The 144,179-nt window shown below is 45.1% G+C and overlaps 3 protein-coding genes, 1 non-coding gene and 1 pseudogene across 4 annotated transcripts; 4 read left to right on the forward strand and 1 right to left on the reverse strand.

Annotated features, from left to right (window-relative positions):
- Positions 1–820: 820 nt before the first annotated feature.
- Positions 821–37,417, forward strand: TIPRL (TOR signaling pathway regulator). The gene is made up of 7 exons (XM_075564519.1): positions 821–1,094; positions 13,779–13,958; positions 14,588–14,687; positions 19,166–19,297; positions 32,431–32,526; positions 33,657–33,719; positions 35,102–37,417. Exons 1-7 carry the CDS (start codon positions 991–993, stop codon positions 35,243–35,245), a joined length of 819 nt encoding a protein of 272 aa, XP_075420634.1. The 5' UTR covers positions 821–990; the 3' UTR covers positions 35,246–37,417.
- Positions 37,418–54,853: 17,436 nt separating this feature from the next.
- On the forward strand, positions 54,854–75,292 carry SFT2D2 (SFT2 domain containing 2). Its single transcript, XM_075564531.1, has 8 exons — positions 54,854–54,999; positions 60,096–60,182; positions 60,397–60,479; positions 63,730–63,811; positions 64,754–64,789; positions 64,877–64,932; positions 67,259–67,288; positions 70,157–75,292. The coding sequence occupies exons 1-8, from the start codon at positions 54,937–54,939 to the stop codon at positions 70,194–70,196; spliced, it is 477 nt and encodes a 158-aa protein (XP_075420646.1). The 5' UTR covers positions 54,854–54,936; the 3' UTR covers positions 70,197–75,292.
- Positions 75,293–84,107: 8,815 nt separating this feature from the next.
- On the forward strand, positions 84,108–84,298 carry LOC142438065 (U2 spliceosomal RNA). The gene has a single exon (XR_012782531.1). It is a non-coding gene; the product is annotated as a U2 spliceosomal RNA (small nuclear RNA).
- Positions 84,299–97,529: 13,231 nt separating this feature from the next.
- LOC142437202 (large ribosomal subunit protein uL29-like) lies at positions 97,530–97,864 on the reverse strand (annotated as a pseudogene).
- Positions 97,865–106,529: 8,665 nt separating this feature from the next.
- On the forward strand, positions 106,530–133,406 carry TBX19 (T-box transcription factor 19). The gene is made up of 8 exons (XM_075540469.1): positions 106,530–106,717; positions 113,065–113,329; positions 114,535–114,669; positions 121,524–121,585; positions 125,382–125,443; positions 127,648–127,836; positions 130,879–131,014; positions 133,112–133,406. The coding sequence occupies exons 1-8, from the start codon at positions 106,530–106,532 to the stop codon at positions 133,404–133,406; spliced, it is 1,332 nt and encodes a 443-aa protein (XP_075396584.1).
- The last annotated feature ends 10,773 nt before the right edge of the window (positions 133,407–144,179 follow it).

Consider the following 144,179-nt stretch of genomic DNA (forward strand, 5'->3'; position numbering starts at 1 on the left):
TATTTCTTTGTGAATTAGGGCTGAAATTCTGACCCTCCATTTGCAGAATGCTGTGGATGGTAGTGAAAGTCCAAATCCATTTTCAGTCCCCACAGTGATTAAGCCTCCACTGAATTGTTTCTGATCTTTCACCAGGACGTGAATGACCTTGCAGGCCCTATGAGTGAATTGGAAAGTGGATTATGTCCACCCCTCTCCAGCCAGCTCAGTAGGGAGGGCAGTCTCCTTCAGGAGTTTGTCTGGATGTGTCCTTGACGATCACAGGTTGGGGAGATGGTCATGACCTATCAATTGTGCCAAGACTCCCTTGATTGGAAGGCCCTGGACCAACTTTGTACACGGCTAACATAATACACACGTCCCAATCAGGGCCCTGCTCCCCTTCTGTAGTCCCACCCGTAACTGTGATGTATTGATCAGCCACCCATCAAGAATTTGTGAGTTTCCTTTGGTCCATGCCCTGTTTAAATAGCTTCCTGACTAGATCTTTAGAGTCCATTATGGCTTTGTGCTAATAACTGTTTCCATCTTTTGTTTTTTGTCTTAAGACTTACCTTTGTCCTTAAACACTTAATAAATCTTCTCTTTAAATTATACTTAAAAGACGTATGCCATGTTGGATACCCTCACTCTTTACACCAGTTCTCTAGCAAAAGGTAATTTCTCCTATTGCTTGATGAGGTCTGTTACTAATCACATGAGCGCTGAAGCCTTGGAGCACAGGCGGGGGCGGACTCGCCCCCTCCGTGCGTCGTGACGTCAGACGTGCGTCCGGCGTGTCACAGGCTAGTCCCGGAAGTGAACTGGAGCGGGTGGCGAGGAGGACGGAAAGGGGGGCCGGGCCTCGGCGTTGGCGGCTGGGGGCGGGGCTGGGCATGGTAACGGCCCGGGGGCCGCGGGGGCTGGGCCGGAGGGAGGCGGAGCCGCCCGTGCCCGCCGCCGCCGCCGCCGCCGCCGGGTTCTAGGCTGCTGCCCCGGCCCGTTTCGATCATGATGATCCACGGCTTCCAGAGCAGCCACCAGGACTTCGCCTTCGGGCCCTGGAAGCTGACGGCTACCAAGACCCACATTATGAAGTCGGCGGACGTGGAGAAGTGAGGCTCGGGCGCGTGGGCCTGGCAGCGGAGCCCGGGCGGGAGGCAGGCAGGCAGGCCAGGGCGGGTTTCCGCGCAGCTCGCCCCGCTTCCCCGGGGGCGGGGGCTCGGTCCCCGGGACCGGCCCTTGGGAGGTCAGCATCTTTGGTGAAGCGGGTCACCGCCCGGGAGCCCCTGGTGGAGGCGCGCCAGGCGCTGCCTCCGGGAGAGTCGCAGGTGTGCGCGCCTGCGGGGCGAACTTCCCGCCGCGTGCCCCTTCCTGCCGCAGCCTGCGCCACCTTGGGACCGTTTCCTGCTGGATGGCCGGGCCCTTCCTGGGCTTAGGCACCGTGCAGTCACCGACGGCACGGACGGTGAAAGACGGCCTCCCGCCTCCAGGAGCCCAGTCTCGTGGGAGAGACACGTCGTTACACCGTGTGAACAATTGTTGACGGTAGAGCTGTAGACGCGGGTCGGAGCGTCTGGGCAACCGGAGTGCTCGAGCCGAATCGGGATCCAGTCCGGGAGGCGGGTGGTGTGAAGGCCTGTGGAAAGTGAGGAGGCAGAAAGGGCGAGAACTTCGTTGCAATTCTGACTCCAGGACTGAATCTTGACACGTTTGGAAGGAGGGGCGGGCGGGGGGTGAGGATGGACACCTGAGAGTAAAGCGGAGTGGTGAGGGAGAGGGAGAGGAACGATTTCTGCGTGATGGGAGCCGGAGGGTTTGGATAGTTGAATTATTTTCTGGTGGAGGATAAAATCGGATTGGTAAAAAGCTGTGGGCAGTGGAGTGGAGTAAATGGTGATGCAGAAGTGGGACCATCCATGGCGGGCGGAGGGGAGTCAGGGAGGAACATCCGATTGGGCTGATGTACCCGTGGCTGCCAGAAGTAAGGGGCTATTTGATTGTATAGTAAAGATTTGTTGAAGTCCCATGAGCTGGAATAGACAGGGAATCATGCCGTGGCCATGCAAGAATCAGTGCCATCGATGCATTGTAGAGGATGATGGCTTGGATGACTGAGACGTGAGAGTAGGCCTCAAGTGAAGTTGAGATACTTGGGATCTGTTTGTGCCTGGCGAAAGGGTTTTGGAAGGACTCAGGGAGGTGCAGTGGTTACCTGTTTGACTGCTAGCTGTAACGTCAACAGTTTGAAACCACCAGCCGCTCCGTGGGAGAAAGGTGTGCCTTTTTGCTCCCGTAAAGAGAGAGGTATAGCGTTGGAAGTCCACGGGTGTGCAGTTCTTTCCCCTGTCCCATAGCCTCTGGACGGCAGGAATGAGTTTTGAATATTATGTAATAACCAACATAGTTGATGCAGAGAAGTGGTGTCAGCTGCACAGTCTGAAAGGCTGCTATGGAGGGGATGTGGAGTATGGATTGGGGCAGAGAGGAGAAGTTGTAAAGGCCTAGTTTCTGAACTTGATGGGCAGCTCATAGGCAGGGAAAACGAAGGGAAGGAATCTATACTGGTCTTCAGATTTCTAGTTTAGGTTATTGCATGGATGCCATTGACATTAAACAAGATGAGAAACAGCACATTTAGGGCAGTGTGGACAGGTAATTGGATGGAGAATAAATTTAGTTCTGAAAATTTTGAAACGTGAAGCATGTGTGGCCAGAAAGTGGGCGTCTGGGTATATTTATCTTGAAGCTCAAACAAGATGACTTGCCTAGGTGTGTGGGATTGGGTTTATAGTTTATAGTAGGCACCTAGAGCCTTGAGATTGAGTAAGATCATTGGAAAACCATCCAGAAAAAAGAAGAGGTCATGAGGGGGAACTCCAGGGAGTGCTGGCATTTAGGATGCAGGTGAAAGACTGTGATCAGGAAAGGGAGTCGTGACAGGATGCTTGGCTTCCTAATTAAAGAAAACCAAAAACACAGTCACATTCTTGCAGACGCTTTAAAAAGACAGTTACTCTTCCAGTGTTTTTCCCTCCATATAACTGTCTTTGTTATATAACATCCCATATATAATCGAGATATTTATAAAGCAGTCAGCTTGAAATTGGAATACCTATCGGATTTACTTGCAGACTAGGCTTCTAGAGGTGCAGCCTCCATGGAGAGTTTTAAGGAATTCAGATTCCAGATCTTTGATTTCCTTTTGGACACTTTGTATACTTTTGAATGTCCTGGTCTGAATTTGTACATTGTGTGAACATTTTAACAGGCAGTCCCAGGCCATGAGCCAGTTCCCGTCCTGAGCCTGTCTTTTAGTCCAGTTTGTACTTGAGCGGAACAGTAGGTGCAGTTCATGTCCAGCGTCTAATGTTTAGTCAACTGCTTATCTTGGATAGGGTTTGTTTCCAGTGTTCTTTTCTATGCATAAAAAGCTGGAAAGAAACACTCAGATGCACTACAATAGCTTCCATAAAATAATGGCCATAATAATATTAATGTTTGGATGTCTGTTGCACATTGGTGCCTGTTTGTTATTATGAATCATCGTCTGTACTTAGAATCTGTACTTTAAGAGGTTTTTCGGTCTGACATTGTCTGCAGGGATGTTAAGGGGTGCATGGCTATACAGTATTTCTAAACTAGATCAGCTGAGTACACTTAGGAGCCCTGGTGGTGTAGTGGTTCTACTTGGGCTGTGACCCACATGATCAGCAGTTCTACTCCTGTAAACAGGTACCATTTCAGAAACCTCCAGGGGGTTGGGGGGGGGTGTTGGGAGGTCACTATGAGTCAGCATTGACTAGATGGCAGTGAGTTTGGTTTCTTTGGTTGGTGGTTGGTATAGTAGGCTACACACTGAGCTGATAACCTGGTTTAATAACAAAGTTGGTGATAACAAGGTCTGTAGTTGGTATTCACCAGCTGCCTCAGGCAAAAGATGAAGCTGTAGAAATGTCTTAGAACCTCCAAGGGGTTGCTAGGAGGCGGAGTGGACTCTGGCAGGTAGCGAGTGCACTTCTTCCTTCCATACACAGAAGTAAGGCTTATCTTCTAAAGTTTCTAGTGGTGAATTGCCTTGGGATATAAAAACTGGAATGCTGATGAATTGATTAGCTGTAATATTGATTGGAGGACACTTCCTTCAATGAGTATTCGAGGCACTTTAGCCCATCAGGGCTTCCCTTCTTTCCTGGTGGTGTACTGCTTGTACCTCTTTGCTGAGTCACTGCATGCATCAAATGTTTGAGCACTCAGCTGCCTGTTGAGAGGTTCATGGTTTGAACCCACCCAGAGGCCCATCAGAAGACAGACTTAAGCAATCTACTTCTGAAAGGTCAGACCCCTGAATCGATGGAGCAGGGCTCCCCTACATATGTGGGGCTCCGGGAGTCTAGAGTGCCCTAAAGGCAAGTAGCTGCAACACCTGTTTATTCCAAGGGAGGGCATTAGAAATAGGTTCTTTTGGCCTGTGTGTAAGATACTCTCAATTTAAAACATTTGAAGCAATGTTAAATTAAGGACAGTGAAGTCTAGTGTATATACATACATTTTTGTTTTAATTTCCCCCCCAATAGTTTATTGAGACATAATTCCCATATCATACACTTCCGGTCGTATTTCAAAGAGTTGTATGCATACATCACCACTGTTCATCTGATAACATTCTCCCCTCTCTGGTATTCACTGTTTGCCCCGTTACCCTCCAGTCCCTGTCCTTCCTGTTAAGTACTCTTGATGGTTCTAGCATATTTCTTAGTACAGATGTTCTCCATATAACCATCCCTTTTCTCATCATTGGATGGGCAGTGTTTTATTATTATAAATAAGATTATGAATATTAGTACAGTTGATAGATTTTTAAATGCATTTTGAAATTACTTATTTAAGGCAGATTTTCCCAAGCTGGCATTTTATGTCAAAGAGTCTAAATTAGATCCAATCCCTGGCTTGTACTGCTCAGTAGCTGTCCCAGGTTGGAGCATAAATTGCCACAGCCCTTCTGGGAATCCACATGAGCAAGTGCTGGTGTCCAGTGCTGGGTGCCCTGCTCTTTCCATGATCACCTTTAAGTTGAGAATTTATTGGAAAGGTTAATTGGTTTTTGACAGTAACAGGATCTTTAATTGCTGTCTTCATAGCTATTATTAGTGCTGTTGTCAAGTGAGGAAAAAGTTCACGAGAAGTAGGAGGCCATGGGAGCACAGGACTGTGTTGATAAAGCCATGCACTAGGCCGTTATAATGGAATGAGAATTCATCTTTGTCTTCATAGTCATGGCTCTGGTGAGCAGGATTTTTTCCATCCAAAGGCTACACTTTTAATTTAGTCATGCAAGGTTTTCCCCTCTTTATATGTGTATGTGCCTGTGTTAGACAGGGTTCTCTAGAGATATAAAATCAGATTGCTGATAATTATATATATATATTTATAAAGATAGATATATACTATAAGAAATGAACAGTTAAATTATAAAGCAGTACAAATGGCTCAATGTGACTCACTCCTGTGAGAGAGTTGTGAGACACTGGCAGTCCTTCAAGTCTTGAGGGCCATCAGGTAGTCCTCTGTAGAGAGAGAGCTAGGCTATCTCAGCACAGACAGCAAAGAGCAAGCCAGGTCACCAACTGTTAGTCCCCAGCTCTAGAGATGTAAATTTCAATCGTTGGTCTTAAAGGGACCTCAACTTACAACAACACAGTCCACAGGCTAGGCATCCCACAGGTAGTGTACCTGTTAAATTGAGGAACAAAACAAGCATGGCAGCCACACACTGGTCCAATGATTAAAGAGCGAGAGACAAGAAAGGCGAGGCTCACAGAGCCATTTATCTCTCTGCCCTTCAGTTAATCCCACTTGTGTTTATCGACCAGACTGGCACAATAAACTATCTCCATCCACCCTTTGCCAACCTGGCACCTGTACACAATTCTTTAGCCATATATAATTATATATTTTCTGGACATTGATGAAATCACACTTATACTTATCATCAATCATCTCTCATACATATAAATGAAAACACAGTCCAATTGTATCTGGTATATCATAGCTGAACAAAGGAAAGATATGCAATAAGCACATAAAAAGAAAATACACACCTCACTTTTGCAATTGATCACGTGGTCGTAACTGATAGGTAGAACTACCTTCTACTGCTACCCATTCTGTATTACCTTTGCCCTCAGCAAGCACATCAGCTGACTGTGTTTTTTTGCCTGGTGGGGTGACCCAGACTTTCATTCCTGAGGGGTCTGGGTCATTATAAGTCCTGTTAGGATTGGGTTGCTGTAATTTGCCATTTACTTTAATCACAGGGCATGGTAGCACGAAGAGTTGACCTATGTGATCTGGATTCCAGACATATTCTTCTTTACCTCCATCATGTAACACCAGTCCAATTTCTCCTTGGTAATCAGAATCAATCACACCACCTAGTACAGTGACACCCTTCCTGACCTGTTGATCCAAAGGCATGAGAAGCCCAAAGTGGCCAGGGGGCATTCTCAGCTGCCAGTTCAGTGGAATCTGTGCTGTGTTTCCAGGTGGGAGAGTTCCTTTCTTCGGGACCAGGACCTCCAGGCCTGAGGAACACAGGGTTGCTGGGACAGGAAGCAAAAGTGCTGCAAGGGGATCACTAGGAGTAATAGTGAGTGGTGCCACTCCAGCTTCCACCCCTGGGTTCCTAGACCCATGAATTCTGACTATTGGAGACACAGCACCATATATTGGCCGCTGGTTTAGCACGTATACAGCTTCCTGGAGAACCTTGCCCCAGCCCTGCAAGTTGTTGCCACCTAGTTGGCACTGTAATTGTGTCTTTAGGAGCCCATTCCATCGTTCTGTCAAGCCGGCAGCTTCAGGATGATGAAGAACATGATACAACCAGTGAATTCCATGGGAAGGGGCCCATTGCCACACTGTATTTGCTGTGAAGTGAGTTCCTTGATCTGAAGCAATGCTATGTGGGATGCCATGCCGGTGGATGAGGCATTCTGTAAGTTCACGAATAGTAGTTTTGGCAGAAGCATCATGTGCAGGGAAGGCAAATCCATATCCAGAGTAAGTGTCTATTCCAATAAGAACAAGATGCTGCCCCCTCCATGATGGAAGTGGTCCTATGTAATCAACCTGCCACCAAGTTGCTGGTTGATCTCCCCGAGGAATTGTCCCATATCTTGGACTTAATGTTGGTTTCTGCTGCTGGCAAATGGGGCACTCAGCAGTGGCTGTGGACAAGTCAGCCTTGGTGAGTGGAAGTCCATGTTGCTATGCCCATTCATAACCTCCATCCCAGCCGCCATGTCCACTTTGTTCATGTGACCATTGGGCGATAACAGGAGTGGCAGAGGAAAGAGGAGGACCAGTCTCCACAGCGCGTGTCATCTTATCCACTTGATTATTAAAGTCCTCCTCTTCAGAGGTAATCCTTTGATGAGCGTTCACGTGAGATACAATTACCTTTACTGCTTGGCCCATTCAGAGAGGTCTATCTACATACCTCTTCCCCACACCTCCTTGCCACCAATTTCCCACTCATGGTCCTTCCAATTCCCTGACCATCCAGCCAAGCCATTAGCCACAGCCCATGAATCAGTATATAATCTCACATCTGGCCATTTTTCCTTATATGCAAACTGAACGGCCAGGTGCACTGCTTGAAGTTCTGCCCATTGGGAAGATTTCCCTTCACCACTGTTCTTTAGGGAGATCCCAGAAAGGGGCTGTAGTGCTGCTGCTGTCCACTTACGAGTGGCACCTGCATATCGTGCAGAGCCATCCGTAAACCAAGCATGACTTTTTTGGTCTTCACTTAAAGTATGGTAAGGAACTCCCCAGGAGGCCATAGGTGCAGACTGGGAGAAAGAAGGTAATGTGACAGGAGTGGAGACTGTGGGCATTTGGGCCATTTCTTCATGCAGCTTACTTGTTCCTTCAGGTCCTGCTTTGGCCCGATCTCGTATATACCACTTCCATTTAACAATGGAGTGTTGTTGCGCACGTACAACTTTATGACTCTGTGGGTCAGAAAATACCCAGTTCATGATAGGTAGCTCAGGCCTCATGGTGACGTGGTGGCCCATGGTGAGGCTTTCAGTCTCCACCAAGGCCCAGTAACAGGCCAACAGCTGTTTTTCAAAGGGATGCAGAGGATGGCAGGACTTTACTCCAACATCCCAATGGTCTACGCTATGATTCACCAATTGGGGTCTGCCAAAGACTCCACACTGCATCTTTATCTACAACTGACACCTCTAGCACCATTGGGTCAGCTGGATCATATGGTCCCGGTGGCAAAGCAGCTTGCACGGCAGCCTGAACTTGTTGAAGAGCCTTTTCTTGTTCTGGGCCCCACTCAAAAATGGAGGCTTTTCGTGTCACTTGAGAAATAGGTCAAAGTAGAACACCCAAGTGAGGGATGTGTTGCCTCCAAAATCTGAAGAGGCCCACTAGGCGTTGTGCCTCTTTTTTAGTCGTTGGGGGCGCTAAATGCAATAGCTTATCCTTCACTTTAGTAGGAATATCTCCACATGCCCCACACCACTGGACCCCTAGAAATTTTACTGATGAGGGTACCTGAATCTTCGTTGGGTTAATTTCCCAACCTCTGGTATGCAGATACTATACCAATGAATTTAGAGTCTTTGATACATCCTCCTTAGTGGGTCCAATCAGCATAATGTCATCAATGTAATGGACCAGTGTGACATTTTGTGGAATAGACAGATGATCACGGTCGCTTCGGACTAAATTATGGCACAGGCCGAAGAGTTGATGTACCCCTGGGGGAGAGTTTTGAAAGTGTATTGTTGCCCCTGCCAGGGAAGGCAAACTGCTTCTGGTGGTCCTTTGAGACTGGTATTGAGAAGAAGGCATTAGCCAGATCAATAGGTGCATACCATGTACCAGGAGAAGTATTAATTTGCTCAAGCAATGTAATCACATCTGGGACAGCAGCTGCAATTGGAGTCACCACCTGGTTAAGTGTACGATAATCCACTGTCATTCTCCAGGATCCATCTGTCTTCTTTACAGGCCAAATTGGTGAGTTAAATGGGGATGCAGTAGGAATCACCACCCCTGCATCTTTCATGTCTTTGATGGTGGCACCAGTCTCTGCAATCCCTCCAGGAATGTGGTACTGCTTTTGGTTGACTATTTTCCTAGGTAAATGCAGTTCTAATGGTGTCCACTTGGCCTTTCCTACCATGATAGCCCTTATTCCACATTTCAGGGATCCAATATGGGGGTTTTGCCAGTTACTAAGTATGTCTGTTCCAATGATGCATTCTGGAACTGGGGAAATAACCATAGGATGGTTCTGGGGACCCACTGGACCCAGTGAGGCGTACCTGAGCTAAAACTCCATTGATAACTTGACCTCCATAAGCCTCCACTCTGATTGTTGGAGTCTCCTGGAATTAGTGTCAGTTATAAGCCTGTGTCCAGTAATCCCCGAAAAGTTTGATTATTTCCTTTCCCCCAATGAACAGTCACTCTTGTGAAAGGCCGCAGGTCCCTTTGGGGAAGGCTAAAAGAAAGATTAACAGTATAGACCTTCAGTGATGTAGCAGGGTCCTTCTTCAAAGGGACACGGCCTCCCCCTCATTCAAGGGGTTGTGGGTCTGTAAACTGGCTCAGGTCTGGGAATTGATTGAGCAACCGTGACTGTTCTGCTGTTCACCTGATCTACCATTCTTCTGCCTGTATAGATCATATAAATATTTAGTAGGCTTCCCATCTGTTTCATTCCTAGGGACACGGTGGCTAAGTAGCCAATGCCATAATTCCACACGAGACACGTTGCTCTGCTTACTATGGAAAACTTGTTGTCTATTATAACCACGCCCACCCTGTCTCTGTTGAGTCAGTGCTGACATCTGCCCTCTACCATCACGGGGACCAATCAGCCCCAATTGTGGGCAAATGTCGAAGTTCGCTTAGGGCAGTGCCCACTGTTAATCCTGGTGCACATAAAATAGCAATTACAGGACTCTTAAGAGATGCTGGGGCCCACTTCACAAACTTGTTCCTTATGGTTGTGGTAAAGGGTATGTCCTCAGGACACCCCCTTTTTGGATCTATGGGATTATCCTGATAGATCCATTCCAACATACCAATTTCTCTAAGCTTTTGGATGCCTTCCTCTACAGTGTACCAAGGTAGGTCAGGTACTTCAAGTTGGTCTAATCTAGGCCATCTGGCAGTCCATGCTTCATTGAACCAACCAAATAAAGAATTAGATCCTCTTTTAGCCTCTCTCACAGAGACATTGAAAGAAGAGTCTGTGCTTAGGGGTCCCATATCCAGAAACTCAGACCAGTCTAGTATTACATTTCGTGCACCAGTATCCCACACCCTTAGTAACCATTCCCAGGGATATTCCCCAGGCTTCTGCTTGTATGTATTTGAAAACTCGAGCAGATCTTTATGAGTATAGCGCACTTCTTGGATAATCATCTCAACCTCACTTTTAGGAGCTTTCTGAGACTTAATTTGAGTGACAGGTCTAGCAGAAGTAATGGGTGGTGAGGATGTTTCCTGGGTGCTCTCAGCAATATCTTGTAAGGCATCTCTCTCAGGCAATGCTACTGATGCAGCCCCACCTGGCATGTTCACTTGAATCCTTTGGCTAATCTGCTCAGGTGTGGATTGTGAATTAATACTTTCAGCTGGGAGGGGTGGATCTATATACAAATACACAAGTTTTTTTTCTCTCATGTATACGTATTTGTCCATATATACAAATCTATGAAGACCTGCATGTGTCTGTATACACACACACAGACCTAATCAGTGTGTCTGATTATAAATGGAATTATAACCGTGGCCATGGGCTATGCATTGATCCTTTGTTGTCTTGATAAAAATATATTCTTTGACGTTAACAATGTCGCTGTCAAATCTGTTCTGACTCATAGCGACCCTATAGGACAGAGTAGAGCTGCTCCACAGGCTGCCAAGGCTGTTAACCTGTATAGAAACAGAATGCCACATCTTTTCCCCTTGCAGTAACTGGGGAGTTGAGACCACCAACATTTTGGTTACCAGCCAAGCAATTAACCATTGAGTTACCAGGACACCTAACCATTTATCTAACTTACCTTACACTATTCTGGCGAGATAGAAGAAGTAAATCTTTATAGAAGTAGAAAGCCTCATCTTTGTCCAGAGGAGCAGTTGGTGGTTTTGAAATACTGACCTTGTGGTTAGCAGCCCAACACTTAACCCACTATGCCACCAGGGCTCCAAGTGTAACAGTCAAAGATCATCAATAAAAAGTAAAATATCATTTTATATTTCTAGTTTTAAGGCTACAACAAAGTTGGTAAATCATTTCTAAAGTCAGTAAAATTAAAAATTGGGTCCATAAATAGCCCCACCCCCTACTCACTGTCATTGTCAATGCTGACTCATAGCAATCCTAAAGGACAGGTGAGAATGGCTCCTGTGAGTTTTTGAGACTGTAAATCTTTGTGGGAGTTGGAAGCGCCCCGTCTTTCGCTCAATGAGTTGCTGGTGGTTTTTCAACGACTGACCTTGCGGTGAGTAGCCCAATAAGGTAAATTGAAAATCTCCCTTCTGTGGAATCTCTATTTTAGTGTTTTTGTTTTTTTATTATTGCAAGGAACAGATAGCCAGGTTGCCCTAAAAAATGGGAATTTAATACTCCATGAGGAAATAATTAAACACAGGAATTATCTTAGAGAATGAGAAGCGATTCTTGTGGCTCTTAAACACTGAAGAAGTCTTCTCATGACTGATTTCTCAGGCTTTGCTTTGTAGAAACAGCACTGTCTGTCTCCCGGCTTGGTTTCATGCCTTCTTTCTTTGTCACTTGACTGTTATTCAGTGAGTTATTCATCCCTTATTGAATTTGACTTAAACATACTGGGCCAAATCTTCTCTGACAAAGATTCAAGGGTTCAGAGTAGCCCATAGAGGTAACTGTCTTTGGTTGAGGTGCTGAATTTTCCTTTCTCAGTTGAATCCTGGTTGTGACAGAGTTGATGAGACCATGCAGTACAAGTCCTGATAACCTGCATGCACCTATCAATCTATTTCATAACTCAGCATCAGGCAGCTGCTTAAAGCAACCTAGCAGTGTTCTAAAGGGCCCAGGGGCATGGGCATGTGAACTCAGGCATGTCCCGCTCTCAGCAGCCAATTTCTACTCAACTCCAGCTAGTGGGTGTCCTTGGTCATACAGACCTGCAAGTCTCCCGGTTTTGTGTTTTTGTTTTTGATAGTTTAACATAAACCAGAAATCTAAATTTGATAAAATCTTTTTTTTGGTGGCAATTAATTGTCTTATCAACAGTTGGAAAGAACATTGTGCAGACAGTCAAAATACTTGTGGACTAAACCTCTGATCCTGGTTTTAGAGTGTATGTAGTACAACCTCTATAATGAGACTGGCTATCTATCAGAGGGCCAAGTATACATAAGCCAGTATACACCAAGCCCCTTTCTACCAAGGGTTACTATCACGTAATACCTCTGTGATCTTGAAAATGAGCCACACAAACTCTCTGAGTGCTTTTTAGCTCACTGTGTAGTTTTGAGGCTCAAATTTCTCTATAGGAGCACTGACCTCTGACCATTTCTACCGAAGGTGCCCCTACCACTTTTCCCATGGTTCAGGCAGTGGGCCACTCACATTAAGGTCAGCAGTTCAAATCCACCAGCTACTTCTCAGGAGAAAGATGAGGCTGTCTGTGTGCTTAAAGATTTACATCCCAGTTCTTTTTCATGGCTTCGTGGAGGTGATCAGCTGCTTCACCATGAAGTTGGACACCTTCCTAACCACTGGCAGCCAGAATACAAACTTCACAACTTGTATGAGAAGCAAATAGCCACGAAAGTCGCCGTCGAGGCACTGGGTGGAAGGGTTGAATGGAAGGGTCATGTTTCCTGCATCAGTGGTGAGAAGGACGGGACTTTCACATGGAGCAAGGTGTCTTGGCCTGCTGCTGAGTAAGGGGCACTCCTGCTACAGACCAAGGAGGACTGGGGTGAGGAAGCGCAAATCCACCCGGGGCTGCATTGTGGATGCCAGTCTGAGCCTTCTTAACTTGGATATTGTTTAAAAAAAAAAAAGACATCCCAGGACTGACTGATACAATTGTGCCTTGTCACCTGGGGCCCCAAAGAGCAAGCAGCATCTGCAAAGTCTTCAGTCTCTAAAGAAGATGTCCACCAATGTGTCAAGAAAGAACAAAGAAGGCAGGCAACCCAGGAGCAAGCCACCCATGTGCCAACATCTGCTCACTCTGCACGTCCCGCAGCACAGGCGCGGCGCCCCGGAGAAACAGCACACCAAGAAAAACTAGGAGGAGCCCACGGAAAATGCCAAGCTTTGGGCCGAGAGAATGGAGGAGGCCAAAGAAAAACAGCAGGAGCAGATTGCCAGGAACGACGATACCCTCTCTGAAAGCCTCTACCTCTGAGTCTGAGTCCAGGCAAAAATAAAGTAGATTTCTAAGAGCCTTGAATAAATAATCTCACCTGTTTGGGGGAAAAAATTAGATCTCAGAGACCCTTCACAAGTAGGATGGTTTCCATCATCTATATCCTCTATTACTAGCTGATCCTATATGTCTTCATCTCTGACTTAGCCCAGTACCTGGTACCATGCCATGTAGATGCCCACAGCAATGGATGGAGAATGGAAGTTTTTTATCCACTTTACAAATAGAGCATATTTGTTGCATGTTACTTAACTCAGTAAAATAGGAAGGGTTTTGTTGTAATGAAAAAGAAACCTAAACTAATCGGTCTGTCTTTGGGTTATGCAGGTTAGCTGAGGAGCTGCATATGCCGTCTCTCCCGGAAATGATGTTTGGAGACAACGTTTTGAGAATCCAGCATGGCTCCGGCTTTGGAATCGAGTTCAACGCTACAGATGCACTGAGATGTGTAAACAACTACCAAGGAATGTTGAAGGTCGCCTGTGCCGAAGAGTGGCAGGAAAGCAGGTGAGGATCTGCGCAGTGAGGACTTGACAGTGACAGGGGCTCAAAGACAGAGTGCTAACGTGTGTGTGTTGTGAGAATGAAGGGCTGTGAATAACTTTATAGTCAAGTCATTTCAGTTTTCTATCTATAAATGAATCCATGGATCCTTGTTACATGGACTTACAATTGAGCTGAGCTATGTAGAGTCCACGTTTTCAAACCTTTAGTATTCCTTACTGAAGACTCAGTAGCAGGTGGTTTACTTTAATGTTTCTGATGTCGAAAAAATAATGCTTGTCTACAATTTATATGAACTATTTGAGGAGCATTGAATTTTAGAATGTGTTACTGATTGCTTGGTAATCAAATCAGCTACTGTTCCTTCTGTGCTTGTATGTACTAGGGACCTTAAAGGATTCAGGGCAGTGTGAGCGTGTACGCCATGCAGTGTGCAGCCTTAACTACTGAGACTGCAGCAGCTTCTGACAAGCTAGATCACAGTACCTGTTCAGAAAGGTGGCTGATGGCAAGTGTGTGTGTTGCTTGGCGTTTCCCGTTATTGCTACGCACAAAGCATGTTCTGTGGTGCGGCAAACAGGCCGCCGTGTCCTGCATCACTGACTCTGGCTCTTCTCCCTCTGCTACTTGAGGACGGAGGGTGAGCACTCTAAAGAAGTCATTAAACCATATGACTGGACCTTCACTACAGATTATAAGGGGACGTTAATCGGAGAATCGCTGAAGTTGAAGGTAAATGTGTATGTTTTGTTCTTTGAGTCATGCATGGTCTTGAATTTGGTTTCATCCTCAGCACTTTCTAGTAGTATCTTGAGCCTTGCTACTACTGATTTTCTATTGGGGCCTCTAAAATAAGGGGATTCTGTTTGTCCTTTCTGAGTAGAAAGTAAAAGAGGCTGTAGTGGAAGTCTTTGTCCTCAGAAGTATAGTTGCTAGTAAGAGTGACTTCCTTGATGTTTTTAGCACTGTTTGATACAAACTGTGTATCTGTCCCTGGTGATTCAGATAGAACCTGTTGGCTAAGGGCTTATAATTTTACATAGTGAGTAAATGTGTGGGCACCCCAAACATTTGGCCTGACAATGTAGATTGGCCTCCTGTCTGAACCTGGTGGAACCTTGTATTTGTTTATGATACAACCATGTCGAAGAACTGAAAAGCGAAATATCTTGTGAGATTGGATATAATAAAGAGTGTGTCATGAATCATCGTACTAGGAGATACTTGGGGTTAGTGAGCTACTGATGGGACCCACCTCGGGTTGATACTTTTGGGGAGTTTGTGTGTCTCTGGCTGTTGTCTGTGAAAGCCTGCACTGGAAAGCGTTGCTGTGTCTTCCAGAGCCCTTTGGAATGTGAGCGCAGCCTCTTACCTCCTCTGGCTTCCCTAGGCAAAGGTCAGGGGTGCCTCCGCCCTCCCTCCTCCGCCCTCCCTCCGTTTTTCTGTACCTATTCTGATACCAGCGGCTCCTCCCACGGCACTTTGCTGTCCTGCTGGGTGTGAACATTTGTTGCTATGGCCACACAGAACTCAGACAAAACTCACGCTCCTAAGGAGCCCTGGGGGCAGAGTGGCTACATGCTTGGGCTATTAACTGCAAGGTCGGCTGTTAGAGTCCACCGGCTGCTCCTAGGGAGGCCAGGGCTTTCTATGCTCCAAGAGGCACAGCCTCGGAAGCTCACAGGGGCAGTTCTCCTGCCCTTAGGGTCACTGAGTCAGAATTGACTCAATAGCAGTGAGTGGGGCTTGGGGTCATTAGGGAAATTAGCAGCCTACTATAATTGGGAATCTGAAAACAGTAAGGATGTAGTCATTAGTCCACAGCAGCACCTCTTTTCAGCCAGCAGTCAAGGTTACCTCTAGTGCTCAGCCTCTCAGCCACGTGGTCCCTTCGCCTCTGCCTCTGTGGCCAGGAAATCAGCCTGCTGTGCTTTCTCATGGTCTCCCTGCTTTGGCCTCTGGTCTCAGCCTGGCTCCCTTGCTCTGCCCTATGGTCTCAATCCTGCAGTTCTGGTGCCTTTGGTCTTGACCTCCACCACTTCAGATAGATCTCAAAGGTGCTCCGCTGGTGGCTCTTCTTCTGCTGGCCCTGGAGTTTTGCTGTGCTTCCTGCTTCTGCACGGCTCTTTCTTGTATGGACAGTACTCTTTGTCTTTCAGGAGACTCTACTCCCAAGGAAAAAGAAGGTGATTCGGTCCACACCTTCTACTAAAGTGGAAACTTAATCCCACTGCAATCCTGTCCATTAGCGAAACAGAACATTCCCACAAAATGAGGCTTCAGCCACCAGCATAGTGTTTAGAGTTTATAATACATTACATCAAGCATTCTGGCTAGAAGGGCCATATTAATTGACGATGACACTCAGAATGGCCGGATTTCTCTTAGATCAGTGGTTCTCAACCTTCCTAATGCTGCCACCCTTTAATACAGTTCCTCGTGTTGTGGTGAACCCAACTATGAAAGTATTTTTGTTGCTACTTCATAACTGTAATTTTTCTACTGTTATGAATTGGCGACCCCCGCGAAAGGGTTGTTTGACCCCAAAGGGGTCGTGACCCACAGGTTGAAATGGCTGTCTTAGAACTTCTCTGAAGGTTTTTTTTCAACTTCATTATTTAAGCACATTATTTTGCTTATAGGACTTGGGCAACTAGACTGGAAATCGAAAATATATAATATTCTCACAAAAAATATTTTTGAAGATCCAAATGACTATCATAAAGTAGGTTCCCCCCCCACCCCATCACACCTCCACCCATCATGACCCTAGTTCTGTCTTACAAATCTAGCTAGATCAGAGCATGTACACTGCTATAGATAAGAACTCTCGACACATAGATTCCAGGACAGATAAACCCCTCAGGACCAATAATGAGACTAGCAATACCATGAGGGTAGGGGGAAAGTAGGGGAGAACGGGAGAACCAATAGCAACGATCGATGTACAAACCCGGCCCGCCCCCCCCCCGCCCCCCCGCGCGCGCCATGATGAACACCAGAAACATGGGTGAAAGGAGACAGTGGACGGTTTGAAATAAGAAAATAAAAATAATTCATAAATTATCAAGGGTTCACAAGGGTGGGAGGATAGGCGAGGGGTGTTGGTGCAAAAAGTTGATACCAATGGCTCCAGCAGAAAGAGAATGTTTTGGAAATGATGATGGCAACGTACCTACAACTATGCTCAATAGAATTGATGTATGGATTGTTATAAGAGCTGTAAGAGCCCCCAATAAAATGATTTATTAAAATTTTTTAAATGTAAGTTTTCATAGACAGGACTACTAGACAGGACTACTTTGAATTTGAATGATCGTGTTGTTCATCACAGTATTTTCCTCATCGTCATAGAACACTTGATTTTTCTTTTTACTTATTTTTTTAATCGTTTTATTAGGGACTCATACAACTCTTATCACAATCCATACGTACATCAATTGTGTAAAGCACATTTGTACATTCATTGCCCTCATCAATCTCAAAACATTTACTTTCCAGCTAAGCCCTTGGCTTCAGGTCCTCATTTTTCTCCTCCCTCCCCGCTTCCCCTTCCCTCATGAGCCCTTGATAATTTATAAATTATTATTTTGTCATATCTTTCCCTGTCCGACGTCTCCCTTCACCCCCATTTCTGTTGTCCATCCCTCAGGGAGGAGGTCACATGTAGATCCTTGTAATCGGTTCCCTCTTTCCAACCCACTCGCCCTCTACCCTCCCAGTATCACCACTCACACCACTGGTCCTGAAGGGATCATCCACCCCTGGATTCCCTGTGTTTCCAGTTCCTCTCTGTACCAGTGGACATCCTCTGGTCTAGCCATATTTGTAAGGTAGGATTGGGATCATGATAGTGAGGGAGGAGGAAGCATTTAGGAACTAGAGGAAAGTTGTATGTTTCAATGTTGCTACATTGCACTCTGACTGGTTCATCTCCTCCCTGAGACCCTTCTGTAAGGGGATGTCCAGTGGCCTACCAATGACTTTGGGTCTCCACTCTGCACTCCCCCCTTCATTCACAATGATATGATTTTTTTGTTCTTTGATGCCTGATACCTGATCCCTTCAACACCTTGTGATTGCACAGGCTGGTGTGCTTCTTCTATGTGGGCTTTGTTGTTTCTGAGCTAGATGGCCGCTTGTTTAGCTTCAAGCCTTTAAGACCCCAGACACCTTTTGAAAGCCAGGCACCATCATCTTTCTTTGCCACATTTGCTTATGCACCCATTTGTCTTCAGTGATTGATCGTATCAGGGAGGTGAGCAAACAATGATGTGATTTATTTTCTTCTTTGATGCCTGATAACTGATCCCTTTGGCACCTAGAGATCACACAGGCTGGTGTACTTCTTCCATGTGAGCTTTGTTGCTTCTGAGCTAGATGGCCGCTTGTTTAACTTCAAGCCTTTAAGACTCCAGATGCTATAACTTTTGATAGCAGGGCACCATCAGCTTTCTCCACATTTGCTTATTCACTTGCATTGTCTTCAGCGGTTGTGTCGGGAAGGTGAGCATCATAGAATGCCAATTTAATAGAAGAAAGTATTCTTGCATTGAGGGAGTACTTGAGTGGAGGCCCAATGTCCTTCTGCTACCTTAATACTAAACCTATAAATAAATGCATATAGATCTATTTCCCATCCTCATATATAAATATGTTTGCATATGTACATGCCTTTATTTAGACCTCTATAAATTCCCTTTACCTCCTAGCTCTTTCCTCTATTTCCTTTTACTTTTCTATTGTCCCACTATCATGCTCAGTCTTCATTTGGGTTTCAGTAATTCCTCTCAGTTACATTACCCTTGATCACACCCTACCAGGCCTCCTACATCCTCCTCACCAAGATTTGGATCTCTTGTTGTTCCCTTGTCCCTGGGTTTGTTAACACCACTTCCTTCCCCCCAACTTCCCCTCTCCCATGTCCCCCTGGAACTGCTGGTCCCGTTGTTTTCTCCTCCAGATAGAACACTTGCTTTTCATCGGCTTGTCTGATTGACAGTGCACTTTTACTTTGTAGATAGCAGTCTGGTCAGTAATGTTTGTCACTGGCAAAGCAAATAACTGATCTTGCATGTCTTGATGCCACCCCAATTTAGAACCCTGAGCCAAAGCTATACAAAAAAGAGAGGAAAGACCACTTTTCTGTGTCTCTGTAGCATCTGAATTATTAATATTTTTATATGTTGCATATTCAATTTTTCTTTCAGGTTGTACCTACAGCAGATCATATAGATACAGAGAAATTGAAAGCCAGAGAACAAATAAAGTTTTTTGAAGAAGTTCTCCTGTTTGAGGATGAACTGCATGATCACGGAGTTTCAAGCCTGAGTGTGAAAATTGTGAGTACTCTGACATTTTTGCCTGAACATTACTTTCTTTTTTCCTCTTGAGTAGAAATTCAAGACTGACTATTCACTGCAGGGTTCACTTTGGGGATATCTCAGTGTATTCTTCAGTTTTGCAAAAACGTTTTTGTTTCAGAATAGATGTGTCTACTTTTGGAGTTTATTAGGTTATTAGTTAATGAAGTTAAATGGAAGTAGTGTTCATACTTTAAAATGGTGCCAAAATTGCTAGATTCTGAAGGTGATGAGGGGGATGTCACTTTAAAAAGTCACCAATGGGTCAGGCCTTTGACACACTGGTAAACGACCACTTCTGCTTTTTTTCTTAGAGCAGAAAGGGCCAGTGTAATAACGCCTCTTCTGTACTACTTTCTAGCAGTAGAGAATAGACTACTGTCAATAACAGTGTTATTGGTGGCATGTGCTTTAAAGGAAAAAGGAATGAGCAGCCACTCCACTAGCAGTTCGTTATATTTGCTCACTATTAGGTTGTGCTTGGCTTCTAATATTTTCTAGAAGACCCTCAACGGAAACTGCCCTTCATGCCTCCTCTTGTAAGTCTCATGCAAGGCGTTACCTCTTCTCTGAAGCCTCCCGAGCCTCCCAAGGTGGAGGAGCTCCACAGTCTTTTTCCATCCGCCAGGAGCCTGCTGGCGCATTGGGCTGCTAACTGAAAGGTCAGCGGTTTGAAACACAATGGAGAAACACAAAGCTTTCTACCCCGTAAAAATGTACAGTCTCAGAAACCCACAGAGGCAGTTCTCCTCTGCCATGAGGATTGCTATGAACCAGAGTCACTCAGTGGCAGTCGTTTACATTTTCCACACTCCAAAAAGTACTTAAAAAAAACAACAAAACTCAGTTGTGGAAGTCTGCCAAAGACAAGACCCTTAGCATCAAACATTGTTCTTAATGCATAATCATCAATGCTGTGATTTAAACCACGATGAAATTTAAGACATTAATAAAACAGTAGTGATATATTTATTTAAAATCTAGTCTTTCTGTAAACTAATATGTATTATTTCAGCCTCCATATAGATGAGGTCTAAAGAGAATTGCTCATCCAAGTAATTAGTGACAGTTTTCTTTGTACAATATAATATTATTCTAGCCGTAGATAGTTGTTTTCTTCAGGCCTTACCCTCTTGCTCACCTAAAACTCCTCCAGTTGATCTTTTGTAATTTAGATTTGTTCACTCTCCCACTCATCCCCTCAGGGACCTTTCAACTGTCCTACCCACCTGCAGAATTGACTAACGAATGCTCATGAGGAGTTTGCATATCTGGGAGTGCATTAGTAACCCAGTGGGTGGCCATACTGATGATGTATGTAATGGATGGGTCTGTGGGGAGCTGATGTGTTTTGTGGGGGAAGAAGTTAGAGGAGGGGATGAGCATAAATAGAGCATGTGTGTTTCAGAGTATGTAGTCAGTAAGCCTCAAACCGAAGTGTAATGCTATCTTAAAAGGTGCTTTCTTCCTTCAAACTCAAACCAAAACCAAACAAAACCTCACAGTCATTGAGTTGATTCTAACTCTTGGTCACCGTATAGTAAAAGAGTAGAACTGCCCCTGTGGGTTTCTCCCTGTGGTTAACAGCCTGGCGTGATGGGTAACCCACTGTGCTGCCAGGGCCCCCTTGCTTCCCAGTTGACCTTTTTGAAATTATTGGATAGTATTACATTGTTAGGAATGCCTAAAAGGATTTCTTTAGAACTGTGCTCTTCTGGGTTGGTTTGTTATATAACTATGTAATAGATTATGCTCTGGTCCAGAGACAGTTTGGTATGAACACATGAAGTTTCCTTCTACACAAGTGGACACTAGGGGAGTAAGTATGGATGTAAGCAAGAAACTAGGAATGCACTTTCTGGGAAGCTAAGGGAAAGTCATTGAGTATCCTGCTGCTGAGAAGTCATTTTAAAACAGGGTGCTTCCCACTGGGCTTTAAAGAAATATTTTTTATTGATTAGGATGTTATTAGTGACCTTGGCAAGAGTAGTTTCAGTCGTGGTTTGCAAGAAAACGAAAGATGGAGAGATTGGGACCAAAATTGTAGATGTAGAGCAGACCTTCGAAAACATGGGAGAAGAAACGGAGACATGGGTAAGAGCAGGAGGTTGGCAGAGGTGTTTGTGTTTTAACGTGGGGAACACTGGCTTGTTATGTGCTCATAGGAAAGAACCCGGTGGAGGGAGGAGGGAGAGTGAATGGGGATGAGGAGTGGGAGAGGAGCTTTGAGCCTTCTCTAAATATGAGGCGCTGGGCTAGATATTTAGTCACATAACTCCTTCGATCTGTGTGAAAATGCTGTGTGGTGAAACATGTATATCTGTACTTTACAGGTGAGGAAATGGAGAATCAGATTACGTAACTTGCACAAGATTACACAATGAATTGGTGTGACTGTCCATGCTCAGACTCCTCTGTGATCTAGATCTTGGTGAAGACATTAGTCTGACAGGAGGAGAGAGAGATGCTTCCACAGTGACAGTAAGACGGGAGCAGAATGTAGATCTTCCTCTTCCTCAGTTCTTTCCAAACCTAGATTAGGGATTTACTTGTTCAATCAACACTGTATGCAAGGAGTGGTGTTTATTTGACTCCTTTTAGGACACTTTCGGAATGCTTGTTGACTGGAAAAATGGATAAACAGATGAGAGGGATTGAAGAAGCAGGTTGGGCAAGGCTTCTTAGAGGAGGTGGTTTCGGATTTCCAGGTCAGGTGTAAATGTCCTTGGCTAACTACGGGCGAGGCTTCTGGTAGATCAAGGCGGTCACTTGTGTGTTTCTTCAGAGCCTATGCTTTGTGGTGGTTGTTCATCGGTCCAGCTCTTGCTTAGAGAATGAACTGTGATGATCTTCTCCACACCCCCTGCCAGGTGCTCTCCACTTATATCTTCCATAAGGAAGGCATTTCAGACACATTTTTCTGTAGCACTTTCCTGACTATATATATATATATATATAAATGTTCACAGAGCGAGAAGGAACATAATAGCTAATTAGTCCACACAGCAGTAGTACAGAGGCCTCAGGTCAACTCACTTCCGTGGACCATTTAATATACTGCAAGTCCTTCAACTCACATGGGCTGTTGGGTCCAAGGTCAAGGAAGCAGGCAGCTGAGTCCTCCCATGGACAGGGCTGTCAGAGTCTGCCCACAGCAGCAAGCAGCAGAGTGGGTTAGCAATAGTCAGTAGCTCGGGAGTTTAGCAAAGCAGGCCCAGGTGGGAATTGGATATCGAACTCAAGCAATGCAAGGCGACAGGATCCACCAAGTTCAAGCTCAAGCAGTGTGGTGAAGCAGGTCTTGAAGGAGCCTCAAACTCAAGGTCCATGGGTTGGCTTGGCCCACAAGTAGTGTAGCTCACAGGTTGAGGCAGAAAACTATCTAAAGCAGGGGCCCTCAAACTTTTTAAACAGGGGGCCAGTTCACTGTCCCTCAGACCCGTTGGAGGGCCGGACTATAGTTTAAAAAAAAAACTATGAACAAATTCGTATGCACACTGCAGATATCTTATTTTGAAGTAAAAAAACAAATGGGTAAAAACACCTGGCAGGCTGAATAAATGTCCTCTGGGGGTGGCCGCTTGTGGCCCGCAGGCCATAGTTTGAGGATGCCTGATCTAAAGTAACAGCATGCTGGTCCAATTACTAGAGACCAAGAGAGGGGGGCAGGCCTTGTTTGTCTTCCAATCAAACTGTGACCTGATAAATCCCACTTGTTCCTATTGGCCTGGTTGGCACAATAAATCTAATTATCACACTGACTGGCTGAAAAATCTGTATTTTTCCACTTGATTTCAAATAAAATCCACACCATTAAAGCATATTTTAAATTTTAACAAAGCTTTTCAAAAAAAGATCATTGAAAAATGATTTTTATTTCCGAGGGCTGCTATAGGGTCAATATGAGTTAGTGACAAGTCTATGGCAATGAGTTTGGTTTTGAGTTCTTTGTCTTGTACCTTTTCTTATTTCGGAAAGTTTAGGAGTGTGTATAGACTTGTGCTTTTTCTTATGTATCACGTGGGTCATTGTTACCCAAGATGATCCCACAAATTCCTAAGCAATCCCTGGAGACAATACAAAACTGCCCAAAGATGTAAAACAGAATTACTGTAGAAAAGCCAGAATTCATATCTCCTAATTCCTACTCCCCTGAAACTGTGCTGAAATGAGAGTTCCAGTTAAAATACCTGCTGACTACCCTTCTGCCAGTATGACTAATAGTTACTTAACTTGAAATATGAAGAAATGTTGTAAATCACTCTTCTTAAAAAAATATAAACCTAATTCAGGGGCTTTCCAGTCAGTATATTGTGACATGTCATGTCTATCTCCTGGTCAATAAATACCTTGGACATTGGAGTGGTCTGTTCACTTATATAAATCCAAGACTGCCTACTGGAAGAACTTGGTATTTATAATGTAAATAACTAGGTAGGAACCGATCAAACATGTTTTTAAAGACCTACGCACCCTGCGCCTCATCCTACTACAAAGAGGATGCTCTCTCTTTTTCCTGCCAGTTCTGGCTTTCTTCAGCCAAGGGTCCTTCTGCGCCTACCAGGCATCCTGCGAATAGACATCATGGGTTTGGATGTTGTGTGAACACCATTTTGTTCATCGGCTGGCTTGCCTTTGTTTTTAAGTATCTTGAATGAGCGCTGAGCCTTGTTAGTGATCGCCAATGTGCTCGCATTCACCTTTCCGTTTGCTCCTCAGTTTGTGTCATTGGCAATCTCTCCCTATCTGACCTAGGTGCCGCCCACATTTCTACTCACTTTGTAGCTTCTCTAACAACTTAGACAATTTTTCTGTTGATTATTGTTAAGTGGGATATGCCTTAACCAGAAGCACCAGCCTCTATTTATTCTTTACTTTAGAGTTCTTTAGTAACCATTTGTTTTCCTTACAAATCAGTATTTCTCCTTCGCCTCTGTTGGTGCAGTCACTTTCTTTTCATCGTTTTATTAGGGGCTCATACAACTCTTATCACAATCCATACATAACATCAATTCTGTGAAGCACATCTGTACATTCATTGCCCTCATAATTCTCAAAACATTTGCTCCCCACTTAAGTCCGTGGCATCAGCTCCTCATTTTGTCCCCCCTCCCTCATGAGCCCTTGATAATTTGTAAATTATTATTTTGTCATATCTTGCCCTGTCCGATGTCTCCCTTCACCCACTTTTCTGTTGTCCATCCCCCAGGGTCACATGTAGATCCTTGTAATCGGTTCCCTCTTTCCAGCCCACCCTCCTTCTACCCTCCCATTATTGCCACTCACACCACTGGTCCTGAAGGGTTCATTCGCCCTGTATTTCCAGTTCCTATTGTACCAGTGTACTTCCTCTGGTCTAGCCAGACTTGCAAGGTAGAATTCAGATCATGATAGTTGGGGTGAGGGTGTGTGTAGGAAGGATTTAGTAAGTAGAGGAAAGTTGTATTTTTCATTGGTGCTACATCGCATCTTGACTGTCTCATCTCCTGCCCTAGACCTTTCTGCAAGGGGATGTCCAGTGGCCTATAAATGGGCTTTGGGTCCTCTAAAGCCCCCCCATTCACTATGGCTAGATTTTTGGGTCCCCCAAATCCCCCCCCATTCACTATGGTATGCACTCACCCCCCCCCCATTCACTATGGTAAGATTTTTTTTTGTTCTGATGATGCCTTGTACCTGATCCCTTTGACACCTCGTGACCACACAGGCTGGTGAGCTTCTTCCATGTGGGCTTTGTTGCTTCTGAGCTAGATGGCTGCTTGTTTATCTTCAAGCCTTTAAAACCCCAGACACTATATCTTTTGATAGCCGGGCACCATCAGCTTTCTTCACCACATTTACTTGTTCACCCCCTTTGGCTTCAGCGATTGTGTCGGGAGGGTGAGCATCATAGAATGCCAATTTAATAGAAGAAAGTATTCTTGCATTGAGAGAGTACTTGAGAGGAGACTCAATGTCCTTCTGCTATCTTAATACTAAACCTATAAATATAGGCACATAGATCTATTTCCCCATCCTCATATATATATTTGCATGTACATGTCTTTGTCTAGACCTCTATAAATGCCCTTTGCCTCCCAGCTCTTTCCTCTGTTTCCCTTGACTTTCCTCTCCACTATCATGCTTAGTCCCCACCTGGGTTTCAGCAATATCTCTTCATTACATTACCCTTGATCATGCCCTACCAGGCCTCCCACACCCACCTCACCACCAATTTGGATCACTTGTTGATCCCTTGTCCCTGGGTTTGTTAGCACCACTTCCTTTCCCCCCACCTCCCCCTATCCAATGTCCCCCGGAACTGTTGGTCCCGTTGTTTTCTCCTCCATATACAACAAAACAACAACAACAACAACAAACCACTGACAAAGAACAAAACAAAACAAAACACAACAAGAAAGAAAGGCTTGGAGTTAGTTCAAGGATCATTTGTTGGCCTTTAGGTGTGTTTTCCAGTCCAGTCTGTTGGGGTACCACGTCCTGGCCCCAAAGTCCACTTTCAGCATCCCTGGGACCTTGCTGCACCATTCTCTTGCTGTTTCGCTGACTCCCCCAGTGCTTTGCCTCAGATTGGCGGGATCAGGTCGGGAGCAATTTCCACACTGTGTTTCTGGTGCTGTCCCTACAGGGCTATGGGTCAGTGAGGGGCGTCATGTCTCATAGTGGGGCTGGCCATGTGGTCCTCTCTGTGGACTGGCTGCTCTAACTGTGGTCATCGTCCTCTGCTCCCGTGTGCTCCAATCAGATATGTCCCTCTCCCGGAGCTGCAGATTCAATGCCGTCCTTTGAAATAAATTCTACTGGGGTGGGGGCAGGCGTCCACTTAGTATTTGGGACTGGGGCCAGCCCCCAGACCTCTCCACTGGTTCCCTACTCCACGCCGGAATGTTACATTCACACCTTGGAGCACTGGGTTGAAGTCTGGTCCCTCTGTCCCTGTGGAGATATAAACAATACCCTCACCTTGGGTGGGTTAGCGCCTCATGCTCCCGCTACCCATTTCTTCCTTATTTTCATAATTTTTTTTCCCTTTCCCTACCTCCTCCCCAGTTGGCTACCATGTGCATCCATGCATTTGATCTGGTCCCTGCCATAGTACACGGTCCTCACCCCAAGAATGTTTGTATACAGTAGCTTTTTCCCTATGCCCCCTTTGCATTTTATTTAACACTTACCTCAGCGGACTCATGTTGTTCTTGTCCTTTTGTGCCTGACTTACTTTGCTTAGCATGATTTCCTCCAGTTCTTTCCATGCAGGGATGTGCTTCATGCGTTCATCACTGCTTTTTAGCAATGCGTAGTACTCCATTGTATGTATATACCACAGTTTTTTAATCCAATCGTCAGTTGATGGAAATTTGGGTTGCTTCTAACTCCTTGCAATTGTGAACTGTGCCGCAAAGAACATTGGAGCACAGATGTCTGGCCTTAGTTTGTTTCTTGCCTCTTCTGGGTATATGCCCAGTAGGGAGATTGCTGGGTCATATGGTAACTCTATTTCCATCTGTTTTAGGTATCGCCAGATTGATTTCCATAGTGGTTGTACATACTTACAGGCCCACCAGCAGTGTATGAGAGTTCCTGTCTCCCCACAGCCCCTCCAACACTTGTTGCTCTCTGATTTTTTGAATTGGGCTACCTTTGAGGGTGTTAGGTGGTACCTCATTGTTGTTTTAATTTGCATTTCTCTTATGGCTAAAGATCGGGAACATTTTCTCATATGTTTGTTGGCCATTCGGATTTCTGCCCCTGTGAAACTTCTGTTCAAGTCCTTTGCCCACCTCTCAAGTGGGCAATTAGTTTTTTTCTTTTTGAAAGCTAGCAGAGTATTGTAGATTTTAGTAATAAGGTTTTGTCTGATGTGTCATTGCTAAAGATGTTTCCCAGTCCATGGACTGTCTTATTATTCTCTTGGTGAATTCTTTCAATGTACACAGGTGTTTTATCTTCAGTATATTTGTCAATTTGTGCCTCCTCTGTGTTTGTGTCCTTCCCTATTTTTGATAACCTATGTCTTCCCTATGCCAAAGTCCTCAAGTTGGTCCCAATTCCCTCATTGATGGCCCTAATAGTTTGGGGTTTAACTTCAAGGTCTGTGATCCACCTTGAGTTTATTCTTGTGCATGGAGTGAGATAAGGTTCTTGCTTCATTTTTCTGCAGGTAAATACCCATTTTTTCCAGCACCACTTGTGAAAGAGGGCATCTACTTCCCATTTGATATTTTTGGGGCCCTGATCAAAGATTGGTTGTCTGTATGCTGATTTTATTTCTGGGTTTTCTGTTCTTTTCCATTGGCCTGAGTATCTGTCATTGTACCAATACCTTGCGGTTTTGACCACTGTGGCTGTATAGTATGTGCTAACGTCAGCTAAAGCAAGCCCGCCCACTTTGTCCTTCTTCTTGAGGAGTTCTCTCCTAATTCTGGGCTTCTTCCCTCTCCATATGAAGTTGGTAATCAGTTTTTCCATTTCTTTGAAGAAAGATGAGGGTAATTGTAACCGGATTGCCTTAAACTTATATAGTGCCTTTGGCAGAACTGACATCTTGATTATATTGAGTCTTCCAATAATCCACAAGTGTGGGATATTCTTCCATTTGTTGAGGTCGCTCTTGGTTTCTTGTAATAGTGTTCTGTAGTTTTCCCCATATAGATCTTTTGTTCATTTAGTCAGGTATATCCCTAGATATTTCAATTTGTGTTTGGCTATTGTGAAGGGTACCACCTTGTTGATCTCTTCTTCTGTGGTCTTATCCGATGTGTATAGCAATCTGATGGACTTCTGTTTATTGATCTTGTATCCTGCCACTCTGCCAAACTCCTCTATTGCTTCCAGTACTACCCTTGTGGAACTTTTGGGATTTTCCATATATAAAATCATATCATCTGCAAATAATGATAGTTTCACCTCTTCCTTCCCCAGACGAATACCTTTGATGTCTCTTCTTAGCCTTATGCTGTTAGCTAAAACCTCCAGCATGATATTAAATAAGAGTGGGGACAAGGGGCATCCTTGTCTGGTCCCCTTTTTCAGTGGGATTGTGTTAGTCTTTTCTCCATTGAGTACCACGTTGTCTGTTTTTTCTTTTTTTTTTTTTTAGAATATAGCTTGTATTGTCTTGAAGAACTTTCCTTCCATTCCTATCTTCTTAAGTGTCTTAAACAGGAATTGGTGTTGGATGTTGTTGAATGCTTTTTCTGCATCTATCAATATTATCATGTGGTTCTTATAGTTTTTCATGTTAATATGACAAATAATACTAATGGTCTTTCGTATATTGAACCATCCCTGCATCCCTGGTATGAATCCCACTTGGTCATGGTGAATTATTTGTTCTACATACTTTTGTATTCTGTTGGCTAGTGTTTTGTTAAGGATTTTTGCATCGATGTTCATTAGGGATATCGGTCTGTAGTTCTCGATTCTTGTGGGATCCTTGCCCGGTTTGGGTATCAGAGTTATACTAGCTTCATTTTCTATGTTCTGGAAGAGTTTGTGTAGGATTAGTGTTAGTTCTTCCCCAAATGCTTGGTAGAGTTCTCCAGGGAAGCCATCTCGTCCAGGGGATTATTTTTGTTGGTAATCCCTTGATAACCTTTTCTATTTCTTCTATTGCTATGGGTCTGTTGAGATTCTTGATATCCACCAAGGATAGTCTAGGGAGGGATTGCTTTTCCAGGAATTTGTCCATGTCTTCCAAATTGTTGAATTCATTGGAGTACAATCCTTCATAGTACTGTGTAACTATCCTTTTGATTTCATTAGGGTCTGTTGTTAATGACCCCTCTTTCATCCCTTATTCTTGCTATTGAGGTTTGTTTCCCTCCTTTCTTTGGTTAGGTTTGCCAATGGTCTATTGATCCTGTTTATCCTTTCAAAGAACCAACTTTTAGCGATATTAATTTTTTCCATAGTTTTTTTAGTTTCCCTCTCCTGAATCTCAGCCCTGATTTTTATAATTTCTTTTCTTTTGCTATTAGTAGGGTTGTCCTGCTGACTCTGCTCTAGTTTTTGTAAATTTTGTGCCAGCCTATCACTCATGAGTCTCTCTTTCTTTCTCAGGTGTATTTGTATTGCTATGAAACTTCTGATAACTGCCTTTGCTGTGTGCCATAAGTTTTGGTACGTCATGTCCTCATTCTTGTTGGTTTCTAGAAATTTCCTAATTTCATCTCTGATTTGCGCCAGTACCCACTCCTTTTGCAGTAGAGTTATTTATCCTCCAATTGTTTGCTCTTGTTTTCTTTGTCTTCATTTTGTTGATTTCCAGTCTTATGGCACAGTGGTCAGAGAGAGAGGTCTGTATGATTTCAATGTGCTTAAATTTATGTAGATTCGCCTTATTCCCCCAATATGTGGTCTGTCTTCGAAATATCTTGAGAATAATGTGAATTTTTTGTATTTGGATGAAAAGCTCTGTAAATATCAGGGAAAGTTGTCTACTTGTGGTGTTTAGATCGCTAGCCTCCTCGTTGAGTTTCTTTCCCTATGATCTATCTTTCTCAGAGAGTGGTGTGTTGGAGTCATCCACTACTATTGTTGAGACTGATTTCTTTTTTAATCGTTTGGAGTGTTTAGTTGACGTATTCAACAGGTTTCTCGTTTGGGGAATAGATGTTTACAATGCTTAGTGGTTCTTTGTCTACCATTCCCTTGAGCATTATATAGTGTCCCTCCTTATCTCTTTTTATGGTTTGCACTTTGAGGTCAATTTTATCTGAGATTAGGATTGCAACCCCTGCTTTTTTTGAATTCCTGTTTGCTTGGTATGACTTTCTCCAGCCTTTGATTTTTAGCCATTTTTGTCTGCATCCTTGAGATACGTCTCCTGTAGTCAGCAGATTAATGGGTTGTGTTTTCTAAGCCAGCCTGCTATTCTCAGTCTTTTAATGCCTGAGTTCAGGCCATTGATATTCAGGGTTATTATCTCCATCTGCAGACTCTGTGATGTCACCTTATACCTTTGTGTTGGGTGTTTTCCTACCTTCCTTTCTCATTAGTGTGTTGTGCATGTGTCTGTGTGTATCATTCTTGACTTCTTTCCATCCTTAAGCCAATGCTATCTTGGAGTCTGTTTTCTCTTTGTTGCCCTCTGGGTGAGGTTGTTCTATGTGTCGGTCTCTTATGTATGCTTGGTGAGTGTTGTTCTTCTGTCCGTACTGGGTTGGCAAGGAGCTTTTGTAGGGCTGGGTTTCTTCTAACGTAGTCTTTGAGTTTTTCCTTGTCTGGGAAGACTCTTACTTCTCCATCTATCTTGATCGGTAATTTGGCGGGGTAGAGTATTCTTGGGTTTGCGGTGTTTTCCTTCAATTTTTGGAATATGTTACTCCACTCTCTCCTCTTCTTCATAGTTTCTGCTGATAGGTCTGAGCATATTCTTTATTGGGAACCTTTATATGTGATTGCTTGCTTTTCCCTAGCTTGTGTAGTCATTTACACTGGTTTTACTGTATTTGGGAGCCATGGTACACTTGGTGACAGTATTTCTGAAAGAAGATTTAATGGATCTGCTGCCCCAGCACTCAAGAGATGCACACTACACAAGAGTGGATGTTTCCGCCTATGAGTTAAAGTATACACCATGAACATGAAACTTTAAAAGTACAGTACAGTCTATACCTGAGCCAGTAACATAGGCGTTCATTATGATTATGAAGATATATGGACTGTGGGCTATATCTGTATTGTACCATTATACAGTTGGCTTCCCACTCACTTTGTAGGCAAGACGAGAGATACACGTGTTATGGAGGGGAAGCTGTTGCATGCACTGCTCTCATTTCATCAGGATTTTGAACTCTATAATCTTATGAGACCACAAGTGCACTTGCAGGCAGACATTACCCATATAGACTTTATGTAGCATACGACAATATGTGGAAAACAGAAATTTGTAAATATGCTGATGACCAGTGGTTCTCAACTTGTGGGTCATGACACAGGGGTCACCTGATTCATAACAATAGCAAAATTATAAGTTATGAAGTAGCAACGAAAATAATATTTTGGTTGGGGTGGGTCACCACAACATGAGGAACTGTATTGAAGTGTTGTGGCATTAGGAATGTTGAGAACCACTGCCGTCGATAAAAGTTCTCATGAACCTATGCAGGGACTTTAAAAAGTTCACGGACAAGATAATAGGATTTTTGCACATACTTCTTGTAGCCACTTCGTTTTATAATGTTCTGATAAATCAGTCTTTGGCAAAATTAAATAGTACCTAGTCATGTGCCCTGAATCAGACCATCTTATTTAGTCTTTTGTGCAGTGAACAAAGCTGAGTAGCAACTAAGCACCTTCCATTTGGGATTTCAGGTATAGAAGTGTACTTAGTTTTGCCATTTGAAACAACAAAACAAAAACATGACTTACTAGTTTACTGTTTTCAGCTTTTATTATTATTGTGGTAAAATATATATCAATAAAATGTTAGCATTTTCAGCCTCATAATTTAATATTATCAGTCACATTCACCGTGCTGTGTGCAGGCCCCCACTATCCATTAAAAAAATGTTTTTTAATCACCCTAACAAAAAAAAGAAACCAGTACCCATGATACAATAATTCTTCAGCCCCTGGTTATCATAAAATTTTTATGTGTATGACATCTCCTGTTCCGCATATTTTATATAAGTGGAATCATGCCACATTTGTCCTTGTAGGTCTGTAATTTATTTCACGTGGGACAGTAGTTTAATGTTTAACCCGGTGTAGCATGTGTGGTAGTTGCTGTGGAGTCAGTCCTGGTGAGCCGGGCCGAGCCGAGCCGGGCGTGCAGAGCAGAACTGTTTCACGGAACTCTCTAGGCTGTGCACTTGAGCAGCAGATCACCTGGCCTGTCTCCAAGGGTAAATCTGGGGGGTAGGGGTGGGGGGGTTTCCACTGGTGGTTGGGAACTTATCTGTTGAAGCATTGGGGAGTCCTGCACAGGTGCGGGGTCTTCGTTGGACCTGAGACAGAGAACCCCCAGTTCAGGATTTTTACATACTACCCACAAAGGGTTTTTTGTTTCTTTGTTGCTAGCTCTTTATTTATTCCTTTAGCAAAGTAATAAGTGATTTAATGTTCACTAAAATGTCAATGAACTTTTCTTTCTTTTTTTTTTTCAGAGAGTAATGCCATCTAGTTTTTTCCTCTTGTTGCGGTTTTTCCTGCGAATCGATGGGGTGCTTATTAGAATGAATGACACGAGGCTTTACCATGAGGTATCTGTTCGCATTTAAGGAATATATCCAGTAATGTTGGGCCTGTTTATATTGTTTCACCAGTAGCCTGAAAATTTGAAATTAAACAATACATCAAATGGAGATCCTTCCAGCTTTTAAAGTGGGTGTGTCAGACTCATTGTTGATTGTGCATAGTCTGAAAGATCACATCTTTTCCAAAAGTTCTGGTAGCTGAAAATGCTTTTAACGCGATACTCCTTAGTGGAGGGTCCAATGCTGTTGCTGCTTCATTTTTACTGGCTCTGAAGGAACTTTTAACGTACACTCTTTTAAAAGTAAGTGTTGTAAAGATGGGGAGTGGGGATTAACCTAAGGCCTGAAAATTTGTCTTAGTAGCTTCTTAGCTGCTTTTCCGTTCTGAGTTATTTTATAACTGCAGATTTGTTATCATTTTTAATGCTTACTTAGAGACCATCAGTATTAGTCACAAGAGCTCTCGTGTTATACCGGTAATCTGTGTTTTTATGTGAAAGATTGACATCTTAAGGGAGAATTTTGTGGAAATGGGAGCAAGAATAGTGTGGAAATAGGAGTGAGCAAAAAAAATTATGTAAACTAGTGTTTTGGAATGTTAATCCTAGCTAATCCTTTCGACTTATTTTCCAAAGAATTCCCTTCAATAAACTTACTCTAGCTGTTCAAAAACCAAAAAAATCAGTAGTCCCAATATTGTGTAAGAAAAGGATACAGTCCTAAACTTGAAGTAATATTAACTTCTCCACTGTATCTCATTTACATTCCTCAGTAATGTTACCGATTTGCTTTCAAAATGAAACCTTTGCTAATGTTTCTATTACTGAGAATAAAAATCTGTTAAATAGCATGTGCATCTGGTATGGCTGTAATATATAAGGAACTTCAAAAAGTTTGTAGAAAAGTACATTTTAAAATAATGGAATATTTTCGCAAAATTTCTGAAGCCCCTCATCTAAGGATTAGAATGAATAATTGAGAATTCTTGGTGCCAGTTTATGATTATCTTACTGTAGAACAAGACATTCTTGTCAAACTTCATGTTGCTTTTACAACTTAATCTATGCTGTAGACAGTTCTATTTAATAGCATAAATCAGACGAATAAATTTATTGTGACTTCTTTTTTGAACACAGGCTGACAAGAACTACATGTTACGAGAATATACATCACGAGAGAGCAAAGTTGCTAATTTAATGGTACAGTACTTATACTTGAGTCTGTTTTGATGCTGGCTCATAATGCTTTAAGTGTGGAGTTCCCCATCCCTTTCCCCAAGACATAGCCTTCTATCTATTTACTGTAAGGGCTCTTTGGGATAAACCCTCTGAGAACATTAACTTTCCTGAGCTTACCTCAAATATAAGGACAGTTGGGGTTGTTAGATAACCTGGCTGTTACCCAGTCCAATTTCCACATTTTACTAGGAAGGACTGAGACCCAGAGATGTGACTGATACCAGATCATAGCTGGTTGGTGGTAGAGTTTATAACTGATACCAGCTGGGTGTTCTTTCACTGCCTTCCTCCCTTATAATTTCTTTCTATGCAATCTCCCAAAAATGTGGTGACACTGTATCTTGTCTGCTCACCTAAAGCCTTACCGTCTCGGAAACCCTCGACAGGGCTGAGATGAGTTGTAGTCAGTCACCTTGATAACACTGGATTTGGTTTGACTTTCCCTTGAAGTATATAAAGGGTTCCTTCGTAATGTAAGATTCTAGAAAGGGTTGCTTAGAAAGAAATTGATGTTTTTTTTGTCTGTTTACATTTAGTACTTGTATACCATCACAAAATCCAAATTTCTTTTTGGATGTATACAAGGGGCTTCAAAATGTCCATGGAAAATGGTACTAAAAGATAATGGAATGTCCCATGGCATTTTTTGAGTCGAATCGGACTCACAGCAATTCTATGTAGGATAGCTGGATCTCGAGATCTTTGTGGCAGCAGACAGCCTCATCCTTCTCCTGGGGAGCAGTTGGTGGATTTGAACCACTGACTACGCAGTTAAGCAGTCCATTGTGTAACCAGGGCCTTTTGCTTTTCATGGGTGTAGAAAAATTGTGTAGACTCCATACTGAGCTCTACTTGATGGCCACTGCTTTGAAGGTACAAAAGCAACAAATACCAGCAATTGGATTAAATGTGTTAAGTTCTTAGGACATATTAGGGAGATGATAAGTTATGTAACTCTGTGCACTTTGAAGGAGCCTTGGTGGCGCCGTGGGTTACAGGTTGGGCTGCTGACAGCACAGTCAGCAGTTCGGAAGATGAGGCTCCCTACTCCTATAACGATTTGCAGTCTTGGAATACACAGAGGCAGCGAGTTCTACCCTGCCATGCAGGGCCGCTGAGGGTGGATTGACTTAATAGCGGAGTCTGAGTTTTTGGACGCACTTTGAGGAGGCTGAATGGTCAGAAGCAGCAGGAGACTATTATTAGAGGAGTATTTAATGGCACTGCTTTATGACTCTGTATGTTAACATTGGTGTGCTTAGTGAATGCTTGAATCAAAAGATGCTGACGCGATCGTCACTGAAGATCAGATACTAATGTGATTTATGTGATTTATTTCCTAGCATGTGTCACCTTCTCTCTTCACGGAGCCTAATGAAATATCGCAGTATTTACCAATAAAGGAGGCAATTTGTGAGAAGCTGTTATTTCCGGAAAGAATTGACCTTAACCCTGCAGACTCAAAAGAAAATAAACCTGTGGAATAGAATGTGAGCTAACGTACTCACCGCTGGATCTGACTGGGGGTCTTGGATATTTGTAGGGGGAATTTGTATTATGGAAATTATTGCCTTGTTAATGTGCTGGTTTCCTGTAGCCTTAAAGAGAAGAGAAAGAAAAGATCCTAGCAGGCAGGTTCCACTCAACTGACGTTCATATTAGCTTTGAGGTCATCTTCTGGACTTAGATTTTTGGGGTGAAATTGGGACTCCTATATTGCCATAATGTGGAACCACAGTGCTGGTGAGCAGTGCACATCATCTGCTTCCATCATGAACGTCCACCATCCATCATCACCAGGGAGGTTACTCAATCCATGATCCTGCCTGTGTGTGTTGATGTCCCAGCTCCTCACTGTAGGCAGCTGGATGTTGACTTGCACTTCTGGAGAATTGTAACTTGCCAGCTAGGACATTATTCTCAGACCTTCATGAACTTCCTTTACAATTAAAAATAATTCCCCCAAATTGAAATTGGCTTTTGATGCTTAACATTTTTTAGAAATATATAACACAGATGAAAACTGAAGTCTTTTGGAGAATGTAAGCTACTGTGTCCACATAAATAGGCAACCATGCTTTGCCATGGGCAGGTAGGCTGTTGCTGCTGTCTTTCTTTCTTTTAGTCTTTAAGGTTGAGCAGAAATAGTGAATTTATTGAAGAGGAATACTTTGGAAAAGCCTTTTTTCTTTCTTTAGGTGCTTTCCCCCTTATATTTGTTTCTATGTGTATTGACAATTTTGTGCTTCCACTCTCCATGAAACCTCATTGTAAATAGATGCCTTGAATTTGGTACTGACTGGCAAGAGACTGTATATACTCCAGTATAAGCTGACCTGAATATCAGCCGAGGCACCTAATTTTACTGCAGAAACTGCATTAAAAATGTGCTGGGAAACTTGGTTTATACATGAGTATATATGTTAGATGAGCTTAACGGTTGTTTTTTTTTTTTAGCAAATACTAAATCAGCCCTAAAGCAATTAGATTAATTTTCTCCATGAAATATGTAGGAGAAGGAGAGTTGTGAAGGAGGAAGCTTATTTTAAAAGTAACCGCTTTTAAAAAAATTTTTAAGATTCATGTTTCTGATGTTACAGGGAATTCAGTAAAATGTAGTAACTTTGTGCAGGACCTAGGTCATCCAGAAAATACAAAGCCTAACTTACCGATCCATTTGGTAATTGTGATAAAGACCCTTGAAATATTTTAAATCCTTTTTTCTGACTTTCTGTGTGGTCTTTGGAAAGTGAAAAGTGGTTATAAAGCATCAAGTAAGGTATTACTTGAAATGAGCTTTAAAAAATATATTTTGAAAGGGCAGAGGAAAAACTCATTCCTTTAGTTATGATTTGAAATTACTGTTGTAAATATTTCCACTTGATGGAAGAGTCATTAAGTAAGAATATTTCATCGATATTATTAGCAAAGTTCTTCGGGTGTTAGCCTGAAGGTAAATTCTAGTCAAACAAATGGACTTGGGTAACCAGCCCTGCTCACACTGGTCTGTTACCAGCCCAACAGAGAGAGTGTTTCTTATTAGCTAAATCTGGTCACAAATGGTTTGTTATTTATCTTCCTTTGGCTGCATTACCTATAAAGTGTAAAAAAATCAAGATTGTGTTGGCTTTATGAAAATACATGGCATATTCACTGTATGTTAACCATATTTAATATTTTAGAGTAGCAGCACATATATTGTACTCAACTTTCTATTCTACGCTATTTACCATGCAGATTTGACTGTGATAGACTGTGCAAGTTGGAAAAAAATGAAAAGCATGTAAGGACATCATTAGTTGTGTCGAGGCTATACTATATATTGGTTTTACTTAGAAAGTGAGTCAGTATATGAAATCTATATGCATATATATTTTTAAACTTGTTGATTCAGATGTCTTCATCTCTGAATCAGCCTTGGATTACTTTGGGTGGGGGCGGAATCTATGGTGGAACATTTTAAAATACTCCCCACCCCTGTCTGCCACCCAAGGGCCAGAGAGTAGGGTGAGTGTACTTTTGAAAACTTCATTCATCGACTGCTGTGGAGAGTGTCAAGAAACTGTACTTGTCCATTGCTGAATAAGACCTATGCCATTTTATATTTATTTGTTCCAAATGTCTTTTTGTAAAAGAATAAACAATTGAGGAATTACTGATCTACATTTTGTTGATTCATTTATTTCTGTTTCTTTTAGAGCTTCATTAAAGAATGGTTTGATATCACTTTTCTATCTGTATCTTTTGTCTACTTGGTCAACATTATAGCCAGATTCTTAGGGCTGATAAAAAAATGAAAATCTAATAGGTAGTTCAGGTTATAATTCCCCAATGTAGTTTTTGGGCTCTGGCTTTTCCCCTCCATGTTCTATCCCCACTCTGTATTTTATGAATATTTTAATTCATTATTTTCTATTTTTGAAAATATGTATATGAGATCACTACACATTTATTGTATATCCTTAAGAGTACTACTCAGCTACACACACACACACGTTAGTGATTCAATACCAACAACAAAGCCATTATGCTAAGTAACAGAAACTACACACTGGTGGCCCAAAAATATGTAGAAATGCTCACAATTCTTATTAGAGAGGGGCAAATCAAAATGCCAATGAGGTATTATCTCACTTGAGTCATAATAGTTTTAAAAGAACCCCAACAAATGTTGGCTGGCATGTGGAGAGATGAGACTGGCAGGACTGCAAAGTGGTACAATTCCTGTAGAAAGTGGTATGGCACAGCCGTAAAAAAATTGGAAATAGAAATACCAGCTTTATCCAGTAGCCCACTAGTAGGCATATATCCCCGAGAAGTTAGGGCTGTGACAAGCACATGCACACCCATGTTCATCACAGTGCACTTTTATGGAAGTGGAGCGAGACCTGTGTTGAACTAGCACAAAACAAGATTGAAGAGATCGATGAGACCAGATTAAGCACAGTTTTGTAGTATACGCCTAAGGAGAACATTCTATTTTGATGCAATGAGAAATGAGGAATTAGGCTTGGAGGCAAGTGATCTGATTTACATTTTAAGAAATTCACCTTGTCTGCTATGTGAAGATGACTGAAGGTTAATAAGCAAAGAACTGAGTTAAGGGGTAGTTGGAATTGGCCAGCTGAGTGATGATACCATTTGAATATAAAGAAACGTGACCTTGAAATAGATCTTAAAGGTTGAATTTATCGGATTTTTAAATTAACACGAAGAACAAAGGAAATAATAGGATGATGACTAGGTTTTTGCCTTGAGCAAGTGAGGGGCTACTGGTGCCATGTGATGTAATAAGAGGGACCAAACCTAACTCCCTGCCCTGCAGTCAGTGCTGACTCATAGTGACCGCTGTGGGTTTCTGAGACTGTTTACTCCAGTGGAGCTGCTCGTGGTTTTGAACTGCCAATCATGCAGATCACAGCCCAGTGTCTAACCACTACACCACCAGGGCTCACTGGTAGGAACACATTTAGAGAAATGTTTTGTTTGCCTATGAGACACCCTAACACATGTTTGATAGTACCTATAGATTGGTTTAAGGGAGCCCTGGTGGCATGGTATGTGGGGGGAGGTCAGATGCTTACAGACATCCTCCCTGAAGGCTAGACTGCAGTGGGCCCCATCCCTGCTGTTAAGGACAATGGACAGGCCTGCAGTCATGGACTTGGTTTCTGTAGGTGGAATTCACACCCTATTGATGTGGAGATCCAGCTGTCATCCTAAATCTAGGATCTGCCCATCTTGTCACATGTATATCCCCAATCCCTCCTCTTCCTATTGTGTGTATGTCCCTAGACCCACCCCTCTCATTGCTGTATAACTTATAATGCAACCCCTTCCTGTGACGTGTGTCTTTACCTGTAATTGGTGGGCTTGCACGCCCCCAAGGTACATAGGCCTGCGTTAGCAATAGAGATCTCTCGCTAGCTGGGCTCCTCTCTCATCCTCGCTCCCTTGTTCCCTTGCCCTCCTTCCCTTCCCTCTCTCTCCACATGGACCACCAAGCGGGGCTGAGGTGAGCATTGCTACCATGAAATGTGTCCGACTCCATTATTTGACTCATGCTCTCTATAACTTTACTATCATCTTTACTTACTGCTGTACAATTGCGCCTACTGGGCTGGCTTTCCCTGGCAATGGTGGTTATACCTTGGGCTGTTATCCACAAGGTCAGCAGATCAAAGTCACCAGATATTCGTGGGAGAAAGATGAACTTTCTACTCCAGTCAAGAGTCTCAGAAAGTCATATTACCAATTTTATCCTGCCCTATAATTCTATCCTGTCTCTGTGAGCCAGAACTGACTTGATGGCAATGAGTTTAGAATCTAAATTTAGATCGACATAGTAGGTTACACATTGAGCTTAAGAGTTGCCAGTACCCTCCTTGCAACACTCAAACTGCAAGGTCATCAGTTTGAAACCTCCAGATGCTCCACAGGGGAAAAATGAGGCATTCTACTACCATGAAGAGTCATAGTTACAGAAACCCACAGGGACAGTTCTATGTCCTATAGGGTTGTTATGAGCCAGAATTGACTCGATGGCAGGGAGAAATAGATTAACTCAAGAGTTTTCTAAGTCAAAGAAATAAATTGAGGATTATCACCAATATAGATGATATTTAAATTCATAAAATAAATAATTTCATTTAGAAAATATTGAATTAAAAATTTCATTTAGAAAATATTGAATTAAAAAAAAATCCTGAGCAGCATCTTGGAGGTCAGATGGAGAAGGAGTGGTCTTATTTGTAAAGTCTTCATGAATTGGAACAACAATTAACAAATAGCAACAATGAATGAGTAGGTTATACCTGTGGTCAATCAGGGTTTACTCTTACTGGAGACTTCTGGACATCTTGTGGAATGTGCCTGAGAATTGTCCCACAAGAGGAGAGGGAGTCTGGGAACCATTTATCAACTGACTTCCGTCCCCCAGGCTCCGGTTTGACTACTATATGTTAGATGTGCCCGTCTCAGGTTTTCAGTGGTTTCTTCCTTCCTCCGTTCCTAGTCTGGAAACTCTGCTGAAACCCGTTCACATTTGAAGTACCAGTGACATCGCTTCCACCATCACAGCAACACAAGCCACCACAGTCTAACAAGCTGACAGACAAATGGTGAGGAGTCAAGGTGATTTCTTGGAGGGGAGCCTGCCATGGCCATGTGAGTCCAGTAAAGCCTGTGCGAGTGGATCCTTCTGGATCTTCATTTGCTGATAGGGTACCATCCAAGGTAAAGAGAAATAGCTGTAAAAATCTAATGATTAGAACTTGGAATGTGCAAAGTATGACTTTAGGAAAATTAGAAATGGATTAGTGGCCTGAAATGGACAAGTATTGGCCATTCTGAATCAGAAAATCATATTATGTACTGTGCTTGGCATAACACAATCAACGGCATGGCATTTATTGTCAGAAAGGATCCTACTAAATCCATTATGAAGAACAATGTTATCTGTAATCAGACTATATCTATCTGACTTCCAGGGAACCCAATCAATACAACTGTTACTCATTTATTCACCAACCACAAAAACTAGTGCTGAAGAACTTGAAGAAGTCTACCAACAACTTCAGTCAGAACTTGATGAAACATGCAGTAAGATGCATTGATAGTCATGGATGGTTGGAATGCAAAAATTGGAAACAAAGAGGAAGGAACAGTAGTTGGAAAATACGGACTTGGTGATAGAACTGAAGCTTGGGGGTAGGAACGATAGAATTTTGCAAAACCTTTTGTCAACAACACAAAAGATGACTATACCCAAGGCCTTCCCCAGATGGAATACACAGAAATCAAATTGACTAACATCTGTGGGAAGACACGATGAAGAAACAATACCAGCAGCTAAAACCAGATCAGGGGCCGACTGTGGAATAGACCACCAATTGCTCAGACGTAAGTTCAGGATAAAGCTGAAGAAAATTAAAACAAGGCTACAGGAACCAACCCTGAGTCTCTCCCTCCTGAATTTCAAGAACAGCTCAAGAGCAGATTGGACACACTGAACACTAATAAGCTGATAAAGCGAAGAGATCAAGACATTCATGAAGAAAGTAAAGGATCATTAAAAAAACAAATTAAAAATAATCAAAGTGGATGTCAGAAGAGACTCTGAAACTTGCTCTTAATCATAGAGTCGCTAAAGCAAATGGAAGAAAGGATGAAGTCAAGGAGCTGAACAGAAAATTCCAAAGGACAGCTTGAGAAGAAAAAGCAAAATATTATAACAAAATGTTCAAGGACCTAGAATGAGAAAAATAAAAGGGAAGAACACACACAGCCTAGCTGAAACGGAAAGCACCCAAGAAAAAATGCAAGCCTTGGTAGCAATCTGAACGATTCTGTGGGCAAAAGATTGAATGATGCAGGAAGTATCAAGAGAAGATGGAAAGAAGACACAGACACTCCCCAAAAAAACTAGTTGACAGTCATCATTTCAGGAGGGAGCATGTGAGCAAGAACCAATGGTGCTGAAGGGAGAGGTTCAAACTTCACTGAAATGCATTAGCCAAACACAAGGCTCCAGGAATTAAAGCAAGGCTCATTGAAATATTTCAGCAAGCTGAGGAAGCACTGGAAGCATTCACTCGTCTTTGCCAGGAAATTTGGAAGACAAATAGCTGGCCAATTGACAGGAAGAGATCTGTATTTGTGACTATTCCCAAGAAAGGTGACCCAACAGAATGCTCTAACTATAGTCATATCATTGATACAGGACATGAGTAAAATTCTGCTTAAGAACATCCAACCACAGTTGCAGCAGCACTTTGATAGGAAACTGCCAGAAGTTTAGGTTGGTTTCAGAAGAGGATATGGAACAAGTGATGGCATTGCTGGTGTCAGATGGATCTTGGTTCAAAGCAGAGAATACCAGGAAAGTGATTATGTTTGTTTCATTGAATATGCCAAGGCATTTGACTGTGGGCCATAAAATCTGTAGATAACCTTGAGAAGAATGGGAATTCCAGAACGCTTCATCGTGCTCATCTGGAACTTGCACATAGATCAAGAGGTAGTTGTGCAAATAGAACAAGGGAATCACTGCATGGTTTGCATCAGGAAAGGTGTGCATCAGGACTGCATCCTGTCACCATACTTGTTCAATCTGTATGCTGAGAAAATCATAGAGAAGCTGGGTTAAATGAAGAACATGGCATGAGGCTTGGAGGAAGACTTATTAACCGACCTTGCTTTCATCAGCATTTGCTGATGAAGATCAAGGATTATAGCCTTCAGTAAAGATTGCAACTCAATGTAAGGAAGACCCAAATCCTCACAACTGAACCAATAGGGAACACCATGATAAATGGGAAAAAGGTTGAAGTTGTCAAGGATTTTTGTCTTACTGGATCCACAATCAATGCTCATGGAAGCAAGCAGTTAAGAGATCAAAAGACATGTTGCATTAGGTAAATCTGCTGCACAAGACTTCTTCAGAGTATCGAAAAGCAAGGATGCTACTTTAAGGACTAAGGTGCACCTGACCCACGTCAGGGTCTTCTCCACCGTATCATATGAAAGTGGGATATTGAATAAGGAAGATCAAAGAAGAAAAGTTGCATTTCATTTGAGGTGATGGAGAAGAATAGTAAAAGTATCATGGACTGCTGAAAGAACAAACATATCTGTGTTGGAAGAAATAAGGTCAGCGTGCTCCTTACAGGCAATTATGGAAAGATTTCATCTTGCATGCTTAGGCCACATTGTCAGGAGAGACCAGTCCCTGGAGAAGGACATCATGTTTGGTAGTGAAAAAGAGGAAGGCCTTTTACATCAGGCACACGAAAAATAGTGAGGATGACACAGGATCATGCAGTGCTTGACTCTGTTGTGAACTGGGTCCCTTTGGATGAGCGCCAACTCAGTGGCACCTAGCACCAACTCTTCCAACAGGAAGTGCTTTGAGGAGAGTGTGATCTTCTTGCCCAAACTACCTACTGCAAGTGCAGGGGGACTCAGGTGGGTCACCTGAACCTCTTGCTATCACCTCCAAAAGCTCATGTATTGCAAAGTTACATTCTGACAGTGGTGACTAGAAGTCTTGATCTTATTATTTCCAAATTTGGTGGCCCTCTTCACTTAAGTGGACTTTTGGGGTCCTGTCCACACAACAGCTCCTTTTATCAACTAACGTGGGTGATGAGATCACCCAATTATTATCATTAGACCCCAAACAATTATTCTTCCACTCTCTGCCCCGCCTTTAAAAGATGATGCTTTGCTCTAAAGGGACTTTGGAGAAACGACAACATTCATTCCATCACCCAAATTGAGTCAACACACAAAGCCATCATGGGCTGGAGGGTGGAGAGCAGGTGAGTGTGTGAATGCTTTCCTCTAAGATGGGGCTGCTAACCCAGGGGTCTCTGGATGCGTTTCTTGAGCACAGAACCCAACAAAAATTGTAGGTAAGTTTTTTGTATGTAGGGGAATATCTGCGTGCTTAGAGATAAGATGTATGAAAATTATATTCTTAAAAGGGACGATGACACTCTAGTAGGTGAATCGCCATCACTGTACACCAGGGAGCCCCTTTCTGCTTCCCTGAGAGCCCGGCTTCTCAGATTCCTTGGTCAGCAAACAGATGGAGCAAGTGGAGCGAGAGAATGAAACCCCGATGCGCACCTTTCCTGGTTTCAAACTCCGCAGTATTGCCTTGCTCTTTTCAAAGGGCTGCCTGTTGCTCTATATACCAAGTTCTATATGAGCAAAATTAAGTGTTCTGAAATTTCCATTCTTTGCCATTGTAATCTCAGTTATTTTACATAACACAGTTAGAAAAATCCCCTTTGCTATATGCAGTTAGCCTAAGGTACTTTACTTAATGCAGTCTTTAGGGAGCTAGTTTATAAATTTCTCAAAGACAAACAGGTTGGGTGTGCATGCCACCGAGTGAGGCTAGATAATACTGAGAGACTGCTCTTATTTACCTACTAGTGATCAAAATCTAGGCCCTGCTATTCTGCTTAGTCAACAAAGACATCCTGAAACTGGCCTAATACTTAAAGAGCCCTAACGCTCTGTTTGCCTGCTTGTGGTCAAAGTTGTTTCACTTTGGTATCTCGAAACCTGAGTTAATGTAAGCTATCTATACATGAGTCCCCAAAGTGTAAATTCCAAAGTACATCGTATATCTTCTCTATGTATTCTGATTTGCACCAAGACACCACAAAGCCTGTCTTACTTGTTGGTCTCCTTGCTGGTGTACACCTCTACTTAAGAGTCCCATTTCTTCATGTACCTTGCAGTGAGAAAATTGGCTGTGCCACTCCAAAGTAAAATACATGCATTTCAGTGACACGATGCTATCCCTACTTTATTACGATCCGCTCAGTCTGATGATCTTGCATAGTTAAGGAAACACAAGTAAACATCTTTCTGACATCTGCTGCTTTCGGCCAAGATCCATCTGGCACCAGCAGTGGCATCCCTCCTGCCACACCCTCTTCTGTGCAGCTTGAATTTCCGGAAGCTCCTTGTTGACGCACTGCTACAATAATTTATGATTTCTCTTCCATAAAAGTTTACTCATAGGTCATATTGATATGATTTGATCCTTCCCATTGGGCATATTTCTGCGTTTGCTTCTTGGGTCGACTCCCAGAGGACAGGCTTGTTTCCTGTTCCTTGGGTGGCGGGGGTGTGGGTGAGGGCTGGTTCCTCCCAGGCGCCCCTGTGAATAGACTGAGATTCTTACAGAGCTGGTTTGTTTTTTATAAGCTCTTGCTGAGGGAAGGGTATAATTTGACAAGGCATGCATACAATTTCCACCCTAGCAAGGCAGGTACAGCGAGGCTGTGTAGGAGCGTAGCATAACACGTAGAAGACTCATTTGCCTCTGAATTACTCAGTGGGGGAAGGGAATGGCTCCTAGAAGACAGCTAAACGGTGGCTGGAAAAGGTTAATCACTTAGTAACGCTACCACGTGTCCCTGGTGGTGCAGTGGTTAGCCCTTTAGCCGCTAACTAAAGCATCAGCAATTTGAACCTACAGTAGTGGTGTGGGAGAATGCTGTGAAAACCTGATGGACAGTTACACTGTCTTACAGGCTCACTATGAGTCAGAATTGACTTGATGGCTTGGTTTTTAATAGGTATGTGTCCAAGGCATTGTGCTTGTCACTGGAGAGTCAAAGACAAGATAGGGGCCATGTCTGGTATTGAGTCTCATGTGAATGGAGAAACGGTATCTGAACCAACAGAGCATATTGTGCTACTTGTTATGACAAAACCAAAAAATCAAACTCACCGCCAACAAGCCAAAACTGACTCATAGTGACCCCTGTGGGTTTCCAAGACTGGAACTGTTTACAGGAATAGAAAACCCAGTCTTCCCCCAACAGAGCTGCTGGTATTTTTGAACTGCCAACCATGGGTATCGCAGCCCAATGCATAATCACGACACCATCAGATCTATGATAGAGGTCAGAATAAAGTTAACCATGTGTTGGTAGAATGGGAGAGAACTGGGAGGTTAGGTGTTTTTTTGGAGGCAAGGTGGGCATATTCATCTGGGTTGACTGTAAGAAATTGTTTATATCAAAGAGCAATTGTACACTGAGTGAACTCCCAGCTCAGTCTAGATCAAGTCCATAAGTCTGATATTCGCTCATATGTCTGATACTAGTCCATAAATTCCTCTTAAGACTCACATTGCCACACGCAATGATGCCAAATGTAGGAAGATAACAGGCCGGTGGATGAAAACGCTTGTGGATCCAATGGCAGTGGCAGCAGCTCAGGGCTGTCTCCACAGGTCTCCTCCGCATTCACTCACATCTCAGCATGCCTTGTCCACAGGAAGATGAAGAGAGAGAGGAAGTTCCCAGAATCCTCATGGGAAGACCACACCCTCAGGGAGGCATCATCAAACTGTGACCTGATTGACAGACTAGACTCCACCCCTACATTATTTGGTTGACACGAAATTATGTAACTACCACACTGGGGAACACAGAGACTTTAGAAACCACCCACTCCTATGCTTGCAGGCCAGCGTATGTGAGAGAAAGCAGAGATGAGTCCAAAGAGGAAGGCTTATTTGCAAAGAAGTCAAACCTGATGTAGTAGTTACATCATTTCGTGTCAACATGAAGATAAATGTGTAGAAGTGGTAGTCAATCTGTCAGTCAGGTCAAGCCTGATGGTGCCTGCTTACGGGTATGGCCTCATAAGGAGAGCCATGGCAACGTCTCTCTCTGTCTTTTTCACCCTACTGCCTGACCCAGATTGCTGCCAGGATCACCGCCGTTGGATTCACATAATTTTGTACCCGCTGGTCTCTGATCTTCCCACATTCTGCATCCTTGCATGCGGCTGCGTGAGTCTGAAGAGGGTCTGATGGACTAGTATCAGACTTATGGATTAAGTTGGACTGGGCAGGGATGTTTTCTGATACTTCTGAGAGAGCCTTCTCAAATCTTGCCAAGCCTCAATTTCCTTTCTGTAAAGCAAAGTGCCTACCTACGGGAGTTTATACAAGTGCCTACCTAGGGGGCTTATACAAGTGCCTACTACCTAGGGGACTTATACAAGGGCCTACCTAGGGGACTTATACAAGTGCCTACCTAGGGGGGCTTATACTAGTGCCTACCTAGGGGGGCTTATACAAGTGCCTACCTAGGGGGCTTATACAAGTGCCTACCTAGGGGGCTTATACAAGTGCCTACCTGGGGGGACTTATACAAGGGCCTACCTAGGGGGACTTATACAAGGGCCTACCTAGGGGGACTTATACAAGGGCCTACCTAGGGGGACTTATACAAGTACCTACATAGGGGAGCTTATACAAGTGCCTACCTAAGGGGGCTTATACAAGTGCCTACTACCTAGGGGACTTATACAAGTGCTTACCTAGGAGGGCTTATACTAGTGCCTACCTAGGGGGGCTTATACAAGTGCCTAACTTGGGGGACTTATACAAATGCCTACCTAGGGGGCTTATACAAGTGCCTACCTAGGGGGGCTTATACAAGTGCCTACCTAGGGGGCCTTATACAAGTGCCTACCTAGGGGGCTTATACAAGTGCCTACCTAGGGGGGCTTATACAAGTGCCTACCTAGGGGGGCTTATACAAGTGCCTACCTAGGGGACTACAGAAATGAGCACACTAACCGTGGTTCATAAGCAACACCCAACAAAGCACGGATTGCGATTCACTCTCTGCCATCGAGTCAATCCCGACCCAGTGCAACCCAACAGACAGGGTAAAATTGCCCCTGGGGGGTGGGTGGGTTATGAGGCTGTAACTCTTTAGGGGAACAGAAAACCTCATCTTTCTCCCTCAGAGGAACTGGTGGTTTTGAACTGCTGGTTTTGTGGTTAGCAGCCCAACTTATAACCACTGCGCCACCAGGGCTGCTCCTCTTGGTTGGGATTTGTGTTCTGGAATCAGGCTTGTGAACAAAGGTGGCTGGAAAACCCCAGGAAGGAGCAGCTTGTTGTATTAGTAAATTCAAAGGAGGCCATGTTCTGTGCAGAACACAGAAAGAATTCCCCATTCTGTAGAGGGTCATCCTGCTTGGTAAAACTGAGGAGCAGAGGAAAAGGAAGGCCCTCTAGGAGCTGAATTGACAGGTGTCTGGAACAATGGGCTCAAACAGGGACGATCGTGAGGATGGCACAAGATTGGGCAGTGTTTTTTTTCTGTTGAGCATACGGTCACTAAGGGTCGGAACCAATTTGATGGCACCTAACAACCAGTGGGATGTTTTCACCATATTCTATAAAAATTACCTAAATTCAATGCTCTCTTAAGACATTAAAGCCCAACAATGACTTGAGATAAGTATCTAACAGGATATTTATCCTAACAGGAATGGTGCCCCTCACCTCACATTTCAAAAGCTTTATTATCAGCTTTCTCTTTCGTTTACTTGCTTTTAGTAAACTAGATTACAAATCCCAGGCAGAGTGGACCCTTCACCAACACCGTCATTAAGCATTCTAGAAGTTTATCTTTTGCCATAGAGAATACATTTAGAATCAATTGAAGAAAACCATCTTCAATGTTCAGAGAAAAAGTTTCAGCATCTGTTTGCCTTGCATTTTAATGCGTGATGGCCCCTTCTGAAATGGTTTACTTCCTAATCTAGAGTCTATTTATAAACCTGAACCAGGAGCCACACACCTGAGATACCCCTTCAGGACACTGTTCAAAATAGGTGTGTTATACATGAATGTCTCCCAAATCCTTGTTCTCAAGTATTGAAAATATTTTATAGGGGAAGATAGATACTTTGGGAGACATTCTATCAGCAACTTAGCACATCTGTCCTTGGATCTAGTCTATTATGTTCTGTGTCCCCTTTCTTGATCATATCTTCAGTTTGGTGAGAGCTTTCTTTTTACGTCATTTGGTTCTATTGCTTTTAAGTTGCCAATGGAAAGCCATTCTCTTGGGCCCATGAAAATCACTATTTATGTGCCGATAGCGGGAGGGCACCTCGCAGTCTCCCATCTGATAACTTTGACAGGTTATGTTCTTTTCTTGAGTGCAAGCTCTCACTGTTGCCCAAACCACACCAACCTCACCGCCATCGAGTCGATGCTGACTCAGTGACCCTATAGGACAGGGTAGAACTGCCTCTGCAGGTCTCTGAGACTGTAACCCTTTATGGGAGCAGAAAGCCTCATTTTTCTCCCATGGAGCACTGGTGGTTTTGAACAGCTGACTTTTGTGGATAGCAGCCCAAGCTGTAACCACTAATACTGCTAACTCCTTCTTGTTTCAGGCCAAATAGGACATTGCCTTTCCCAAGGCAACTCACTGCCATCAAGTGAAGCAGGGATTCCCAAGTGAAACTTAAATCCCTGCCATAAGGCCGTGCAGCAGAGTGCACCAAGGGTTTTTGAGACGGATCTTCTCAGCCAGCAGGCTATGCCAGGGTGAAGTAAAGAAAAAATTGGAAACAAAGAGGAACAGTAGTTGGAAAAATACGGCCTTGGTGATAGAAACGAAGCTGGAGTTCACATGAGAGAATTTTACAAGATGAAGGACTTCTTCATCACAATACCTTTTTTCAACATCACAAAATATACACAGACTTCTCCAGATAGAACATATAGAAAGTGAATTGACTATATCTGTGTGAAGAGATGATGGAGACGTTCCATATCCAAAGCTGAGATGAAGCCAGGGGTCGACTGTGGAACAGACCACCATGGCTCCTGTGAAAGTTCAGGTTGAAGCTGGAGAACGTTACAACAAGTCCATGAGAGCCAAAGTATGACCTTGAGTTAGAAAATCACAAAAGGAAGAACACACTCAGTATATCTTAAACTAACAAATAAAAAATTCAAGCCTCTATCTGTAATATTGAAAGATTCTACGGGCAAATGTTGAATGATTCAGGAAGCATCCTGTTCTGTGGGAGAAAGATGAGGTTTTCTACTCCCACAAAGAGTACCAGTCCTGCAATTGGACATCCCCCCACAGAAAGGTTCCAGGGAAGGGACAATTCAAATGGGGTGCAGTATCACATCGAGGAAACACGCATCGTTCCTGTAGCTGCTGAATGTTCTCTTGCCGCCTCCTGCCCACTACCATGACTCAAGTCTACCTTACACATCTGGCTAGACCAGAGCACACACAGAGGTGTAGATAAGAGCTCTTGACACATGGAATTCAGCAGAGATAAAGCCTTCAGAAACAGTAGTGGGAGTACCGATATCATGAGGGTAGGGGGATATGTCCAACCATCACAAGGTTGGATATATAGCCCATTCCCCAGGGGGATGAATACTGGAAACATGGGTGAAGGGAGACAACAGACAGTGTAAGACACAAAACAATAATAAAAACATATAATTGATCAAGGATTCACGAGGGGTGGGGGAGGGGGAAAAAGAGGAGCTGATATCAAGGTCTCAAGTAGAAAGAAAATGTTTTGGAAGTGTTGATGGCAACATATGTACAAGTGTGCTTAATACAATCAATGATGGGTTGTTATAAGATTTGTAAAGGCCCCCCTCATAAAATGATTAATAATAAATCAATAAACGAAAGAGTTACAGTCCTGGAAACCCACAAGGGCAGTTCTATCCTGTCCTATCGGGTCTCTGTGAGTCAGAATTGAAATCGATGGCACTGAGTTTATTGTTTTGGTTAGCCATTTGAGTCTCAGTTCTGATTCTCTTCTGCTTCAGGTAGTTTTGTAATCCTTGAAACGTGAAGCTTGTGCACTGGACGCTTCTGTAGCAGGCTTCTTTAGCTCCTCCTTAAAACCGAAAGTCGTGTTCAAGGACTGTTTCTCTATGTTGAATCCAGATGGCGTTCCCTTTGATACCTCCATGCCCTTCAATTGGGTCACCCAGGAAAAGTTGTTTCTCAGATTCATGAATTCTGAGACAAAGTACAAATGGAGACCCAAATGTCATATGTTCACATGTTTTCAAAAAGACATCTGCTAAATTTAAAGGGCAGAATGATTTTTCACTTACTTTTTGGCGAAATATAACTCAATTTTATTAAATATTTTTATTTTAAAAAGCTATTTGTGATCTAGTGCTCACTCCTCTAGAATCAGCATCATATTTTTTGTATGTTATGCCTAGACCTATTCATAGACACAGTTAGGAGCAATATGGATTATTTAATATTACAGAATATTCTTCCGTAGTCATGTGAATGAATGGTTGCAAATACTGCACGAATTTGCGTTTACCTCTGGGAGCTGAAACTAGAGATTGTGGAGAAACAGGAAAAGGAAGGCCTGGTGTGATTGGGAAATGGTAAGAGTGTCATGTGCCCATCTATTGCCCTCAAACTAGTTGAAGAAAACCGATTAGACAAGCTCGCCTTTCATTTAAGTGCTTGTGATGCTCAACCCCACTCACAGTCTAAGTCCGTGCCTTCCTCTGCTGGTAGCGCCCCACCCTTAGTCTTCAGGGCCCCGGGATATCGTTGCTGTGTGTTACGGAGGACAAGAGATGTGGAGAAGCCGTTCCCTGGGCCCTGAACAAAGTCAGAAGAGGAAATGTTTCAGAGGATTGGTACCCTGAGCTGAGTGTGACATCCCAAGTCATAGAGATGATGCCCATGTCATCTTTATTATGTGTGTGTGCGTGATGTGCAGGGTCTTCTAATCCATGGGCCAAGCAGCAAAGCCCACGAGGAAAGATCACAGGCATGGCCTTTCTGCTCAAAGTCTAACTTCCTGTGATGAAGGCGAACCACGTTTTACTTGGCTGACAAAAATAAGCTTTCCCTGCTGACTCAGGTAGCCTGGACATTTAAATGTTGCTCTATCTGCCTAACTGGGCATTATAGTGCATACTACCCTAAAAGAAAGACTCAATGTTTTTCACTCACTCACTCTCTGTGTGTTTTTTGAGTATGTTGGTTTTTTAGTTGTTCTTCGTGATTTGGGGGCTAAAGAAATGAACGCCACTGCGAGGGGTAGACAGACTTGGACACAAATGACGGTAGTATTGTAAGATGAGTATTTATGTGGGTATCATATGGGAGCACACAGAGAGAGCAACGCTGGTGCCAGTGTGGGTCGGCCTAGGGGAAAGTTTCACAGGAGATGGCAGAGCAATAACAGCTCCCATTAGATGTTGACTGAATGCTCCCGTGTTCCAGCTCCTCTTCCTATACTGGCCCATTTACTCCCCACAATAACTTTCCGAGGTGGCCAGTAATGTCTGTTTTTCACAGTTGAGAAAAATTGAGTACCAGTTTTATGGATGGAACTGTGTACCCTCAAAAGATAGGTTACAATCCTAACCTCTGTACTTGTGGATGTGACCTTGTATAGAAATAGGATCTTTGAGTTATCTTAACGTGAGATCAAGCCAGAGCAGAGGATGATCTCGCAATCTCACCCGGGTGGTGTCTTATCCAAGAGACAGGGACACAGGAGGAAGATGCATCCTCGATTCAAGGACCACCTAGGCGTGCTGGGAGCCAGTACCAGCAGGAGACAGGCGAGGGACAACTCCTCTCTCCGAATGCTCAGAAGGAACTCACCAAAGTGACCCCTGGACTTGGGCCTCTACTCTCCAAAACTATGAGACGCTAAATGTCTATGCTTTAAAACCGCCTCGTTTGTGATATTTTGTTATGGTAGTCCTAGGGAAACCAAACCAGACCAGACCAGGCCAGACCAGACCAGACCAGACCAGACCAGACCAAACCAAACCAAACCAAACCAAACCAAACCAAACCAAACCAAACCAAACACGAAACAAACTAAGACAACCAGAAGGATCATTTAGCTTGATCGATGAGTGACGCACAGCTGGTAAGGGATGCTACTGCGGCTGTAACTCCCAGATCTTCCTAATTCCATTGTGGATTGTCTTTGGACTACATCCTGATATTTGCAGAGTAGAGTCTTGAAAAATGTGTGTGAGTTTACCTGAGTGGGGCAGGGTGTAAGGAGCACACAGGCAAAAGTAATAGCATTTCTTATACAAAATTAGAAATGCATATTAAAATGATAAAGCAGGTCATGCTTCAGTTTTCATACAGATGGAATCACTTAAAAAACTCACTGCCATTGAGTTGATTCTGACTCAGGGTGGCCCCATAGGACAGGATAGAATGATTCTTGTGCGTTTTCCAGACTGAAAATCTTTATGAAAGTAGATAGCCTCATTTTTCTCCTGAGAAGTGGCTGGTGGTTTTGAACTGAGCACCTTAAAATCTGACTCCTAAAGGGATTTCCCTATAGTCTTATGACCACGTTGAATAAAGCCCTGAACAAATCTCCTTGCCTGATAGATTTATAATAATTCAGGCCAGACTTTTGTATGTATTCACCTGCTCTCTATTTGGGACATAGCAGCTACTCTTTCAGGTATTCTCAGTTTTGTGTGGGAGTTTGTATTGGGGAAAGGGAGAAGCTTTAACTGACCCTCTAGTAGTGGGCCATCTGATAATCTAATCTGTAGATTTGTTTTTCTGATATAAAGTTATTTTTCTGATTTACAAGATTTGAGTCCATACTGTCTTTGGCCCCAACCACATGGGCATATAGATTCTCAAAGGCAGAATCATCATGCTTGCGTCTGATTTGAGGTAAGATCATCTATCAAACACAAAACCCATCTAGTATTCTGTACCCCACAGCTTCACCCATTTTATACATTCCTCAAAATATTGCCCACATCACAACCCTCTATGTTTCCCCCCATCTTCCGGTCGGGATTACAGTAATGTATGTGTGTTTTAAAGAGTAGAGCATTGTTACAGGTTGCATTTATTATAGCATTAAGTGATTTTTATAAAAAGCATTTGAGCTGAGTCCATATGGTCCACAGTTTGAAGCCACCATGTGGCAGTTACATAATCTGGTGTCAATTTGAGAGGATTACGAGTGAAGGGGTGGAGTCTGGCCTGTCAGTCAGGATATAACCAAGAGGTATCTGTGTGGTCATGGCCTTCTTCTGAGAATTCTGGGAACTCTGTATTTTCCTTCTTGGTGGCGGGAGCACTGTTTCTCTCTCTGCTCACTCTCTGAGAGACACTCTACTGACAAGACACATCTTGTTACGCCCTGGGAGCTGGCGAAGCCAATGAACCTATCCTGATGCAACCAGACCTCTGGAGCTGAGAAGCCATGTAGAGGCCCCTGCCAGCGCTGGGATGCTTACAATGCCACCGGATCCACAAGAATTCCAACCCATTGGCCTGTGATCCTCCTGCATTCGGAGTCATTGCATATGTTTTGTGCCTCTGAAGAGGGCTTTTTAGATTGGTATTGGACATATGGGCTAATATTGGACTTATGGACTTGATGTGGCTGGGCTGGGACATTTTCTCAATATTCAATTTCTCTAGTATATAAACCTTTCTTATATACATATGAGTGTCTATGAATTTTTTTCTTTAGTCCACACAGACTAACACGCCAGCAGCTCTGGGCTGGGGGCTTTCTACTCTGGCAAACAGTTAACAGCCATGGAAACCCCCAAGGGGGTCGCAATGTGGTCAACATTGATGGCAGTGAGATCGCAAGGTGGTGTAGTGGTTAGCGCTGGCTGCGCTGTCCACAGCCAACAGTTCGAAACCACCAGCTAATCGATGGGAGAAACATGGCGCTTTCTACTCCCCTAACAGTTTGGGTCTGGTAAACCCACAGGGGCAGTTCTACCCTGTCCTATAGGGTCGTCGACTCCAGGGCAGTGAGTGGGTATAATTAGTCACCACGTGGACTACCCATAGCCTTTGCTGGCAAGCTTGCACCCAGCCCATCCAGGCGGCGGGAGCCTCGGGTCTTGTTTCTTCGGCCCTTGCCCGAGGCAGGCGCTCAGGGTCGGCCGACTAGTAGCCAGGGCCCAGCAGCGCGGCCGGTTCTCGTTTGGAACGCGGCGCCCATCTACACTTGGTGCTGGGCCGTGTTGGCTCGCCCTTAACCCGAGCTTTCCCAGGCGCCGCCTCCCTTCGCCCGCGGTCTTCAGCCACGGCCCCCGGAGGGGGCGGCGGGCGCGCGCGGGGCATGCCGGGGCGGCGCGGCCCAGGTGGGCAGGCACCTGGGCGGGGCGCGCCGGGGCGGGGGCGGGGCTCTGCGGGGGCGGGGCTCCGCGAGGGCGGGGCTCCGCGAGGGCGGGGCTCCGCGGGGGCGGGGCTCCGCGGGGCGGGGGCGGCGCACCCGGAAGAGCAGTCGACTGGGCGAGCGCAACAGGTGGTGGACGAGGGGCCCGAGCCCGCGGACGAGGCCCGGCATGGACAAGCTGAAGAAGGTGCTGAGCGGGCAGGACGCCGACGACCGGGGCGGCCTGTCGGAGGTGAGTGCGCCCGGGGCGCCCCTCTCCGGCCCCGGCTTGCGTGGTGGCCGCGGCCGGGCGCTCGGAGGGACCCTCGGGGCTGGGGGGTGGGGTCCTCTGGCCGCGGGGCCCGGGCGGCTGCGACCCCCGCCCTCCACTCCGCCCGCGTCTGTCTGTGGTAGCGGGTTGGAAGCGGAGCTGGACTTGCAGATTTTCTTAGAAAGCAGCTCCTCCCCGGCGGGCCTCGCACGCCCCCCCCCCGCCCCCCGCCCCCCGCCCCAAGACGCCGGGGCCGCACTTTGCACCGGATGGTGCATCTGTTTACCCTTTTGCCCGGTGCCGTTCGCCACCCTACCCTGACCCCTCCGCGAAGCGAAGGAGTCGCCGGGAAGAACCCTCCGGAATCGGGGCGAGCGGGAGGGCGGCCGGCCGGCCCTGGGCCCCATCCCTACCGACCAGGGCCCGGGCTCTAGGGACTCGGGGAGCCCTGGCTGGGCTGGCCCCGTGTGGCTGCTCGTCGCCGTCCCGGCCCGCTGTGCACCCCCTGAGCACCCCGCGGGGCTCCTGCCCTGTGTAGGTGCTGCTGGCGTGTGACTCTCCCACCTGCCTTGCCGCACTTTGCGGGGAAACCTGCAACTCCTCCGGGGCAGGTCCCGCAGGTTGTTTCCCCATCGCCCGAGACTCTGGAGACACTCGGTGCGGAGAGGTTGCCTCCCAGGCTGTCTGCCCGACGGGTTTGTTTACCAGTCAGGGTTTGATCCAGCTGACCGTGGGCCCACCAGCTCTGCGTTTCTGGAACCACACAGGATCATTCAATTTCCCGTTTTTGGTTGTTTTAGATTTCCTCTCTGGGTGATGTAATGGCCTTTTCTTTTTACTTTCTGGTATATTGATGGTGTGGGCTGTAGTTTCCCCGTCCTTCAAGTGAGGGTGTGACCTTCAGGCGATTTTCCTGGTTTTCTCAGCGTGTTTCACTTCACCCACTTTTGTGTTGCTGTTTTGCTTTGTCTGATACCCAATCCCTCACCCGTCCCACTAACTCCCCAAACTCTGAAACTTGGCCTGCTACTTTTCACCGGGAAGAAGATAACGCTATAGGGTCAAGCGCTGTAGGAATTGTAGTAGTATTTATTTTTCTGACATTTCAAAATAGCCCTCTGGACACTCGCTCCTAACTGTGCTGCCGCCATGACTGCGGGGAGGGGGGGGGGTTGTCTCCGTTCTTGAAGGCTGGCTTCTAGTTGAGCTCTCAAGTCAAACTTCAGACTGGCCAGTAAGAGGCATAGAGGGTTGACACACAGGCTCACTGAAGGTCTGTGTTCCCATAGTCTTGATGAGTGGGTTGCACGTTGGGCTGTATTCCTAACTGCAAGGTCAGCAGTTCAAACCCACCGGCCTCTCTGTGGGAGGAAGAGGAGGCTTTCTGCTCCCGTAAATATCTATAGCCTCCTCAGGAAACCTGAAGGGGTAGTTCTGTTGAGTCACATGAGTCAGGATCAGCTGGATGGCAGTTGGGTTTTTGTTCTATTTTGAGGCTGTCAACTAGCTTTTGTGGGCAGTTGAGCCTTCGGAAGGAGCCACTATCTTCCTAGACTCTTGGGCATGGAGTTTGGGTAGACTACCCCAGGAAAGGGGATGGTGCAGTTAGCAAATAATCACGAAGCAGTGGACAGACAGACCCTCAAGAGGGAATGGTGGAGTACCAATTAAAGGCGTAAATGCAATGGCTACTGTTGCGTAGAGCAGGCAATGCCTGTGGTGCGTGCAGTGGAGGCCTTAAAGTGGTGCAGGCGCAGGCGTGTATTAAAAACAGTAGGCACTTCTCTCCCGTGCTAAAATATTGTTGTCCAGTTCTGCTTTTTGAGCCTGAATTTCCTGTGTATGTACATCATTGCCTGGTCTGTCCAGAACCTTATTCTCATGGGGGTCATTGGGTGGGCCTCAGTTTTGTTGCTGGCTGAATTCATTGTCAGGGAATTCATTCTTACGTCAGACTGAGCCCCTTTTAAAAGGTTTGCACTGGCACGGTTGTCTCACGTTGCCCCTGTTTTGAGCTGGGCATGGCTGGAGGATTCTGCAGAGAAATATCTCTTTGGGGTGCAATTGGACTCAAATAAAAAGTCATCCTGCCCTTGAGTCAATTCCGATTCATAGTGACCCCACTGGACAGGGTAGAACTGCCCCTGCGGGTGTCAGAGACTGTAACTATTTACTGAATTAGAAAGCCTTATCTTTCTCCCAAAGAGCAACTGGTGGTTTTGAACTGCTGAGCTTGCGGTTAGTAGCCCAATGCATAACCACTACACTACCAGGGCTAGGTGGCCTTAAAGGCTCTTGGAATTCAATCACATAAGCTGTCAGAGATCACCAGAAGGGACCCTGCCCAGAAAGATTTTCATTAAAAATTTAAAAATTATTTTAATATAAACAGTAAAAATACAACCAATTCTATGTATCTTATAAATGAAGTTAGATAGAAAAGTGGCATGTAAATGCTCACTCATAAATAGTCTGCTGATGCATTTTTGAGTTGATACTTCCTTGTCATAAATGCACATTGTATATCCTTAGTTTTAAAGGATTTCTGTCTGGAAGTAGACATTTCCCTTCTTTTTTAAGAAAGTGTGTGGGGACAAACAAGGCATGACTGATACATGATTTTAAACATGGGACTAGAGCAGCATTCCTTGCCGACCTTTTTCTGATTTGCAAGTCTGATTCCTTCAATTCCTTGCTACTTCGTTTGTGCTGTAGCCAGCCCTCTTCCTTCTCTCCACATCCCAGAATCAAAGGGACTTTTGTGTGTGACTGCCAACAAGCCAGCCAGTCTATCCAGGTCTTGTTTTACCTACTTTAATTTCCAAAAAGTACCCTAACGTGGTTTCTGGCAACCGGGAATTTTGAGGGCTATTTGATAGCCACGGACTTTGTTTTCCTGCACAGGCAGAAAGGGGTGTTTGGCCCTCACTGGGCCCAGCTGGGAGAAGTAGAACAGCAGCTTCCTCCTGCCTGTGACCAGGCGCATAGGAAGGAGCTTGCCATCACCCTCCGGGGGAAACCGGAATGGTGGAGAGGAGGTAGCCTTCCTCCCCTTTCCACCAAACATGGTAACCCTTGAGAGACTTGGAGGACCTAAGTGCCACTTCCCTTTCAGAAGGCAGAACCTGGAAACGTTTTGTGTTGTTCTGCTGGGAATGTTCCAGGTCCCCGTGATCTTGATTTGGGTAAGGGCTGGAGTGGCATCTTGACGCTAGCCCTTTAAAGACCAGAGGCAGGGTGCTTGCTGATACTTTATGGCTTACTCCTGTAAGAAGGTGGAGACAAGTTGAATCCTTGAAGGCCCCCTGTGGCTTCCAAATGGTGCTCAGGCACCAAATCAAACCCAGGGCCACACTTTCTCCCTGCCCGCCCGCAGCTGGGTTCCGTTTTCCACATGGGCAAGCTAAGTCCTTCGGCTCTTGCGTGAGTAGGAAGCGTGGAGTGGGTGTTGGTTTTGTTCTTTCTTGGGTGGGAGGTTGAGCTTAGTCTGACGTGGTCTGACCCAACTGTCTGGGACACCAGTAAAGCTGGATACCCGAGCAGCACCTTAGCTCCGTTTGGAGGGCCGGCACGAGGGGGTTAGAAACCAGACTCCTTAAGGAGGAGAGGTTGCCTTTGTCCCGGCACCAGGTGCCCTGTTGGGTCCCCCACCCTGCTTTCTCCTGCATGCTGCCTTCCCTGAGTGCTTGTCTGTGCATGGTCACAGCTTTCTGGAAGTGGGGTGTGTGTGTGTGTGTGTGTGTGTGCATGCGCGTGCCAGCACACGCTCGCTCCAGTGTCGCGAGGTCACTTATGAGATGAGTGACTATATGGGGCTGAGGAGAGATGAAGATAGCCTGACCTGCATACCTGCCTCTGGAGTGGCGACTCGGTCACTCTGTCATGATGCCCGCCACACCTAGGGGAGCCACGTGCCCTTTCTTCTGGTTTGGCAGGCCGTGTGGAGACGGGGCTGACAACAGGTCCCTTGCTGGCACAGGCAAGGCTGAGGGAGTGATCCTTGCACCCACTGTACTCCCTTAGCCGCAGGGTGGTGCGAAGGCCACTTTCATCATCTTGCAAAATGGAGTCAGTGATGACCACCCCGGGTGAGTCCTGCATGACGGGCACACGGGACTTGGCTGCCCTGTCGTGGCTGGGCCGGGAGCAAGCCGTTGTCCATCAGAGGCAGCTGTTTGTTTCCAGATGGGAGCAGCTGTGCCTCTTCCACCAGTAGGCCTTTGGTGCAGGCCTTGGCTGTCATCTTTGACACACAAAAAATCATCTGGAGGTAACCCGCAGGCTCTCAGCCGGCTTTTACAAAATTATAGCCTCTCCTGACCTGTGCTTTGGGGAGGGGTTAGTCATGATGACAGAGAGTCAGGGTGAGCAGCATAGTAATTAGGAGTTGTCTCATGCTTGGGCGACTGCAAGAGCAGGAGGAGTTCGAATCCACCAGCTGCTCCACCGGAGAAAAAGGGAGGAGGTGTCTGTTCCTAGAAGGAGGCACAGCTTCATCGACCCTGGAGAGCAGTTAGGCTCTGCTTTTATGGGTCGCTCGGAGTCAGAACGGATTTGAGGGCAGTGAGCTTGGGGTTTGGGTTGGGGCACGGGGCTGATGCCAGCACCCTCTAAGGACAACATCTACAGGAAGAGTGAGTGACACAGAAGGAGTCCCAGTGAGGATGCAGGGCTTGGTCCCCCAGGGCCCAACTGGCTTGCCACCCCCTGAGGTTTGGGGCTGATGGAGCAGGGGATGGTCAGCAGAGTGTGCACCTTCCCGCTCATCCTCCTCCTGCCCCTGGCTGCTCCGGGCTCTGCTGCCTTGCCTTCCTGTTGGGAAATGGGTTGTGCTTAAGGCTAGGAGTTTCCACCTCCAGAATGTTCAACCAGAGGAGAGGCACCTTATCAGCTGCCTGCGAGGAGAGATCCATGTCTGGATAAGGAAGTGTATTCCACTGGGAGCTTGGAGGGTGTAGGGTTCCCTGTTCTGTTCCCTGACTTCCTTCTTCCACTGTGGGCCTCCTGGGTTTTGGGTCTCTTGCTGTGCATGTACATGTATGTAATGAAGTTTTTTTTTCTTCTGAAAACCATTTCAGGTTGTGGAGTCATCTTCCTTAAGCTGGGGCACCAGAATTAAAGGCTTCATTGCCTGCTTTACCATAGGGATTTTCTGCTCACTGCTGGTAAGGCTTCACCCCCCCCCCCACTGCCCTTTGAGTACATCCCTGCCCTTTAATGCACCTCTTTTATCTTCTGCTCTTTTCTGAGGTGCCTGGGTAAGAGAAGAGGGAGACAGGGAGGCAGGAGCGGGGAAGTGGAGGGTCCTGGGGTTACCTTTGTGACCTGAGCTGGTCTGGGCGGTGGTGTGAAGGGTGCTCCCTCTGCTTTAACTTCCAGGGCACGCTTCTGCTGTGGGCGCCGAAGGGACTGGTCCTCTTCGCCGTGTTTTACACCTTTGGTAACATCACATCGCTTGGCAGGTAACTGTTTTGTTTGTTTTTTAATCCCGCCTGAGCCAATTAATAGATGGGAAAATGGTGGACTATGTTGATTCAGCAAGTTTAAGGATTTGGAGGGAAAATGAAAAGAAACCGCAGAGGCATCGTCACTGCCATCGAGTTGATGCGGCGTATAGTGACCTCATAGGACAGCGCGGAATTCCTCTAAGGGTTTCCAAGACACATTTATTTCCTTCCACGTCAAAGATATGTTAAAATGTTAGTTTATTTTTGAGAGATGACTGAGAGAGCAGAAAGAGGGCTATGCTGTGACTTTACCTAGAGGAAATGCAAGCACAGGGAGGTTGGATGGCTTCCCCGGGCTTTACTTCAGGCTCTTCTGCTTTGTTGTCATCTCTCTGCTGCCAGAGACCCCTTGGTGATTTCAGAGGGGGGGGGGGTGCTCCTCAGGCTAGTGCCTTCTGGTGTGGCTTTGTTAGTTATTAGTCGCCAGCCAGCTGGGCTGGAGGGTCTCTTGGGCAGGGGAGGGCAGAGCTTCCGATGGAGCGCTTTCTGGGTGTGGGCAGCCCATCCCACCTGCTTTCTGTTCTCTGAGACCCCACAGGATGAGCCCATTCACACTGATGGCTCCAGCCCCACCTGGGCGCTGCTGGTGTTGGCCCAGCTGTTCCAGCTTACACTCCCTGCAGGGCATTGAACTCAGTGGTCCCGTGCCCCCAGGGGTCTCTGTGAATGGAAGTCCAGGCTCTGTCTCCCTGATTCTGCACTGAATCTATTGACTTCTCTTACCTGGGTCCTGCCTTGTGCCCATGGTGCTGTCACTCCCCAGCTGACTCACGTGCTCCCTGGAAGACTCATGTACGCATTTGTCCCACCCTGCCTGGTCCTTGCTTCCTGCTACAGTAGAGTAAGGCAGACAGACATCCAGGGTTGTGCTCATAGACTATGGCATAGAACAGGATACCCAGAAAGGAGCATCTGATTCAACTGGGGAGTTAGGGAGGGCTTCCTGGAGAAGGTGATACCTGAGCTGGGTCTCAGCTGGACCAGATCTATCACCTCTCTCACCTGAAGTACTGCGAGGTGTTTTCTGCCTCCTTTCTTATCCCCTCCTATAGTTTATTTTCCACAGAGTTGTGGAGACTTTGTTGATACCTCTGCTTAACCTGGAGGTACAGTGGCTAAAGTGTGTGGCCTGCTAATCACAGGGTCGATGGTTTGAACCTCCTAGCTGTTCTGCTGGAGAAAGACAGCCGTCGGCTTCAGGAAAGCTAACAGTCCTGGAAACCCTGTGGCACAGTTCCTTTCTGGGTCTAGTCCCCTCAGTGGCTCCCTCTTCCAACTCCTTACCACTCAGGAAAGGCCCTTTGACAGGCCATCCTTCCCATCCCCCCCACTCCCCCGCCGGGCTGAACATCTCATGTTTCTGTACCTTTGTGCTGGCTGTTTGTTTTGCCTGGAATATCCGCACCTTCCCGCATGGTGGGTACTTTTTATGCCCCAGTGCCCTAGTGGATTAAGCATTGGCCAGTCACTCCAAGGTCAGCGGTTGGAGATGAGGCTGTCTGCTCCCGGAAAGATTTATAGTCTTGGAAACATTAAGGAGCACTTAGTTAGACTCTGTCCTACAGAGTCACCATGAGTTGGCATCTACTTGTTGGTGATGGGTTTGAGTGTGTTTTAAGAAATTTTAATATGCACAATAGATATAAAAAGTACAGTGGCATTTTATTACACGAACTGGTTATGTATCTGCCAGCCGCTTGTTGGACTATGCTTGTTTTCTGTCCCCAGACTTATTTCTGCCTGGAAATGTTGGCCTACTGGCCGAGTGCATGTCTCTGGCTGCCTTCCAAAAGCATTGTTTATTATTAATGCTCAGGGCAGTAGAATTGGGTTCAGAGATGCCTAATCTTGCTTCCAATACACTCTCATATACTAGCTTACGGATTGTGGGGGTTGTGGTGGGCAGCATGTACGTTATAGGGTAGAGTGCAGGCTGAACAGAAATACCTGGATGTCAAGTTAGTTTTTAGGAGAACGATCAGGCAAGTCTTCATGGGGCTGATTCTTCCCAGCACAGGCCTGCTGTTGGAGCAGAGAGTGACTCGGCTGTGCCAGGCGTCAGAGCCAGCACCTGTTACGCTTTGCCTGTGTGTGTAATTTAATTGTTAAGACCAGCCTGGCCTATTGTTTTCTAGCCAAGCAGGCGAAGAAAGAGTGCACCCAGCTCAGCCTTGAGCTCATAGAGTAGCATTAAACTCAAGTTGAAAGTTTGTAGCACATCAGAGATGGGGCAGGCGGATTTGAAAAAGTTTTGTCTTTATGGAACACAGTCATATCTTCTGCTTGTTGACTTGAATCCGACTCAGGATGTACAGGAACCCCTGGAGTGACAGCACCTTGGGATTCAGGCAACACGCAGCAAAGCTGGCTCCAGCACTGTGCTGCCCTCCCTTGTGTTCAGCCTCTCACTTGCTGCTCTTGGATCCCGTTCACCATAGCAGCTTCCAGTGATGTGTTTCAGAGCCACGGGGTCCAATTGACTCCTGACTCTCAGGGTTCCTGGCTGTCTGATCTTGGATAAGTAAACGGACCTTGCTGAGCGTTATTTCCTCCTTTCAAAAATCTATGCGACAATACCTACCTAGAAGGGTTGCCAGTGGGTGCAATGCAGTAATACACTTGCCATCTGACATTTAGCAAGTTTTCAGCGGGTGACAGAATTATCATTAGAATTATTCCCGGAAGGAAGCTGTGCTTAAGGCTGTATCATCAGCATGTTTAGGTAAACATAAGCAACTTAAGGTTGTAAAGGGCGAGTCTCTGGTAAATTTCCTGAGTCCTCTTTTGACCTGCTTGTGAGCTGGTTTCCATGGTGAGGAAGGAGGGACAGCCGTACCTTCAGAGAGCAGGGTGGGCTTTCCTAGCGACTCTCAGTGTGGCCACATGCATGCACAGCCCAGCCGTGCTGTTGACTGGCCGGGTGGCAGGTAACCCCTCTGGATTTTCGGTCCCTCATCTGTAGAATAACGCATAACTGTTCCCACCACTTACCCTTTAGGTTGTGGATGGGTTAAAGAGAGTAGTACCCAAAGGGCCCTGAGGGCCGTGCCTGGCTCAGAATCAGACAGCCAAACATTATTGAAGGCTGCCAAGGTCATTGCCAACCTCGGACAGTCTTGGGGCAGTGACAGGGAGATGCGGCGAGGCAGGCGCCTAACTCTGGTCTGGCTCTCATCTGAATGACGTGTGTGTGTTTACTTCTCAGCACCATGTTCCTCATGGGACCAGTGAAGCAGTTAAAACGAATGTTCGAGCCCACACGCTTGATAGCCACAATCGTGATGCTGGTAAGACCTGCCGAATTGATCAGGATGGAGAGCACTGGTGACCAAAACCACACGGGCAGAGATGAGAGGGATTCGCTCAGAAACATGTTCATTCTCTGATGATGTGCTCTTTTCGTCTTACCATCATCTGACTCTGAGAGGAATCGTATTTCTTCAGTTTTTCTCAGTCTTCCTGAAGCCAGTCTCCTCTCCTCCTGACCATTGCACCTCCGCCCTGTGTGGGTCATGCCCCCTTCTGGTGGGTGCCTGTACTGCTCTGAGGAGGGACTCCTCTTGGGAAGGTCAGCATTGCAACCTGGGTACCATTTGAATCTAATACTCACGTTACTTTCATTTATAACAAGAGACACAGTCTCTGAACCCCTGGCCACTTTCGGTTCCTGGGGAGCATCGGGGACAGTGGTGGAAACAGAAGCAATGTTGAAGCTTGCTGATTGAGCAGTTTCTGGGATCGGAGGATGGGGTAGAGGGTAGGGATCATGGCTCAGGGCCCAGTCCTTAGTCAGCGTGGGATGCAGACGGCCGGGGCAGCTGCTGTACAAAGGGCTTCCTTCCTGAGAAAGATTAAGGGAAAGCATTCGATGACATGTAAGCCAATGACTGACCTGAGAGAATGACAGCCTATGTTAACCCGTGCCCTCACGTGCCCTGTCCACCAGGGGACTTCCTAGTGTTTGCCAGCGGAGGTCTCTGTGTGTTAAATGGCCAAACGATGGGTGGATTAGATATGAGATCTTGTACCGACAGAGATTCTTGAAAGTAGGGCGGTTCTTTCTCTACCAGTTTGGCTCCATTGGGATGTTGGTTCCGCTGGCGGGCACAGGTGCGTAGGGGCCTTGAAAGTCTTGTAGTGAAGGCAGCCAGTGGGCTGCGGTGGTAACTGCCAAGTTGTCTGGGTCTTACCATTCTGCCGGGATATTAACTGTTTCCCTCGCCCTCCAGGTGTGCTTCGTACTCACCCTGTGTTCTGCCTTTTTGGTAAGTGGGTATTCCACTGTGGCCGAAGCTTGTTGGCATTTGCCTCTTGCCACACACGCTGAGGTCATGATATCAATTTTCTTTCAGTGGAACAAAGGACTCGCCCTCATCTTCTGCATTTTGCAGTCTCTGGCCATGACGTGGTAAGTGACCTTTCGAACAGCCCCTCTCACGTGAGCTCTGACTGACGCAGTTGCAGGAAACAACCCCATGCGCGGTGGGCAGGAGGATGAAGCAATGCCAGAGGCTCTTCAACTGGGGGATCCTCAGCCATGCCAATGAGGCCACCCAAGCCTGTCGGCTCGGCCTGCTGCCAGTAGGTGGCGGTAGTGGTCTAGCGTGTCCCTGGAGTCTGTTGACTTTATGCTGCTGTTGTGAGTTGCTGGGCTCCTGGTTGGTTTTGAGAGACCTTCAGTGTTACCGAGCAATTGTGTCCAGGAAGTGAAGAACAAGACAGTATTGTAAGGGCTGGTCAAGCGAGACTCGTGATTTAAATATAGTCATGGTTTACAGGGAAGACGGAAGACAAATAATGAGCGCCATGCTTGTGATGGAATGAGTCACTGGACAAGGACAAAAGTGACTCGTCCATACTCTGAGGGACAGTGACTGACAAGAAGGGAGGTTGTGTGGTGTGGCTGCAGGGTCACTGAGAGCCCTGGAGGGGCGTGGCCTTGGTACTGATGACTAGGACGCCAGGACCACAGGGAGAGCGCTATAGGCTCATCTCCTTCCAAACCTGTGCACGCCCCGAGCCAGAGGGCTGGTGGCACACCGGAGTCTAGCTGCTGAGAGAGTGCCACGGTGCTGCCAGGTTCACCAGGGCATGCCCTCGGCTAGAACAGCTACAGTGTAGAGGCGACTGATTTGTTCTGGGGGAAACTGTTTGCTAGAATGTGTCTCAGCAAAGAAACCTGGACCTGAAAGTTTTAAAGCTTTGAAAGATTCAGAATACGGAATACAGCTTCCTTCCCCCACCTACTACCATGATCCGAATTCTACCTTGCAAGTCTGGATAGAGCAGAGGTTGTACACTGGTGCATATGGGAGCTGGAAGTACAGGGAATCCCGGGCGGATGATACCTCCAGGACCAGGGGTTTGAGGGGCGATACTGGGAGGGTAGAGGGAGAGTGGGTTGGAAAGAGGGAACCGATTACAAGGATCTACCAGTGACCTCCTCCCTGGGGGACAGACAACAGAGAAAAGGGGGTGAAGGGAGACGCCAGACAGGGCAAGATATGACAAAATAATAATTTATAAATTATCAAGGGCTCATGAGGGAGGGAGAAGCGGGGAGGGAGGGGAAAAAGAGGACCTGATGCAAAGGGCTTAAGTGGAGAGCAAATGCTTTGAAAATGATGAGGGCAAAGAATGTACAGATGTGCTTTATACAACTGATGTATGTATATGTATGGATTGTGATAAGAGTTGTATGAGCCCCTAATAAAATGTTAATAAAAATAAAGAAAAGAAAGATTCAGTACACTGAAGACATGAATCTCGAGGCTGCAAACTCGCGGACCCCTTCCCATGAGCCACTTTGGACACTTGCGTGGGTGTGCTTTCAAATGGCCGTGGGAACCTGCCAAGCTCATGGCAGTGGAGCTCTTCTGCACACACCGAGTGCGGGCCTAGAGGTGCTGGCCTGCGGTGCTGGCCGACTGAAACATCACTTCATGGGGAGTGATCACAGACACCATACCATTCCATGGTCCAATCACATCAAGCAGTACTGTACAATTGCTACCACAGTCAGTTTCAAAACATGTTCTTCTTGAACTCCTTGATATCAGCTCCCCTTTATTCCTTCCCTCCCCAGGAACCCTTACTTACTTATCTATCTCTCTATCTCGCTATCTCTCTATCTCTGTAGCTCACACCATCCAGTATGTCAATTCACCTACACTTCTGTTGTTTGCCCCCCTCGAGTGGGGTTCTACAGTCAGTCATCAGTGCTGTGACTCTACAGTCATCCGCCTGCCCCCTCCTCCTCCCATGGAAGGGAGGATAGGGGGTGGGCATGGGGGGTAGATTTTTTATGTGTATGTATACATGTGAAGGGAGAGGATCTGGATAATCAATAATTGCAGATGCTCTTACAGCTCAGAATCCCAGCCCACCAAATAGCCTCACTCCTCAGTTTTATTGACACGGTTAAGTTCCAAAAACCATGGTATCTTGCGAAAATGGAGAATGCCCACATCACATCATGAAATGGAAGATGACTGCATCACTACCTAGTTACCAAACCACTGAGAGTCATGACCCAGCCAAGGTGACACACAGCCTTCAACATAAAAGTCCACATCACTCTTGCCTCACACCTTGGTGTTTGTCAGATGGATTTTTTTACTGTTGCTGTAAATACACAGTGTTGGATAACGAGAGACTCGGTCAGTGAGTAGGAAGTAGGTCTGATCTTCCACTCCCTTCGTTTGACTTGAGCTTGTGTTTGCTTTTCATTTTAGGTACAGCCTTTCCTACATCCCATATGCCAGGTAAGACTCTGTATTTAGAAGTACAACTTCTGTCCCGGGTGGGTGATGCTTTATTTGCACAAAGCTGTCAGTTCACAGAGTGCTTTCTCAGGTTCTTGTAGCCTTATTCAAATCCTTTGAAACAGGCAAGTGCCCCTATCTAGTTTACAGGTTAATACACCTTTAAGGCTCAGTACCTCTCCTGCTCCCTTCCCCCCTCCTAATTCGTCCCGCAGCCTCAACAAAATCCACACCTAATGATAGGGCAGCACATTGACCCAACCTCATCAATTACAGGCGCAGCGAGGGTTCTACTGCAGTGGGTGGTCCACGTGCATGTCATCACGCTTAGTCTGTAACTTTCAGTAGATTTTTTTTTAAGGCGAGCCTCACTGCGCAAGAGGTGAAGGTGAATTAGCTCATGTTTGTCGTCCTTCTGTATCACCCCGATGGGGAAGATTCAGAAAACAGCTTGTAGGGAAGGTTCTAGAAACCAGCTTATAACAGAGAAGAAGGCAGGACTGAGACTCTGGAGGCTGTATTTTCTGAGGAATTTCATGGAAAAAGCCATTCCAAGGGAAGCCCCGAATAGGAGATGGGTGATGTCTCGCTTTGTGATCCCCTCCCCACTACAGGACATGTTCATCTGTTCCCTTCATTGAGAAGTACAGCATTCTAGCTATTGCTGGTTCATATGAGGGGGTACTTCCCCCAACCACCTCACCACCCAAAATCGGAAAAAACATTACTGGGTGGAGCTTTCATAGGACACATTTTTCCTGCAGGGCAAGCATTGAGCAACTTGCTTTGAGATAGTGCATTGAGTGGTATTGCCTGGGAAGATTCTCTCCGGTCACAGTGAATTTTTTTTCTGTAAAAGCAGTTTCGCTCAAACCTTGTTTTTGTGATGGATGATTTAAGAGAATTTGTTTCCTGCTCAGGAAAAATGCCACAGAAACCATTGTGAGGTTGAACACAGCTTACAACAGTGCTAGGGGAAAAACTCAAGTGTACGAGTGGTTTTCTTGTTTCATAAAAGGTGAAATGTTGACTGACCAACGTCATTCTGGACGTCCATCAATTTCCTGAAGAGATGAAAATGTCAACTGTAAAGTTGGCATAGCAGTGTGAGACACAAAAGGCCTGACTTGCGGCAGAGCATGGGACTGGCTTGTCTCCATGACAATGTACTCGCTCACGCAGCCATCTCAGTGCAGTCGTTTTTTGGCAAAAAACCAGTATGCCTCTGTTGCCCCATGCACCATACTCACCTGACCTCACTCCATGTAACTTCTTTTTGTTTCTACGAATGAAGAAGAACATGAAGGGACAGTGATATGATGACATAGAAGAGGTGAAGAAAAAAACGAGGGAGGTGCTGTCAGCCATCCAAACAGATGATTTTGAAAACTGTTTACAAGAATGGAATCGCAGATTTGACAAATGTATTAAGTGTAATGGAGAGTACTTTGAAAGTGATAAGGTTGTTTTGTAAAAATATTTAAATACATAGCTTTGGGGGGCGGTATCCAGTGTTTTTTGAGTACTCCCTCGTATGACTACAATGCCATTCCAGTCCAAGTCCAAAGAAGCCCCAGAGACTGCACCGGCAGGGCTAGCTCTATGGATGGGAGACCGGTGTCGGCGCCCATGGCCTAGTGCTTCGAAGGCTCCCACACGTGGCTCAGCGCTCTGCTGTCGCCATCACCTCCACGTAGAAGGACAGGGTGCCTTGGTCCAAAATGCTTGAGGAGCAGGTTAAGCAGAACGGGGTAGATTCCTCCTTGTCAGACTTTCCGGGCCCTTTAATGTGTTGCACGCGTTGTGAGCTGCCTTTGAGAGAGACATCTTTGACCTTGAGCACAGCTATGCTTGGGACTGTCATACAGAGCCTTTCAGGAGGTCCTGCCCCAGCCTGACCTTGATATTAAAATGCGGAGCCTGCTCTCAACAAGGCCTGCACTCAGCGCTTCCGTCCTCGGGCGGCTCACCAGTGGCAGTGCAGCTGGGAACACCGAGGGAATCGAACCAGGATATGAGCAGTTTGGTGACACGTGACACACAGCAAGGTGGTGGAGGAGGCACTTGCTTGAAGAGAAGGGTTATTTTTTGAGCATCTGTTCGCCTTGCGTTCTTTACTCCGATTCTGAGAGTAAATGCGTGTGATAGGCTCACTCAGACCATCAGGAAGTGGCCGGTCCCCTGTCTTGTGCTAGCAAGCTCCTGGAAAATACCCCTGAGGGACTGTTTGGCCTAGTGCTCTCAGCACCTTCTGTGACTGCAGTTGATCCTACAGGACAAGCCGCGCCACTGCCGTTGGGTCGATTCCCCTCATAGCTGCAATCTTTCCTGGAGCTGGCTTGGACTTTCTCCCACAGAGCGGCCTGTGGGTTTGAACTGCCGGCCTTTTGGTGTCGTAGTGCAACACCCTATCCGCCGTGCACCCGAGGGCTTAGGATAGCCACAGTGTGACTCTACCTAGTCTGTGCCATGCACTGTCTCGTAATTCCTGCAGCCAGTCAGAAGTGGGCATTGGAAAGTGGGAGCAGGCCATGTGTCTTCCTCAGCAGCTGCCTGCTACTGCATGTCGACGCAGAGAGGTGATGTCCCAGGGGCCTGACCCCCGCAGTGAGGTTCTTTCTGCTCTCAGTGAGGGTCTAACCTCTTACTGGGCCTTTTCGAGGCTGGAACAGTGCTTCCCAAAGCGAGTGCTACTGCCCCCTGGGGGCGGGGGCCGGTGGTGCTGGAATAACCACTGGAGCACAAAAGCTTTCCATTGCCGGGGGCTGCTGAGCCATTGTTTCCCCCTGAAAAGGGGGTGATAGGCCAATTATGTTGGGGAACCCCTTGTCTGTAACCTCTCTGTCACCTTCATGCTTGTCTTTACAGGGATGCAGTGAAGAAGTGTTTTGCTGCGTGTCTTGCGTAACATGGGGCGGTCCTGCCAAGCATTGGAAGGCACGGTGGATGGACGCCGGTGGACAGCTTTGTACATACTTTCCAAGCTTCTGTCTTTCAGAATGTGCCTTTCAGCTCGCCCCAGTGCACCTCTGCCGTCGGACCACTTGAGGACTGCTCTTCAGAAGCAGGGACAAATGTCTGTAGTGCAGCCCAAGAGGCAGCTTTGTCTTCTGAGCGGATTCCTCCTCCTGCTTCTCTTCCTCTCTGGACGGGTTCACTGCGTCCTCATAAATAAAAGCCTTGTTCAGCGCTGGCGCCACCGCCACCGCAGCAGATAAGCGTTGGGAGCACGGGATTAGCCCGTGGAGCCCACAGGAATCAAACATGGGGGTGGAGTTTTCCCCTCAGGGTGAGGGGGAACTTTGCAGACGTCCCATGGTCGGGGGACCACCACCACTGCCCCACACGGCTTGGACATGCTTCTACGCTGGTGACGGGGGGAGGGGGCAGAGCTTCTGTCCTGCTCCCAGCAGCACTCACACCTGGGGAGCCCTGCTGTGGACTGCAGTAGACCAGGAGCCCCTTTCGGGAGTAGGTGGTTTTTCTGCATCGGAGCCTGTGCACCTGTGCTCTGCTCTTTTCCAGTGTTGTTGCCGCCCCTCCTCTTCACAGTGCACAGTCTTTTCTCTTGAGTTGCCGCCTCCTCTCCTACACGCACGCACGCACGCACATGCATGCTCGCGCGCGCTCTCAGCAGATCAGCAGCAGCTAATGTGGTTGCTTCCTTTTGCACAAGAGCTGATGCCAATAGGAAGTGAGATACTTTGCAGTTTTCTCCACCCTTCATTATTTATAAATGTTTGTTCTTAAACTGATTTTATTATCTGACATGGGGCCAGTGGAATGTCAGAAGGAAGTGGGTACATCTGTCCCTGCCCTGCCCCTGCTCCTGCCCCGCCCCCGCCCCGTGACCCTGCAGCAGTCCCAGCCTGGCTTCAGCCTGGCTGGGAGCCCTGGACGAGGACAACACAGACCGAGTCCCTTTGTCTCAGTGTGTCTGTATGTGGTTCTCCTGCGGGCCTTGTGAACACACACACACACACACACACACATCTTGTGAACATACACACAGCCCTTGTGAACACACACACACACCACCACCAGCACCCTCCCACCACCCTCAAAGAAGCTCCTCACTTCCTCACTGCAAGGGATGCCAGTCTGTCTGACTCTGAGGTTACCGGATCTACTCAGAACCCCAGCAGGGCTGAGGTCAGAGCCCAGGGTCCCAGCTTCAGGCCTCCTCCACAATCCTGGTGCGGCGTCCGTGATACTTCCAGTCACCATTTCCTCTGGTTTCATCAGCCACACCTGTGCTTTTTCTGTTCTAGTCTCAGTCTCTGTTAAGGCCCCTGAGCTACCCTCCCCCTTTTGTAAACTTGTGCCTGGGCACACACGCAGTGTATAGGCACATCTTCAGCTCTTGGCTGCCTGTCCATAAGTGCCCTATCTTGATCAGCAGGGTTTCTGTGTACCAGGACCTTGCTTGTGGCTGGCTAACTCCTACAGGCAGGGAGGGAGGTTGAGTGCTGCCCTCTGACTTTTGTGGGTTCTTTGCACATCTTGGGAACTTCCAGGAGGCAGTTTTGTTTTAGGACTCTGGTGAGGAGGCGGCGGGCTCATGGCTTCTTTTCTAGAGCTAGTGTGAGGATAGGCTGGTCACTGTGACCTCTAACCCCCTTGCTGTAGCCGGCAAGGCTTCACGGCAGCCCCCCTCTCCCCCGTGCCCTTTCCATTGGCTGGATCCGACTGCTTTGGCGATGTGTAGCATAGTGGTAGTCATGTAGTTCAGTCACTTGTCAGCTGTGTCATGGGGAACAGGCTACTTTACTTCTGGTTCCTCAGTTTGCCATCTGTCAAAACGGGGATTACAACCTTGTGGCTCATTGATGGCCCTCGAAGGTGACAGGATGCGCATCTCTAACCCTCCCTTTATTTAGCAGATATTTTCCTACTGAAGGCTACGTGTTGAGCACTGTAGACATTGCCGGGCATCGATGCCATTGAACATTCGTGGTGACTGCTATACCAGCGGTCTTGTCACTCTCACACCACTGTTAGAGAAAGAAGGCTGAGGTTAAGGACGCTGCATCAGATCGCACCAGCAGGAGGCAATAGGGAGGTGTTCCTGGCAAAACCCAAAACTGCCATCATGGTCTGGTCGTTGCCGACTCCTATCCACCCTAACAGGGTCAAACTGACCCTGTGAGTTTCCAAGACTGACTCTACGGGAGTAGAAAGCCAAGTCATTCTCCCGCATAGCGGCGGGTGGTTTCAAACTGCTACCCTTGTAGTTAGCAGCTTAACCACTATGCCACCAGAGGCTCAGCCTTACAGGCTTTGCCTTGAGTATTGTGGTCTCAGACAGCTGTAGCCTGGGCACTAGGCAGCTCTTGGTGACCCTGCGTGTGGACTCTTCAGTGTTTTCTTCTGCTGCCTCATCATTTGGTGGTTTCCTTACTGATTTTTATCTGATGGACTATGAGATGGAAGACCTCTCTTTCAGGTCTCAAAGGGGTTACCAAGCAACAACACTGGCTAAAATCAGCCTCATAGGAGACCCGAGTACTGGAGAAACTCTTTAGCCCCTGTGGCCAGCAGTGAGCCCGCTTTTCCTGATACTTATCTTTCATCTTATCACACTGACTGCTGGGTGAAGGAGGAGTTCTTGAGTTGGAGTCCAGTGCGAACCATGAGACTTGGTGTCCCCCCAAGGTGAATGCTTCTGATGGCAATGCATCCTTGCCTTGAGTCTCCCCGGGAGCCTCCTGGTTGGGCGATGTTGGAAGGAGAACGGCTCTCCAACCCTCCTGGCCCCCTTCCCTCGAGTTAGGAGCCCCTAGCGAGGTCTACTTTGCTGTCAGGCTGCTCTGTGGAACTGTCCACTGACCCTCTGGCCCCAGCTCCCTGTCTTCCTGCATGACTGTGCCCCCAGTGACCGCTTCCCCATGTCTGTGCCTGGAGACTCCTTCTCCCACAAGCAGGCTTGTCTTGCCTCTGAGAAAGGGTGAAACACCAGCCCCAGTGGAGCCTTTTTACAGGGTTGCTGTCAACTACTCAGCACCCTTATGTGAGGGTTTTGTGGATTATCAGCCTGAGAGAACAAGAAATAAAAGTCATGAAATGCAGTCAAAATAAACTTCCTTTGGGGTCCTTCTATTAGAATAATTAAGAAGTGGACAGCTTCTTCTTTGTTTTAAAGTACGGAAGTGGCGGGCAGGGTGGGAGGTACTGGCTTGACTTCTGTCCTTGCTCGTCCTCCTGGGCCACAGGTGTGCTGTGCCGGGTGGGCCTGAGTGGATGAGCTGGGAAACGGAACTACAGCTGTGGGTTTTACCGTGAGGCAGCTGGCACCAAGCCTTTGTACCTTTCTTCAGATCGCTTTGGATTAGAACTGAACTTCAGGATTATAATTACCGAAAACCCATAGCTAATCGTTCAGCCTCCTTTGCTGCAAATAAATAAAATCAGTGTTTAAGGTATTTTTAACCATTTTGCCAGATTTTGTCATAATTAAATTCTATTGTAGTCTAAAGGCTTTTTCATTTTTTGGTACATTTTCAGATTATATAGTTCTTTTGCAGATAGCTTTTGGAAAAAGAAAAAAGACCTCAAAGACAGATTTATGTCTGTAACTCTTGAATACATATGTAGAAACCTAAATCATTTTGAAATTCTGATTTAAGAAGTTGGGGACTCCCATGACTAAGTTATTTTCTGATTCTGACCACTTCATACTTGTATGAAAAGCTGTGACCTGGAGAGTGTTCAGTCCAGTGGAAACGTTCTGCGCTGGTGACTTGGGCCCAGCCCACTCAGGTGACAGGGTGCAGTCCATCTTTGGTTGTCCACAGTTCTGCTCCAGAATCCCTATTGAGGCACTCAGGCCCTTGATATCCATTGCCGTTGGTTACCACGGTGTCTTCTGTTGCCACGGCTCCATGAAATTCTAGCTCGGTCTTCCACCTGGCTCTTATGAATGTAGCCCATTGAGGCAGCTGCTGAGCCTTTGTAATGTAAATGGGCAATATAAAATGTCACTCTTTCTGAGCGAGCTGATAATGGAGTTAGAAATGTAGGAAATTTATATATATATATATATATATATATATATATATAAATAGACTGATCTGAAATCAGTGAACAGTGAGTCCTTTGGCCAGGAGAAAGTTTGGCTGCTTACAACGAAAGGTCAGTTCACAGCATTAGAATAAACAATCGACGGTTAGGAGGGGGCTTCAAAAAGTTGGTGGGAAAATTCCATTATCTTTCATTTCCATGTTCCCATGATCTTTCTGAAGTCTCCTCGTACATATTTGCAACAAATTAATGTCACTACACTTAATAATCAAGTGCTAAAAAATGACTACATCCTGGACAAAAAGTTCCTGATATAATAACTATCTGATCTTCGTCTCCTGAGTCATCCATGTAGATCATTTTGAGGCTGAGTGTTGCTTTCGGCCTGTTCAATTTCTGCGCAGCAAGGAGAGATAATGAGTTTCATTCAAAGTACAAATGAACCTTGTATTTGTGTCATCTCAAAGGGAGCCATGGTTTACATTCAATTTTGTGATCTCTTTGCTGTGAAAAGTGTTCAATTTGCCTTTTCATTGCGTTCTTGTGACTTGGCAACCTTGAACAGAGAAAGGAAAAACCACCTCTGGGCTCTGATCCTTTGCTGCATTTGTGGATTTGGAGGTGAAAGTTAGGCGAGAGCATTCAAAAGCTCCGGAGAATTTCTATGCCTTTAGAACATTGTGCCTGTTCCGACAGGAGTTTTGAAAAACATTTTGTTCAAACACAAATCTGGTTTTGTAATTGCTGATTTTGAATGCTGCTGACTGAATAGCTGATTTGTTTATACCCAAAATATATTCTTGTGTGCAACTTTCCTTACCTTGAGAATCTATTTCATACCCGTAAATACAGTTTCCACTTTACTAGCTTTTGTTACTTCAAAGAGAAGAACTTTGCTGGTAAACATGCTGTTTTATCCTCCACAGCACTACAGTTGTCACTTTTGATTCTCTAATAAATCATAGCATTCTGATTTTTAATAAATTGTGCGTTGTCTCTTAGTTCATTTTTCTGTCACTAAGCCAAATGAAGATTGTGTGATTACAAGAAAAGACAGTGTGTCTTCTGTTAATTTTTATTTGTGATTTGAGAGACAGTCTACAGAACAAATAGATTTTCAATTCAGATGTGTATCTTTTAAGTGTTTATTCATATAGTTTTACCAGGGTTGATCAATAAATTTGATAAACCTTGAGCTACACTAATCAAGGCAAAAGAAAGAAGACAAAAATTGTGTTAGTCCGGGTTGACTAGAGAAACAAACCCAGAGACACTCAAATGTATATGAGAAAGAGTTTTATATAAAAGAGCAATCGTACATTGAGTAAACATCTGCCCAGCCCAGATCAAGTTCATAAGTCCGATATTAGCCCATATGTCTGATAGTAGTTCATAAAGTCTTCTTTAAACTCACGCAACACATGCAATGATGTTGAATGCGGGAAGATCACAGGCCAGTGGGTAGAAGGTCTTGTGGATCCAGTGGTGGTGGAAGCATCTCAGCGCTTGTGTGGGTCTCCACGTAGCTCCTCCAGCTCCAGGGCTCTGGCTCCATCTGTATGACTCCATCAGGCTTGTCAACAGGAATGCCTCACAGAGAGATGAAGCAGAAAGTTTGTGTCCCACCTCTAAGGAGGAAGTCAGGAGTTCCCAGAATCCTCAGGAGACTACAGTGCCCACACAGAGGCCTCATTGGCTATGACCTGACTGACAGCTTAGACTCCACTTCTCAAGTTGACAGATTATGTAACTGCCACACGAATGTAAAAAGGGCCATTACAAATTCTACAGACAGTAAAAGGACTGACACAAGGTGTTGGCAATTAGCTTTATAACCTAGTTTATGCAAAATAACGAAAGCAGCTAGGTGTGCTGGAATATTCCCAATTAAACACTTGAGGAGATTTCTTATCTTTCAGAAACCTTCAAAGTGGTCCACAGGCCCATGTTAACCTGTAAGCTGTTTAGAAGAGAGGACTGCATGGCAGCTTAATTAGAAAAACACTTGCAAGTGCCTATACTATATGTTACACAGTAAGAATTTAGATGAAAGACAGTATATTTTAGTTTTTTAAAGTATATTGTATTATGAACTGTAGTTAATAAAACGCACAACTAGACTTACAGGTGCAGAGTTAGATGATAAGAAAAGCAAGGAAGTCGTTGATATAAAAGTCATGCTAGTTAGGGAGTAATGGAGAAGATAGTGATTGGGTGGGACATGAACTAGGGGAGGCTCTGGAGACTTGACCATGTCTTGTTTTTTAATCAAGTGTTAATTTTACAATGTTCATTTAGATAAATAAGCAGTACATATTTTATAGACATTGCTGTATGACATTTTACAATAAAACAACCATCTTAGTTTCATTGTATTTTTTTTAACTATTGGTTCTCTTTTCTTTTTCCCTCTTGTTTATTTTTAAAATCATTTTATTGGGGTTCATACCAATCTTATCCCAATCCATACATACATCAGTTGTATAAAGCACATTTGTACATTTGTTACCCTCATCATTCTTAAAACATTTACTCTTCACGTAAGCCCCTGACATCAGCTCATTTCCCCCCACCCTCCCTGCTCCCTCTCCCTCATGAACCCTTGATAATTTATAAATTATTATTTTGTCATATCTTACACTGCCTGACGTCTCCACCCACTTTTCTGTTGTCCGTCCCCCAGGGAGGAGGTTATATGTAGATCCTTGTAATCAGTTCCCACCCTGCCTTGACCCTCCAGTATGGCCACTCTCACCACTGGTCCTGAAGGGATCATCTGTCCTGGATTCCCTGTGTTTTCAGTTCCTATATGTACCAGTATACATCCTCTGATCTAGCCAGATTTGTAAGGTAGAATTGGGATCGGTGGGGAGGAAGCATTTAGGAACTAGAGAAAAGTTGTACACTTTTCATTGCTACACTGCACACTGACGGGCTTGGCTTTGGGCCCCCACACTGTACCTTCCCTCATTGACAATGATATCATGTTTTGTTCTTGGATGCCTTATACCTGATCCCTTTGACTCTTCATGATCACACAGGCTGGTGTACTTCTTCCGTGTGGACTTTGTTGCTTCTCAGCTAGATGGCCGCTTGTTTACTTACTTCCTTATACTTTGGGTTTAATTTGTTTTAACCTTTTAAGAGGTAAACTTAAATTATTCATTTTAGACTTTTTGCTAGTATAATTTGATGCTATCATTTTCCCTCTAAACAATGCTTTAGCTACAGCTCACAAACTTTGAAATTTTATTTTAATTTAGATCAAAATACGTTTTTACTTTTCCCTATAATTTTCTCTTTGGCCCATTTATTACTTAAACATATTGTTTAATTTCCAATATTTGGATGGTATCCAAATATTCATGGATTTTCTAGGTACCTAGTATTGATTTCTCATATAATCACATTAGAATCAGAGACTTATCTCCTAAATGATTTTTAGCCTTTTACATTTATTAAGACGTTAATAGCTTAGCATTTAGTGGATTTTGTTTGATGTTCCATGTGTACTTAGATGTGCATTCTTTCGTTGTTTCAATGCAGCTTTTGATAAATATCAATTAGATCAAATCGATTTATAGTGTTGTTGAACAAGCTCTAATCTCATTTTGTGTAACAATTATTGAGAAATATTGAAATCACCCATTGTAACTTGGATTTAATTATCTCTACTTTCATTTTTAACAGTTTCTGCTTTGTGTATCTTGAAGCTCTGATAGTGTTGCATGTACATGTACGGTTGCATCTTCTTAAGGAGTTGACCTTGATCATGAAATGTCTTTCTTTATGCCTCATAATATTCCTATTCTGTGAAGTTCTCTGTTCTGAAACTAGTGTTTCCAACTTGGTTTTTAAATTTCAATAGATCATTTTATTGGGGGCTCTTACTGCTCTTATAACAATCCGTGTATCAATTGTATCAAGGACATTTGTATATATATGGCCATCACTTTGATTTTTTAATGCTACCACAAGTATCTTTTTTTATTCTCTTTACATGTGCCTTTATATTGAAAGTGGAATTCCTGTAATGATAGGTGAAATCCTGTTGAAATAAACAGGACGAACCCAGTTTAATGTGACAGATAGTTATTGTGCTCAGATTGGATGCTACCATCTTGTTTCCTATCCCATCTGTTCTTTCCCTCCCTCTTTTTTTGACTTTTGGATTAATAAAATATTTCTCTTAGATTTTTATTTATCTTCACTAAATACCTGTATGCACAGGAAAGCTGACTAACAAGGGCACAGAGGAAGTGACACACTTGCATTACGGGGCTGGGGAAGAATACGGAGGGCACCATGTCTGTCAGAGAACACATGAAGGTATTGGAAGAAGGAGAGCCCGGTGCTCCTTAGAAGTGAGAATGGTGAGACGAAGCCTCATGTGCTTTGGACATTGAATAGGAGAGGGCAGTTCCTGACAAAGGACATCATGCTTGATCATGTGAAGTGAAGGGTCAGCGATAAAGAGAATCCCTTGAGGCGATGGACTGACAGTGGCTGCCATACTAGCTTCAAGCCTAACAATGACTGAAAGGCTGTCTTAGGGCCTGATGGGGTTTCATTCTGTTGGGCATAGAATGCTATGAGTTGGAGGCAACTTGATGGTATCTAGCAACCACCGTAACCACCACAAACTTGCTGAGGGTCCCTGGCAACGCCGTGGCTAAACACTTGTCTGCTAATCCAAAGCTCAGCGGTTTGAATCGACCAGCTTCTTTGCCAGAGAACTGCCCCTTGTCTGTCAGTTTGTCATACTGTGGTGGCTGGTGCGTTTCTGTGACGCTGGAAGCACTATCATGGGTATTTCAAATACCAGCAAGGTCAGCAAAGTGAATGGGTTTCAGCAGAGTGTCCAGCTTAAGAACACACTATGAAGAAGGCATAGGCCATGCACTTCAGAGGAATTAGCCACTGGCGACTTTGTGACTAGCAGCAGGGAATTTGCAGACAGTCCCAGAAGATGAGTCTTCTAGCTCAGAAGGCACTCAAAATATAACTGAGGAAGAGCTGCATTTTCAAAGCAGATTCGACCATATGGACATGGATGGAGCAAAGCCAGTGGGACCTTCATTTGCTGATGGGCACAACTTACAGTGAGAAGAAACAGCTGAAAACATTTATTAATAATTAGAACTTGGAAAAAGTCTGGAACTGGGAAAATGGAAAGTTGTCAAAAATAAAATGGAATGCATGAAGATTGATATCCTAGGCTTTAGTGAGCTTAAATGGACTGGAATTGGCCATTTTGAATCAGAAAATCATGGTTTACTATGTCATGAATGACAGTAAGAGGGAAGGTGTTGCATTCCTTGTGAAAAAGGTCATTCCTTACTAAGAGGCAGAAGAAAGGCGAGTGTGATGCTGGAGCAGGAGGAAGGCAAAAGGAAATGGAAGATCTAGGAAGCAAAGCTATGGATAGAGGTATAAACATAGATGTGTACATATGTAAATGCATTGATTCACAAAAACAGAGGGATCGGCCTATGTTCATATATTTACATGGCAATGCACTGAGGTAGTGGATGGACTTTGGGCCTCTGCTTAAGCCCTGCCTCAATGTAAGAACACTTTGTTCTCATAACCTGGCACACTGGGATGTTTACACTCCCAGCACCATTGCTGAAGACAAAATGAGTGCACACACAAATGTGGTGAAGAAAGCTGATGGTGCCCGGCTATCAAAAGATATAGCATCTGGTGTCTTAAAGGCTTGAAGTTAAACAAGCGGCCATCTAGCAGAGAAGCAACAAGCCCACATGGAAGAAGCATGCCTGCCTGTGTGATCACGAGGTGTCAATGGGATCAGGTAACAAGCACCAGAAGACTGAAAACAAACATTGTTGAGAATGGGGTTCAGAGCAGAGACCCCAAACCCATCTGTAGACAATGGGACATCCCCTCATAGAAGGGTCACAAGGAAGGGATGAGTCAATCAGGGCACAGTACAGCACTGATTAAACACACAATATTCCTCTGAGGCTTCCTCACCTCATACTATCATGACCCCAGTCCTGCCTTTCACTGAGGGCTAGACCGGAGTATGTCCACAGGTACAGATGAGAGATAAGAGCTCATGACACATGGAATCCAGGAACAGGAATGGGAATACCAGTACCAGGAGGGTAGGGGAAAGGTTGGGAGAGGAGGGGAGGAAGGGGGAACCAATGGTAATGATCCACACATACCACCCCCTCCCCCAAAAGGGGACAAAGAACAGAAACTATAGGGGAAGAGGGACAGTGGTCGGTGTAAGATATGAAAAGAGTAAGTTATAATTTATCAAAGGGTCATCAGGGTGGGAGGGAGGGAAAAAAGAGGAGCTAATACCAAGGGCTCAAATGGAAAGGAAATGTTTAGAAATTACTTATGGCAACATATGTACAAATATCTTTGATACAATTGATGTATGGTTTGTTATGACGGCTGTAAGAGGCCCCAATAAAATGCTATTTTAATAAAAACTGAAAAAGGTCATTCAAAGATCTTTCTTGAAGTACAATGAAGTACAATTCTGTCTGTGGATAGTATGTGCCCACAAATAAGGAAATCAAATCAATACTACTATTATTCAAATTTATGCACCAATCACTGAGCTAGTGGGGAAGAAATTGAATTCTACCGTTATCTTCTGTCTGAAATTGGTTAAACATGCAAGCAAGATGTATTGATAATTACTGGCGATTGGAATGCAAATGTTGGGAACAGAGGATGGAATAGTAGTTGGAATCGATGGTCTTGGTGATAGGAAAGAAGTTGGAGATCACGTAATAGAAATTTACCATTGGTATAGATTTCACCATTGAGATAGATAGCATACCAATGACTTTTTCATAGCAAATACCATTTTCACCACAAATGGCAACTACAGATGTGGACTCCTCCAGGTGGAATACGTGGAAGTCAAGTTGACTCCATCTGAGGGAAAGGACAACGGAGAAGCTCAATATCAACAGCTAAAATGAAGTCAGGAGCCGAGTGTGGAACCATGAATTTCTCATATGTAAGTTCAAATTGAAGCTGAGGAAAACTAAAACAAGTCCATGGGAGCCAAAATATGACCTTGAGTTTATCCTCCCTGGTTTTTGAGAACAGATTTGCTGCATTGAACAGTGATACAGAAGACTTGATGAGCTAAGAGATGACATCATGAACATCATATAAGTAGAAAGCAAAACAACAGGAACAAAAGGAAAGATGAAAGTGAATGTCAGGAGAGACTCTGAAATGTGCTCTTGACCACAGAGAAGTGAAGACAAATGGACGAGATGGTGAAATAAATCAGCTGAACAAAGCATTTCAAAGGGCAGCTTGAGAAACCAAGAAGCATTATAATTAAATGTGAAAATATGCAGAGTTAGAAAACAAAAAAGGAAGAACATGTTCCATATATCTTAAAGCAAAACAACTGAAGAAAAACTCCAAGACTTGAGTTGCAATGTTGAAAGATCCTAGGGGCAAAATACTGGATGATGTAGGAAGGAAGAAGATGAAAGAATGCACAGCCACGGTGCTAAAAAGAACGACTTGACATACAGCCATTTCAAGAGGTAGACTATGATCAAGAATAACAGTACTGAAGGAAGACGTCCAAGACGTACTGATGGAATACCAAGGGAAATGTTTCAACAAGCTGATAAAGCTCACCCATGTATGCCAAGAAATTTGGCAGAGAGTCACCTGGCACACTGACAGGATGAGATCCATCTTTGTACCCATTCCAAAGAAAGGTGGCCCAAAAGAATGTGAAAATTAGAGAAAAATATCCTTCACAGCATGTAAAATAAAATTTTGTTGAAGAACTTTTCAAATAGTTGCAGTGGTACCTTGATAGAGCACTGCCAGTATTTCAGGCCTGATCCAGAAGAGGATGCGGAAGAAGTGATATCATTGCTGATGTCAGGTGCATCTTAACTGAAAGCAGAGAATACCCGAAAGACGTTTACTTGGGTTTTATTGTCTAAGAAAAGGCATTAGACAGTATGGATCTTAGGAAACCAAGCCCAAAACGATGTATAACTGTGATATGAATGAAATTCCAGAACACTTCATTGTGCTCATGTGACAACTGTACATGGGTCAAGAGGCAGTTGTGTGAAAAGAACATGAGAATAATGCATAGTTTGAAATCAGGAAGGGTGTGTATTCTCTCTTCATACTTATTTAATCTGTATGCCGAGAAAATAATCAGGGGACCTGGTTTATATGAAGAAGAATGTGGCATCAGGAATGGAGGGAGAGTTATTAACAAGCTACACAACAAGCAGGAGGCACAACTTGGCGTGTGAGGACTTGAAGCACTTGTCAATGAAATTCTAAGATACAGCTCATGAGATATGGGTTACAACTTAATGTAAAGAAAAAGTATACAACTGGATCAATAGCCAACATAACGATAAGAGAAAAGAGGAAGCTGTCAAGGATTTAATCTTGCTTGGATTCACAATCAATGCTCATGGAAGCAGCAGTCAAGAGATCAAATGACACATTGCATTAGGACATCTCCTGCACAAGGCCTCTTTAAAGTGGTGAACATCAAGAAGGTTACTTTGAGAACTACGGTGCACTTGACCCAAGCTGTGGGATTTTCAATCACCACGTATATGTGAAAGTTGGACGCTGAATCAGTAAGACAATAAGCATGGATGCGTTTGAATTATGGTGCTGGCAGAGAATATTGAATGTGCTGTGGGCTGCCAAAAGAACACACAAATCTCTCTTGTGTAGAAGTATAGCTAGAATGCTCCTAAGAGGCAAGGATAGCGAGACGTTGTCACACATACTTTGGACGTGTTATCAAGAAAAAGTAGTGCCTGAAAAGGACATCATGCCTGATCAAAGGAAGGGCAGAGGAAGAGAGGAAGATCCTCCACAAGGTGAATTGACGCGATGGCTGCAATGATGGGCTAGAACATGACAATGATCGTGAGCATCGTCAGGACTGGGAAGCACTCATTGTGTTGGCCGTGGCTCGTTATGAGTTGGAATCAGTTCGATGGTACCTAACATCAAGCATCCTTAGTTACCGAAGGTTCTCACTGGATATAGAATTCTACGTTAGTTTTCATTCAGGACTTTAAAGATAGCTCACTGCCATTTGAGTTGATGCTAGCTCACAGCGACCCTAGAGGACAGGGTAGAGCTACCCCCGTTAGTGTCCCAAGACTGTAGAGTGTAGAAAGCCCTGTCTCTCTACAACATAGTCCATTATTTATTTGTGTAAAAATCCCTTTCACTTTATCTATTTTGTTAAGAAGACACTTTTCTGACAATTGGTGTAGCTTTGTAGGCAATCTTATTATTTTCCTCTCACTCTTTGTGTTTGAGTTTTAGAATTTTACCTGGCAGTTATTTTCTCTCTCTCTCTCTCTCTCTCTCTGTCTCTCTCTCTCTCTCTCTCTCTCTCTTTTTTTTTTTTTTTACCATGTTAGAATTCTTAGAAGAAATAAAGACAGAATTCTCTTTGGAAGCAAGGATGGGGAGACATTGTCTCACTTCCTCTGGAAGGCTATCAGGAAGGAGGAGCTGCTGGAAAGACCATCATGCTTGGTCAGTGAAGAAGACAGCGCCTCCGTGAGGTGGAATTACACAGCGGCTCCAACAGGGACCCCAAGATAGTACGATTGTGAATGGTACAACACTGAGCAGGGTTTCATTGTGTTGTTCACAAAGTCACCGTGCTTGGAAACCTACTGATGGCACCCAACAGCAGCAGCAACAACAACAACAACAACAGAATTCATAAGACTTGGTAAATCGTTGGTTCGGTGTGTTTTACAAAAATTAGCTTTGAATCGCTTCTCGGGCTTTTGGCTAAGATCAAGTGTACTATCTGTTCTTATCAGTTTAATGTCTGATACGTCCTCTATCCGAGGACAATATATTAAATGGATTTTTGGAGCAAGGATATGGAAAAGGAGCTTGCTCCGTCCACTCCACGCATCGACCTGGTATTGTAGTACTTCCAGGACCGGTGGGGGGAAAAATTAGCTTTGGAAAAATTTCAGCCAGTATCTCTGCAAATACTGCTTCTGTTCCATTTTTTCCTCCTCTCCCGACTTCTTTCCCACTGACTGGATCATCAGCTGGGTCTTATACAAGGCAGAACCTCTCCACCGACTTCTCCATTGCCATGGTCATTATAATCTTAGAATTTTAATCCTTACCTTTAGTTCTTTAAAAATAATTTTTTGTTGTGGTAGAAAAATGCCCGTGTGGTCCTTTAGCTCCCTGATTATTATCAGCATGTATTTGTTAGCTTCATTGTATGACACCCCTGCAATTCTTTTTCTAGTGTCTAAAAACTAGAAAGGTTTTGCTGGTTTTCGCTCATGTTTTCTCATTTGATTATTTTTGTCTGTGTTAGGTGTTGCACTTGCAAAGTGGTTTGTTGAATAATGTTAAGGCTGGGATTTCCCAAAGATAATACGCATTTGCTTCGGGTAGGTGGCTGGCGGTACCTGCACTGCCATCAGGTACAATCTGACTCAACAACACAATTATAGGGTTTTCAAGGCTGTAAATTTTTTTTTTTATATTGAAAGAGTTTATATTTAGGATTAGCCAGCTGGGCTCACTTTAGATGATTCCAATTTTGTTGGCAACATCTAAAGCATCAGTCAGGAGCCAGTCGAACATATGCCTTCTTCTCACCGTCAGGCCTGATCAAGGTGTTGACCTTTGCTACGTCAATGTCATAGAGCTTCTTCACAGCAAGGCTGTAAATCTTTAAGGGAGTAGATAACTTCATCTTTCTCCCACTATAAATGGATTTAATTTTTTAATGACATTTGAGCTCATTGGCATGGAGCCTTGGTGGCATGGTGGTTATGAGTTGGGGTGGGATCTGCAAGGTCAGTGGTTCAAAATCACCTGCTGCTCTGTGAGAGAAGACAAGGTTTTCTACTCCTGTAAAGTGTTACAGGCTCAGAAACTCACAGGGGGGAATTCTACTCTCTTCTATAGGATCACTATGAGTTGGCATTGACTCTACAGCTGTGAGTTTGGTTCCATTTGGAGAGCTTTTGGACTACTAGGTTGCATATGAGTGGGCAGAATGTACCCTACAGACATGTTTCTTGATCTCCATACAAGGTTTCAACTTTCTTGATTTGGGATGCCTTCATAGATATGGGCTCTTCTGTTGTCAAGCCTCCGACACCCCAGCTTTCACACATATCAGGTATGTAAACGAGACTTACGTAAACGAGGAGGTAGTAAATGTTGAATGAGAAGCGATAGGGAAATCAAAGCTCTTTGAACTTTGTCAACATGGAGAATGGTCATCTTTTGATTCCAGTCTCTGTTTCTTCTCATCCTCATCAGAGACTGCCCTGGGGATTCAGAACGACAGTTTCACAGGCATCTGGAAACTCAGGGAAGAAACTGTTCTTGTGTGATGGTTCTGGTTAAAAATCACAGATGTCCACAGGTCTGACAAATAGTAGGTTGGTAGTGACTTTCAAAAACGTAACCTTTCATGCAGATGGACATTGGGCCTCGACTCAAGTACTCCCTCAACACAAGAACACTTTATTCTAACAATCTGGCATTCTGTGATGCTCACCTTCCCGGCATAATCGCTAAAGACAAAAGGGGTGCATAAGCGAATGTGGTGAAGAAAGCTGATGGTGCCTGGCTATCAAAAGATATGGTGTCTGGGGTCTTAAAGGTTTGAAGATAAACAAGTGACCATCTAGCTGAGGAGCAACAAAATCCACATGGAAGAAGCATACCAGCCTGTGTCAAACGAGGTGTCAAAGGGATTAGATATCAGGCATCTAAGACCCAGAACAAACATATCCAATGTGAATGGGGGTGGGCGGCCGGGCATGGAGTGGAGATTCAATGCCCATCTGTAGACAACTGGACATCTCTTCACAGAGGGGTCACAGGGAATAGATGAGCCAGTCAGGGTGCAGTATAGCACTGATGAAACACACAACTTTCTTCTAGCTCTTTGGTGTTTCCTTCCCCCAAATATCAGGACCTCAATTCTACCTTACAAATCGGATTAGACCAGAATATGCACACTGCTACAGGGAATCCGGGATAGATAAACCCCTCAGGGCCAACAATGAGAGTAGAGATATCAGGAGGACTAGGGGAGGGTGGGGGGAGAAAGGAGGAATTGATCACCAGAATTAATCTAGAACCCCCTCCAAGAGGAACAAATAATGGAAAAGTGGGTGAGGGGTGACAGAGGACAATTTAAGATATGAAAATAATAATGTATAATTTACCAAGGGCTTGTGAGGGAGGGCAGGCAGGGGAGGGTGGGGGAAGAAATGGGGAGCTGATATCAGGGGCTCAACTGGGAAGAGAATGCTTTGAAAATGATGATGGCCACATATGTGCAAATGTGCTTGACACATTGTATGAATGTATGTATGGATCGTGATAAGAGATGTACGAGCCCCCAATAGAAGTAAGAAGAGAAAAAAGCAAAACGTAACCTTTCAATCACAGAAAGGGAGCGTTCTTGACATGGGAGAGTATCTTAAAAGGCTCTGATGACATTGTCTTGGAACTGACCCCAGGCACTAATGAAAGAATAATCCTCCCTAAGTCACCCCAAACCTAGTAATCCCCAGGGACGCATGTTGGTGATTAAATAAGATAGATAGGAGCAGCTGTCTTTTTGTTCCGTTTAATTATGAGCCAGTACCTGGGCGAGTGTTAATTTCCTGGTGGAACTGGAAGGGCGTAGCGAAAGGGGTTAGGTTTCTTCAGGCTCCAGGGACTCAGTGTGCAGACATGGCTCGGGCCTGGTGCGTGCCCAGGGATGCAGGCACAGTTCTGGAGAGTTCAAGCTCGTGAGCTCAGGTTGCGTGGCTTTCTGTTTCTGCCCTTCACATCTAAGACATGGACCATTGTGTGCCAGAGGACCGAGCAGTGCAATCGGGTATCAGGTAAACGGTTCCTAATTAACAGCTCCACACCCACTCTGCCCTGCCGCCCCTGCACGCAGCAACAGGGCAGCTGTTGGTAGGACCTGAGTCAGTTGTCAGGCAGGAGAGGACCAGTTAGCCCTCCGATAACTCCAAGGTTGGTGATTCAAACCCAGCAGTCACTCCGAGGGAGAAATAGGATTTACAGTCCAAGAAACCCTCGGCCAGGTGGCTTTGAGTCAGAATCGACTCGATGGCAGTGGGTCTTTCTATCAGTAGCATTCAAAGCCAGAGGTCAGAGACTAGGCGCACTTTTCCCGGAGTCCAGTTCAGAACATTTAAGTTGGTGTCCGTGAGTGGGTACACAGACATACCCTGTGTGGGAATTCATGTCCTTGCTTATGGTGAATGAGTTCCCCGTGGCACAAATGTGCTCAACTACTAATCTAAAGGTTGGTAGTTCACACCCGCTCAGTGGAAGGAAGCACCGCCTAGGTGCTCCTGCAAAGACTACAGGCAAGGTAACCCTATGGACCAGTTCTACTCTAACACTAGGGGTAACCATGAGTTCGAGACAATGCCACGCTGACGCGTCCAGGTGTGTTTTATGGTGACGATGAAGCATCATTTCTCCTGACTCTCCTGGGAAATAGTCCTGTAAAGCCACACACCTGAGCATCATCCCAGATGCCTTTTCTCTTAACAGACATAGTCAGTAGTGACCAAGTCTTATGGATTCTACTTCTTAAGTAGCTTTCCCTTGTGTTCCATTCTCCTCTTCCCCATTACATTGCTTCTTCAGCTCCCCAGCTTCCTGTTTGAGAGGTTCAATAGCAGTCCCCCTGCCTGCCTGCTGTCCCATTGCTTCCCCATCCACTTTCCATGCTGCCTCCAAAGTCATCTCACTACAATGTGAATCTGATCAGCTCCATTCAACCAAATTACCAAACCAGCAGCTGTCAAGTTGACCCTAACTCATGGCCACTCTGTGGGTGTCCAAGTAGATCTGTACTCCACAGTGTTTTTCAATGGCTAGTTTATGGGAAGGAGATCACCAGACTTTTCTTCTGAGGTGCCTCTGGGTGGAATCAAACCACCAGCCTTTTAGTGGATAGTCAAGATCATTAACTGTGGCCCCACGCAAGGACTCCAGCAGAAAATAAGTCATGATGTTGGCTGAGTGAAGAGGTGAAGTGGTGTCAGGGAAGGGATGCGCATCCTTGTCTTGAGCCTCATTTGTAAAACCAGAAGGCCTTTGAGAGATTTCTCAGAGATCTTGTTCCAGCTCTTTCTAGCACATAAAAAAAAAAAAGGAGCTGCAGGGAATTTAATTGCCCATTGACACAGGCGCATTCACGCCACAGGCTAAGTCCTATTTTGTTGTTTTACTCCCTCCCACAGACCTCAGTATTTCAGATTCCTCCTAGGGAGGTAGACGCACCTGAGCACTGTGTCCACCCAATATGGGTTGAGTGCTGGCGCTTGAGTATCTGTTGGGAAAGAGGTCTTCCTTGTTATATTAATTGGCCAACACCAGAGTAAGATGGGGTCTAAGTCTGATCACTTCTGAGTTATAAAAATGGCAGATTAAGGCACATAGTCATATTTACATAGAAGAATGTAGACATCAGGTGAAGGCACTTTAGAGCAGAGGCTCACAAATTTATTTGGCCAAATGCCACCTTAAAAAAAATTACTCAGTGCCTCCCTGGCAACTGACAACGTTTGTATTATACCTGCTATCCAGGACAAAGTGTTCTTGTTGTTCGGAGCCAACGAGGTGGTCTGAGTCATAGCAAGAAGGATACACTGCCTGATCCTGCACCAACTTCACTTTGTCCTTTTGTTTGAGTCCCTTGTCGCAGCGATGGGGTCAATCCATCTTGTCAAGGCCTTCCTCTTTTATGCTGTCCTCTGCTCCTCCAAGTATAATGTCCTTCTCCAGAGACCGATTTCTCCTGACAACATGTTCAGTGTTTTTGAGACAAAGTCTCACCATCCTTGCCTCTAAGGGGCCTTCTGCTTATATTTCTCCCAAGAAAGACTTGCTTGTCCGTCTGGCAGTCCATCACACCAGCACCGTTATTCAAATGCACCGGTTCTATTTGCATCTTCCTGTTCAATGCCCAACTTTCGACACTTTAAAGAGGTCTTGCGCAGCAGATTCACTGAATGCAATGTGTCACTTGATTTCTTGACTGCTGCTTCCATGAGCATTGATTGTGAATCCAAATAAGTTAAAGTCCTTGACAACTTCAATCTTTTCTCTGTTTATCGCTATTGGTCAAGTTATGAGGATTTTTGTTTTCTTTACATTGAATTGCAGTCCATACTGAAGGCTGCAATCCTTGATCTTCATCAGCAAGTGCTTCAAGTCTTCCTCGCTGTCAGCAAGGAAAGTTGTGTCATCTGCATATCTCAGGTTACTAAGCCTTCCTCCCATCCTGATGCCACACTTTTCTTAATATAAACCAGCTTCTCTGATTATTTGCTCCACATACAGATTGAATAAGTATGGTGAAAAGATGCCACCCTGATGTACATCCTTCTCGATTTTAACCCATGCAGTATTTCCATGTTCTGTTCAAACAACTGCCTCTTTCTATATTGCAACCTGAGCCTTGAATTCTTTCTTTTTTTTTTTGTAGATCTTTTTATTGGGGGCTCATATAATTCTTATTACAATCCATACATACATCAATTATGTAAAGCACATTTGTTGCCATCATCATTCTCAAAACATTTGCTTTCTACTTGAGTCCTTGGTATCAGCTCCTCAGTTTTTCCCTGACCCCTCATTAACCCTTGATAATTTATAATTATTATTTTTCATGTCTTACACGGTCCAATGTCTTCCTTCACCCACTTTTCTGTTATCTATCCCCTAGGGAAGAGTTATATATAGATCATTATGATCAATTCTCCCTTTCTCCCCCACTTTTCCTTCCCCTCCTGGTATCACTACTCTCATTATTGGTCCTGAGTGGTTTATCTGTCCTGGATTCCTTGTGTTTCCAGCTGTACCAGTGTACATCCTCTGGTCTAGCTGATTTGTAAAGTAGAATTGGGATCATGATAGTTGGGGAGAGGAAGCATTAAAGAACTAGAGGAGAGTTACATGTTTCATCGGTGCAATACTGCACCCTGACAGACTCATCTCCTCCCCGAGGCTTGGATTCTTTCTTCAGTTCTTTCAGTGGATGATCTACTGAGGTGTTCTTCCTTTTTGTTTTTCTAGCTCTAAGCATTTGTACATTTCATTATAATATTTTACCTTTTCTTTTTGAGATGCCCTTACTTCCTTATGTCTCCCATCGGACTTAGGTCCTGTATGATTAAGCGCAAGTTCACAGTGTCTTCTGACACATCCACTTTGAGCTTTCTTTCTTTGCTGTGCTTTTAATGACATTTTGTTTTCATGTATGATGTCCCACAGCTCATCAGATTTTATTGCATTAGGGTTCAGTGCAGTAAATCTGTTCTTGAGATGTTCTCAAAATTCAGGTGGGATAGACTCAAGGCTTTATTTTTGGCTCTCACAGACTTGTTTTAATTTTCTTCAACTTCATCCCGAACTTACATATGAACAATTTATGGTCTGATTCACAGTCATGGACTGGTTTTAATTTCTCCATCACAATTTCCACAGATGTAGTCAATTTGTTTCTGTGTATTCCTTCTGGAGAAGTCCGTGTGTCCTTTGTGCTGATGAAAAATGGTGTTTGCAATGAAGCTATTAATAGTGCAAAAGTCTATCATGGGATCTCCAGTTTTACTTCTATCACCAAGACCACATTTTCCAACTATTGTTCTCTCCTCTGTTTCAAACTTTATCATTCCAATGGCCAAGAACTATCATTGCATCTTGGTTGGATGCTTGAACAATTTCAGACTGAACACAGTATACCTTTTCACTTCCTGCATCACTGCTTTTAGTGGGTACATTTGAATATTAGTTGCACTGACTGAGTTTCCTTGTATGCGGATAGGTATTATCCTAATATTGGCAGCATTGCATTGGAAGATAGATTTTGAAATATCCTTACTGAAAATATGTGCAATGTCCTTTCTCTTGATTGTGTCATTCCTGGTATAGTAAACCATACTATTTTCTGATTAAAAAAAGCCAATACCAGTCCATTTCAGCTCACCAACGCCTTGAATATCAATCTTAATGTGCTCCATTTCACTTTTGGAAACACTGCTCTGGAGGGGATGCTGAAGACTTGAAGACTGCCTGGGGCCATTGCCAAAAAGGAATCAACATGCCTGAGACTCTGTTTTAGATTTTCAGCCTTCTGAAAAGTGAAATAATAATTTCCTATTTCTTAAAGCCACTCGGGTGTATTTTTTTGAATTATTATTATTATGGCAGTCTTTTGAAATGAAGACCTCAACCTGAAGACCCAAGCTCCAGAGTATTAGAGTTTCTATTCTGGTCCCTGAGTTAAGTGACATGGCTAGTCACGCTGGGAGGGAGGGAGGGAGGGGGGAGGAACTTACAAAGGTACTAAATATTTGCACAAGTAGTTAGATGTTTGTAACGTGGGAACTAAGGTTTTTAGTGTGGAGAAGCAATTCTTGCCTGACTTGTGTTGATTGTTCTTGGGATCCTATTGAGTAAAGTCTTTCACGCTCTTCCTCCTTGTCCTGGACTACTGCGGCCAGGCACCTCCTTCAAAGGTCTTATGAGTGAGGCTCTTGAGATACACCCAACATTCTTGGGGGGCTGCTACTTTACACAAGGGGCCTTTGTTTTCTTTCTTTTTAAATGGTATCATCAGTGATTCTGACTCATGGTGGGCAACCCCATATATGGATTTTCAATGGCTGGGAACTTGCAGAAGCACACCTCCAGGCTGTCTGCTGAAGCAGCTCTGGGTAAGTTCAAACCACTTTCCTCTTGGCTAGAAGTGGAGGGTTAACCTTAGAATTCACAATTGAATTACTTGTACTAAAAGGATATGTGAAGAGGTTTTTGGCAACTTGTATTATTCAAAGTACATCTGTACCTTGTACATTTGTATTATCCAAGGTACATCTGTTGTACAGTCATGTATGTACTCTTTCAGCCACACACACTCTCTTACACACGTATTCATGTATGTATATATGCCAACACACAGAAATATGCCTACATTAACAGGAAAAGTTACTCCGATTTTAAAATCCTGATAAGCCACGTCTGGGAGAAAACTATGCCCTGGTAATTTACCATTCCAATCAAAACCACACTCACTGCCATTGAGTCAATTCCACCTCATAGTGAACTGTCCCCGGGGGCTTCTGAGATGGTGAATTCTTAGAGGAGGAGAAAGCCTCATCTATCTCCCACAGGGCGGCAGTTTATTTTGAACTGCTGACCTTTCAGTTAGCCCAACGTGTAACCCACGGTGGCACTGAGGCTCCTCTGATTTTGAACCTTAGGGGGATTAAATATCATGCAAGAACTTTGTGCACCAGATAATTCTGAACCTTCTGCTAAGACCGCGGTGATAAAGAAAAACCCCATGCCGTGCAGTAACCCTCAGGTGGTGCCCACGGTCCTCGGTTTAACTGTTGTTCTGGGTCCACCAGCATTTCCTGGTACGTGTGAGCCGTGTCCTCAGATTTCTCAGTAAGAAACACATAGGCTCATCGCCAAACTCTTAAAATCTAATATTCAAACACATGTCCTCTGATAAGTATGAGGATGTTATGATTATTGTTTTACTTGGCTAGAAACCAAAATCAAGCTCATTGCCTCGAGTATTATCCCAACGCACAGTGGCTGGCACTCTAGACACTGTAGAGCAGTGGTTCTCAACCTTCCTAATGCCGTGACCCTTTCATACAGTTCCTCATGTGGTGGTGACCCCCAACCATCAAATCATTTTCATTGCTACTTCATAACGGTCATTTTGCTACTGTTAGGGATTGGGCGACCCCTGTGAAAGGGTCGTCCGATCCCCAAAGGGGTCACGACCCACAGGCTGAGAACCGCAGCTTAGGCAGAGGAGAACTGCTCCCTGAGGTCCCAGAGATTGTGAGCCTTTATGGAAGGAGAGAGCCTCAGCTTTCTCCCGCTCAGAGACTTCTGGGCCTCCTCTCCCCCACCCCCAGTTAGAACATGTGGTTTGACTCTGTTACAGTGAATTACTGCTTTCTAAATGCTTTTCTGCGAGCCGCCTAGTGATGACTCTGACATGTACTATAAGCAGAGATTCTGATTAAGCTTCTTAGAAAGTAAGTTTTGATTCCCCCCCACCACTCCACCCCTCTCTGTGAGACACAAACTTGCTTAGAATTCAGAGTTAAATCTCAGGCCGTGCCATATATGATTCAATATTATATATTGAATGTTTGGAGATGGGGCCACGTATTTTCATCATAGAGTCAGATCACTAAATTATTATGCCTCCAGTATTATAAGTGCATGTTACTTTAAACCATAAAATGCCATTTCTGGTATCCAGTCAAAAATAAAGCAAAGTCTTTGGCACCGAGCTGATCCTGACTTTTAGTAGCCCTACAGGTCAGGGTAGAACTGCCCCCGTGAGTTGCCAGGAACACAGCTCTTCATAGAGTAGAAAACCTTCATCTTTCTCCTTCCGAGCACCTGGCGGTTCAAACTGCTGAGCTTGGGGTTAGCAGCCAAAGTTGTAACCTTATAATTGCTTGTTTAAAACATGAACGATGGAATGAAGTAAAAACACAGTATTAGGAAAAAATTGCATTTGTTTAATGATATGCTTTTAGTGGCATCTCAACATTTATTGAGGTGTTGAAAGAAGAAAACTAGTATTCTATGGTGAGGGTAACAAACGTACAGATGTGCTGACACAATGGATGGATTGTGATAAGGGTTGTACGAGCCCCAATAAAATGATGAAAAATATCTACATTTCCTTGTTACCAAGAAGGAATAAAAATAACTGAACCAAAAAAACCAAGAAACTAAAAAAGAAAACTAGCTATTTCATGAGTTTCCAAAAACATGGTAAACGCTTTTAAACATTTATTAACTAGATCCCTAAGTCTTTGAGGTAGTTTGAGGAATTTTGACGACAAATAACTCCAACCAGAAATCTAAAACTATAAATAATAATAAGCTAAAATTATTACACGAGAAGAGTCAAATATTATAAGGTGTTTTCCCAGATTGTGAGAGTGCTACACTTTTATTATTTTTTAAACATTTTATTAGGGGCTCATACAACTCTTGTCACAATCCATACATATACATACATCAATTGTATAAAGCACAACTGTACATTCTTTGCCCTAATCATTTTCAAAGCATTTGCTCTCCTTTGCATCAGGTCCTCTTTTTTTCCCCTCCCTCCCCGCTTCCCCCTCCCTCATGAGCCCTTGATAATTTATAGATTATTATTTTGTCATATCTTGCCCTATCTGGGGTCTCCCTTCACCCCCTTCTCTGTTGACCGTCCCCCAGGGAGGAGGTCACACATAGATCCTTGTAATTAGCTCCCTCTTTCCAACCCACTCACCCTCTACTCTCCCATTATCGCCCCTCACACCCCTGGTCCTGAAGGTATCATCCACCCTGGATTCCCTGTGCCTCCAGCTCCCATATGCACGTAAAGAAGAGGTATAGCTGTAACCCAGGTGGGGACGGAGCATGATAGTGGGGCAGGAGGAAAGTCAAGGGAAATAGAGGGAAGAGCTAGGAGGCAAAGGGCATTTATGGAGGTCTAGACAAAGACATGTACATGCAAATATATATATATGAGGATGGGGAAATAGATCTATGTGTCTATATTTATAGGTTTAGTATTAAGGTGGCGGAAGGACCTTGGGCCTCTACTCAAACACTCCCTCAATGCATGAATACTTTCTTCTATTAAATTGGCATTCTATGACGCTCACCCTCCCGACACAACTGCTGAAGCCAAAGCAGGTGAACAAGTAAATGTGGTGAAGAAAGCTGCCCGGCTATCAAAAGAGATAGTGTCTGGGGTCTTAAAGGCTTGAAGGTAAACAAGTGGCCATCTAGCTCAGAAGCAACAAAGCCCACATGGAAGAAGCACACCAGCCTGTGCGATCATGAGGTGCCAAAGGGATCAGGCATAAGGCATCATCCCCCCCAAAAAATATCATAGTGAATGAAGGGGGAAGTGCAGAGTGGAGACCCAAAGCCTATTTGTCGGCCACTGGAGATCCCCTCACAGAGGGGTCTAGGGGAGGAGATGAGTCAGTCAGGGTGCGATATAGCACCGATGAAGAATACAGCTTTTCCCCAGATCCTGGATGCTTCCTCCGCCCCAACTACCATGATCCGATTTCTACCTTGCAAGACTGGATAGAGCAGAGGTTGTACACTGGTGCATATGGGAGCTGGAGTGCTACACTTTTAATGAAGTATCAAGTCAAATAAAACACACATTCTCCTTTTCCCTCGATTTTTCATATACACAACTCTTTTTCTCATGCACGTACTCATTTACTTTTTCCTCATACTACACACATGGGAGGGGTCTTCAAAAAGTTCAAGCAAAAATTTCATGATCTTTTTTTTAATATTCGAGGAGCATGTTTACATCGTAACAAACATTCCAAGACAAAACCACTGATAAAACATTAATGATATTCCAAATTTATTGTAAAGTTTCTTTAGTTCTCATTATCTTTTAATCCTATTTTCCCATGAACTTTGTGAAGTCTCCTTGCACCTTAGCCATATTTTAGTCCAAAGGTTTTTGAAATGTTTTTCTAATGTTTTCATATATATCCATTAAAAATCATGAAACCATTTTCTCACTTCCCACCCTGCCAACAGCAACCTCCATGGCAACACAACATATAACACCTGGAAAAGACTGGGAGGAAGGGCAGGCCAGTTCCCTGTGGTGTTAGGCTGGTTGACCACAGAAACAAATGCAGTGGCACTCATATATGTGTAAGAAAGAGCCTTATGTCAAGAAGTAATTACGCACTAATAAAACCTCCCAACCCAGTCCAACTCAAGTCCTTAAGTCTGATACTAGTCCATCAGTCCCTCTTCAGACTCCCGCAGCTGCAGCAATGATGCAGAATGCAGGAAAATTACAGGCCAGTGGACGCAAAGTCTTGTGGAACCGATGGCAGTGGATGCAACTCCAGGACTATGGCTCATCTCAGAGTGGCTCGCCAGCAGGAAGGTGAAGGCAGAGAGAGAGGGGGAGGTTCCCAGGAGAAGGCCACGCCCACAAGGAGGCACCATCAGGCGATGACCTGGTTGACAGGCTAGACTCCACCCTTACACGTTTATATAGCTTCCAGTTGACATGAACTTATGTAACAACCACACCTATTAACCATCTCAGCCCAGCAAGGGAACTGAGAACACTCAGGAGAAAGATTTTCTTCCTGTTTCCCTGGAGGTGAAATGATTTGTATACTGGGATGGACAATTTATGTCCAAGTTGAGACTGATTGAGGGTGGAAGGATCATTTTTACCCCCTAACTTCATTCCTGATTCATTACTTATTAGACGAGTCACTCTTGTCCTCATTTACCTAGTTTTCCAGCTACAATATGGAAACAATGTAGTTATCCAAGTTTTCTCATTAAAATGATTAAATACCTGTAGATAAATGGCTTAAAATAAAGCCCAGCTGTTTGTTCAGTCAAACCGTACCCAGCTGTTGGAGTGCAGAGACCCAGCCTGAAACGTCGTTGGAGGTGCTATCAAGTCGGTTCTGATTCATTGCAACTCCACGGTCAACAGGTCCCGTGCCATCCTCACAAGGGTGGGTGTGCTGAGCCCATTGCTGCAGCCGCTGGGTGACTCTGTCTTGTCGAGGGTTTGCCTCTTTTCCCTGCCCCTCTCCTTTGCCAAGCATAATGGCCTTTCCCAGAGACTGGGCACTGCTGGTAACATGTCCTGAGTTGGAGAGGTGAAGTCTAGTCATCTTTGCATCTAAGGAGCATTTTCACTGTGTTTCTTGCAAGACACATTTGCATGCTCATTCATGGTACTGTCAACATTTTCCACCAGCCCCATAATTCAAATGCATGGATTTCTCTTCAGTCTTCCTTGTTCAATGCCCAACTCTCACATGCATATGAGGCAATGGAAAAGACCGTGGCTTGGTTGAACCTGGAAACCCTTATGCTGAGCGAAGTCAGTCCATCACACCGGGACAAATATTGTCTGACATCACTCCTGTAAGAATAAATTCTAAGACAAAGGCACCATCTATTCTCAGGTCATGTAATCTTCTAATCCAATCGTCCAAGCAACAGGGTGGTGTGCCTACCTAATGCTCATGGTCCATAGATCATCCACCCACATTACCCCACCCCCGCACCCCCGCCTAGTTTGTTTTATTGACAGGCACACTCACGCCTTGACTGCGTACTTGCGCTCCTTCCGCTGCTGCCTCTTGACCTTCAGGCTCTCCTTGAGCCGGTGGCTCATGGCCCGCAGATCCACGGGCTTGTCCTTCTTATACACTTGTAGAACTTCCTGAGGCTCTCCTTCTGAGTCTGGTTGATGACGGAGGAAACTCGAGCAATGGGTCTGCGGACAACTTGGATTTTGGAGCACTTGGACGGCGCACGGCCTGTCACTTTGGCAACCTGCAGCTGCGACCACTCCACCTTCAGATTGTCCAGCGGTTTCAGTAGCTATTCCTTCTTCTTGCCACGAAGGATTGGGGCCTTGATCTTGGTCATGGCTGAGCTTTAGAACCCTGAGGCCACCTGGCCCAAGGTCGGGGGTTGGGGGTGAGGAAGAGCCCATCCTTGATTTGTACACGCTCATCATCACTTCCACAGAGAAGGCCTCGCTTCACCTGGGCTCTGTTTCTTAAGCTGGGAGGACAGGGAGCAGACCAAGCAGTTCCTGCCTTATCACACTGTTCTGCTGTCACCCCAAATCAACAGACAGTTCTGCAAGGGTGCCCAGTGGACCTTCATGAAATTCAAGCCCAGGGGCGGGGGTGGGGGGCACGCCTGTCTTGGAGAAGGGGATTTCACTTCTGTGGGTGAGTAAGCCAAGAGGCAAGCTGCTATTGGCAAAAGCACTTAACATTACCTATATGGCACCAGACCAGGTTGGGTGGTCAGACATTTTACTGTAATTGGGCATAATCTCAAGAGTGTTGAGGAACTCAAGTTGCATAGGGGGCTATGGGTTGGACTGCTCACCAAAAGGTCAGCAGTTCGAAAGCCCCTGTCGCTCTGAGGGAGAAAGACGAGGTTTTCTACTCCTGTAGAGACTTAGAGCCTTAGAAACTCCCGGGGCAGTTCCACTCTGTCCTATAAGGTTGCTAGAAGTCAGGTCTGACCCCGTGGCAGGTGAGTTTCACTATTGTTGGTGCGCTGGCCCTCGGCATGTGATCCCTGCATTTCATTGATTCCTGTGCGATTCTCCTGTAACTGTTCACCAGTGGTTCTCAACCTGTGGGTCGTGACCCCTTTGGGGGGGGGGTCAAACGACCCTTTCACAGGGGTTGCCCAATTCATAACATTAGCATAATGACAGTGATGAAGTAGTAATGGAAATAATGTTAGGGTTGGGGGTCATCACAACACGAGGAACTGCATGAAAGGGTGGCGGCATTAGGAAGGTCGAAAACCACCACTGTACATCAAGAAGTGGGAGCCGTCCAGCTGGGAGCACATGTGAAGAAATCCTCTCCCACATGAAGTCTTTTTTTTTTCCCCATTTTATTTTTATTTTTTTAAAACAATTTATTAGGGGCTCATACAACTCTTATCACAGTCCATACATATACATACATCAATTGTATAAAGCACATCCATACATTCTTTGCCCTAATAATTTTCTTTTTTTTCCTCCTCTTTTCTTTTTTTACATTTTATTAGGGACTCATACAACTCTTATCACAATCCATACATATACATACATCAATTCCGCACGAAGTCTTATCGACAACTGTGTCTACTGGTGAGAATTTTTGAGACACAAATGTGCACACTTCTGTCTGTCCTGGGCTGTTGCTGATTTTCTGCTTTCCGGACTCACTTTCTTGGGTCTCTCTAAGTGATTAAAGCTTGTTTGATTTTTTAAAAATGATCTCTGTTTAGGTTGAATTGTGTCCCTGAAAAATATGTATTGCAAACTTTATGGGTATAATCCCCTTTGGAATGGGCTTTCTTTCTAAGTTAGTGAGGAAGGATTAGTGTAGGGTGTGCTCTGAGCCCATCACTTGCAAGATAAAAGAGAAGACTAAGGAGGCAGAGATGGGGGAAGGAAGCCACAAGCTAAGTCACATGAGGATGACTCAGGGGCAGAAGCTCGGAAGAAACAAAGACTATCCTCCAGGTCCCACCAGGAAAGAAAACATACCCGCACAGCCAGCACCGGTGTTTCAGCTGCCAGCCTCAGACTTTCCTCCAGGTCCCACCAAGAAAGAAAACATGCCCGCACAGCCAGCACCCGGTGTTTCAGCTGCCAGCCTCAGACTTTCCTCCAGGTCCCACCAAGAAAGAAAACATACCCGCACAGCCAGCACCCGGTATTTCAGCTGCCAGCCTCCTGACCTATGAGAAGATAGATTTCTGTTTGTTAAAGCCTAACATTTGTGGTACTTCTGTTATACTAGAAGTATACAACCAAGACAGGGTGATTGATGGATGTATGGTAAATGGATCTGTGTCTACATTAGCGAGAGAAGAGACCTCATTATTTGGAATAAATACTGCTCTTTCCAGAAAGGAAAAGGAACTCTGGTGGGGTAGTTGGTTATACTTTGGACTAGTAAGTGTAAGGTCAGTAGTTTGAAACCTCTAGGCACACCCTGAGAGGAAGATTAGGCATTGTACTCTTGAAAAGAGTTACATATTTGGAGACCCACAGGGCAGTTCTCGCCTGTCCTATGGAGTTTCTATGAGTTATAGAATGGACTCCGTGACAGTGAGTGAGTGCCAGAGAGATTTGGTCTGATTCAGTGTTAAATGAAGAAGGCAATTATGTCAGCAGTTCCCTGGGGGGCTATTCCATTTATAGATAGAGCTTCATTTTGAAATGTTCAATCCATGTTGTTTGTGTAATGTTAATCTTGATTGAATAAACCCTATATGGTCATCTCTCAGGAAGAACTTCACCTACCTCACTCCTCTGGTCAATGTTCTTCTAATATGAAAGCTGTCTGTGGTCTATGGACTGGGCAAGCCATTTGGTTACTGGGTATATTCTGCACACTAGATTGTATGTTCTTTTCTATCCAGTCATCTGATAAAGAGCTTATTCTATAGCGGTTGTGAGATTTAAAGTAAAGATGTGTTTTACAAGAACATTGGGGATGATCACATATAGAAAAATAAGTGAACGAGTGAGCTCATATGGTATGAGAAATGTTGTAGACCAAAAGAATGCACTAAGTGCACTGAGTTATTATTCAGCAGAGTAAGCAAATAGTAGTCACAAGTAGTTTTTTAGACTCTTCCCTGAAGAATCCTCTTAGAAAGTGACTGTCACCTAAATACATATATAAAGATCTCAGGTCTTTATAGGAATGATGATGAAAGAATTAAAAAAAATAAAGATAGAGTATGCATTTCTATTTCTATATCATAAAGTATAGATGTAAATCCTCAAGGGGAATACTTTAAAAAAGATGTATTTTTTATGCTTTGATGATATCCATATGACTTATTTAACATTTTTTCTGAAATTATAAAGTTTGAATCCCTAATCTCTTTATGTTGAGGGAATTGGCTGATTGATTGGGAATCATTTTGTTGCCCCCTTCCCCTTGAAAGTAGATATCGCAGAAGACAGATGCCATACACACGAAGGCCACTGCGGATCAGAAGCTGAAGAGAGACAAGGACCCACTTCCACAGCCAATAGCAAGAGAAATCTTCCCTCTGGAGTTGGCACCATGAATTTGGATTTCTAGCCTCCTGGGTTAGCCTGGGTTGTCTAGAGAAACAAAATCAATCAATTTAACGCTCCTTACATCAATAAGTATGTTTATATCAATAAAGCACCCCAGCAGAGAGGTGACGCAGGCTGCAGAAAGAGCACAGGCTGGGGGATGTAGAGTCTCAGGGATTCAATGTCAGTGGAGACATGGCAGAACACCAGCAGCTCTCAGGGTTGGCGGCAGAGTCCCAGGAAGCAGGAAGGTAGAGAGGCAGAGAGAGGTTCTCAACTTCTCCTTTATAATAAGACCGCTCACCCCATGGAGGCATCATCAAACTGTGATTTGATTGACAGGTTGAACCTAGCCAGGAGTGTCTGGTTGATACAATAGCTAACTACCATACCTCCTAACTATAAAGAAAATAAATTTCTGTTTGTTAAGGCCCTTACTATTTGTGGTATTTCTGTAACAGCAGCACCAGCTTAAAACAAAAAACAAAAATCAGTTTCATTTTTGTGCCATCATGAATCCTAGCCTTCCATTGACATTTGTTTGTAATTGTTGCACAATTGTCATCCTGGAACTGTTTTCTGTGTTTGATCCTCCAGTTCATAGATTTTATGTCTTGTTGTCGTTTCTTGGTGCTATAGATTGAATTGTATTCCCCTTGACTATGTATCAGTATTAAATAATTGCCTTCCATTTTGTGGTATAATTATACTCTTTGTGTTAGTCTTGGTACATTAGAGAAACAAATCCACATAAACTCATATATACGAGATAGTTTTATATAAAGGGTAAGTTTTAAAAAAGCATCCTAACCCAGTGCTGCCCAAGCCCATAAGTCAAACATTAGCCCATATGTCTGACACCAATCTACAAAGCCCTCCTCCATCTCACAAAACACATATAATGACTCCGAATGCAGGAGGAGAAAGCCAAATTAGTGAATGTGTAAACAGTTCAGCACTGGCAAGGGTCTCCACATGGCTGCTCCAGCACCCAGGGCTGCATTGGGGTAGGTCCATGTGACTTCTCCTCAGGGATGTCTCGCAGGAAGTGAGCCTTGTCAGCTGAAGCAGGGAACTGGCTAAGACAGCTGCACCCTGGTCCGACCATCACAAAGCAAGAGACCGGAGAACTAGAAAGGTGAGGCTCACTGAGCCATTTACTCTCCGTCCTTCAATTAACCCCACATGTGTTTATCGGCCAGGTTGGCACAATAAACCTTAACTATCTCACTCTTGGTATAATTTTGCTATTGGTTGTAAATGCTAACCTATCTGATGTTAATGAAGCAGCACACAGACTACAGGATTTGATTGTATCTTGAGTCAATCTCTTTTGGGATGTAAAAGAGATCAAACAAGTGAGTAGGGATCAGAGGAACACAAGCAGGAAGAGCTCAGAGTGGAGCGAGACCTTTATTTGGAACTGGGGCTCTTGAGCTGAGAAACTCCTAGGCCCAGGGGAAGGTAGATGACAAGGACCTCCCCAGAGAGCCTAGAGAGAAATAAAAGCTTTCCCCTGGAGCTAGAGGCCAGAATTCCAATTTATAGCCTCCCAAACTGTGAGCAAATAGATTTGTTACCTCAAGCAACCCAACTGTGATATTTTTATTACAGTAGCTAGCACGAGATGACTAAGCCATTAGGTCTACTTTCTTCTTTCCCTAAAGCACATTCTCTAGTATCTTTTGAGAAGCAGTTGGAGATAAACTTTTTGCAACTTTGTAGGGATGAACGTGTCATTATTCTAGTTACCCAAAGGAAACAATTTATTATATAGATATATTAGTCAAAGGATTTTATATTATTGATATTAGTTTCAGAACTATTAAGTGGAAATGCATGAAGTTGCTGTTTTTGTGGGTAAAAGAGGGCTGGATATCAGCAATTTCATCTGGTTCAAGCCATTAAAGGTCATATAGTGCAGAACTCAGATGCAGACAATGGATAGAGAGGAAAGTCATTGCCTAGGGTAGGACCCACTAGGAGTCCAAGTGAAGAGAGCAGACCACTTTCATTGGTGGAAAGTAAGTTTATTTATTGCATGTGTTGTTCTCAGTCATTTTTTCCAGCCTCCACTGACTGAAGAGATTCATATGCGAAGCTGGCTATCAGGAACACGATGCTTTAGATAAGAATGATTCAAAGAGAGAAGAAAGAAAAAGAGCAAACAGGGCTATTTCCTTCATTTCTCTCCTATTGGGGCTTCCAAAACATTTTCCTTATTCCTATAGTGGTGAATTCCCTGGATGACACATGCCTTCACACACCCCACCCCCCACCCCCACCGCCTGCGCTCCAGGATTGTAACACTCTTTGATTGTGGAGATCCACATCTTGTCTGTATTTATGAACTATTTTGCACAACATTGTTTGCTTAACCACACAATGTTTCCTTTATCATCTTAGACCCCTGATGTCGCTGTTACAGAAATACCATAAGTGGGTGGTCTTAAAGGATAACAATTAGTATTTTTTTCTGTTTTGGAGGCTGAATATTCAAAGCAGGGTCTTGGACATGTCAGTTGCTTTCCTGTAGATAGTCTTTTGCATTTCTTAGTCCCTGACTTGTGGCTGAGTCTCACATGGCCTCTGTATCCCCCTGCTGCATATGCATCTGTGCTTAGGCTGGTTTTCTTAGGCGTTATTAGATTAAGAACCCACCCAACACTGGTATGATCTCAACTGATTGATTATATTGAATTGATTGATTATATTGAATTATGGAAGGTGCATAGCATACATGCCCTTAGCCTTCACTGGACCATGATTGCATTATATCAGATGAAGCAATCATATTGCGTCACCATTGGAGTTGTTTTGATGGCACACATATATACACATGTATACTTGATAGCATTAAGTATACGGGCAAGGACCCAACACAATTCAATGACTCACCTCTAAGCTTCAAAGGAAACATTTCTCTCAGTTTTACCCAGTAGGAGAAGCAAAGTTTCCACTGAGCAGATGGCTTGTTTTAAGAGCCCACTAGAAAGTATGACAGATTATATTTTCCCTATTTGCATCTTATTTTTATTCTCAAATAAAAATGGGTTGCAAGGAAGCTCAAAGCTACGATTGTTGCCACGTTCCAAGCCTTCTTGAAATCCCCACTTAGACGTTTCATCCTTTCCTACTGCTGCTGCTGCAACGAATTACCACAAAACGAGCAGCTTAAAACAGAATACATTTATTATCTTATTGGTTTGGAGGTCAGACAACTGAAGTTGATTTTACTGTGCTAAATCACGGAGTCCACCGGGCGACACTCCTTTTGAAGACTGTAGAGGAGAATCTGTTTTCTTCTGTGCCAAAATTCTCGACTTTCCCTCTGTTGCTTAGCTTGACTCTCTTTTCTCCACCCTCACAGCTGGCAGAGGAACATGGTCACGAAGGTCTGCACATGCAGGTCCTCTGACTGAAACGCTTCCTTCGACGCTTTCCTCTTTGTCGGACGTCCTTTTTTGGTCTCAGCTAAAAGGTTTTTTCCTCTCAGAAGTCTTCCACATATGATCTTTAGTTAGGATGAAATCTAATGAGGTTCTGATAAGTCTTCTTCACCATGTTACCTGCTTCCATAGTCTTTTGAGCACTCAGCACTGCTGATAATTCCTTAGGGCTCCTTAGGTTACATTCCCTCAGCTTCTCTGTCAGATTGTTCATTCCAGGAGGACAGGGCCGTTTGTTTTGTTTATCACAATACACGGTGTCTTATAGGTATTTGGCACTTAGCAGGCACTGGCTGATTGGTGAAATGATTAGGTGCTTGGCTGTTCATTCAAAGCTTGGTGGTTCCAGTCCACCTGGTGGCTCCCCAGAAGAAAACCTGGAGATCCACTTCTATAAGGTCACTACGTCCAAGTGACCTTAGTGAGCACCTCTACTCAGTCACACGAAGTCACCCTGAGTTGGAATTGGCGTGACACCCCCTGACCACCACCACAGGCATGGGATGAAGATGGGAGAGTTCATTTCATGTGTCATCCCCCCCCCCCCCACCGGCTTTGACCTGATTTTTGTGTCTGGTTCCCTTAGTCCTGATTTTCTGACTTACTATTGTAATCAAGGACAAACTCACCCTCATGCCCACTTCAGGATCTGGCAGGGGTCTCCACACGCTGCTCCAGCACCCAGGGCTGCATCAGGGTAGGTTCATGTGGCTTCTCCTCAGGGATGTCTCACAGGAAGTGAGCCTTGCCAGCTGAAGGAGGAAACTGGCTAAGGCAGCTGCACTCCGGTCTGGCCATTACAAAGCAAGAGACTCGAGAACTAGAAAGGCGAGGCTCACCAAGCCATTTATCTCTCTGCCCTTCAATTAACCCCACATGTGTTTATCTGCCAGGTTGGCACAATAAACCTTAACTATCTCACTCTTGGTATAATTAAGCTTTAGGTAAAAAGCGAAGTTTTTGAGTAAGTAGTGTGTGCCCAGGGGGTGTGTGCATTTACCCAGGCATGTCAGAACAGTCAGACCTTGGGTTGTCTAAAGGGAAAATGCCTTATAGATGGAGAATGGAAGCGACTTTGCACAGTGATGTAAAAAGCATGATTATTATCACTAGTGGGGGCGCAGCTCATGCTTCATCAGCTTAATCTGATGCTAGTTGGATTTTTCTCCCTCAGATAAGTACTGGAAATAATCATAATCACCCCAGAAGTATTAGGCACTAAGGAAGAAGGGCTAGTTTAGAGCGCTACTGATTTTAGATCATGGCTCCCAAGACTGGTAGGCTGGAGCCTGTGGCAGACTCCCTGGGGAGTGCGATTGCCAGAAGGGGGTGCCCTGGGCAGCAGAGGTCTTAGCTGTTTTGTTTCCTCTGCGCCCTGGCCACACAGAGCATCTTCCTGCAGGCTCAGCCCGCTGTCATACGTTTGGCACAGCGCCTTTGACGTCCCATGTCTGCGTGCTTCTCTGCAGCCTCGCTGGGGAAGAGCGGGGGGCGTTTGCTTCCCAGCTGTATCAGGTCGGTCTGCGTGGGCACCAAGTTTGCTGCGTGTCTCCGGGCCCTCAGTCTCTATAGGTGCTTCAAGCCCTGATTCATCCACGAACACGATTTGCCTGATTGTTGCAGTTCGGGCCTGGAACAATTTTAATTAATGGGAAAATGGTCCTCCATACACCGATTAGACCTCTTCAGGTACAACCAGATAAAAGCCTGATAATTTGGATGGAGTACTCTTCTTAAACGGCTCCTCTAGGTACGGCAGCCAATGAGGTAACTGGGCTCTCTCCCATCTGACCCAATGAGTAATTAAGAGAGGCCTTTTTCTTCCCTACCTCTCCCCTCCTTCCCCCCTCCCCAACTCCAGCTTAACAGGTTGGTGGTATAATTTGGAGACTTGAAGGGGTGTCACGCTTGGAGCTTAGGCAAGAGCCAGGGGCACCTTCTCTCTGGTCGCGGGGCGCTGTCCAGCTGGGGTTGAGCAGCCGGCTGGCAAGCGAGGGAGGAAGGCGGTGGCAGCTCCCCGCCAGTGTGCCAGGGACCCACCACCATGAGTGAGCGTGGCTCTCCGCAGAGCGCCGTGTCCCGCCTGCTGCACGTGGTGGAGAGTGAGCTCCAGGTCGGGAGCGAGAAAGGCGACCCCACGGAGAAGCAGCTTCACATCGTCCTGGAGGATGCCCCTCTCTGGCGGAGGTTCAAGGACGTCACCAACGAAATGATCGTGACCAAGAATGGCAGGTGAGTGCCCCCCGGACTCCAGGTGGACCGGAGGATTGGGGCAGGGAGGCGAGGGGGCCTGGTGGGGTGTGTATGTGCAATGTTCCCAGGGGAAGGACGGCCCCGCAGCTTTCCCCGGCTCTCACTTAATTAATTTCCCTGAGATCGTCCCATGAAGCCACCTGTCTCGTAGGCATTTTAAACGGATCGCCCACAGAGGAGCTCCTACCTATGGGGGACATGCCCATGGGCCCGGGAGAGGTGTGGGACAAGGGAGGGAATGAGTCGTGGTTTTTGACCGACCGCTTAGCGGCTGCAGACCTGAGTCTCAACTCTGTTCAGAGATGGCGAACGCCAACTTGGTTGGGAAACCGGCCAGTTGGTTCTCGTGTCCGGCAGACGCACCTGGCGTTCGCGCCGAGGGGAGGGTGGCAGGAAAGGGGCGCCTTGGGTGGCACGGCCCCTCCCTGTAGCTGCTTCTTAGGGGGGGCGGTTCAGCGGGTCTTCCTTTGAGACTTGCGTGTCTGCGGGGATGTGGGAGCCCCGGCAACAGGTCACGGTGCCGACCAGAAGAGGAGGCGCTTTCCTTTTTCTCAGGGCCACACATTAGGGATTAACTGGAGCGGATCTCGCCGGCCTTTCTTGGTTCTGTTCCATCTGGTCAGCGAAGGGACTCCCAAGGTAAGTAAGAAGAGATGCTCCCCCTGGGTTGAAGCCATGCAAATATTTTGAAAGAAAATCTTGCTGTTCTTTGCCTGGCCCGTTGGACTCCCGGCAGCTCGCTTATCCCCACAACACACGTGGGTCACAGAAGTCCCGCCAGAGGCGAGGCTTAGGCACAGGGTTTGTTTCAGCAGCACAGAAACAGAGCCCTTTGAGAGTCATTCTGTTCGCTGCTCCAGGAAGTCAGGGCCAGCTGAACTTGGCGCAGGCTTTTGTCCTTTTGTGAAATGCTTGCACACCCGCGTTTCTGCATTGAGGAAAGCGTGCGGTGTGGAGAGTGAGCTCTCTCCCCGGTGGCGGGAGCATCATGACCCCAAGTGCTGATGGAGACTTAAACGTGCTTGGTGAGTGGGGGGTGTGCTGGGAAGAAAGGCATTCTCAGACATTATGATTACCAACCCCGTGTGGCAGTCATGTTTTCTTTTCCTAATCGGTCCGCCAATTTATTTCATATGGAAAAATCTATTGCTTCTAATGTTAGTAATTGTAATTGCTCTCATTCCGTACCCTGGATCTGTAGTTGCATACTATTTTTAGCCTCTTTGGAAAAAACAAACGAAACAACAATTGCAAAAACATATTTTAAATTTCAAAACAGCTCCCTAAATTTATAATTAGATTGAGTTATAATTTTTAAAGGATGATTAATTATACAATTGTAAAAAATTAGCTATATCTGATAATAGGCAGATGTTCCTCCCTTTATTATTCTTTTCAACTTATGGGATAGTACTTATATTAATATTTAATGCCACTCCGCCTACTTAGCTGTCAAAGTGACCATATATTAAAATGAAAATAATTAGAAACCCCAAGTAAAATATATTTTTTCAGCAGGAAAAAATAACAAGTTTCTGAAACCATTAAAAATCCAATTTAATCATATTGTTATATTGGAATGAACATTTACCACTTACAAAGAGTGCTCTCTTGCATTTTTATTAACATGTTTTTTCCACATATTTAAAATTTTAAATTCTTCATATGTTTAAAGCCATTGTAGTAAATAGGTGAAAATTATTATTTATAGGAAAAGTTGTAATTTGGCCAACTTTCTCATTCTTGGTTATCTTTATTAGTTCTGCTGCCATTTCTCATCATCCTATGAACTGAATCCCTCTCTTAAAATCTCTTAATGCTTCCCAACATCTAGGATCCAGATTTTCCTGGAGCTACAATATTCCCTTTACACTTTGGAAAAAGAAAGGAAGACAACTTTGTCCCCCCTGCTCCCCCCCTGCAATCCATACCCACTGCCATCAGGTTAATTTTACCTCATAGTGACCCCATAGGACAGCATTTCACTACCTCTGTGGATTTATGAGGCTGTAAATCTTCGTTGGAGCAGAAAGCCCCATCTTTCTCCTGGGAGTTTTTGGTGGGTTTGAACTGCTGACCTTGCAGTTAGCACTCCAGTATTTATCTAACAGCACCATCAGTGTTTATTAAATCAGCAAGAAAATGAAGACAAATCAATATGAAAGCCATGTAGCTGATAATGACTTGGCTTGATTGGGATTACTCTCAGGCTCATCGTTTCTCAGACTGAAATATTAGCAGCACTTTTTGATATAGACACATCATCTCCTTTCTGTCTTCTTGACTCTTCTCATTTTTTCTATTTCCTTCTTCCTTTCCTAAAATATCTGCCACTGTGCGTCTGTTTTACCCATTCTCCTACTGTCTGTACACCCATAAATTTCCTCCAAATACCCCCTTCCCATCCTCCACACCACTTCCTGGCCAGGTGCAGGCAGCTTGGTGGCTCTTTTCCGGGGAAGCAATGTCTCTGGTGTCTAATGCCTGGCTTTTATCATTCACAGTGCCTGCCTGGTCTCACAGGTGGTTGATTTTTAGAGTAATTAGAGAGCTTCTGTATACCACAGGTCATATTCTTCTGCTTAATAGATAGTTTTGATATAGCTTAGGGAAACTTGATGGAAGAATTAAAAGACATTGTCAAGCAGGTATTTACTTTCATGTAAATTGGCCCTCCGTATTTATGGGGATGAGCAGAAGAGCTAGAGAGGCAATCAAATGGTCAGAAATCCCTCAAAGGCTTACAAGGAACATAAAGTACTGTTTACATAGTGTTAGGTATTGAAAGTAATTTAGAGATGATTCAAAGTACACAGGAGAATGCGTGCAGGCTGTATGTGATTCTGAGGCCTTTTTATGTGAGGGACTTGGGCACCCTGGGAGTTTGGTATCCACAGGGGTCCTGGAACCAATCCCCCACCTGTACCCAGGAACAGCTGGCTGTATGAGGTAAGTAAAAAAGTAAGTAAAAAAAGTGTTTCTCCTGAGGTTTCCAGTTCACACACATGGCTTTATTCCAAACAGACAGAGCGTTTCTAAACATGGCTTTCATCAGCGGATGGCCACAGACAAGTCCTCTCAGTTACACACTTGTCTTAGTCTTATTAGGAGGCCTTCAAAAAGGCCCAATCAAAACAGTGGCTTCCCAGGGGCTCTGCTGGGCTAGTGAAACTGAAGGCAGAGAGAATTCTCATCTCTGACATGCACTTGTGGAACAAGCGACACCATTGCTGATGTCAGATGGATCTTGGCTGAAAGCGACAAAGACCAGAAAGAGGTTTGCTTGCATTCTGCTGACTGTACAAAGGCATTCGACTGTGTGGATCATAGCAAATTATAGGCAGCCAGGGGAAAAATGGGAATTCCAGACGCTTCATTGTGCTCATGGGGAACTTGGACATGGATCAAGAGGAGATGGTGTGACTAGAACAAGGGCATGCCCCGTGGTTTCAAATCAGGAAAGGGGCGTGTCACGGTTGTATCCTTTCACCATACTCATTCAGTCTGTAAATGAGCTCAAGCACAGAGACAATTGTGAGGCTGGTGTTAAGACCAGTCAGTGTTTTGTTCCGTTGTGCACAGGGTTGCTATGGGTCAGAACCAATTCGATGGCACCGAACAACAACCCCACAGAAATCTTCGATATTTCAACTCGAGGCTTGATTTTCCCTTTCTTTCTTTCAGCTCGAGATGGGCTGAGTGTGCTCTTCCCTTTTGGTTTTCTAACTCCAGGTGTGTGCACATGTCCTTATCACGCTGCACTTTGTCTTCTCAAGCTGGTAACAGGAGAGTGAAATCAGCTCACGAGCGAGGGAGTGCTGGAGTCCACTAAGGTCTCTATTTGGATCCATCATTAATATCACATGCAAGTAAAATTTGCTAAAGAAAATTAATAAACAGTTACAGTGATATACTGACAGGGAACTGCCAGAAATTCCAGATGGACCCAGAAGATAACATAGAAGGAGGGATATCATTTGACTGAAAGCAGAGAATACCAGAAAGATGTGTACTTGTGCTTTAATAGTATGCAAAGTTGTTTAACTGTGGGTCATAGCAAACTATGGGTAACATTCCAAAAATGAGAATTCCAACACTTATTGTGCTCAAGAGAAACGTATACATAGACTAAGAGTGTTATTTGAACGGAACAAGGGGATATGGCATGGTGTAGAATCAGGATGTGTGTGTCGGGTTGTAACCTCTTACTGTATTTCATCTGTATGTGGAGTGAATGCTCTGTGGTTCTGGACTATATGAAGAAGAACGTGGCACTGGGATTGAGGAAGGCTCTCTAACAAGCTTGGGTATGCAGATGACACAACTCTACTTGCAGAAACATTTACTGGTGAGGATGAGAGACACCAGACTTCAGGATGGACCACACTTCAACATAAAGAAAATAAAGTCCTCACAACTGAATTTATAAGTAACACAGGAGGAAGAATTGAAGTTGTCAAGGACTTATTTTCCTTGGCTCCACATTCAATTCTCATGAAAGTGGAAGTCAAGAAATCAAACGGTGTACTGACTTGAGAAAACCTGCTGTAAAAGAACTCAAGATAAACGTTAAAAATAAAAAATATCACTTTCAGGCAAAGATGTGCTTGACAGAAGCAATGGTATTTTCAGATACATGCGAAAATGGAAAATGAATATGGAAAACCAAAGAATTGATGTATCAAAATCACGGTGTTGGTGAAGAATATTAAATATGCCTTGGAAGAAATACAGCTCAAAGGTTCCTTAGATGATGAACCTTGTTTCATGTATTTTAGACATGTTTTCTGGAGGGAGCTGTCCCTGAGAAGGACCTCATGCTTGGGACAGAGGCTCAAGGAAGAAGGTTAAGATCCTCAGTGAGATGGATTGACACAGTGGCTGCAACAATGAGCCAAAACACAGGAATGATTAGGAGGATAGTAGAAGATACCAGAGATCCCTGGTGGTGTAGGGGTTAGACATTGGGCTGACAACCTCAAGGTCAACAGTTTGAAACCACCAGTCACCCTTCTAGAGAAAGTCAAGGCTTTCTACTCCTGCAAAGACTTACACTTTCAGAAACTTACAGGGGTAGTTCTATCCAGTTCCACAAGTTTGTTATGAACTGGAATTGACTCAATGACAGTGAGTGAGTGAGAGAGAGAGAGAAGGGGGAGGGGGGCACAGGCATAACCGTGTTTTGTTCTGTTGTACATATGGTTGTCATGAGTTAGATGACTCGATGGCACCCTACAACAATAACAAGGTTGTGCAAGCATCATGCTCATCTACTTCTAGAACATTTTCGTCACTCCCTCTGAAGCCCCATATCTATTAGCAATCACCTAGTCTACTTAGATGTCTCATCTCCAGAAAGAAAAGCAGAGGTAAGTGGCTCCAGTCAACTAGACAGGAGGCAAGAACCAGAGTTGACATTCTGTTTGATTCCAGTTTCCAGGACCACAAACTCAAGGTAAGGTTTGAGAACAGCAGGAAGACTGAGCCAGTCAAAGGGCTTGGCTATAAGGACAGTATAGCCAACAGTTGCAGAACATTAAATAGGTGCCAGGTATTGGAGAAAATCCTTCACATGATTTTTTTTTAAATTGAGATCTTGCATGACTTGATGAGGATGAATGAGTGAAGGATGTTTCCAGCTGAATCAATGACCTGTCAGATACCCCGTGAGAATGGCCACGAGGGGGCATTTTTAGATCTCTTATTAGCCCCTGAGCATTGAGTGCTTTGAGGGAAGCTATTCCATATGGCAGACATTTGCAAACTTCAGAAATAAAGCAGCATGTTCTGAAGTGAAACTCCCACACCCCCACACTCAGAAAGAGCTTCTCTGGTTGAGTTGGACAAAAGATATGGCCTCTGCTGATGCTGCCTCTCCTGTGCATTCCCTGGGCAGGGGCTGCTCGGGGTAGAAGCCTCCCCTTCCAGGTGGGAGACCTGTACTCCACTCCCCGTCAATGTGTTATTTGATGCACAGTCGCTGCCTGCCGGTCAGTGGGGTGTGCAGTGTCGTTGTGATGCTAATTAGGCTTTCGTGGCAATACCAGACTAAGATGTACCTGGGAGAAAGGCTCGATGGTCCACTTTCAAAAAGCAGGCAACAAAACCTCTATGGTTATGTGCAACCGACCTTGGAGGTGGTGCAGAAGCAAGCAATGTTTGTTATGTTGTGTGTGGGATGCCAGGGGTCAACTCTACAACAGCTAACACGGCAATGACCATGACAGCGACAGCAGCGGGCCTTTTCCCACCATGCCCTTGAGAGCTGAGAGCCCTTCCCGCTCTCCACTAACCCCCCTGTGGCTAAGTCTCTGATTTTCTTTCAGGAGGATGTTCCCTGTCCTAAAGATCAGTGTCACGGGGCTGGACCCCAATGCTATGTACTCCCTGCTGCTGGACTTTGTCCCAACGGATGGTCACCGCTGGAAGTACGTCAATGGGGAGTGGGTGCCCGCTGGCAAGCCCGAGGTCTCCAACCACAGCTGCGTCTACATTCACCCCGACTCCCCCAACTTTGGGGCCCACTGGATGAAAGCTCCCATCTCCTTCAGCAAAGTCAAGCTGACCAACAAGCTCAACGGTGGTGGGCAGGTATGAGTATGTCACCCATTCACCTGCCTTAGCCACCCCACCACCCCAATCAAGACATATCAAGGGTGCATTTAGGCAATTAGAGAGGTCCTCACCAACCTCTTCTCTGCAGAAACCAATTATTCCCTGGAGTCCAAATGTAAACAGGAATAAACAGCTCTTAATTGGTGCTTTCAGTTTTTAATGGACTTCCTGATGTTAAGAGAGAGGAAGAGAGCGCACAGTAGTTTACTTAATTATCACGGCCCTTTTCATAGTTTTGCCTTGTGCATGGTGCTTTTTACCCAGCCCCGGGCAGGAGATGGTGGGTACCAGGGTTTTGTTCTTCTCTCCTTGCTTTTTTTTGGCATAAGTGGCATGTTGGCAATAGACAAATACTGTAATAAAAGCAGCTCCTAAATGAAATAATTACTACTTCTACTCAGGCACTATGATAATTATCAATAGAATATTGAGTCAGCTTTGGCTTGTCAGAAAGGAAGAAAAAAAATCCAACCCCACCTTAAATAAGGAAGGTTTTTATTTCAGGTCTTCAGTGGGAAGAAACCATATTTGGGCGGCCTTTTCCTCCTTTGTTTTCTCTAGTCAGATGGGGATACTATAAAGCACTGACTGTGACTTGGGGGTTAGCGACATCACTGGGTGGAAAAGATCTTGTTCTCCTCCCGGGGCCGCACACCTGGCTCTGGGCAGCCTTGTGGTCCCGGGAATGTGTGCGCCTTTTCTGTGGGCAGTCAGGGGAACGCCGAAGGGGCTCCTGGTTTAGGAGGGGGAGCTAATGCTAGCCAGCTTTTTGTAACATTCAGAGGTTTCAGTTTTTGAAAATATTAACATAGGAAATGGAAACAAGAAGTAAACTTTCTGCTGACTAGTGTTTGCTACAAGAGATTTTTGAGTAAGCTTTCATTTGAATCACAAAATGTGGATTATATATCAGCATCCGATATCGCGCGCTGTTGTTCTTCCAATAGTCGTCTGTGACGTCTCGCTGTTGTCAGTATCAGGAGACATTCTTCCATGGCTGCCGAGTTGATTCAGACTCCTGCTGCCCTCTTGCATGCCAGAGAGGAAATGTGCTCCAGTGGGGGAGGGGACGTCTCTGACCTCAACGGGCACCAAGTTTGGCACTCACCGGAGTGCTGGCTTGTCTAGCACCTGTGGCAGTTTGCTCTCCTTCTCTCTCTCTGTGTTTCTCGCCCCCACAGATCATGTTGAATTCACTGCATAAATATGAGCCACAGGTCCACATAGTGCGGGTTGGAGGGTCCCACCGAATGGTGATGAATTGCTCCTTCCCGGAAACCCAGTTCATAGCTGTGACAGCCTATCAGAATGAGGAGGTAAGTGTAGTGGTGTGGTATGTGTGTGTGATGTGTGTGGTATGTGTATAGGATGCGTGTGTGTAGTGTATGTAGTGTGTATATCTGTGTGATGTGTACAAATATGTGTGTGCTGTGTGTGGTATTTGTATGGTGTATGTATGGGTGTGTGTGTGTCTGGGGGTGTGGTATGGTGTGATGTTTGTGCTGGGTGGTGTACGTGTGATGCATGTGGTATATGTATGGATGTGTGTACAGGATGTCTGTTTGTAGTGTATGCTGTGGGTGCTGGGTGGCTGTTTGAGTACATTGGTGTGGTATATGGTATGTGTGGTATGAATGTGGTGTGTATGGGGACGTGTGTGCAGTGTGTGCTGTGTGATATGTATGTGGATGAGTGTGGGGTGGTATGACTATGGTGATTGTATGGGGATGTGTGAGGTGTGAGCTGTGTGTAGTGTGCAGAGGGGTGTGCTTTTATTGCTATCACCAAGCTCAGATAAAAGGTGGCTTTTCAGGATTCGGCCACATTCAGGAAAGTGAAATTAATTGAACAGCTGGCCAATGACCTGCCAGGACGTCCTTTTCTGATACAAAGGAGGCAATGAGTTCAATGGGGCTTGACAGCCCAAAGAAACCCAGGCATCCTTGTCTTCACCCCTCTTGGGCCATGGCCGTGCCGAGCACAATATCTGAGCGCAGTGAGATCTCCTTCCTGGTCCTGTCCCGTGGGCCGCTCTGGTGGGGGGGCTGAGCAGCAAGAATCGGAGCAGGCTGCTGGGTCCCCTCGCATGCGAGGCAAGCCCGTGCCTGCTGGTCATCAGACGCACCTGACCAGGGCTGGATTCTTTAGGCTTAAACTTTTATTTTGTTTTAATGACAACTTTTTAAAGGTCTAAATATTTACTTTAAAACCACCAACCAAATAGTGCAGAAAAGCATACAGTCAGAATGACAAGTAAAAGGTAAAATTTGAGTGTTTTTCTCCCCAGGGAGTTTGCAGTAATAGTTTCAGGTGTATCCGCCCCCCAATTTTTCTGTGCAGATATAAATATGCATGTGACTATAGCCTGCTATATATCAATGGACTCACGCTGATTCATCTTATTTTTTTCAATGGAGCAGTGTATTGTGGGTATATTTTTATGTAATAGCATCCAGACCTACTCCCTTTTCTTTAATGCCTGGAGACTAGTCAATTGCATAGATAAACTATATTTCAGGCCACCAGTCATCCACATAAATGGCACTGGCTTGTTTCCAGTTGTGTTACATTTTTATTGTTGGGTGTACTGCTGCAGCGAATACCCAGGTTCCCGGCCCATACAGTACAGGCTGCTTGCTTGGGTAACTGTTTTCAAATGTAATTGCTCTGTTAAAGGGAGGGTGAGTGCAGAATTTTGGCAGAGATTGACAATTTGCCTCCTTCCAAAGGAGACATCCATCTCAAGCCTCCACTCGTTATCCACCATGGTCATTCCCAACCGTTTCCACTTGGACACTTCTTATGGGTGCACAAATGCTGTCTTATGAGTGCTTTCATCCGCATCCCTTTATCTGGAAGCTTTCACAAGAAGATCGCGGCCCCCACCAGTGACTGAGTCACAGTCTGCGGGGCTGATGGCCCCCGTGTGTCTCTTTGAAAGACTTCCCGGAGGCTGCTGGTGACCATCCAAGTTTGGGCACAATAGAAACATATGTGAATGTACCTGCACCTACAGGGGGAACGGAGCTGTGGATGGAGCTCGCACCCCAGATTGCAGCGCCCTCTTCGCCTGTCAGTCCCGGGCGTTTGTCAGATCCCTGTAGCGGGTGGGCCGGTGGGAGCAGGCAGGACACCAGTTCTGAGCCTTTAAACAGTTCCCCAGGTGCTGCTGCCTCTTCGAGAGAACACGCTCAACCTCCCAGAGAACTGCTCCTCCCTCTTGCGTCTCTGGGTGTCTAAAGGGCAGTGAGCCCATGTTCTGGGCGTGTCCGTGGCTGCCTGCGTGCTGCTGGCTCTCCTAGTCTGGGGCCCTCGGGGGTCCTTAACTGCTTCTGGGCTTGGTTAGCAATTTGGTCGCTTGCCCTGGCTGCTCCTGCTGCAGTTTCCTCTGAACTCTCCCTGCCTGAGTGTGGCGACCCTCCATCCAGCACAGGCTCCTTCTAGGTCTTGAATAGGCCCATGGGAACCAAGCTCAGGAAAATCTCCCCCACAGCCTTCTCTGCCAACAATGTTTCCCCTACCAAGTGAATGTAGAAACACCCCGAAAGGCAGCCACCCGAGGAAGGTTAAGGTGGAACACAATGTCCCTTTTGCTCCCTACTAGCCTCACTTAGAGCCCTGGGGGCATAGTGGTCACACATTGGGCTGCTAACCACAAGGTCAGCATTTTGAAACCATGAGGTGCTCCATCAGAGAAAGACTTGGCTTCCTACTCGGGGAAAGAGTTACAGTCTCAGAAACCCATAGGGGGCAGTCCTATCCTCTTCAATAGGTTTTCTATGAGTCAGAAATGACTCAATGGCAGTGAGTGAGTGGATGCACCTCAGCCAAGCCACACAAACCGACTCTCCTTATGGCTCCTCCCTCTTTCTCCCCTTTCTCCATTTCCACGGGGCTGGAGAGAATTATGTCTTCATTTTACTCCCACTTTTCAATGTAGAGAAGCAAACCTCAGGCCGTTGGCAACAAAAGCATCATTTTCAATATTCATTTATTCAATACATATTTGCTGCATGTCAGTATGAGGAAGGAGCCCTGGTAATGTAGTGGCAAAGGTTGGGTTGCAGTCCTCAAGGTCACCAGTTTGAAACAACCAGCTGCTCCTCGGGAGAGAGACAGGGCTTTCTACTCCCATTAACAGCCACAGTGTCGGGAACCCACATGGGCAGTTCTGCCCTGTCCTATAGGGTGGCTGTGAGTTGGCATCTATTCAATGGCAGTGAATTTTTGTTTATTTCTGACCTTTAGTTAGTACATAGTGGATATTGTTCTAGGTGCTGGAGATACTGCACATTGACCTTGATCTAAAGATATTTATATCCTATGTAAATAGCATAATCCAAATAGGGAGGGAATGGTAACAGAGCTTAAATTGTGACATTCTGGTGTGCAAAAAGCTATGGATGACAGTGGAAGCCTGAAATGCATTTGCAGGACCCACACATGGGATTAGGAGATTTTCTTTCTTTCTTTTTTTTTTTTTAAATTTTAACAATTTATTAGGGGCTCATATAATTCTTATCACAGTTCATACATATACATACATCAATTGTATAAAGCACATCTGTACAGTCTTTGCCCTAATCATTTTTTTTAGGAGATTTTCTTGAGAGCATAATTGGGGACGGGAATAGCCTGGTTATCCTGCAGAGAGTACTGTAGAGACAGCTACAGTAGATGAAATGGATAAATCTGACTCAAATGGCTAAAAGCTAATCCTTTGCTTTCCCGTTTGACACACACTTTGGGCTTGATCTGTCTTTTAATATTTTCTGTTTTTTTTTCCAAACTGGGATTTATCTCTGTTGGATGTTATTGTTGGTAGCCTTCTTGATTCTCTGTTACACATTTCTGTATGTTTTTTGGCATAGAAACCCAGAATGGGTGAATCTAAAGAGACAATCAAGTAATAGGGAGCTAATATCAAGGAGTCCAAGAAGGAAGAAAATGTTTTGAAAGTGATTGTGATAGCGATTGTACAACACTGCTTGATGACTGTACTATGGAATATTATGATATCTGGATTATGTCTGAATAAAATGGTTTGGGAAACAAAGACAAAACCAGAACAGCCACAAGAAAAAAGATGCATCTAGTAGGGAGCTAGATGATGAAGAGCCCCTAAGTCTCAGTAGCTCTGGTGGCATCATGGTAAGTGTTGGGCTTCTAATGGAAAGGTCAGCAGCTGGGAGCCACCAGCTGCCCCTCAGGAGGAAGATGTGGCAATCTGTCACAGAATGAGCCACCATACAAACCAAATTCACTGCCACCGAGTCCGTGCCAGCTCACAGTGACCTCACACGACAGGGTGGAGCTGCCCCGGTGGGTGCTTGAGATGGTAACTCTGCATGGTCTCCTGTGAAGTGGTTTTAAACTGCTGACCTTGGAATCAAAGCCCCGTAGGCAATCTCTCTGCTGCCAGGGCTCCTTTGATGTACAGATGACAGCCTAGGAAACCCTACGGGCAGTTCTATTTGTAGGGCCCTTCTGCGTCAGAATCGATCTATTATCAATAACAACAGTATCTCTATCTCTGTCTGTATCCCTGTCTCTAACCTCTCTCTCTCTCAGATAGTGAGTGATGGAGGAAAAATGAAGCATGCTCAGGAGACAAAAGAGGGTAGCGTTGCCTGAGTAGTGAAATGCTCACCTACTATGCAGGAGACTCTGATTTAATTTCCAATGAGGGCATCTTATGATGCAAGTTGCCATGATACTGGCGAGCAGAGTTTTCTAAGTCAGATGGACCATGGCGATCCCATCTGCAACTGACCACGGGCCTGGCTGGGCACCAGGAAGCACTTTGCTCCATTGTGCATCGGGTCCCCACGAGTCAGGAGCTGACTCAAAGGCAATTGGCAACAACAACCCAAATGAAACCAGACTCACTGCCATCAAGTCAGTTCCAACTCATAGGGAACCTACCAGGAAGGTAGAACCGCATCTGTGGCTTTCTGAGACTATAACTGGTTAGAGTAGATAGAGTAGTAGAGTAGCCAGAGATAGTTGAGATAGAGTAGTAAGTAGATATAGTAAAGATAGAGTAGTAGAGTAGCAGAGTAGAGTAAATATAGTAAAGATAGAGTCGTGGTGTAGTAGAGTAGATATAGGAGAGATGGAGTAGTGGAGTAGTAGAATAGTAGAGTAGAGTAGCTAGAGATAGTACAGATAGAGTAGTGGAATAGTAGAGTAAAAGTAGATAGAGATAGTAGATATAGAGTAGTAGAGTAGATATAGTAGAGATAGAGTAGTGGAGTAGTAGAGTAGATAGAGATAGTAGAGAAAGAGTAGTGGAGTAGTAAACTAAGAGTAGATAGAGATAGTAGAGATAGAGTAGTGGAGTAGTAGAGTAGAGTAGATAGAGATAGTACAGATAGAGTAGTGGAGTATTAGAGTAAGAGTAGATAGAGATAGTAGAGATAGAGGAATAGAGTAGATATAGTAGAGATAGAGTAGTGGAGTAATAGAGTAGAGTAGATATAGAGTAGTGGAGTAATAGAGTAGAGTAGATAGAGATAGTAGAGATGGAGTAGTGGAGTAGTAGAGTACAGTAGATAGAGATAGTAGAGATGGAGTAGTAGAATAGAGTAGATAGAGATAATAGAGATAGAGTAGTAAACTAAGAGTAGATAGAGATAGTAGAGATAGAGTAGTGGAGTAATAGAGTAGAGTAGATAGAGATAGTAGAGATAGAGTAGTAGAATAGAGTAGATAGGGATAGTAGAGATAGAGTAGTAAACTAAGAGTAGATAGAGATAGTAGAGATAGAGTAGTAGAATAGAGTAGATAGAGATAGTAGAGATAGAGTAGTGGAGTAGAATAGATAGGCTCATCTTTCTCCCTTGGAGGGGTTGGTGGATTTCAATTGAAACCACAACACCATCAGACTTCCACCACTACCACACAGGAGGATGAAAAGGGACGTGGACAGGAGCATTTGTTTAATATGTAAACCAATAGATAAGCCATTTTCTGTTTCTTTTTTCTTTTTAAGTCATTTTATTGGGGGCTCGTACAACTCTTATCACAATCCATCATCCATCCATCCATCCATCCATCCATCCATCCATCCATCCATCCATCCATTGCATCAAGCACATTTGTATATTTGTTGCCATCATCATTCTCAAAATGTTTTCTTTCTACTTGAGCCCTTGGAATCAGCTCCTCATTTTCCCCCCTCCTTACCCACCCTCCCTCCCTCATGAACCCTTGATAATTTATAAATTATTATTATTTCATATCTTACATTGACCAATGTCTCCCTTCACCCACTTTTCTGTTGTCTGTCCCCTTGGGAGGGGGTTATATGTAGATCATTGTGATCAGTTCCCCTTTTCTCCCCCTACCTTCTCTTTCCCCTCTTGATATCGCTACTCTCATTATTTGTCCTGAGGGGTTTATCTGTCCTGGATTCCTTGCATTTCCAGCTCTTATCTGTATATAAGTACATGCTCTGCTCTAGCCAGATTTGTAAGGTAGAATGGGGGTCATGATAGTGGTGAGGGGTGGAGAAGCATTAAAGAACTAGAGGAAAGTTTTATGTTTTATCGGTGCTACACTGCACCCTAACTATCTCTTCTGACAGATGGGCTTTGGGTCTCCACTCTTCACTCCTCCTCATTCATGTCGATATGATTTTTTGTTCTGATGCCTGATACCCCTGTTTCCATAGACACCTCGTGATCACACAGGCTGGTGTGCTTCTTGCATGTGGACTTTGAAAAGCCATTTTCTTAAGAGTTACCCTGTGAATTGCATTATGCATACCGTACTCCCAAACTATGATAACATTATAGCGGTGCCACTCCCCATGGTGTTCCCAGGGGCTAGGAAAACGAGTGACATAGCGTGGGCACTCCGTGATTGTTGAAAATGAATGAATGAATGACTAAAAGAGCGAGTGCTAGGGGTAGTGAGTCCAGAGTTTCGCTCTTTCCTAATGCGTTGCCCTCTCTTTGTCCACCGTACTCTCTCTGCCATTCTCACCACATGCCAGCGAGGGGCAAGAGCCAAGTAGAGCAGGAGTGTAGGAAGAAGGAAGGAGAAGAAGCATTTTGAAGGCAGAGGGGAATGATCTGAATTTACAGAGGTTCACGGGTGAAGACCAAGGATTGTTTCTGCCATGCATTCCACTTTCACTAACACATCTTCTCTCTGTGACCTCAAGATAACAGCTCTCAAAATCAAGTACAACCCTTTTGCCAAAGCCTTCTTGGATGCCAAGGAAAGGTGAGTAGAGACAGTTCAGTAAAAGCTTACAAATTGGCGTGTTCAGATTTGAACTGTGTGATCACGTTGAAAGGCACTGGATGGCTTCGCTTGACTTTGCTAACAATAGTTTGCGTTGCCAGGTGGGAGTTTGCCTTCGCGAACACCACGTTCCCATTTACACCCACACAAAGTGTAATGGTCCATTCCTTAGTGGGAGTCCACTGCCAAGGCCTCACTGCCAATGCTTTCTTAGTCCTGCCTTACTGTAGAATCTTGAAAATAATACAACTATATTTCTTTTAAAATGGGGATATAGACTTCTGAGAATCCACTCTGTCCTTCTCTTAATCATAGACCAGTAGAATCTTTTTTTTTGATCCCTTGGGTGGGACTAATGGCTAATTTGCACTAAAGGTTGAAGGTTTGAACTCACCAGAGGTGCCTCGGAAGAAGTATCTGGCAAAATACTTGTGAAAACGTAGTAGTTGACAACCCTGTGCAGCACAGGTCTATGCTGATACCCATGGGGGTCAATGAGCTGGAATGGCCTCCGTGACAACAGGTACTGGCTTCAAACCTTAAAAACAAAAACAAAACATCTTTTGTCTATACTAAGAAAACCCCAAAGTCATTGACATCGAGTCTATGACAACTCGTTGTGACCCTCTTGAGCCGGGCAGAACTACCTTTGTGGGCTTCTGAGACTGTCATTCTTTATGGGAGGAGAAAGCCCCATTGGAGAAGCTGGTGGTCTCAAACTGCTGACCTTCAGTTTAGCATCCCTAGCATTACCACTGAGATACCCACGTTCCTTCTATCTCTCTCTCTCTTTAGGGATTTTGCTTTTATCTATCTATCTATCTATCTATCTATCTATCTATCTATCTATCTATCTATCTATCTGATCATTTTATTGGGGGCTCTTACAGCTCTTACAACAATCCATACATCAATTGCATCAAGCATAATTGTATATATGTTGCCATCATTATTTTCTAAACATTTACTTTCTACTTTGGTATCAGCTCCTTTTTTCCCTTCTCCCACTTCATGACCCCTTGATGAATTATAAATTATTATTATTTTCATATCTGATACCGACTGCTGTCTCTCTTACTCCAAGATTTCTGTTGTTTGTCCCCCTGGGGGTGGTGGTGGTGATTATGTGTTGATCATTGTAATCAGTTCTCCCTTCTCTTCCAACCTTCCCCCTCCCCTCCTGGTTTCACTACTCCCATTCCTGTTCCTGTATTTTGCATGTTGTGAGCTCTTATCTTTTATTTGTGTACATGTGTACATGCTTCAGTCTGGCCCACAGTTAAAGGCAGGACTGCCTTCCTGGTTGGTGTATAAGAGGTAAGTAGTGGTGAGAGGTTCCTACCTCCCAGAGTAGAGAGAAGGACAGAAATGAGAGGCTGCTGGGGATTTGAATGAAAATTCCACACCATGATTGTAGGCTGGTGACTCCCCATCTGTGTCTTTTCATTCTAGGATAAAAAGAAAGAGAAAGAATAATGGCAGTTATCATTAACGTTTCTTCAACAAATCCTAGAGAATCAATATGAGTACCTTGAAGTGTTCAAATTTCACTGCCCTGGCTTCAGATCTTTCTAGTATCTCCAATCTGCCCAGTTTTTGCTCTTCGCCTACCAGGCTCTGACAAGGTGGACAGATGCTCGTCATGATGAGTCCCCAGCATCTGGCCTGTTCCATGCTTGAATAGACTTTTGATGACATGGAAGACCTAGAGGTACCCATTACAGTTAACAGAAGATCTAAGGAAAAGCGGAGGGTGAGGTGATAGAATCTCAATCCAAAATGATATGGTAGAGCACAATAAAAAAGAATTTAAGACTAAATAAGAGGTCCTGACTTTGAGTTCTAGTGGGGCTAGTTCCTGGCTATTTGATTTTGCACAAACCAGTCTACTTTCTTAATATGCAAACTAAGGGCAATATATTCATTCCTTCTTCCTGAGTTGTTGGTGCATTTAATAACCATGTGAAGGCAAGTCAAAAAGTACTGGCACTGTGGCCCTCTTAGGGTTCTGTCTATATATGCCCGGGTTTGTTCTAAACTCACGTCAAACATGTTTCTGTGCCCAGGGGAGCAATGCGGACAAGCCTGTCCACTAATACAAATGTCTTGATCTTATTAGTGTGCCTTAAAAATGAAAAAAGGATACTTTTTTGCCATGGAAGAAAAAAAACCCAAATGATTGTGAAGTCAGTGCTAATATTAAACTTTTAACACAACTCAAGTGGACATCTTCTCAAGTCATTATGGGCATGCCACCCACATAAAACAATAGTTTTTAGATGGATCAAAAATTTGATGTCAGGTCAGGAAGAGCTCAAAGAATAGCCAAGAGTGGAGAAAGCATCAAGAACTGAAGAAACCGTGGCGGAAGTCCCGAGATGGTGGAAGAAGACGAGAAGTGCCATCGATGTGACCGCTCCCAAAGCTGAGGTTCCACAGGGCTTGGCATTTTCAATATAAATGAGTATCCTGGTCTCAGCAAGCTGGGTGGGTGCCAAGAGTATTGCTGCAGAACAGCTGCTCCAACAGCTGATCTTTCCATCAGTCTTTCAAGGGAGATAGAAGATCACGAAGATGGTATGGAACAAATCATCACCAGGGATGTGTTTTCTGTTTTCAATACAATCAGGGAAGCAAGCTCGAATCCAAGCAGTGGCTCTGAGAGGGTATGCTCGGCCAGTGCAATTCAAAGCAGAGAGGTCAGCTTAGAAAGCTACAGTGACTTTTTGAGGGGGGCGGGGGAAACTCCAAGGGAATTTTCTCAAAGAACACAGGACAAGCATGGGCGTGGATTATGAGGAAGTTGAAAACTGTACTGGTGGAAAAAAGGGCAAGAAAGTTGGGCTGAGGCATTTTTTCCCCATCATGATAAAGCACCTTCTCATTTTTCGAGTGTCCCAGTGGCTGTCTGGTGAGAATTGGGTGGAATTCCTTACCTACTGCCCTGTAGCTCTCGTCTTGTCCCTTTAGCCTCTTTGTTCCCTGTGCCCTTGAACGTTGAAAAGGAACACAAAATTAGAGGCCCTTGAGGATGTCAAAACCGCTGTTTGATGTGGTGTCAATTGGAACAGAATTCTTCGAGGAAAGATGGAAGCACCCGGTGTCACCTTTCGATGATATTGCTTCGTAAAGGGGTCTATGATTTTATACCAAGACTCTGCGACTTATCCTCATCTGTACAGTTGTACCCTGAAGTCCTTTACAAATGTTAACTGTGGTTTTTATTGCTTGAATTTTGTCAGCTAGGAATGGATACCAGCAAGATAAAATCAAAACTTACACACCGCTAACTTACATAGGAATTTTCATTTTCCACGTGGGAGACGGGTCCAATTCCTAACCAATGCACCTCATGTGCAGTCACCACACATGTGTGAGTGCAGGCTTGCATGTTGCTGTGATGTTGAACAGGTTTCAGCAGTTTCCAGATTAAGATGAACCAGGAAGAAAGGCCTGAGCATCTGCTTCATAAAATCAGCCAAAGAAAACCCCGTGGATGGCAATGGCCTAATCCAGCTGTACGTGGGGTTACCACGAGCGGGCAGCCACGCCAACAGCCACAGCTGTCGATGCGGTTGGCTTCAAAGCATGCTAGTGCAAGTGGACACATGTCTTAGGGGAAGAAGAATGGGGGAAGGAGAGTAACTTTGTGTACAAAGGTATTTGTTCTTATTCCAAAAAATGTGTTACTCTCCAATGAGAATTTTGAATATGTTTTATGCCGGACCCTTCCAATAAGCTGGGCAGTCATGACACACTTTCATTCCTCTTTCAGAAATCACCTGAAAGATGTTCCCGAGGCGATCTCTGAGAGCAAGCATGTGACCTATTCTCACTGTGAGTTGTTGGAAGGATGGACGGGAGGTAGGCGGGGTTGTATTTAAGGTGCGCACACTCCATGGTCAGACGTCTTTGTGATGGTCTCAACTGTTGAAAGTCTATTCCAAATCTATCAAGACCCAATAGGGTATTGCTGCCTTTTGCAGAGTTCTGAGAAAGAGCCGACATTCTCATGTTGGTTCTGACATAGAGATGACCCTGTGTACAAAAGAACCAAACACTGCCAGTCCTGCACCATCCTCAATTGTTCTTATGTTTGAGCCCCTTGTTGCAGCCACTGTGTCCATCCACCTTGTCAAGGCATTTCCTCTGTTTTGCTGCCTCTCCACTTTTCTAGGCATGATGTCCGTTTCCAGGCGCTGGTCTCTCCAGATACCACGTCTAAAGTACACGAGACGAAGTCTTGACATTCTTGCTTTAAGGAGCATTCTGGCAGTACCTCTTCTAAGACAGATTTGTTTGTTCTTCTGGTAGACCATGAGACCTTCAAGACTCTTCTCCAGCACCATCATTCAAATGCACTGCTTCTTCTTTGGCCTTCTTCCCTCAGGGTCTAAGTCCCATAGAGGCGCTTGAACATATCAGGGCTTGCGTCAGTGAGCATCCCTAGGCGGGGCTCGAACGTTTAGCCAGGTGGCAAGAATGGAAATGATGAAGTTGTCCAAGTCTAGTTTTCATATGAAGGTGCCTTGGTAGTGCAGGGGTTAAATGCTTGCTTACTCACTAAATGCTCGCTAAACGACGTCCATTCAAACTCACTAGGTTGTCTGTGGGGGAAGATGGGACAGTCCACTTGCTGGAACCCTTATTGCCCACTGTCTCAGAAAAGTCCCTTTAAAACAATGGCAGGGGACAACAAGCCTGGGCAGTGCTGTTCAAAGTTGACGCCTTGCAGCCTCCCAGCACACTCCTTGAGCGGTGCTGGTTACAGGTGGCAAGCGAAGCGGACAGACGCCGGGTTCTGGGGTCCGTTTTCTGGACTTGGCCTTCTGGCTATCAGAATCTCAATCTGACATGGAGGCTTCTGAAAAATTCCATTACCTTCCCGTTCCGTTTCCCCATACGTTTTGTTTTGCGTTGCTTTCAGAACCTCCTGTCAGGAGCCCTGGGGTCACCTGCCTATCTGACAATGGGACAATGACTGACTGGAAGGATTTGTTGAGAAGGATTGAACCCTCACTTTGTAACAGGGATTCTGCACCCTTTCCTTCGTTAGAAGTCCGACGTGGTCAGCGAGGGACTGGGCTCTAATACCAAGCTCCATGTCCCTCTCACGAAGAGGCCAGTGAGAATCCTTTACTGGCCGCTCTGTAGGCAGGGCACCCAGCCTGTCAGGGTCCCCATCTGTGCGTCTCTCCACAGAGATCTCGTTGATGGGAGGACCTCCTACTAAGCCTCAGGCTTTGTCCCTGAGCTTCCTGGACAGTGGGCAGTAGTCACTGGTGAGCTTCTGCCAACTACCTTGCGCCTTCCTGTCAAGGGGTGCTAGGCCAGCCCCTTCTCCTCTTGTGCCGTGCTGATAGCGGGGCTTCATGTCTCCTCCCACATGGTCTGAGAGCTAAAGACACCCCCTCTGGGTAGAAATAGGGAGGCCTGCACGCTTTCTAGGAGCCCTGGTGGCGTAATTGTTAGAGTGCTCGGTTGCAAAGTCAAAGGTCAGTGACTGGAAACTCCCAGCCACTCCATCGGAGAAAGACACAGCATTCTGCTTCTGTCATGATTACAGCATTGGATACCCTGTGGGGCAGGTCTACTCTGTCCTTGGGGGTTGCTATGCGGCTGACTCAAGTTAGTGGCAACGAATGTGGCTTGGTTTTCACTCTTTCTGTGTGACCCATTCCCTGGCCATTGCAGATCGAGTTACCTCTGTAGCCAATGCTTCACTCCTAGATGGGTTCGTTTTAATTAAATTAAGTCAGAAGCAACTTAGAACTTTTACATTTCCATTAACCGCTGCTTTCAAATAGCATTTTATGGAACGTATGATTCCAAGGCTCTTAAAGAGGATTTCCAAAGTCTGATAAAGACCTGCTAAGCCTCTCCAGAGAAGCCAGCTGTTAACTGGTAGGAGGGGTGGGCGCTAGGTCCCTCCAAAGAGACAGCCATTCAGTCTCAATGGCATAGAAACCTAACCATGGGACCCTGACCACCAGTGTGGTGACTCATAAACCATCTCTGTGTCTTTCTATGGTCTGTCCCAGTGGGGGGCTGGATCTTTTCCAACCCGGATGGCATGTACACTGCAGGCACCGCCAACTACCAGTATGCCACTCCCCTGTCTCTGCCTGCTCCCCACTCCCACCACGGCTGCGAGCACTACCCTGGCCTCCGGGGACACCGGCAGGCTCCCTACCCTTCAGCCTACGTGCATAGAAACCATTCTCCCACAGGTGAGTGATGCTGCCAACTACACCCTGGGGACATGGGTGGTGGATGGATAAACAGCTACTAAAAAGAAATGTCTGGAGACGCAATGCTTTCCGGCTAGCGCATCTAATACAACCATGCATGATTACTGAGCAGTCTTTCTGTACGGTCTTTCCTTGTCCTGCCTGTTATAGTTTATTCTTATTTTGTATAATAATATTTCATCATCTAATGTCACTCATCTCAGCCTTTTCTAAGCATGTGGTCACTTGGCTTCTGCTGGGTATGGAAAGCCTCCTCCTCCCAGGAGCTGATGCACCGAGCAGGATCAGCTGCATCTCTTTATAGCCAAGGCAGGTTGGCCTCTTGGTTGGACAGAGTCAGCTCCTTGCCTTACTGCAGCTTGTTTCCCCAGGAGCATTACCCAGCCGTGTCTGTGGGACGCTGGCCCAGCACTGCTGTCCCGGGAGGACGTTCTCTGGGGGGAGCACTTTCTTCGTCCTGGTTGAGCCAGTGGGAGGCAGGCAAACCCATCCTCACTGACTTTTGCAGTCTGGTTATTTTTGAAGTCGGGGCTCCTGTTTTTCTTCTTTGTTTTCATGAATGAGGCCTTGTCTGTTTGGACCGTGTGCCTGTGCAGCTTTTGTCTGGTTATTAGATTTGTATGAAGGAACGGAGAAATGAAAAGGAGGCGGAGAAGAAGCTAATGAGGAAGAAGAAGAAGAAGAAAAAGAAGGGTAACAGTAATAACACTAAGAGTGAGAAGAAGAACAAGGAGAAGGAGAAAGGATGAACTATTTCTTGAAGGCCCACTGTATGCCAGGCGCTGGTTTACTAGGGAAAATCCTGAGCCAAATAGACAAAGACCTACTTTGATGGCGCTTACATCTAGTACAGGAAGAAACGTCACTGGCATCGAGTCAATCCTGTCCTCTACCCCATAGGACAGGGTGGAACTGCCCCTGTGGGTTTCCCAGACTGCTCGTCTTCATGGAGTAGAAAGCCTCATCTTTTTCTTGCTGAGCGGCTGGTGGTTTCGAACTGCTGTTGGCAGCCCAATGTGGAACCACTCTGCTCCCAGGGCTTCTACGGGACAGGGAGCTAGGCCCTTATTAAAATAAGTAAGCGAAACACATGGCATACTGGTGGCGGGCATTTCATTTCAGCCTCTTTCCTTTCTCCGCATACCCTGAGTTTTGTATTTGCACCAGGGTTTTCCTGGGGCACCAAGCACCGTCCCTTTGCTTCTTGGCCTGCTCCTCCCCACAGTCTCAGCAATGGCTGCCAGGAGGGGAGAGCTAGTCGCTTGGAGAGACCAGAACCTGATCAGTGTTCTCACTCTTCCTCGGGTCAGTAGACAAGGCTGCGGGGCGCACCAGGCATTGTTCTACACTTTGAGGTGCAGAGTTCAAGGCCAGGACAAGACATAAAGAAGTAATCATAAGACAATTCTGGGAGCACCTTGATAGACTCTTTGGACTTCACCATCAGAATCAGAGTCTGAATTTTAACCAGACCCCCAGGTGATTCACATACGCACTGCAGTCTGAGAAATCCTCCGCAACTCACACAAGCCAAGGTGTCAGGGGCAGGAAGGAAAACGAGCGTTTAGATGGAGCGGGCGGAAACGATGGCTGTCCAGAGGGATTGACAGTGAAGTTGAATCTTGAAGGATGGATGACTAGGAAGGGGCGGAGGTGGGGTGGGCGGAAGTGATTGGGGATGGGGTGGGTTGCCACAGGGCAATAGTGAAGGGCTTGCTGGTGGGAGGAAGTAAAGCCACTGGACTGTCCGGGCCGCAGTTTGAAACAGTGGGGAGAGGAAGGAGCTGGAGACGGGGGGTGGGGGGGGGTGGGGGGGGCGCAGGCACTAAGGGGGAAGGGGCTGCAAGCACTGGATCAGGAAGAGTGAGCCACCCACGGTTTCTAGCTCACAAGTGACACGGTTAGATAGCGGTGTTGGGCAGCTAAGGCCAGGTCAGCAGGTCGAAACCGCTAGCTACTTCGTGGGTGAAAACGGAGGCTTTCTACTCCATGAAGACGAGCAGTCTGGGAAACCCACAGGGGCAGTTCCACCCTGTCCTATGGGGTAGAGGACAGGATTGACTCGATGCCAGTGACGTTTCTTCCTGTACTAGATGTAAGCGCCATCAAAGTAGGTCTTTGTCTATTTGGCTCAGGATTTTCCCTAGTAAACCAGCGCCTGGCATACAGTGGGCCTTCAAGAAATAGTTCATCCTTTCTCAGGGAGTGGACATGGACCCCACGGCAGTGAGCAGGTTTCAGCTTTGCTTTTTTACTCCCCTCCCCACCTTTTCTCTCCTCACGCCTTGCCTCTCTGTTCTCGTTTTCTGTTGTACCATGAGGAGGCGAAAGAAGATTTCAGACATCTACTTGCAGCTCCTTGGAGCTCATCCAGGGTACTGGGGCCCCCCAGTGGGCTTGAGGGCAAGTTGACCCAGGTCCTTCTTTCTTCCTTTCAGGAATTTTTTTTTGTAATCCAAGTGGGTTAAAAATTTTTTAAAAAATAAATCATTTCATTGGGGGCTCGTAAACTCGTATCACAATCCATCCATCCATTGTATGTCAAGCACATTTGTGCGTTTGTACATTCATTGTCCATCCTTCCTTGGGGATGCTGTGCATGCAGAGTAGGGCTGTTCCAGTGGGTTTCTGAGGCTGTGACCTCTTGGAAGCAGATTGCCTGGCTTGTCCTCCCAGGTACCTCTGGGTGAATTCCAACCGCCCACTTTTCACAGGTCTACCTCATTTCACCATCAAGGAGCCCCTGGGTGTCACAGGAGGCAAAGCACCCCCAGCATGGAGCTGAGAGGTTGTTGTGATGATTAAAACATGAAAGGCACCTGGCGTATGGGCGGTACTCAGTATACCTACATCCTCAGTCTTCTTTTCTTCAGCAATTATAAGTTCCTTGCTCACTTCTATTTCCTCCAAACTCTTTGTGCCTGTAGCTCAAACCATGATGGCATTTGGTCCTGAGCATAATGGCATTGGTCACTTGTTTTGTCTGCTCCATCGATTGACCTCTTGTTGTTTCTCCAAAAGTGAATTTGATAGAAAGCTCAAGTGACAATGTGCAAGTTTTTTCGGGACCTGAAAGCTGGACCTCTTTATCGTCCACACCCCACGCCAGCATCCTATCTGTACCCCACACCAATGGACCCATCAATCCAGGGCCCAGGTAAGATAAATGCCAGCAACTTGCTATTTGTGGTCTGGGGATCTACATTAGCCTTGGTGACCCTAGGTCACTCTTTTCCTGGAGCCAGATGGGGCTCGGTCTGAGCAGTTGTCTTGAATTCCAAGACACCGGGGCAGCTAAGAGCAAGATTCGGCAGGATTCGGCTCCATGCCCAGCTGGTTAGGAAGCAAAGAACGAGAGTAAGGACCACCATTCCTGGAAAGGATGATGGTAAATCCTAGTCACACCCTCTTTCTTTGTAGCTTAAAAAAAATCATTTTATTGGGGGCTCTTACAGCTCTTATCACAATCCATCCATTTATCCATTGTGTTGAGCACATTTGTCCATATGCTGTCATCATCATTTTAAAAAACATTGTCTTTCTACTTGAGCTCTTGGTATCAGCTCATTTTCTCCCTGTCCCCACCCTCCCTTCCTCATGAACCCTTGATAATTTCAACACTATTATTATTTTCATGTCTTACACTGATTGCTCTCTCTCTTCACCCACATCTTTGTAGCTTTCTAAGAGGGAAAAAAAAACTTACGGTTTGATACCACTGGCCCTAAATTTGTCAGAAGTACTGTTAACTGGGGGAATAGCAGATGGATACTGACTACAAGGAGTGGGGCTGGTACTGAAGGACCTTGACCATCCATATACTCTCATAAAAGGTTACATTGTAACCTCCAAACCCAGGTAACAGGACTAAGTGTAACATAGAAAACATAATTTTATAGCAGAAACCTGCACTCAGTTTTGACTTTGGATGTAGGGAGCATAAGGAACTCATAGTTTGACAGATGTTGTTTTGAGCCCCCCAGTTCTACTGTTTATGGACTTTGTGCCTTTGGGGAGTTTTCTTAAACTCCCTGAGCTCCAACTCTCTTATGTACAAAATGGAAATAATGTGAGCTCTTCTGTGGCCTAATAGCAAGTATCAAAATAATGAGTTGCTCTGTAAAAGGATGGTGAGATCAAAGAAACACGTCAAAATGCTTGGTAAGCCTTGAGATCCTATATAAATTCCAGATATTATCCTTCAACACCCATATGTCCAATTTTGAGGTCTAAACAGGGATTAATAATAAAACAATAGGATGCGGGGGAGAAGTCCGATGATTTTCTAGAAAAGAAAACAGTTAGGAGCAGTTGATGGGCTTTGGAGTCCATTCTGATTCATAGCACCCTGAACAGGGTTTCCAGGGCTATATATCTTGACCAGAGCAGAGACCCCAAACTCTATATTGATGAGCGGCTGATGGGCTAATTTGTGATTGGCAGCCCCATGCTTACCTGACAGTACCTCTAGCGTTCCATTTTCTCCTTTGTAGAACGAAAGAATTAACGACAATAACCACTGTTACTGAGTGGGCTGTCATGCGCCAGGCCCTGGATCTGCTTCTCTCACCTAACCCCCATAGCAACCCAGGGAGGGCCGTGTCATGATCACTCAGATCTCGAGGCGGTGGAAACGGAGACCTTCAGAGGTCATGCCGAATTCGAGCAAGGCCATAGCACTCAGAAGTGGCAGGGCCAAACCCAAGGCTTCCAACACCAAGACAAACGAACAAAACTCACGTCATTGAGCTGATTTCAGTCCAGTGGGTCCCGTTTTGGACAGAGCAGAATTGCTCAGGGGTTTCGGAGACAGATGGAGGCAGATCTGCCATGAAGCACCACCAACCTTGCTGTTAGCAGCACAATGCTTAACCCATTTCACCACCAGGGCACCTTTCTGACACCAGTAGGTCCTGGCTCTTATGCCACGCTGCCTCTCCTTGCCAGTGAGAAGTTCTCACACTGTCCAAACATCCCCCTTTTGCCATTACCCAGTTCCCAGGAGCACCAAAGAGAAGCCCAGGGAGGGGAAACGCTGTTTTAAACCTAACAGTTTGCTAGCGGCAGGCGGGTAGCAGAATGCAGGTCTGAGGCTTACGCTCCTTCGGCTACATCTCACTGCTTCTCAGGGCCTCTGCAGAAACCCGGCCAGTGAGTGTCAGCTGGCGGTGGCCCGACAGTCTGTCTGCAGAACTGTGCACCCGCTGGGTCCGGCTCCGCGGTGGACCTTCGTCTTCTCTCTGTGTCTCTGCAGCCCCTATCCGTGCCTGTGGACCATCAGCAACAGTGGCGGGAGCCACGCCGGGCCGGGACCCGAAGTGCACGCCAGCTCGCCAGGCGCCTTCCTCCTGGGTAACTCGGCGGTGACTGCATCCCCTTCGGTGCTCGCCAGCCCCGCATCCGCTTCGGCTGGCATGGAAGTTCTGGGGGAGCCCTCGCTGACCAGCATTGCTGTGTCCACCTGGACCGCGGTGGCCTCCCATCCTTTTTCTGGCTGGGGTGGCCTGGGTGCCGGGGGGCATCATTCTCCTTCCTCTTTGGACAGTTAGGCAGCACCTTTGGGAGGGGTGCCAGCAGAGACCCTGTCGCGCGCGTAGAGCTCTTAGAAACCCTGCCTGCTGGAGTCCAGTGGGCCGCCCTGCAGGGTCTCCCCGCCAAGTGAGCTGGGCGCCTGGGAGGGGGCCTTATTCCCCACGTGCTGCTGGGGGACGATTCAGTATGGAGGATGGAATTCCAGCTGAGCTGCAGGCATTGAGGACTTGCGAATTGCTGATTGGCCAAGAGGTATTTGTAGCCCGATCACTTGCACGTGCTGAGATTTTTGCAGGCATGCACAGAGAGGTGCAAGGATTGCGTCCCAGTGCGGAGGCCTAGTTCTGGTAGGCCAAGGCTTGTTGGCTCTTAGCGAATCCCGTGTTCAAGAGAATGCTGTAGAATCTAACTGCTTGTAATGATGAAATTCCACGGTGTCACGGGCATCTCGCCACCATTTTCTCTCCGGCTCCGGTTTTCTTTACAGAGTATGCAGGCAGCAAGAGCTCATGTGCCTAAGTACCGTCCTGTGCCCCGTGCCACAGTGGCAGCTGTTCTAGAAGACCTCCCTGTGCTGTGCAGCTGGTGCAACATCATTTAGTGAGTTCCAGGTTGACCCAGCCTTAGGCTAGTGCTTCTTATATTGAGAAGCCCTGCAAAGTATGTGTTCAGGCCAGCGAGAGGAGGTGTCATTCTACGGAATTAGTTTTCTTACTTTCTCTCTCTTACTTTTCCTAATAGAGTATTTCAAAGACAATATACATCAGTGTGCCTGGAATTGAGAAAATCAGGTCAGGTCACTTCCTTGCTCAGAAACGTTCTATGAGTTACTGTTCTCCGCAGAATAAATCCAATTCTTACTCTGCAGAGACCCTCCCGCACCCAGCCTCAAATGACTGCTTGAGCTGTGACTTCCTCTGTCATTCCACTTGAACATCCTCAGTGCCGGCTAAGACAGTCATCTCTCTGTTTGCAGAAGATTCACTGCACTTCCTCATTTCTGTACCTTCCCCTGTGTCTAGAGGGTTCACTGATCACCTTTCCCAGCTCCACCTGTGCAGACCCTATCTATCCTTCAAGGATTTGCTGAAACATCACTCTCTACATTGAACATCTGCTCTGTCTAGTCATATTTGATTTTCCCCTGTTCTCTACGCCCTTGCTGGGTTTTATTTTCTTTCGCTTTTTTGTCTTGGTTACATTACTTACCTCCTCTTCCCTGTATTTTTGTTACCTGTGAGCATGTCTCTCTCCTCACTAGACTGTAAGCTCCTGGGGGGCCAGCTCTAGGCTTCTTGCCTTTGTACCCCATAATACCTGGAACCATGTCTTACCTGGAGTAAGAGACCAATAAATACTTGCTGATCTGAATTTTGGTGTGAAGTGTTTGTGTGTTAAGAGGACAGTCATGGGCTGACTGGACGGCAGAGCTTAGAGGCAAGTGTCCCTCCGCAGTGCATCAAGTAAGTAAGGATAGAAAACCAGGAGTTGTTGACTGGGTTGGCCCAGGATCTTCATCTGACCTACGACCAGGTCTGAACCATCTATGATACGTGGAGACACAGTCACACTGGAGGGATTGTTGTGAAACATCAGCCCATGGAAGATCCCCTGTGTCAGGATCCCCAAGAGTACCTGTTAAAATACAGATTACCAGGCACCCTCTCTCAATTCTATTGGATCAACATCTTTAGGTCTGAAGTCCAGGAATCTGCATCTCAAGCAAGGACTCCAGGTGGTGGTTTTGAAAGAATCCCAGGTTTGGAAACTCTTTGCCCAGACTAGAGAAACTGGACAATAAATACTCCAAGGACTCCCATCTCAGATGAGCTTTTGCCCCTGTTCTGTATGAGGACATTGCTATACGTGAGGAGCAAGATCACTTCTTTCAGTAGTTTGCCTTATTTTTTCATGTCCACTACTGGACGTGCGCAATAACCATGGGAGTAGGGTTTCCAGACCCGGGAGGATGAGCCGCTGTCAAAGCAGAATGCACTCACCAAGACCAGCATTGAGGGAGTCACTGAAGTTCTGCTTGAGTCCAGCAGTGGCTCAGCTACTTCCAACACTTTTCCATCAGCTGAGCCAGTGCAACTCCCTCCTCTCCATGCCTTGCTCTGGGGATGCAAGCACAGAAAATGGCTTTCAACAGAGCAGGGTCACGTAGCATGTTATAGATAGCACTGCCCGAGAGCTCCAGTGTGAATTTGGATATTTCTGTGATATTCCGTGGTTTTAGATTCAGATTTCTGGAACAATACCACAGTAACCATATGGTGTTCTGGGAAGCCATATCACCCCATTCAGGGTTGCCTGGCAGAAACTAGAGGGCGCTAATGGGTGTTTGAATGGCTGAGGCACAATATACCCACATGACTGTTCTTTGAAAAGTTGCTTCTTGGTACACCCCCAAGGCAGATATGTTTTCCACTTTCCAAGTTGCTTTGTGATGCAATTAGAGGCCATTAAAATATTAGCATCTCCCCAAGATGACATCATATGTTTCAAAAAGTGGCCATTCAGTTGGAGCTTTAGACTATTGTTGCTGCCAATTGCCCCAGCTGGTCAGGTAAGAGCCTCTCCATCATTCCCCCCATCCGACCCCCACTTCAGCAGTTAGTCCTGTTCTGAGTACATGGCAAGTGCACTAAGGTCTATGGATATCTATCTTTAGTCTCCTGTTTCTACAGCCTTCCTGCTGTCCCCTGCTTTCCTCAGAAAGAAGATTTGAGGCAGAGAAAGAGAACAAAAAGAATCCAATAGCCTTCATTCTTCTTCCTTAAAAAAATTATATATATATATTTATTTATTTCTGGTGGCAATAGACATAACCAAATATATATCCATCTGTAATTTCTGCATAGAAGTTGAAAACATTGGCTACATCACATTATTCCGCTCTTCTCATGATCTTTATCCATATTGTTGCATCACTGTTAATTTAGGCTCTCTGACTCTTAATTAAAGTTCTTGTCTGTATTTTAGATTAACTGTTGTCAGATTAGGCTCATATAAATCATAACGTATTTTATGAGAGTTATGCTCAACCCAAAACACCAAGTTCACTACCATAGTCAATTCTGACTCATGTTGGAGGGTAGGACAGGGTAGAACCACCCTAGTAGGGTTCCGAGACTGTAACTCTTTATGGGAGTAGAAAGCCTCATTTTCTTCCTGTGTAGCTTGCTAGTGGTTTTGAACTGCTGACCTCATGGTTAGCAGCCCAATGGGTAACAACAACACCACCCAGGCTCCTTGTGGTAGCTACATAATCTGGTGTTAACTTGAGACTATTAAGAGTGAAGGGGTGGAGTTTAGCCTGCCAATCAGGCCACAGCTTGGTGATCTCATTTGGAGGCATGAAGAGATAAATAGCTCTCTGGAGGTTAGACCCAGACAGACGCTCTGCTTCCTCTCCTGTGAGACATTCCTCTTGACAAGCCAAATGGAGATACACAGATGGAGCCAAAGCCCTGGAGCTGAAGGAGCCACATGGAGACCCACACCAGCACTGAGATCCTTTCACAGCCACTGGATCTACAAGATGTTTCACAGACTGGCCCGTGATCTTTCTGCACTTGGCATTATTGCATGGCTGCATGAGTGTAGAGAGGAATTTATGGACTAGCATTGGACATATGGACTAGCATTGGACTATGGACATGATGTGGACTGGGCTGGGATGCTTCTCAATAGACAATTGCTATTTTATATAAAGCTTTTTCTTGTACACAAATGAGTGCCTCTGGATTTGTTTCTCGAGTCACCTGGACTAACACACTCCTGCTATTTATGCTCAAGGTAAATGGGTTTTCTCAGTTGGGTAAAACTGGTATTCAGTTTAATGATGGATTGTTGGGGTAGTTTCTACTGGGGTTTCAATTTAAGACAGATTATTTCAGGACATTAGCTTTGGGAGTTCACAGTCTCAGTGTTTCCAGTAAGTCTAGTTTCCATATGAAATCTGGAAAGTTTGAAATTCTGTTCCACATATTTTCTGTTTGTGATAAGGATCCATCTATTGGGTCCTTGAACTAAACATCCCATAATGGTAGCTGGGCATCAGCCATTTCTTCTGGTCTCATGGAAGTGGTCCATTTCCTTCTTGGACTCCTACGTCTCTTTTCCCCTCTGCTGTTCCAGGCAAATAGAGACCAATTTCTATATCGTGGGTGGCCACTTTTCACATACTTCATTCTTAATTCTGTCTGGATTGCTCAGGTGGGTGGTCCTCTGCAGAATGATCACATTGGTGATAACTGAGCTTGAGGTGATTAGGTCTCATCAGTTTTTAGATGGAGATCAACTTGGAATTTGTGATAATTTTCAAATATACAACATGATAGTTGGTTCCATCTAAAGCAGCGGTTCTCAACCTGTAGGTTGTGACCCCTTTGAGGGTCGAATGACCCTTTTATAGGGGTCGCCTGAGTCATAACAGTAGCAAAATTACAGTGATGAAGTAGCAATGAAAATAATTTTATGGTGTGTGGGGGGTCACCACAACCTGAGGAACTGTATGAAAGGGTGAGGCATTAGGAAGGTTGAGAACCACTTCTCTAAAGGATCCCCATCAACAGTCCAACCAGGGCTAATTTCTGATTAGTGGAACCACACTAATTTCATCAGTCAGTTGAATAAATGACAGAATATAGAACGTGTTTGACAGACTTGGGAGAGTTTTTATAACATTTCCTTTCCCCGATGTCTCCTTTACAATAGTTTTTGTGAACAAAAATGGCCCCACTTAAGACTTTCAGGCCAGCTCATGTGAAATTTGTCGTGTTTAGATTTTGTGCCTAGATTGCCTCCAAGACACAGTGTCGCTGTGCACCTCAGAGCGAAGCCCGAGCTGGCCCTGCAGCATCCTGTCACGGACATGCTGGGGCTCATTACTGCTGCTGCACTTCAGCTGAGCCCATAGATGGTTTCCTTCTTTGTAACTGACTCTGTCAAGCATGATGTCCTTCTTGAGGGTTGGGTTCCCCCTGACAACCTGCCCAAAGAGGTCTTCTGGCTCCTTCCAAGACATCATTGGTCATTTCTCTGGAAGTCCCTGGTACTCAAATCCCACCCGAGTCAAAAGAGTTATATGAGGCAGCTTCAGGGCTCATGGAAAAATTCTGTTATATTTTAATTTCATTTTTATACATGAACGTTAGAAGCCCCTCGTATAATTCTTTTAGCTAGATGGTAGATATTTACCAATTTTTCCCTAAAATTCCAAGTCATTGAAGTCTTAATACAAGATGATTGAATCTTGGTAGGTGTCTGTTACTCTTCCGCATCCCCAGGGCTGGGATACATTTAGGTGAATATCAGGAATCTAAAATGTCACACTTATGAAGAACATGAATTCTGCTTTATGGAACTGGGGGAAGCAAAAAGAGGGTTTGCTTCCCAGTGGAGTCCGCTTATTTAACCAGCCACTTTCGAAGTTGGCCAACGGGAGCACTCACGTTGTACCGCTCCCACTTCCCTCCCATTCATTCTCTCCGCTCACCCTGTCTCACAAGCCACTTGCCATTGACTCCTGGTCAGACTGGTAAACAGGATGTGGGTGGGCATCAGGGAACAGAGATCAGGGTCGGGAAATTGTGCTGAGACAGAGATAAGGGAAGACCAAGGGGAAGTTGCTTCACTCTTCCAAAAGCTGAGGCTCTCAGAATCCACGATCATTTGTTGTTTATACCAGCAGGACATTAATTAGGCTCTTCATTCAGTCCTCAGCCCAAGGTTGGGTTGTAAGAAAGCTAGGAGGGAGTATGGAATAGATTAAATACTCAGGGGGCTGACAAAGGAGCGTGCTTTTCGTTTCTATGGTCCCTGAAGTTTTCAGTAGCAGCATCAGTTGGGATTATCTTTGGCTGTATGTAACAGAAAACTCGAAATATAAGTGGTGTAAACAAAGGCATTTTGCTATCTTGTATAAAAGAAGTCCAGATGGAGATGGGTCAGGGTGTGTGTGGTGGGTCCTTGAAGTCATCCAGGGCTCATTCTTTCTAGCTGGCCATTCTCAGCCTTGGCCTTTCATCCCCAAGGTCACCTCGGAGTGGCTGCTGGAGTGCCAGTCATCACACAGCCTTCTAGGCTGCAGGAAGGAAAGAACAGAGCAGGACAAAAAGTGGGCTTACTTTCTAGCTGAGTCAGCTGAATTAACCAGTCTTCCTAGACATCCCACACAACAGTTGGCCAACACTTAGTCCAGTGACCGCAGCTCCCAGTATAAGAGTTGAGGATGGCTTTTTAAAAACTGGGTATATGCCCCAGGGGATGATTTATAATATTCCCCAATGCCAGGGTAATAATGTCTCTAAGTGGACCAGGGGCATATATAAACCATAGGTACAGAGATAGATTTTGAGTTCACACTTCACTGTAGCCCTAATTTAACAACATTGATTTCTTATAGCATGACTCTGCTTGATACTGCCCTCAGGAAGAAATCATGGAAGATATGGGTGCTATAACCAAGTGTGGGAAAAAATGATGGTGCCTGAAAGAATAGTGTCTGTGGTCTTAGATACTTGACTTAAGACAGGCAGCTATCTAAGTGAGGTGTCAGCGAGGGCCACCAAGAAGAAGCACACCAGCTTCTGTGATCCAAGGATTGTAAATAATACAATTCTAGACCAAAAGAGAGAACTGTAGTAAAGCTTAAATCCTGAGCACTCAGTTTGTAGAAGGACATGGATGACAGTGTGTGGTAATTACATAATTTCATGTCAACTTGAAGATAAATAAAAGTGCAGGGGTGGTATTCAGCCTGTCAATCAGGTCACAGGCTGATGGTGTTTCCTGGTGGCCATGGCCTTCTCATAAGGGGGGCCCTGGGAATACCCCACCCCCACCTCTCTCTCTGCCTTCACCTTCCTGCTGACTGACCCTGGTTGCGGCAAGAGCCCTGCAATATTATCACTATCATTGGACGTACGTGACTTTTGTACCCGCTGGCCTGTGATCTTCCTGCATTCTGCATTATTGCCTATGGCTGCATGAGTCTGAAGAGGGTGTATGGAATAGTATCAGACTTCTAGACTTGAATTGGACTGGACGGGGCTGGGATGTGTTCTTGATATACAGTTACTTCTTGATATAAGGCTCTTTCATACACATAAATCAGTGTCACCCAGCCTAACACACATTAAAAACCCAAATCCATTTGCTGAGTCTCCATTTGGATTAAGCTTTGGGAGAATCCCCTGTGACCATTGACCAGGTATTGAACAGCCTTACTGCCAGACAGTGTACCTTGGAAAATGGATTCATGCTGATCTAGTTAGGTTTCAATTTGCCACCGTATCATTTGTTCTCCTATTTGACTCAATTTAAACCTGTTTTTATTATTTTCTGCTTTCTTTTGGCTTGAGGATTTTCCTTCATTTTATTTTGTTATGGTTGCTAGCTTTAAAAAGTGCTTTTCTTTCTCTAGAGCCCAGGAAAGGAAACCGTAGAGACGGTCACTAGACCAATGGTTTCTTAGGGTATGGCAAGGAAGGCTGGGGGAGAGGGAAGACTCATTAGTCAGCTAATGAGTCCTAGAATGAAAAAATAATGTCCTAAAATGGATTGTGGGGATGATTGCACAACGATTTTTAATACGCTTAAACCATTGAATTGTATGGTTTGTGAATTTTATGTCGATAAAACTGTTAAAATAAAAAATCTGGGCACAGTTAGGTTTGAGTGAAAGGCCTTTGGTGATGGGTGTGGATGGCAGCTGCCGCCTCTGCTAGTTTATCGGACTTCATGGATCTCGGAGAACGCTGTACAGTCACAGCACTGCAAGCTTTACTGTTTCAGGCTTCTCTCCACATGACGTCATCAGGAACCCCCAAGACACAGGGCATGATGGGGGTGGAGGGTGGCAGTAGAGAGACAAGCTCAGAGAGAAATAGTAATTATTAATAAGATGGCACCCCAACTTATTTTTTCTTATTCTTGCCTCAGCCCTTGGGAGCTGGGGGAATATGCCCAGGGCACTACTTATCTGGGACAAACAAAATACTTTTGAGACACCAGTCCTCTGGGGAGAAGACCTTGCCTTTGGGACCTCCAAGACACAGTCTAGGAATCATTAGCAACAGAATGGCACTCAGTCCCCAGGAGAAGGTGCAGAGAGGCCTGGGTAGGACCAACCTCACCCTTCCAGCCTCTCTCTCAGCCTGTTGCTAGCCCAGTGGAGTCTGGGAAAGCTAGTAGCCAGAATAGCTTGTTAGGATGTGGGATAGAATGGAACTGGGGTGAGAGGCGGAAGATGGTCAAACTCTGGTTCCCAACATTAAAAAACAAACAAACAAACAAACCAGAAATTTACTTCTTTTAGTTCTGACTCATCTGATCTGGAGTGCCTTTTGGGATTAACTACAGATCTCTGGTTGTGCAATGGGCTGAGCATTGGACTGCTAACCACAGGTTCACAGTTCAAAGCCACTAGCTGTTACTTGGGAAAAGGATGCTGCTGCTCATTTCCACAAAGATGTACAGTCCTGGAAGCCCTAATGAACCACAACCTGTCCTCCAGGGTCGCTGTGAGTCAGAATAAACTTGGGGGCAGTGGGTTTGTTGATGGGAGTAGCTGTGTGCTTATGTGCACCTCTGTGCACGAGTGTATTTATTTAGTGGAAAGTTTCATGTCTTTATCAACCGAACTCACTGCCCTCGAGTCAATTCTGACTCATAGCGACCCTATGGACCAGAGTAGACCTGTGTGAGACTGTAGTTCATCTTTCTCCACACTGATGGATTTGAAACTGCTGACCCTGTAGTTAGCAGCCCAAAGTGTAACCACTAGACACCGGGGCTCCTTTCCTGTTCTTGCTGGCGCAGTTAGTTATTGGTGAGTTAATTCTGACCCATGGTCACCTCATGCAAGCAGAATAGAACTGTTTGATAGGTTTTAAAAATATAATTAAAATTTTAATATTATTTGCTTTATTGTACTGTTTGGGTAGTTTCCCTTCTGTAGAAACTCTCTTTAAGTTTTTTTTAAAACAGGTTTTTTGGCATATAATTCACATATCATACTATTCAATAGTTCAGTCACATCAAGAAGAATTGTTCAGTCATCACCACAATCAGTTCCGGAAAATTTTCTTTGTGCTGGCACTCATCGCTAGTGCCTCTCCATGTCCTTCCAACCGCTCCTGCCATGGGAGAAAGACAGGGCTTTCTACTCCTCTAAACACTTAGAGTCCTGAAACTCAGAAGGGTAGGTCCACCCTGTCCTATAGTGGTTTCTATAAGTCGGCATTGACTTGATGGCAGCCAGTTTGTGTTTTTTTTCCCCTTGCCATGACCCCAAGGAACCATTATTCCAGTTACTATTTCTATAGATTGACCCATCTTAGATCCTATATACAGAAAAACAACAACAACAACAACAACAACAAAACAATGAAAAAAACCTAGACCATCAGGTGTGTCTTCTGAGGTCCCCGAGTGGGTTTGGTCCACCATCTTTCAGTGAATGGTGGAGCACTTGTCATTTGGGCCATCCGGGGTCTTCTCCCAGAGGCATTCACTATTAAATGAAAATGAATGGCCATTTGAGCCAGATGTAAAACCTTCCCAAGAGCAAATAAGTCAAATGGCCAATTGTGCCAGGTACAAACCTTGACAAACAATAGGAGTTTTCAAAATTTTCCAATGGCACAGTCTTTTCCAATGAGATCAACTTGATGGCTAACAATGTTCCTAACTCATCAGGTCTCATAGTTAGGTTTTATGTCAACTTGAGTGGGCCAGGACTCTCCCATGATGCATCTACCATAGTTGGTCAGTTCCATGATAGGATCTTCTGTGAAGCAGTCAAGCAGTTGTGGGGAGAATCATTCTTTCACAGCCATTGAGTCAATTCTGACTCATACTGACCCTACAGGCCAGGGAGAACTTCCATTGTGGGTTTCCAAGATTGTAACTCTTCAGGGGAGTAGAAAGCTTCATTGTTCTCCAGTAGAGCAGCTGGTGGTTTCAAACTGCTGAGCTTGTGGTTAGCAGCCCAACTCATAACCACTATGCCACTGGGCCAGGGGTGGGGTTGGGGAGGGGATAGAGTAGATTAATAGATTCACTCTGGTTACAACCTTAATATAATTGAGGGACATGTCATTCAGGATGGGGCCTACGTTTAGTATAAATTGAGGGTGTGGAGCTAGCTGGCTTCTACTGCTGGATTTGGACCCTGCCCCTGGTTGTCGACCTCCTGTAATAGTGCTTGCCAGTCACAGGAGCCTTCAACAGATTGCTGACCTTGGATTCATTCAGTTCAACACCTTCCGGGCGTGGTCTTCCAGCTTCATCTTCCTGCTTCCTGTTTGTTCATCAGCCCCTATAGCTACAGGAGTCAGGAGAAGCCTCTAGCTTACATCTGACCCATGGACTTGAACTGGACTGGACTTACCCAATTCTACAACTGTGTGAGCCATTTTTTGATATAAGTTGCTTTCTATATACATACACATACAAGTTTTGCTTTTCTAGAGAACCTAGACTAACTCATCAAACTAGACACCACCACTTCCCATCAGACAACTATACTTTTGAAGCCAATCCAGAAAGGCCCCCACTCTGTAGAAGTCTCCCTTCAATTAAAGTAGCAAATCACTTCTCCCTTGAATAAACCCCGTTAAGCCTAATTGGCTCATTGATCAAGTTTTTCTGTATTGAGAGACAGGTCAATAAACCTTTGAGACACACTTGTTTTGTTCTGGGAAGAGCAGTTTTGAAAAGAAGAGGGTAATGGAATTTTGGAGAATCCTGGAATTGGAGGCGAAAACGGAATGGTTTGT

The sequence above is a fragment of the Tenrec ecaudatus genome, chromosome 1 (genome assembly GCF_050624435.1).
Source record: "Tenrec ecaudatus isolate mTenEca1 chromosome 1, mTenEca1.hap1, whole genome shotgun sequence".
NCBI lineage: Eukaryota > Metazoa > Chordata > Mammalia > Afrosoricida > Tenrecidae > Tenrec > Tenrec ecaudatus.

Coding starts and splice junctions, on each gene's coding strand:
- TIPRL (XM_075564519.1), top strand. CDS start 991: ATGATGATCCACGGCTTCCAGAGCAGCCACCAGGACTTCGCCTTCGGG. Junction 14,688..19,165: donor GAGAATCGCTGAAGTTGAAG/GTAAATGTGTAT, acceptor TTTTTCTTTCAG/GTTGTACCTACAGCAGATCA. Junction 32,527..33,656: donor ACACGAGGCTTTACCATGAG/GTATCTGTTCGC, acceptor TTTTGAACACAG/GCTGACAAGAACTACATGTT.
- TBX19 (XM_075540469.1), top strand. CDS start 106,530: ATGAGTGAGCGTGGCTCTCCGCAGAGCGCCGTGTCCCGCCTGCTGCAC. Junction 121,586..125,381: donor TTCTTGGATGCCAAGGAAAG/GTGAGTAGAGAC, acceptor TTCCTCTTTCAG/AAATCACCTGAAAGATGTTC. Junction 127,837..130,878: donor TAGAAACCATTCTCCCACAG/GTGAGTGATGCT, acceptor TTTCTCCAAAAG/TGAATTTGATAGAAAGCTCA.
- SFT2D2 (XM_075564531.1), top strand. CDS start 54,937: ATGGACAAGCTGAAGAAGGTGCTGAGCGGGCAGGACGCCGACGACCGG. Junction 63,812..64,753: donor TAGCCACAATCGTGATGCTG/GTAAGACCTGCC, acceptor CTCGCCCTCCAG/GTGTGCTTCGTACTCACCCT. Junction 64,933..67,258: donor CAGTCTCTGGCCATGACGTG/GTAAGTGACCTT, acceptor TTTTCATTTTAG/GTACAGCCTTTCCTACATCC.